The sequence below is a fragment of the Cyprinodon tularosa genome, unplaced genomic scaffold, assembly GCF_016077235.1.
Source record: "Cyprinodon tularosa strain WSP-4 unplaced genomic scaffold, ASM1607723v1 ctg38, whole genome shotgun sequence".
Lineage (NCBI taxonomy): Eukaryota > Metazoa > Chordata > Actinopteri > Cyprinodontiformes > Cyprinodontidae > Cyprinodon > Cyprinodon tularosa.
Window position 1 is genome coordinate 3,054,456 of NW_024039096.1, and position 144,179 is coordinate 3,198,634.

The window sequence follows — 144,179 nt, forward strand, 5'->3', positions numbered from 1 at the left end:
GTGTGTTTGTAAATACAAATACAGAACATTAGCTCTACAGCCGTATCCTTTGATATTTTTCCTACCAAACCTACCTTTAACTCATACAAATATGAAATTTCCAAGAAAGGGAAAAGATGGTATTGCTGATAAATCAACAGATTGTGAAGTATTTTCTTAGAAACATTTAATTGATATAAATATGTCTTATTTTTATAAGTAGTAGTAGAATGTATAATATTAGCAGAATTATTATTATTTTTAATCAATATTATTAAAATAATACATTAACTTACAAGAATAGGACATAATGGTATTGCTGGTAGTGATAAGTAATTGTTTTTTTAAATAAAACGTCTAATAAAAATATATATATATAAAATAATGAATACAATAATAATAATAATAATAATAATAATAATAATAATAATAATAATAATAATAATAATAATAATAATAATAATAATAATAATAATAATAATAATAATAATAATAATATACTATATGCAGTATTAGATGTGTGGTGGTATAATATTCTTCTCTGTATTGCTCTTATAGCAAAAAAGGCCTTATCATACTTACCAGTTGTATTTGTAAGTAATTGTATTGTAGTTTTCAAGCCATATTTGATATATTTAGAGCACTTGTCAATGTTAAATTTATTTATATAGCACTTTAAAAACAGGTATAAAACTGCACCAAAGTGCTGTACAGGACAATCAATAGTACTAATTAATAAAAACAGATTATCAAAACACTTCAAGTAAATGCCAAAGAATAAAAATTAGTTTTAAGAAGCGATTTAAAATGATCCAGGCTGTGGGCAGATTTAATTTGAAAAGGTAAATTTGATACTTTGATAAAGTTTGCATGAACTGATGCATATCCCTGGCGGGATTCGAACCGGAGATTTTCTCATTTTGCTTTTCCCTTCTTTTCCCTCCTATCTCGCTCCTTTCTCTTTCTTAATCTTTCAGTTGTATGAGTTCTACGGAGCATGAGACAAATCTCAGGGTTGTGGGTTCGATCCCCATGTTGGGCAGCTTTTTTCTCGTGGGTGTCAGTCAATAAATTTGGGCGATAACTCTGTATTACAAAAACATCTTCTTTATTCCAACTTTTATCTCTAAACTACGGAAGAGGATTAGGGCCACTGGAAATTTTATTTCAGTATAGTATGGGAAAAAAGTCAGAATTCTGACTTTAATGTCAGAATTCTGACTTTAATGTCAGAATTCTGACTTTAATGTCAGAATTCTGACTTTTTTCTCAGAATTCTGACTTTAATCTCAGAATTCTGACTTTAATTTCAGAATTCTGAATTTAATCTCAGAATTGTGACTTTTTTCTCAGAATTCTGAGATTAAAGTCAGAATTCTGAATTTTTTCTCAGAATTCTGACATTAAAGTCAGAATTCTGACTTTAATGTCAGAATTCTGAGTTTTTTTTCTCAGAATTCTGCCTTTGTTATTGTCAGAATTCAGTCAGCATTCTGAGATTAAAGCCAGAATTCTGACTTTTTTATTGTCAGAATTCAGTCAGCATTCTGAGATTAAAGCCAGAATTCTGACTTTTTTATTGTCAGAATTCAGTCAGCATTCTGAGATTAAAGCCAGAATTCTGACTTTTTTCCCATGTTAAACTGAAATAAAATTTAAAAATCAGTTAACTTTGTTTTTTTTGTTTTTTTTCAGTGGCCCTAATCCTCTTCCGTACTAAACTTAATTGTTGTGCTGAGCTGGGTTTTGGATTGGGGCTAGTTCTAGCACTTCGATGGTCGTTTGGTGCATGGCGCGTGTTTTGAAGCTGCTTGTGGAGAGATGTCCTGGGCCGTGAGTAGTGAGGAAACAGGAAGCGATTCTTGTGGGATGGAAGAGGGAAATAGTGACAATGAAGGTTGGAAGATAGCAACATCAAAAAATGAGAAAAAGCGGAAAAAACAGAGATCAGTTAAAGGGGAATCTAGTTCAGAACAATCCAGTGATGATCAATCCATACATTCCACAGCACAACAAAATGAATTCAAAGTCATATTCAAAGTCGTTAATCAGGCAGACTCTTTTACAAACTGGAATCCGGTTCACTTAACAAAAACCATCAATAAACTTGTTGGAGAAGTCAGAGGTGCCAGAATTCTGTACAGTGGAGACCTGCTAATTAACTGCAGAGACAGCGCCCAGCAAGGCAAAGCAATACGAATCAACAAAATTGACGGGATAAGAGTTCAGTGCAGCCTAATGGAGAACAAAAAGATCAGCAGGGGAGTCATTGGAGGAGTTCCTCTAAAAATTTCTGAAAAAGAGATTCTGGAAAACATAAGCGGTGCAAAAGTAAAAGAAGTAAAACGGTTAAAATCAACAAGAAACGGAGAAAGATCTGACAGTTTATCGGTATTAATTAAATTCGAAGAAGAGCAATTACCAAGCAAAGTATTCATCGGTTACATCAGCTATAATGTTAAAATCTACAATCCTCCACCATTGAGATGTTTCAAATGCCAAAAATTCGGTCACATTGCAGCAGTTTGTAAAGGGAAACAGAGATGTGGAAGGTGTGCAGGAGAACACGAATATGGTAAATGTGGAAAAGAAGCTAAAATAAAATGCTGTAATTGTGGTGGAGAACATACTGCTGCCTATCGCGGCTGTGAAGCAAGCAAAAGGTCTGAGGAAATAAAAAAAATGAAATTTGAGCTCGGAATAACCTATGCTGAAGCTGCAAAAAGGATCCCATCTCAGTCAGAAAAACCCAAACCTACAGTTCAACACACGGCAAATTTCAGACCTCTAGAGAAATCTCCAAAAATTGATGAAGACTCACTAATTGTTAAAAAGACAAATTTTGTTCTTTTCATGGTGGAAGTGATTAATTGTACTGCACAGACAACAAAAAAAAACTGAAAAAATCAAAATAATAGTGAAGGCTGCAGAAAAATATCTAGACGTAAAAGATTTGAACTGGGAGATGGTTGGAAGCATGATGGGAGGACCGATGGGACCATCAGAAACTGGCAGAGTTACGATGACCTAGAGTTAAATTAAAATGATATGGGCAAATGTGATTTAGTATTATGTTGGTTTAAGTTACACAGGTTTTTTTTTTTTTTTTTTTGGGGGGGGGGGGGGGGGGGGGGTGAATCGTTTCCTGTTTTCTTGCTTTACTCCATATCAGTTGGTGGCGGTAATGCACATTTCACAAGTATGCCAACCGCCATAAAATCTCATAAGAAGAAGAAGAAGAAGAAGAAGAAGAAGAAGAGCTGGGTTTTGTCTTTTGTTTTCTTGCCATCGCATTCCGGAAGTCGTCACCTCTGTGTATACCGGAAGTGCTTCTATTTACGCAAGGAGGTCAAGATGGCTGCCCGCTGCCTGTAAAAGGGTCGTTCCAGAAGCCAGTTCTATGTTCCTTCGACATGTATAAATCACCATGTTGCAGACTGACAGGTAAGAGCAGAGGAAAGGTTGCATGTTCCGCCAGCAAGCGGGTTAACTTTATACACATAATGACTTAATGTCGGTCAGTAGCAGCCCAGAAGCTAATGCTAAAGCTAGCTCAGCATGTAGCTTCCCGGTTGGGAGTTAGCTTTGAATAGAGACTGCAAGTGTGTTTGTGGGGCTGCCAGACATCTATTTATGTAAAATTGTTTAGTTTTTTTGTTTTTCCACTCAACTCTACCACCGTGCTTCTACAGCTAATGCTAAATATCTAAAGAGTTTTGGGTGTAACACAGGTTAGCATACCTGCTACTTTGGCTGAGGTGCAATAACAAAAATGCTATAACCAGATAATAACTACACAAAGATCATTTAGTCTTGTAGAGATCCACACAAATAAACACAGATTTGGATTTTAGGATTGTTGTTATTGTCATAAAACTTTTATAATTAAACAGTAGTAACTATTTTATGTGGGTCAACTCGTGACCCAAATGATCCTTTCACAGATTCACACAATCTCTCAATAAAAGAACATCAAAAACACATAAAAGAAAATATGTACATCTACTTAAAAAAGAACAAAGTTTTGATTAATTTAATGATTCATGATTTAATTATTAATTTAATGATTTTAGACCTGCACATGGTTTACTCAAAGGAAAAGTGTATAAATTACAGTTAGACATATTATCTACCATAAATGTGCTGCTGAGGTTATTTTAGGTTTGGCTAGGTGTCATTATCTATCATATTTCATATGCCACAGTGCGACTCAGGGTGTGACAGCTGCCCTAATTAGGGATTAGATATAGAGAGTGATATAAAATATCTACAAGTTATTTATATATGCATTAAAAACAGGTTTTCTGTTGGGAGCATTTTCATTATCCCCCGTTTGTACAATTTATTCAAGGGGATCTGAAATCATAATAATTGCCAAACTACTTTAATGATTAATTTAAACTACTACAAACTACTTTAAGGAATGAAGCTTTGTTTTTATATATTTAAAATAGAAGCAGGACAAAATGTCAAGTTGAGAGAAGGGTAATGAAAAAAGCTAAACAAAATAAAAAGCATCTATAGTTCACGGCTTAGTAAATAAAATTCAGAATTATATATTACATTACAGGGGGCAGCATGCTTGGCTTTTTAATATTTTAATAGGAATACAGAAAACATGTAGGGGCGCCAGTTATTAGTATTATTTTTTTATTAAAATAAACTGGGGTAATAATTGGTGTTTTGATTGGCTGTCTTTTTTTCAAATGGGGGTTTCAGTCACAAACTCAGAATGAACTGCCTGATTATGTCTTTTTCAATATGTACAAAACATAAGGTTGTCCTGAAGCTCAAGCCAAGAGATGAGTTGGATCCAATCTTATTTAAACTTTTGAACCCTGTTAGCGGTGTTGCTAAGGTTATTGCCAACTCTAGCTGTCAGCATTCCTTCTGGCTTGATGCTCTCTTGCCTAATTTCCATATGTCATTGTCATCCAGCTGTAGAAGGAGCTCCGAATCCTTTTGTTGCCTTTTTTTTTTCTTTGGCTGCCTGCCAAACCAGTGCAAAGAGATAATGGGATAGGTGGAAGGGAAAACTTGTAAGGATGTTAAGAGAAATAGCTTTTATAGTAACAAGTAAAGAAACTAGGGATGCACGATATAATCGGCCCCCTATCGGTATCGGCCTGTATCGGCCTTAAAACTGAATATCGGACATCGGCCACCCCACCGATATTTAACCCGATATTTGATCAGCTTCTGAGTTTCTAAAGTCTAAAAAAAAAAAAAAAAAAAAATACTACTTCTTCTTCCTCAAAAACTTCTTTTTTACAGACTTAAAAACTTCTAAAGACGAGGGAAAAAATATTGATACATTAAAATATCACAATATCTTCATATGCTGATATATTGCCATTTAAAAACACCATATCAATCTCTTTTACTAATGAAATATTGCTATATGTCATCGTTATGCTACGAAATCCCCCGAAAATTCACAAAATTTTGCCATATTTTTATATGTTGATATATTGATGCGGTATCGATCTATTTTACTAACAAAATCTCACAAGAATTTGCAAAATATCACGAGAGTTTGTAACAGAACGATGAAATTTCACGAGATTCTGAAAGTAAAATAGATCGATACCGCGTTTTTAAAAATCTATTTGATATCAGCATATGAAAATATATTTGAGTATATTATTTTTCAAAGTGTCAGAAATGGATAACAAAACTGCTATTTTCAATGACTACTTATTTTTGTCCAGCTTTAAAGGAATAGTACACCCAAAACATGATTAGCCTTCATTTTCTACTCACCCCCATGCTGAACAACACTCTGGAGTACTTTTTTGATATCTCAAATGCATCTGGAGATCTGGGAGGCTTCTTGCTGTCTGCTGACATTCAAATAATGGAGGTCTATGGCGCCCGAGACAGAAAGGTCCACAAAAACGTGTCAATATTCCTCCATACTGCTCGTCCATTGTAATCCAAGTGTCCTGAGTGGGTAGCATCCAGAATTTACTCGAAACGAAGTCATTTAGAACGTTTTAGAGCCTAAACAGTAGTGTATAGGATTTCCTAATAGCGCCCCCATGCGCGCTCACGATTCTACGGAAGCCGGCAGACCAAACCAGCGCATTCAGCTCGGCAAAGAACTCATGCTCTTCCTCAACACTGAAGTCCTCAGACATTTTTCTTTCGTTGTTTCTTTCTTTGCACAGGTAAACAGCACATTTCTTCTTCTACGCTTGCATTATCGGCAGAGGAGACGCTGAATGCGCACTCTCTTCCGGTTTGGTCTGCCGGCTTCCGTAGAATCGTGAGCGCGCATGGGGGCGCTATTAGGAAATCCTATACACTACTGTTTAGGCTCTAAAACGTTCTAAATGACTTCGTTTCGAGTAAATTCTGGATGTTACCCACTCAGGACACTTGGATTACAATGGACGAGCAGTATGGAGGAATATTGAGACGTTTTTGTGGACTTTTGTGGACCTTTCTGTCTCGGGCGCCATAGACCTCCATTATTTGAATGTCAGCAGACAGCAAGAAGCCTCCCAGATCTCCAGATGCATTTGAGATATCAAAAAAGTACTCCAGAGTTTTGTTCAGCATGGGGGTGAGTAGAAAATGAAGGCTAATCATGTTTTGGGTGTACTATTCCTTTAACATCGGTATCGATATCGGTTATCGCCTACATGAGTTTTAAAATATCGGCATATCGGATATCGGCCAAAATCCCAATATCGTGCATCCCTAAAAGAAACTACATAGAATTTAGTTTTGTAGTTTCATAGCCCATACTAGCTGGTGGTAATGCAGCTTTAGGTGTTTGCCAACTGCCAAAAAAAAAACAGTGCTGGAACTTTAAGGGCTGCATCCTCTTAGGCCACATCTGTCGACTGATTTTGTCAGGGCTGCGCAGAAAGTGTTTCTAATCGACCAATGCGTCTTTCATTTATGCAGATTTGAAGGATACATCAGGAGTATCCTTCATGGGCTACCATTTCCCATGATTCAGTGCGGGTTGTGGCAGATCGGTCAAGCTCGGCCAGGGATGGTGGACGCAGTAACAAAATTATAAAAAAACGTTAAATGATCATTTTCAACGACCCAAAATAATATTTTAGGACCTTTTTGAGGTGAGAATGTGGATGAGTTAACTAAAATATAGCTAATCTGTTCATTACGATCCCTGTGATCGAAAAAATAATTTTGTGTTCCTCAGCACCAGCCCACTTCCCTCTGGGCAGTCATCCCTCCCTCTCCCAGGGACGGGGCCTGCTCTCCAGCTGAGACAATGAACCTATCAAACTGCTTGGTGGAAGTTAAACGCATAATACATTCAGATAAAATCAAAATACTCATATTTGACTCATTCAAGACTGTTATTTGTTGTTCAGTGAATCTTTGCTGGAATCAAAGTTAAGCTTCAGAATGGGAGAATTTGATTTGACTCTACTGCAGGTATAACATTAATAATTACTGTAGCTCATCTTCAGAGGTCTGCAGCCTCGGTTCAAATGCTGAAGCTCGGACCGCCGCAGGGCCTCTTGACCAGCATGATGCCGCCCTCCATAGACTTTGCATCTAAATCAGATTTAGATGCCAATTCTATGGAGGGCTGCATCAAGCAGGTCGAGATGCCCTGCGGCGGTCAGAGCATTGGGGCCTCAGAACATCAGAATATTCCGGTGTTCTATCGTTGGAGAATCTGAGCGTTCGATGCTGGGGTTTGGAAATCTGAATCCTTTCATTCTTGATGCGAAGCATCAGCCCATCAGAAAAGCTGATCCAGGAGTTTTCTGGGAGAAAAACACTACATGCAAGCTGTGATCTCTTGCTTCTGCATATGGGAAAAAAGTCAGAAGTCTGACTTTTTAATATCACAATTCTGACTTTTCCATCTCAGAATCCTGACTTTCCTCATATTAAATGAAATAATATTTAAACATCAATTGTTTTAGAAAAGCCAACTTCATTTCAGCGACTGAACTTAAGCGATAGCTCAAACTGGAAAAAAGATCAAAAAAGACCAGAAAACACTGAGGTTTTACTGGCGCATTACTGATAACTGTCACAGTGATGAGTTCCTTCAGTAGAAGACTCCTCCTACCCAGATGCACCACAGAGCGCCACAGGAAATCATTCCTACCTGTGGTCATCAACCTCTATAACGCCTCCCTCAAGTGATTCAGACCCCCACCCCCCCGTAATTAACATTTATGCACTATTTTTGCACGATATACGTACACACACATATATATATATATATATATATATATTACAGAAGAGCTATATGTGTATATATTTTATCTCTTTTTAATCTTTTTTTTATCTTTATTATATTGTATAGTTGGATGTGTGTATATATCATATAAAACTGTATCTGGAGCGTGTAACAAAACTAATTCCCCTCTGGGATTATTAAAGTATTTCTGATTGTGATTCTCATCAGCCATGTTTAAAAGTAGAGAGGGTTATTGTTGTTTTCGCATTTCTCTTGTGCTGTTTTACAAAGCCTGTCAGAAAAATCTCAAAAACCTTCCTTGCTATTCAGTGGAGAAAGTCATGAAATCGGTGTGTTTTGAAAATTATGCTCAAGGTTGTAATGTGTCGACTTACAGCACAGTCCTTTTTTCCCCCCCTGCCTGTAAAATAAAATGTACTTTTTAAAGTGATTTCATGCGCTTTCATTTTTTGTTTGCAGGTTTTCTTGGTTTGAGAGTGAAACAGAAATTGGTTCAAATCGCTCCTCGATGTAACCAAACTGCCCGAAGCCTTATTTACCTGCACAGAAGAGATCCATCAAACTGGCTGACATATCAACATCTAAACTTTCTGAAACGACAGGTACCTTCACTGCTCTGCAAAAAGTTAAAATCATTTTTTCTTAAAATAAGTGCATTTTTTTTCTTGAATTGAGGAGGAAAGTGAGTAATTGCCAATGGAACAAGATGATTTACATTTTAAATAAGAAAAAACAATTGCTTTGTCTTATTTCAAGTGCATATTATCTAATTATCTTATTTTAAGAGTAAAAATACTCATTCCATTGGCAAATGATCTATTTACCTACTCATATTAAGGGTAAAAAAACTTAATTAGGAATCTTTTGTTCCTTCTTGTTTTCCTTTTATGATTCATATTTTCCTGTTTTTGGCTTCTTTTCCAAATTTTGTTTTCATAGTACGTTACCAAAAACAGCAGCGAGCTTCACCAGCGTGCAATCCCCAAACATGACCTGAACATCGTCGAAGAAAGACATGCCGCCGTCGAAAGGCAGGAGGAGAGAATACTGGCTATTGATTCAGAGCTTGCAGACGTTGTGCCACTGTCGGAGGATGTAAACCACGAAACACAACCTAAAAACGCCTCCATCAAGCCTGCTGCACAGAGTGGGGCACCCCTGGAAGGTTCTGCGTCTCATCTTGTCACAAACAAAGATGAGCCGCCACACGTTCACGTCGAGACGGAAGAGGCGAGGCAAGCCAGAATGGACCGACAGTGGAAGCCGCTGAGAGTTGATGTTGCAGATTTACCGGATGTCTACGCTAGACTGGCTAAAATCAAGCTCACAGGTAGAGTGCCTTCTACATCACTGTGATGACAGGACATTAGAGTAGTTGATAGGTAGAGAAAACTATGTTTGCATACACAACTTTTTTTTTTCTAGTCTCATGATTTTCTTTTTATAATGCTTCAAAAATCTTTAAAAGAGGAATTCATTACTTTTTCCATTGGGAAAGGGAAACAAGAAACAAGACACAAATTTTACTTGCTCAGTATTTTGTTTGATAAATATAGTTCCTGATGTTTTTTTTTTTAATGTTTTTTTTTTGTGATTCAGTAAGTTTCCAGGTTCCTGGTGTGTATATGCATAATCGGTTATGACTGTTAATGTTTCTTATATATTTTTTATATTTTTTTCAGCTCTGGTGGTAACAACTGCAGCAGCCGGCTTTGCAATGGCTCCCGTCCCCTTTGATCCTCTGCTGTTTGTTGTTTCCTCTCTGGGAACAGGCCTGGCATCCTGTGCTGCCAATTCCATTAACCAGGTCAGTTAGCCTCATTTCTTTTAGGCCACAGTATCATTTTAAGCATTTTTTTAAAACTGACTGTTAGAAAATATTGTCTTATCCTGCCGCCATTACTCTGCTTTAGTACGGAAGAGGATTAGGGCCACTGAAAAAAAAAAGTTAACTGATTTTTATTTCAGTTTAACATGGTAAAAAAAGTCAGAATTCTCACTTTTTTTGTCAGAATTCTGACTTTAATCTCAGAATTTTGGATCTTAATGTAGATGGGCACCATGAAGGAAGAGATGTGGAGCACTCAGCTTCACTGACAAAGATGTGAGTTGTTTGAGAGGGCCAGTGACACATTTGTGGAAAATGATGGAATTAGACAACTTTTTACGTGGCCGAGGGGTCCCCTCATTAATAGAGGAGCAGAAAGTCATTAAAACAAGAGAGCTAGTCTCTAAAACAGACATGGCTATGGCTTGATGCTAACATGTTTGTTATCTGTCAGAATTCTGAGATTAAAGTCAGAATTTTGAGAAAAAAGTCAGAATTCTGAGATTAAAGCCAGAATTCTGAGATTAAAGCCAGAATTCTGAGAAAAAAATTCTGAGAAAAAAAGTCAGAATTCTGAGAAAAAAATTCTGAGAAAAAAAAGTCAGAATTTTGAGAAAAAAGTCAGAATTTTGAGAAAAAAGTCAGAATTTTGAGAAAAAAGTCAGAATTTTGAGAAAAAAATTCTGAGAAAAAAAGGCAGAATTCTGAGAAAAAAAGCCAGAATTCTGAGAAAAAAAGTCTGAGAAAAAAAAAGTCAGAATTCTGAGGAAAAAAAGTCAGAATTCTGAGGAAAAAAAGTCAGAATTCTGAGATTAAAGTCAGAATTCTGACTTTTTTCCCATATTAAACTGAAATAAAATGTAAAAATCAGTAAAATTTTTATTATTTTTTTTTCAGTGGCCCTAATCCTCTTCCGTAACTTTAGACATAAATCTGTTGGCTTCCACTGTTTTTTTTATTAGTTCTTTGACTTGATGACACACTCCTAGATCCAGATTATTCTTTGAATAATCAATAATTTTTCAGGCCTCCCCGCCTTTGTTTTCATCCACTTAACGTTTCTATTTAAGCCACACATCTCAAATATGCAGTGAGCTGACTGAGAGCTATCATTATTTCTCCCCTGAAAGCTTTTTCAGGGCAGTAAACAAAGGAGCTCTTTTCTACACAGTAACTTAGAGCGCCCTGAATGAGTAGAGCCTCCCTCTGCTGTCTCATGTTGACGTTTTACATTGGAATTTGCTCTGTGATTTAAGAATTTTAGTATAATGGGTGAACTCTTTGCTAGCCCTTGATTGAACTGTTGCTCAGCGGCGGTTATAGCCTGTAATTTGGCAGAGACTTTGATTATACTGCGGGTTCGTACCCTTTAGGAGAACCTCTACCTGTGCCGTCTACATATGTCTCATCTTCTGGGTTGTAATGGCTTAAAGCTGCAAAGTCTAAAGGGCTGATTAAACTGCAGATCTATGCTGCATTAATCTTCCATAAGTTTTAAATCCAATTGGCCTGAAATGAAGCTGACTGCTTTACTTTTTTGATACTGTATCCTAAGGAGAGTAGATATTTTAAAGAAATGATCCAGTCGTTGTTTTGATCGTTAAGCTGGAACATTTACAGCTATGAACATCCCATTTTCTTGGGTGTTTCCTCTGCTCTCTGTCTCAGCGGTAGTTTAACTGCTGAAATCCCTGCAAAGCAAAGAAATCTTCACATTTTATCACCTGCAAACCTTTTCTTTTTATATATTTATTTTAAGGCTTAAAATTACCCAGTTTAAAACAGTCTGACTTCTTGCAAATTACCCAGAAATTTTCATCAAGGTTTCCTGACTGGTTCTGATTTTGAGTTTTCTCTGAGGTCACAACTGATTATTTAAATGCCGGCCAATTTTTACCCCTTTTTTATTAAATGTGTGAAAACTAAGAGGTCCTATAATTTTCATTCTTCAAAGGCAGCAATCAGCAACATGCTTTTATGTTGAGTTTGCTAAAATAAAGGTAAAGGATGGAAAAGTTTTTCTTTTTTCTTTTTTTTACCTAACCTTTTGAGGTTTTTAGTAAAAAAAAAAAAAGAATTAGAATTGATCCACATGCAGAATGCTGCTTTTTTGTGGATAAATATCCACTGCAGTGAAAATAGATCCTTGTTGACCCTTTTCTTTCTTTCACCATTGCGTTTTTTTTAGTCTTGCTTAAAATTCATCTGGGCTTATTGAAGCCAAGAAGTCGTTTTACGTAACAAGTCGCTGGTATGTGACCCTGAGCCTCCAAACCACAGACAATCATCCGGCTCTTTCTCCCTCGTTCTCTTTTGGTACATTGTCATCAGAGTCCTAATTAGAAATAGCTGGAGATGGGATCATGGTTTGAGGCTTAATAGCCACCTGTCCTGATGTGAATCTACCTTTGAAGTGGTTTTACAATATTTAGGCACGCAGGAATGATGTATTGTTTGCAGAAAAGAACATTGTTCTGCCTTGTAAAAGTATTCATATCCTTTTAACAGTTTCTAATGAAAACCCCAAGCCTCCATCTATTTTATTGTGATTTCACATCGAAGATTTAAAGGCATACTATGCAACATTTTTCAGTTAATTAATGTGTTCCATAACGTTTTAGATGATTAAATGAGTCATTTCAGGTCGAACAAAGGTTTTCTCAGCCGCCCTGGTGGTCTGTAGGGGAAATACCGTACTTGCAATTGCAAAAGCCCTCGGCCCGCATCGCGAGAGTCGGTCTTGCTTTACGGCGAGAACTGCTACACGCCCCCAGTGAAAGGGATGCTCGTTGCTAGCGCAGTGGCGATATTTGTGCAGTTATCATGGCGGAACCAGCGAGAATTTTCAAACTCGAAAATCGGAACAAAATAGCCACGTACCGCAGTAGACATGGTGATTCGTTGTGTTCGCCTGTCTGCTAAGCTCAAAACAACCGCGCCTGGCTTGACGGAGAAACCAGGAGAACAGCTGAGCATATTTACGACAGTGCACTTTTACTTTGGCCCTCTGGGGGGAGCCTCGCTGGAAAATCAACACCGGTTGCATAGTGTACCTTTAAAAATAAGACACAGCTGTCTTAATGTGAAAAAAGACAGACCTGTATTGGAGATGTTAGTCTGTAATACTTTATGCAACGAGTCCTATAGGGGTTTGCACATCTATATACTGAAGTTCTTGTTCTTTCCAGCACAGCTCTTCTTATATACTGCAAATGTCTGGTGACAATATTGAAGTTCTGCTAGAGATTTGGTTCTAGAATTTGACTGGGCGATATTGACAGATTAATGTTCTTTAATCTAAACGGTTCCAGTGCAGCTTTTGCTCTTTGTAGGATCAGTATTCTGCAGGAAACCTAAAGATTATCCTGACACTAATAAGGAAAGTATCCCCATAGCATGATGCTGCCAACACCCTGTTTCATTATAAGGATAGTGGGTTCTGGTTGGTGTGCAGTGGGTGTTGTTTTCTAAACCGACCCTGGTTTATTTCAAGTCTTCATGATGATATTTCTGTATTGATCTCTGAAACCTTCACAAAACAGCTGGGTTTATACTGAGTTTAAATTACACACATACTGTTTACTAACTACAGGTCCGCTGAAGGACGTTGTTTTCAGAGTTAGATTATGGGCCTGATCTTCAAAAGGTTGCCCTGTATTCAAACAAATGCGATTGTTTGCACCTGCAGAGCAGATCTTCATACAAGCTGCAGAGTGAGTTGTGTGTGTAATTCGCCGGACAGTGTGTTTAAACTTTCTGGTGAGGTAAATTCTTACCTGTCCACCAAAAATCTCAAACATGTTTATTTATTTATTTAATTTTTTTTGGTAATCCTGAAATAAGTAGAAGTTGTTTGACACATTTTCAGAGTTTTCTGCCTTCAGCTGCTTTTTCTTTTCACTAAATTTCATTCCTAAAATGCTGATGTTGGGAGATATATATATATATATATATATATATATATATATATATATATATATATATATATTATAATTATTAACCAAAAACCTGATAATTCAATGCAGAGATCAAGTGAAAATGCCGTCTTGAGAAGTCTGCTTCTCCACCCTAATCCCTTAAAGGAAAAACCCGTATGTACGTGATGCTGCTGCGGTCTAAAGACCATTCCTATTTGTTCCTCCTTGACTAGAGGTAGAAGTTCTACCTCAGTTCTACATCCTCCATCCAAACATTCGCACGTTTTGGCCGTTAGAATAAGATTTATAGCTTCATGAACGAAAAACAAAAGGTTTGCAGCTGCCATTGCAGACTTTGCACCTCGTATGAAGATCAGCCCTGCGCATGTAGACACGTTTTCACTTGTTTTAAAGGAGAAGTCCGGAAATATTCAAAATTCAAACTTCTGAAAGTACTTTAATTATAAAATTATTACATACTTTTCAATAAATTATACGTTTTTTTTATATTAAGAGTAATTGCAATTAAATGTGTTTTACTGGAGGCATCCATGTTTGTCAAAGAACACTACTGCCACCTACTGGTTTGTGATGTCACGGTGCGGTATCGGCTGTTGATCAAGTCCCAGTGCTGTATCTGGTGTTTGTCACAACGCGCTATTATCCAAGTCATCTTGAAAACATTCTTCTTCCAAATGTTGGCTACATATTACGGGTTTTTTCTCTGGCCAGAAGTTCGATGGCAAATCCTCCCTCTTCAAGTCGGCGATCCAACGACGAACCCGTCCGTGGAGGATCAGGAATCTGAAAGGGGAAATATTTCATTGTTTTTTCACTTTTACCCGATGTATTACACATCCAGCTGCCATGCACGTGGGCATAGTCAGTTTCACTATAGCTCTGGTGAATTTCAATGGTGAAGTCCTCTGGAAATCTTCAATAATTGTTGTTGATTGCAGATGTGTCTAGTAGTTCCCATTGATTTAGCTTGTAAAGCTGGGAGAATGGCGCTAGGCTTACTGCACCATGACGTCACTGCTGGAAGATGGCAGGAGGGAGGGGCTACTATATTTGAGCCAAAATGGCCGCTCCTGCACTCAGTGATCTACGGAAGAGGATTAGGGCCACTGGAAGAAAAAAAAAAGTTAGCTGATTTTTAAATTTTATTTCAGTTTAGTATGGGGAAAAAAGTCAGAATTCTGACTTTTTTCCCCATACTAAACTGAAATAAAATTAAAAATCAGTTAACTTTTTTTTCTGACTTTAATCTCAGAATTCTGACTTTTTTCTCAAGATTCTGACTTAAATTTTAGAATTCTGACTGAATTCTGACGGTAAAAAAAAGTCAGAATTCTGAGAAAAAAGTCAGAATTCTGACTTTTTTCCCATACTAAACTGAAATCAAATAAAAAAATCAACTTTTTTTTCTGACTTTAATGTCAGAATTCTGATTTAAAAAAAGTCAGAATTCTGACTTTTTTCCAATACTAAACTGAAATCAAATAAAAAAATCAACTTTTTTTTCTGACTTTAATGTCAGAATTCTGATTAAAAAAAAGTCAGAATTCTGACTTTTTTCCAATACTAAAACCAATAGTAAAATGAGTCAGTAAACTTTTTTTTTTTTTTCCCACTGGCCCTAATCCTCTTCCGTAGTGATTACAACGAAAATTAGTAGTTTTAATTTTTTACTGATTAACGCAAAATTCTTTAAATCACCGCAAAGGTATTAGTTTTAGGTATAGATTATGATCAATTGATTATTCCTTGCTGACCGGACTTTTGCTTTAATATTCTGCATGTAAAGCGGCAGAGCAGTGTGACATCTTATGACCACACAACTGTTGGGCTTCCATGAGGAAAAGAGAGAGCGGGGGAGAGAAAAGCATAATCTCTGTGGCAGTCAGAACTTTGGATTTGCTGTTAGAAGCCAAGGCTGCCATTTGAAGCGCCCTCAGGCCAAAAGGAAATGTTGTGGTTCCTTTTCCAAACATCCACTTATTTAGGAAACTGACCCAAAGGAACCAGAATATAATAGCAAGGGTACTTTAACCAGAATTCTTTGTGGTTACAGTTAAATTGATTAATAGACAGGAACCTTCATATCCAGCTACGAAATTCAACCTCAGAGTTGACTTTATTTATGAGAAGCAGATTAAAGATATTCATAATCCACCAAATGAACTAACTGTAGAGTTATTTGATATTGTTTGCTAAAATATTAATGGAAAAAGCCTCTGCAGGTGTGCCATACTTCATCACTTTTAGTCGTGGCCGCCGCTTCGTCCAAACGGATAATTGGGTAGGATGGACGTTTGAGGATGGAGCCTGAAAGGCAGCAGGGAGGTCTGAGGGAGCTTAGCGCTGTTAATGGTACTTGATGGATCTTTTGAATGTCCGGGAGGGGAAAAAAAGGTAAAGGGTTTCAGTGTTTTGACAGCTTCTGTAGTGCGAGTCAAACCGTGCTGCCTTGCGTGTTTGTCCTAATGAGAATGCAAACAGGCGTGTTTTGTCTCTGACTAGTGTCGTTCTCTGCTTTCGTGAGGAAGATGCCTCGTTTTCTTTTGTCTCTGTCTCATCTGTGGCGAGCTGTCTGAGGCTGGCACGCACAGCGAGCCCCCACAAGACTCCCCCCCCCCCCACAGCCCAACCATTGCTTACCACTTCAAGCTGCACTCTGCTGCCTTGTCCTGTGCAGACATGCATTATTTACCCTCATGCATGCTTTCGTGTCAGTGCATCTTGGTCGGCCCTTTGGAGTATATGGGTGGGATATCCAAACACGGGAACAGGTTTTACAAACCGCCGTGTGCTACTACCATATAGTGACACAATATTTCTATGCCTAAAATATAAAATTACTGAGTTTAAGAAAGTCTAACTTTTCCAGCAACTCTTAATATTTTCTTTCAAATCATCCTGGACTGATTTTTAGGGAAGACTTTGGGCTTAATCTTTAAAAAGTTTGCATGTTTTAAAACGTGTACAAACCTGTTCGGACATGCAGAGCAGATCTTCAAAGAAGACTCAAATCGATTTATCTACGCATGCTATTCAGCAGGCAGCGCTTGCTAACCTTTTCCACCTTCATCAATATGCAGATCATATTCTAATGACACAATCACACAAGGATATATAAATGTGAATATTAGCCATGTGCAAAATGATCTTTCAAATCTGAGACTCAACTGCCGCCACAATTTTTTTTGCATCTTATTGAGCTTAATTTGAGATTTATGAAATAATTTTTCTTGTCAATATTCGGCTCTTGGAGCTGATTGGTGCTCCTACCATATAATTTAAGTGTCTAAAGCTGGGCATATACTGAACGATTTTTTTCAATCGTTGCACGCAGCTACAGCTCACACTGTACGATGCATCCACAGCATTTAAACGTTGACAGCTCACGATGTATGTTCTCACGCTGTTCGGCCCGACGCTCTACCTGCTCACACTACACGTCTAAAAACCACGTTGGACTCGGTCTGCAGTGAGATGGCCTTACTCTGACTCATCTATCCAGAAGTCAACCGCGCTACCTTGGCAATTTGTGCAATTTTGTGCTGAGAGCCCTAACAAGAAAAGGCGACAACGTATTTGGACAAAGACATTGCTAACCAAACGTGGCTACTACCGCCTGTCAGTTTTACAGAAAGAACTCCATTTCACTCATTGCACCCCCGTCATGCTTCTGGGTTTTCGTCTGACAGGAAAAAGAAGAATCCTTGTTTGCCCACTGAGCCATTTGCCCTCAACGGCTGACTGAATTTCAAAGAAGTTTGATTTTCTCCTGACCTTATGATTCCGGATCGGGTGGGGGTCGTCGGAGGCTAATCGCCCCTCGTTGCCCCCTGTACGCTACATGATGCACGACTCACAATTAGGTTGAAAGTAAGCCCGATCGAAAAATTCTCACGCGACTGGAAAATCTCTAACCTGACTCCGCCAGATGGATTTGCTCCGCATATCCATCAATCAGATCAACGAAGCATATGACGTACTAACAGAGCGACGACGAAAACACAACCACAAGCCAGGCTACTCTTGCCGAAACCAGTCGGGAGAAGAGCAAAAACATCTTTTCTTCTGATAAAAACTTCCAGAGCAGTGTTTTGCTCTTCTTTCAGTGAAGAAATACTCTGTAATTCCGATAAAACTTGCTCGATAGCCCCGCTAACGCTAGTTTCATCGGCTGAAGCCGCCATGTTCTTTAGACTGAACTGCCGCGTCGTTGCGTCATACCTCAACCCGCCTCAAAGCCAACGCTGATTGGACGTTCGTTTGGTGAACGGCTCCAAATTTTCTTTAATGGAGAGTCTCCAGACTGATCTGCGAGTGAAACCTTGAAAGCTCGCGAGATCAGGATGGTCTCACGAGGCTAGAAAATCTGCCCGAAAAGGGCAAAAAAATCGTAAAGTGTATGCCTGGCTTAATCCGATACTGAGTTGCTCGTTTGACAAAGAGCGCGGCTTTTCAGCAGTCTGAGCTCCCCTTATCTACCAGAGCTAACTAAGGTAAGAGTTGTTGCTAAGGAAGCAAAAAACATCTCACACTTATTTGATCAGACATCATTTTCGTTCTAGCCTTGCCTTTACCAGTACCTCTATGAGGACTCAATCTGCAAAGTGCTCTGCTTAATGAACTTCTTCTAAGCCTCACTTTATTTGGCAATATGTTGGGTTAAACTAATGTTGACAGGAACTGGCAGAAGTTAATCTAGTGCTTTAGAGCGTTATCTGTAAATCTGACTAAAGCTAATTCTCTCAGAGAAGGAAGGGTGGGGCGATTGGGTAGTAGAAGGTTATGGTGACAGTTGTCATTTTCTTCGGCAACTCTGGCTTAGAACCTCATTTCTCTTTTACCGCTATTCTCAAACTGCAGGAGAACACAGTCTGCTAATTTCAAAGGGGAAAAAACATGTGTGGGTCTTATAATTTTTATTAGCTGTCTTTGTAGATCACCTGCAACACATCCATAGATTGTAGCCAGCAAAAAGCAAAACAAACCTTTGCATGATTAATTTAGAGCTCCCTACTTTGAATCTTTGTGAAAGTTGCTTCGCTGTTTTTCCAGAAAATCAATAAAACCCAAAGTGCCTGATCCTCAGTCCGTTTCCTTAATTTCTAAATACTTTATCAGTAACTTCTTAAAATTATCATTTTATTCGACATCTATCCCACTTTAATGCAATTTTGTTTCTTTCAATATACTTTATTTCCTTGAATTTAGTTACTACTGAACTATGCTACATAAACAGACTAGTTGATGGAGCTAAAAACAGGCCCAGCATGTCCAGCATCAGAAAGGAAACTTCAGTTTTGTTGAATTCATTTAAGTAAATAAGCAGTCTGCCGGGCAGCCGTTGACGTACTTGCCGTATGTCAACATGTGCCAGCATGCTTAATAACAAAACATACCCATAACTTATCCAACATATGCCAGCGTTTTTGCCAGATTTTTCGTACGTCAGGCGTACACTGGCTAAATCGTCAAGGTGTGACAAGTGCTTAAGAAAAGACAAGGGTGGAGGGTAGACTTCCAGAAGGACATCATACCAAACATAGTTAGAGCTGCAGTGAGATGGTTCATATCCAAGCATATTAATGTTAGAATGTCCTAGTCAAAGTTCAGACCTAAACCAAACAGTGCATCAATGTAAAGACTTTAAATATTACCTCCAAACCATATAACCGTTTCCTTCCTGCTCAGTTACATTAATTGATGCTGATCTATCAAAATGCATTAGAGTTCATTTTTGTAACATAGCAAAACCTGAGAAGGTTCAGTAGCTTTTAACACTGAAGATGCCCTTCATACAGTAATAAAAGTATAGTATTATCAGCCCTTATTTTTTATTCTCATTGGAAAAACGATGTAATAATGTTTAGTATTGATTATAAATTGCGGTTGTGGCTTGTCTCTGAAAGGTTTTTGAGATTGCCGGTGGGTGGGGCGGGGGGGGGGGGGGGGGGGGGGGGGGGGGGGGGTTCTTTGAGTGAAAGGTCAGTCACATCAGAGTGTTCACCAGTTGGCTGGTTTTGCATGAAAAGGAACCCCTTCCTTGCTGCAGATGCTGCTCCTCAGATCTTGTTTTCCAGCAGCTTAGTTAAAACAAAGGAGGGAGTTGATCTTTGACTTTGGTGCTTTGTAGATTTCTGTTTTGATGGTCTCCACCAAGCTGTTAATTCAGCCTGAGAGAAAAGATGGACATTTGTTTTCTAATTGCCCTGAAAACATGGCACAAAACTGAACCTGTGGGTATCCATCTTTCAATGCCGGATTAGGATGAATATTTAACCAGACAGCTCTGTTTAATAGTTTTGCATGAAAAGGAACCCCTTCCTTGCTGCAGATGCTGCTCCTCAGATCTGGGCATAGTCAGTTTCACTATAGCTCTGGTGAATTTCAATGGTGAAGTCCTCTGGAAATCTTCAATAATTGTTGTTGATTGCATGTTAACTTCTAAATATGTCATTGTGTATTTGTTGTAGGTTTGTAACAGGCCCCTTTCAGCTTGTGCTTTCTGTCTCCAAGCTTTACGTCGAGCAAGGAATGGGTGGGTTGAAATGGACCCAACCCTATTACACTTCTGATCCATTTCTGCAGGGATTCATGGAGTAATTACATTATAAGGTGACACACAACAGCTTGTGTCTAAGATATTGAAAAGCTCTAAACTAGGGCTGCCCAAACTTTCCCACACTGCTTCGTTTTGGGGGGGCAGGCAGCTACGCTAATTGTGTCAATTAAATAAAACACTTATTGGATGGTTCGGCTTGACATGGAAAACGTTTAGTGTTACATCCTGTATACTCCATCCCCTGCCTTCCAAGGTTGCTGTATATATACACATATATATATATGTGTGTGTGTGTGTGTGTGTGTGTGTGTGTGTATGTGTGTATATATATATATATATATATATATATATATTAGGGATGCACGATATTGGGATTTTGGCCGATATCCGATATGCCGATATTTTAAAACTCATGTAGCCGATAACCGATATCGATACTGATGTTAAAGCTGGACAAAAATAAGTAGTCATTGAAAATAGCAGTTTTGTTATCCATTTCTGACACTTTGAAAAATAATAAACTCAAATATATTTTCATATGCTGATATCAAATAGATTTTTAAAAACGTGGTATCGATCTATTTTACTTTCAAAATCTCGTGAAATTTCATCGTTCTGTTACAAACTCGTGATATTTTGCAAATTCTTGTGAGATTTTGTTAGTAAAATAGATCGATACCGCGTCAATATATCAACTTATAAAAATATGGCAAAATTCCGTGAATTTTCGGGGGATTTCGTAGCATAACGATGACATATAGCAATATTTCATTAGTAAAAGAGATTGATATGTTGTTTTTAAATGGCAATATATCAGCATATGAAGATATAGTGATATTTTAATGTATCAATATTTTTTCCCTTGTCTTTAGAAGTTTTTAAGTCTGTAAAAAATAATTTTTTGAGGAAGAAGAAGAAGTAGTATTTTATTTATTTTTTTTGACTTTAGAAACTCAGAAGCTGATCAAATATCGGGTTAAATATCGGTGGGGTGGCCGATGTCCGATACTCAGTTTTAAGGCCGATACAAGCTGATACCGAAAGGGGGCCGATTATATCGTGCATCCCTTAAATATATATTCTCTAGCTTTTTCTCCGCCTCGACCTTCCTTTCCGAACATACGGCTTTATGATCAATTCCACGCAAATTATTAGCGATATATCTGACGAAATTGTTTTTATAAACATTTTTTATTTAAGAATGATGAATGCCACGATAAACATATTCAATTAATTTTAGTGCCAATTAAGGCCTTAATTAAAAAAAATATGAATGAATTGTAATTATTTTTAATGATCCGCGAAAACACATCTGTTTATTTCTATTTAGCCTCAAAAAGGATTATTATTCAGGATTTTTTTATTGGCATGTTATGTGACTATGTACCTTTTTAAATAGTGCTGATAGCATATTTATGAAGTGGACCAGACTGATGGAAGGAAATATTTTCCATATTCAAGTCTAAACAGATGAATGTTATGTGGTTGAACTTCAAAGGAGAATTTGATCTGAGAAGAAAACAGTCGTATCCCTGCAGTTGTCAGCAGAAGGTTGTCGTTCTTTGAAGCTCGCTGAAAAGTATTGGACTATTACTCACATCCAAAGCATCTCGCAGAGCTGTCAGTGCTAAAGCTTGTCGGTGCAAACGTACCTCACCACAACACAGTTGACCTCACGTGAGAGGCATGATCCACGACAGAATGATGGAAGGCTAGGTGAAGCTCCTCCCTGATTAACCTTTTAGTTTCTGTCAAAACACTGTGATTATGGGCTTCATGACCAACCGGGAAGGATGTCGGCAGCTTTTAGAGCGGAGTCCAAGAGGAGGAAACCACCCAGCAGCACAAAGCTGTCTGCCTCCAGGCCTGCTTTCTTGTCCCTTCTGACAAACTGGGATTTAGTCATCTCGGATCTCTTGTTCGGCTCCATCAGATTTTAAAGCTGTTTGGCAAGTTTAGGCTAAAATCTACTATAAAATAAGTTCCAAGTTTGTTTTGTTCATTTTTCTTTCATTGTTGATATCATAACTTGTCTGCCTAAATGTTATCCTTCCGACCAGTTCTTCCAGAACGTCTAATAACTGTTCTCTAGATCCGTTTGAGGGTCAGAATTTCAGAGCTTATTGCAATATATTACAGGGTTCCTACAGCATAAGGTGAGTTAAATTCAAGACTTTTTAAGACTTTTTAATGCCACTTGAAATAAAAATTTAAGACCAAATTCACAAGAAACACAAGAAAAACCTGCTTGCGACTACGGTTGTCAAAAGTATCGAAACTCAAAAAAGTATCGATACTGAAATGTTGTATCCGGATACAATACTCGTTTTTAAAAGTATCGATACAGTGCCGTCACCAGTGGCACCTAAGCAGTCATTCATCTAAAGTGCAGAATAGAGGACAATGCACTTTCTGAACACTGTGTGATTCAATAATTCTGTGCTCTTTTCAGTTTCAGACTTTTTTTGTAACGGATGCAGCTGCTGAGAATTATTTTTGTTTCTTAACTGGTTTGGCCAGTGTCATTGTTATGTGTGCAAAGCATAGCCAAGGAAGGAACACTTAATTTGAATTTTATAAGTTTTTTATCAAGCTTGCTTAATATTATGCACAGCATACAAACTTTATTGTATTTTATTTATTAATGAAAATATTTCTGTAGAATTATTGAGTCTTTGTTTTTATCCTTGTGGTATCGAAAATGGTATCGAATATTTTCCTTAGTATCGGTATCGAGTTGAAAAGTTTAGTATCGTGACAACCCTACTTGCGACAACTTAACCCAAAGGTTTATTTTAACATAAAGCACTGCACTAATGTTTCAAATGTTGAAAAGCTTCCCATACAGAAAGAAAGCTAAAAACACACAAAGACAGATATATTTGAACAATTATTTAACTGAATTCACAAACTTTGTTTTAGCAGGGAACAAAACAAATCAGTTTTAAAGCCACAACATAACCAGTGCTAAGTCTTTTTTGCAGCTATTTTTCTTTGTATTGTTTTCTTAGTATGTTTGATTTGGTGATAAGTGGAGGCGTTGCAGAGACAAGGATGGAACAAAACTCAGAAATACTGGCTGTTTCTCCGTAACTCCATTTTGAAACTTTGTGTTTCTTGCTTCGCATGTGCGACTCCACTGCCTTAATTCCCATCGTTGAATCGCTTCTTGCACAAAATCCACTGAGCCTCATGTATGTTCCCTGGTTTTAGCCATGGAGAAAACTCTTGGCTGGAGCCAATTTTCGCAACATTTACACTTGCTCATAAGACAAAAAGTTAATGGCGCATCTCCTAAATGTCCCGGCCGCAACAACGCTTTTATTGGTTCCGCTATCGGGACGGAACCAATAATGGCGACCCATTTTCTTTTTTAAATAAAAAAAAGGTCAATTTTAATGTTTTATTTAGATTACAAAAATAAATCATAATAAAAATAATCCTATTTATGATGTTTTAAAAATTAAGACCTTTGAAAGACTAATTTAAGACATTTTAATTAGTGTTGTACCGATACCAGTATCGGACGGGGCCCCGATACTGCCCTAAAATGTTGGTATCTGTATCGGCGAGTACCAACAAATAGGGCACTGATACCATTTTGAGAGCCATAAGTTTATGCAACTATTGTCACCCACTCCTGGTAGGCAATAAAAAGTTCTACTGGATTCACTTCATATTAGATTTTTTCGTGCTTCACAAAGGTAAGCAGCAGCTTGACAAAGCCATGATGGCAATTATTTTACATTATTATGGTATCGGTATCAGCCGATACTGCACAGCCAGGTATCGGGTATCGGGCCCAAAAAATGGCATCGGCGCAACACTAATTTTAATACCAATTAAGGCCTTAGTTTTATTTTGAAGAATTCAATGCCTTTTAAGACTTTTTAAGGACTCGCAGGAACCCTGTATTACCCATATATGTTTATTTTACTGTGCAAAAATTTGGAAATATTCTGCATCTAAAATATGACGTATAAATAAATAAACTGGATCGGATTGGATTAGAAAATTATTGCTTTGAGCTCTGTCCTGGTTGTCATGAGCTACAATATCTATTCCTCATAATCTATAGACTCTTTAAAAAAATTTTTTTAACAAATAATCTTTTCTCTTTTTTTTTACTGTATCAACTGTATTTAATGCATTCCTCTAATCTGAATGCAAACCAAGATTTAATTGACTCTTTGTAAAAATGCAACTTTCAGTAAGCTAAAAGTTAATAAAGAAGATGCAGTTTTGCAAACATTTAGAGACTTAAGTGGGAAAAACAGGCCTCAGTTCAGCCACAGTGCAGCTCCCAATGGAAAAGAGGAAGCCTTGACTGAAAGTATGAAAAGTGGAACTTAGAAACGACTTGTTTTTATTATTCGTCCGTCAGTCTGCTTTAAATCTGGTTTATTTAGACAAACATCAACTCTACAGTTAAATTGGATTATATTGTGCAGAATCTAATACCATGTAGTTCATTTAAGAGTTTTAGTTTTGACCATCTCTTGCATGCATGTTAATACTAGATGTTCCACACAAACAGTATTTCTTTAACATTCAGTTATGGATACGTTTACTCTAATTATCACAGAGACATGAAATCTCTCTGCGGTTAAACATTTGCACAGGAGCAAATATCCCCAGATTTCCAGGCCAGATTTTTTTTTTCTCCTTTTTTTTCTTCAGTCTGCAAGTATTTAAAATCTGAAGTTGTTTTTGTTTTGCTGTCAAGCAGAGACGTTCAGAATGGCCCATTATGACATGAGGGTACTTTAAACTATTCTGGCAATAAAATGAAAAGCTGCTGCTGTGATGCAGGAGATCTCTTCTAGCGCTTATGTTAGTCCGATGAGCACATGCTGTGTTGGGATGTGTGGGACTGTTACTGCTGGGAAATCTGAGAGAGGAATAAAGAGCAAATTTCATGGAATGCCCTGCTGTTTTCTCTTCAGCTGAAACTGGATGGTTTGTTTTCTTTTTGCTTTGGTTTTCATTTTTTTTTATGTCTCTTTGAAATGGATTACAAACGCGGGCGCACCGGCAGGGAAGGAACTCTATATAAATCACTGAAACCTTTAGAATAATTAATACCACAGAGTGATGTTTGATCAATTGGATTTTAAAGAATGTATTGCTTTCTCTTGATGAGGGTGATTAAAGTAAGGGAAGGACATACTTGCAGCTTTTTCTTTGACAGTTACGGATTTGTTTACATGTGGAGGATTTTTCTTTTTTCTTTTTCAGGAAGCTCAAATTTTCACCCTCTATTTGAAGGTAACTTAGCCAGAGAAAAGTAGGAACACTCTTTGTAATGCTGAGATCCGTGGATAATTAACAAAAGCGGCCCTGTTTATGGTGCGCCCATGAGCCAATACTGCATGCTAATTAAATTCAATCTGAGAAGCTTTTTGGGGCGAAGGGATTGTCGCTGGAAAACAGAACAATTACCGGCAAGTCTTTTTCCAAGTTTTGGGTGCGTCGCATATTGTCATTGTCTGGCCATGCATGTTTTAGGACTGAATCGAATTCTGTTGTCTCGAAGGATCCGAAATTCTAAGCCTCTACAGAGAGTCCGTCTTTAAATGGAAGTTAGAGATTTATGGTTCTCATCATTTCCCTTAAAGGAATAGTACACCCAAAACATGATTAGCCTTCATTTTCTACTCACCCCCATGCTGAACAACACTCTGGAGTACTTTTTTGATATCTCAAATGCATCTGGAGATCTGGGAGGCTTCTTGCTGTCTGCTGACATTCAAATAATGGAGGTCTATGGCGCCCGAGACAGAAAGGTCCATAAAAGTCCACAAAAACGTGTCAATATTCCTCCATACTGCTCGTCCAATGTATTCCAAGTGTCCTGAGTTGGTAGCGTCCATAATTTACTCGAAACGAAGTCATTTAGAATGTTTTTAGAGCATAAACAGTAGTGTATAGGATTTCCTGAAAGCGCGCGCCGGCGCGTTCACGACGCTACGGAAGCCGGCAGACCAAACCAGATGAAAGTGCGCATTCAGCGTCTGCTCTGCCGATAATGCAAGCGTAGAAGAAGAAATGTGCTGTTTACCTGTGCAAAGAAAGAAACAACGAAAGAAAAATGTCTGAGGACTTCAGTGTTGAGGAAGAGCATGAGTTCTTTGCCGAGCTGAATGCGCACTTTCATCTGGTTTGGTCTGCCGCGGTTTCCGTAGCGCACGCTTTCAGGAAATCCTATACACTACTGTTTATGCTCTAAAAACATTCTAAATGACTTCGTTTCGAGTAAATTCTGGATGCTACCCACTCAGGAAACTTGGAATACATTGGACGAGCAGTATGGAGGAATATTGACACGTTTTTTGTGGACTTTTATGGACCTTTCTGCCTCGGGCACCATAGACCTTCATTATTTGAATGTCAGCAGACAGCAAGAAGCCTCCCAGATCTCCAGATGCATTTGAGATATCAAAAAAGTACTCCAGAGTGTTGTTCAGCATGGGGGTGAGAAGAAAATGAAGGCTAATCATGTTTTGGGTGTACTATTCCTTTTAAGTGAGTTTGTCATTCAACCAGCAGGAAATGAGTTCATGAAGAGTAAAACTAATAAAGGTTCAACCTTTTGGACACTAAACTAATAAAGGTTCAACCTTTTGGACACTATGGGTCCTGACTTTTTTTTTTTTTTTTTTTTTTCAGTAAGGTTTGCTTGGATTATAGGAGAAGTCCATTAGACTTTTTTTATATTCCCCCCCTGCAATTTTTTCCACAAATTGAAATGTCTTTAAATCCACATTAACATGAATTCAACATACTGTAGTAAACAGATAAATGGAGGCAAAAGATGTCTGTCAGTCTTTCAGTCATCAATGCACACAGTCAGCGACACACAGGAGCTCTTTCAAGCTGGGCACCATTTCATTCACAACACCTGTCCCATCAACCAGGAATCAGAACCAAAAATACTTTAATAATCCAAGTGAGAAATCACTTTAGTTACATTACTCCATCTGTAATAGAGTGACTATAGCACCAGTTTGATATAACACAATTTCATACAATATATATAATTAGGGGGTCCCTGCTCCATGTTGCCATCAGTTTGGGGTTCCTCGGCCTGGAAAACGTTGATGACCCCTGTCCTATCCTATTTCTGAATTATGCTTTTCTGAAATATGCCTCTTATGTTGTTTATTGTTGCCTACTTCATGTGGTCAAACAGGTTCTATATAAGTGATATATGTCACTCTTGAAGCATGGGTGTGTCTGGTGAAATATGAGCTGAGGTCCACATCAGTTTAAATAGCTTTTTGCTCCCTTTGTAAATGAAATACTACTTTAAAAATGTGTTTTGTTTATGTAATCCTTAGATTTTTATTTATCTTTCACCATCTTCACACATCTGGTGTTTTGAAAGGTCTTCTCTCCAACGGTGATTATTCCGGCTGTATTTTATCGGCTCTTCAACCACTGTTATTGTCGTCCGTCCTTCATTATATGACCAACAAAGCCTGACCTGAACAACTGAAAAATGCCAGGGAGGATATTTAGCATACGGGAAAGGTTGTGTTTTTGTATGACCGTCGCTGCCCTTTTAGTTTTACTCATAATAGTCTCAATAAAAGGAGAAAATCCTTGAGGCTTCAATTGTAGTGACAGTTGCCATGCCAATACCGAACAATAAAAGGTGCTGAAATACAAACAATGTGATCTTATTTTGTCATTTGAATGGGCATGTATGTTTTCAATACAGTATTTTTACAAAAATTCAGCTTTATTGAGGTATACTTTGATTTTAATCTCTTGTGTTAACATGTCTTTGTTTTTATTTGCTTTAACCCTTAATAGTGAGATACTTTAGAAATTGAAATTTCAAGCCAAGAGTTTTATTGTAATACAGTACAAGACCTTATTACCTTTGTAACATAAAAAAAATGGATACATTGATGGCAAAAATGATGATGAAATGAAATAAATTCCAACTTGCCCAAATATATTAAGAAAAATAACAAAAGTGCTTCTATAAGAAATTCATGGAAATTTTTTTTGGGTGCAACATAACCTTAGAGGCAATAATACTGATACTGGACCCTACAGTTTTTAGTTTATAAACCTTAATATAATTGTTAACATGGTTTATTAACTTTTTAACTTTACTTTTTAACTTTTCAATTAGATTTTTATCTTTTTTTTTTATTATTTTACTTAATTTACAGTAGGTTATACATCACTCAATGGCTCATTCAATTGCTCAAATGCCAAAATAAGATGTACAGCCATGTAGCAGTATCTTTGCTGAAAGGCTGGATATAGATCTTGTGCTTCTAGACCTCACTGAGGGACGCTAACTTGCTCTATAAGGGATTAAGCACAAAATATTGGATATAGAAATTCATCGCTGATACTGTTTTTATTAAAATATTGGATTATTTTCACCATTTTGACAAAAAAAAACTGAAATAATACCAACTAAATGTACGTATTTGCTTTTCTTAGGGCCCTGTTTTCTATTATTTTTACACAATTTTTCTTTGTATGTCTTGATAAATGCCACTTGGCCTTTTATCTGTCCGTCTCTAACACCTGCGGCGCTTCAGAGGAATAGATTCCTCCGTCTTCCTTTTGTTCTCCTGCGTCTCGTGTCGGGTTCATCCTTTCCACATGTTGATTCACCTGCTCCACCACTCAGTCGTCTCACGTAAAAATGCTGCACCGTTGGGTTGGGTGTGGATCTCCGTCTGACCAGGATTGGCTCTAGACGCTGATGGTGGCTAAAAGCAGCCTGCCAGCCTCTTGTCATGTAGTAACTGCTCATTTGAACAGTTCAAAGTGTGTGTCTGGGTGTGTAACAAGCACATATATATATATATTTACTCAGACACCGTGGCCTTTTAACTTCTCTCTTTGTTCCTTGTTTTTGTTTGACTCTTGGGTAAAACAGAGGTTTTGTAAAATGATGGTTGTTCTCTGTTGTGGATGTCTGAGCCCAACACCTAATAAGGTAGCTTTTATTGCACACTCATCAAGTTTCTAAATCTCCTTTCTTTTCAATTTAAATGACCTAAATAACTTATTTTATTCTGAAAAACTTTTTAAATTTAAATCTTATACATTTTTTTTTTGCAGTTAGGTTTTTCAGTTATCCCCACCCCAAAAAAAAACAAATAAAAATGTTGCCTAAAATTACGTTTAAATGTTAAAAATGCTAACCCCAGCATGGTGAAAAAAGAAGAAATAATTCCTTTTATGTTTATATTCTGAAAGCTAAAATGCTCTATACTATTAGACTTCTATGAGACTTTGGCTTATCTTTTTAAGAGAGCAACTTTAATTTAAGAGAATAGATACTCTGACTTTAGGAACAATAACAAAGATATTTTTAATGGGTGAAAAATATACGGTGAAACCGTATATTTGTCTGGATGCTTTTTGAATAAGTAGATCAAATGTAGGACACCAAGCTATAGCGGGAGGGAAGCAGCAGAACGTGGTGTTCATCCTTCTTTAACATTGTCTGCCCTGCTTTAAAGGTAGCTAACCCTTGTAAGCCAAAAAAGGTAGAAACTAAAGAGACCAAAGGTTCACTCTACTTACTTACATGAACTAGGGGTGAACGATTTAGCAAAAAAACTTCACTGTTTTCACAATGGCTCTATTCTGGCCTCTATCACCACTAGGGGTGGGTATTGGAAAATAAGTCATGATTCGATTCGAATCACGATTCACATGCCACGATGCGATTCTATCACGATGCATCATGATACTTGAAATATTGCGATGCATCGCGATATTTTCACTGAACACTGTAAGAAAAAGACTGGCTGGGTATGATCTGGATAGTTTCTTCAATTGATACATAACTGAAAGCAACTGAATTCATACATAGCTGTATTTATTGAAACGACTTTTGGAGGTGTTGCCATGAAAACAAATACTGCACAGAAATATTACTATTACTGGCGTGGACAGACTGACAAAAAGATCTTAGGATTCATCAAACTTAAATAACAAAATAAGGATAATCAGTGCCGTTTTACATGGCCTCAGTGAAAACATTCAAATGTATGACATTTCCCCTTTTTCAAATGACGTGCATCATATCAATTTCGTTTTTACCTTCTTTGTTTTTTAAGCCTAAATGCATTCAAGCATCTGACATAAAATGTGATGGAGCCGCGGGGCGAATTTTCATAGTGTCCTCCATGTTTTGTTTACAAATGACTCGTCGCAGTATCCCGCGGCCAGAAATGCTTGTGACTCAAAGAAGCGGGCGTCAACACATCCGCAGCGACATCTGCTGGACTGGAAGTTGTATTCCACTTGGTTTGGCTGATGTGCACCAACCATTAATGTATTTTATTTGTTCATTTTTTTAAATAAAGAATCAATACTTGGCGTCAAGAATTGATGCAGTAGATCACAGAAATTAAAATCGCTATGCATCGTCATGACGATTATTTTGCACACCCCTAGTCACCACGGATATTAAAGTGGTGCTGAGGTCAAGTATGGAGACTTTTTTACATAAAATTAACCACCAGGAAGTATTAGAAAAAATCCTCTGTAAGGTCAGTTTAATTTTTTTTTTTTTTTTGATTCAGGCTTCTGCCAGTATGAGATTCTGATGGTATGATAACTATAAGTAAAAATATCATAGTTTCTCTGTTTTATGGTTGCAGCTCCAATTCTGTAATGTCAGAATTATGATTGCTGAGTTGTGGGCTAATTTTTAGCATAACTTTTTGACATCATAGTTGGCTTTAACTGCCTAAAGCTGTTTTTTTTAGATCACAGGTTTCCAAATTTCTTTTACATTCATACTGAGGATATAAATCCTTACATGAACAAAGAAGCAGCATCTCAGGAACAGAAAACTGACAAAACTTCAGAGGCTTTTAAACATTGACGTTTCCATACTATTCCTTGTTTCGGTTGTCTTCTGCTATTTATCACTAGTCCGGTTTTGACAACACGCTGTCCAGACACAAAATAAACAAAGTGTTATAGTGACCAAACCCCAAGAAGTGCATCTTCATTATGGGTCAAGAAGGAAACAATATTTAGCGAAAAGCAAAATAAACAGCCAACTTTAAACAAACCATCATGGTCTGACCGTCCATCTGGATACTATTATATTTAGCTGTGGACAAATTCACCCTTAAGAACTATTTCTACCTTCAGTTCACACAGGTTGGACCTCGTGTTGTTGACGTCCCTTTTGAACGACGTCTGGATACAAACATCATTAATCTATATAATCCTTATTTAAATGATAACAAGGCTCTGGCTTATAGGCTGATTTTCAGAGACAAACGGGGACAGAAAGGATTAAGCTTTCTTCCTCTGCTCTGCTGCCTCTCGCCTTGACACTTCCTGTCTGCAGAAGGAAGGTGTGCAAAAACGTTCATGATAACCCATCAGTTTCCATTTTTAATTTTCTATTTGCAGTAAAGAGAAACTGTATTTGACCAATAACTGCTGGTGAGAGACTGTGCACACCGTGCACAAGCCCATAGAGGCGCTGTACCCTTAAATAGCTGAGGTGGCTGTAGTTCCAGTACTCTCAAAAACGACGAGCATCAGTGATCAACATAAAAAGCGGCAATGCAGAAAAAAGAAACAGTTGACGTTCCACTTCTAAAATGGCCGAGTGCATTATTGTTTATTTAAGACTTTATGATTATTGAAGAATAATAGGTGTGTTAGACAGAAATACATGGTGGAATAAAACGGTAGGTTTACCTGCTGCACAAAGAAAGACCAACCACATTGAAACCAGCCGCCATTAGAAAACCATACGGACGTTTTTTTTTTTTTTTTATGACGTACAGAACCTGTTGTTTTACTACCGTATTTTCGCGGCTATAAAGCACATATAAATGTCTTTTTTTTCCCTCAAAATGTGCGGCGCGCCCTATGTGTGTTGTTACTGCGGACGTTGTTGAGACCACCATGAGAACGTTAAAGGGGGAAGTGTGTGGCTGCCACGCAAATGGACAGAAACTGCCCCCTATGGCAATTTTTAGGAGAAAGACTTTGCCTAAAGAGACTTTTCCAGCTGGAGACGTTATTAAGGCAAATGAAAAGGGCTGGATGGATGAGGAGATGATGAAAACGTGGCTGAGGGAGGTGAATGTAAGGAGACCAGGTGGTTTTTTCCACGCATCACCATCGCTGTTAATCTGTGACTCCATGCGTGCCCATCTCACAGCCGATGTGAAAAACAAGGTGAAACAAATGAACGCTGTGCTTGCCGTTATCCGGGAGGTCTGACAAAGGAACTTCAACCGCTCGACATCGGTGTGAACCGGCCAGAGCAACTTTATATTCTACCATTTAATACGAGCTTGGTGCACGCAATCCGCGCAGAGCTACAAGAACTTCAAGGTAGGATCGGCAGATTGCGTCACTTTTGTCACACGTACCCTCGCGCCCTGTTCTACACTGTGACTGTGACCATGACCATGCTTCAGGGTTCAAAGTCACCACAATAATGGTTATTAATAATTTTTAAGAGCAGAGGAAACTGTTCATCTGGGTCACTGTGCATGAGAGCCTGCAGCTGACTTTCAAAAGTGCTGAAAATGAACCAAAACCTGCTGCCACAGTTCAGTTTCAGAACTGGTAAATCCCTTTCTATGTGGTATAACTTTGCACATCCTCCACCACCCATGACTTTGTGTGGTTTGGTCAATACGCACTGCACTGCGTGTACAAACAGGTTTGCATGTTGTAAGATGCACAAACCTTTTAAAGATTGGCTCACTTGCTGATCAAAGGTATCAGATTGTTTTGTTTTCCACTCATTTCATATTTAACATTGGAATCCTATTTTTTTCACTATTATCAAAATAAAACCTCAAAATAAAAGTTAAAAGAGGATCTCGAGATACAGTTAAATTTTTTTCTTCAAGGGGACCTTCTGTACTTCCTCCCTGCAGCACATGCTGTTATCCAAACGATTACCCCGCTTTGTTTACAATGAGTGCAGGGACCCATTCCCTGTGGAAACTTTTGGCAGTTATTGCGATCAGTTATAGCTTCTAAGTAAACACTGGAGTTTCCAAAACTAACAGATGCTGGACACACCTTGAATAACTTGAAAACCTCGGCTAATGACCATATTTTATGGTTCAGCGATCAGGTTAAGCAGGTTTTTTTTTCTTCCTGCTCTATCCCAGACCTGGTTAATGTTGTAGACCAGGGGTGTCAAACTGGTTCCAGAAAGGGCCGTGTGGCTGCAGGTTTTCTTTCCTACCAAGCAATAGCACACCAGACTCCAGTCATCTCATCAAGTGAGTCCAATCTGAACATGATGACTTGATGAGATGACTGGAGTCTGGTGTGCTATTGCTTGGTAGGAAAGAAAACCTGCAGCCACATGGCCCTTTCTGGAACCAGTTTGACATCCCTGTTGTAGACGGTCTGTCCTGCAAGTTTAATTTTTTGTGAAAATAATGACGTCATCCCAAACTGGAGGCTTGACTAACATTCGACTAATTTTATTTTATTTTTTTTCAGGGTTTCCATTGGTCATTAAAATTAATTAAAAGCCATTCAATTCTTTTTTTTTTTTTTATGAAGGCCTTAATTGGCATTATAACTCATTAAATGTGATTATTGTGGCATTTAAAATGCTTTATTTAAAAAAAAAAGTTTATAAAAACAATTTTGTCGGATATACTATATCAGATATAACAGAGTCCATGCGTTTGCACGGAACTGCTTCTGGTTGTTCGTAAAGCCACTCTTGCTCCCTGAGCAAGACCCTTAACCCCACACGGCTTCCCGGGCGCCGCACAATGGCAGCTAACTGCTCCCCAAAGGAATGGGTTAAATGCAGAGGTACATTTCTCCAATGTTAAATCAATAACTTTTAACAGGGTTCCTGCGGGTCCTTAAAAAGTCTTAAAAGGCATTGAATTCTTTAAAATAAAATTAAGGCCTTAATTGGCATTAAAATGTCTTAAATCAGTCTTTTGTAGGTCTTAATTTTTAAAACATCATAAATAGGATTATTTTTATTACGATTTATTTTTGTAATATAAATAAAACGTTAAAATTGTCAAATTTTTTTTTTATTTAAAAAAAAAATAAATAACAGCTCGCCATTATTGGTTCCGTCCCGATAGCGGAACCAATAAAAGCGTTGTTGCGGCCGGGATATTTGGGATATGCGCCATTAAAGCTGCAGTCTGTTACATTAAGAGAGCAGACTTCGACTGAAAATTTGAAGAAAAACAGGTTTCACGCCACTCCCCCACCCTCTCTGCTTCACTCATGCCCCACCTCCAAGCTCCACCCCTCTCACAGCATCTGCGCGGCTGCCGTGTAAGCAGTTGTCAGTTTCTCTTTCGCAGGTGGCTGTCGCTCCGCCATGACTTCCACGGGCGTCCTCCTGACTGCGGCAGCCGGGCGGCAGCGGCAGGTTCAGCGGTGAGAGGGAGGGGACGGGATTCAGCATGTGTGAGCTGTGATTGACACTCCATCAGACGCTCCTCTGGCTGTGATTGGTTGTTTTGTCTCGTCCCGAAATATTCTTTCCAGATTGCAATACAGGCCAAGAGTTTTCTCCATGGCTAAAACCAGTACCAGGGGACAAGAAGCGATTCAAGCTCGGAATGATGGGAATAAAGGCAGTGGAGTCGCACATGCGAAGCGCGAAACACAATGCGTCAAAATCTAGTTACCGAGAAACAGCCGTTATTTCTGGGTTTTGTTCCACCCTTGTCTCTGCAACGCTTCCACTTATCACCAAATTAAACATTCTAAGAAAACCATACAAAGAAAAATAGCTGCAAAAAGACTTATGTTGTGGCTTTAAAACTGATTTGTTTTGTGAATTCAGTTAAATAATTGTTAAAATATATCTGTCATTTGTGTGTTTTTAGCTTTCTTCCTGTATGGGAAGCTTTTCAAAATTTGAAACTTTGGTGCAGTGGTTTATGTTACAATAAACCTTTGGGTTAAGTCGTCGCAAGCAGATTTTTCTTGTGAATTTGGTCTTAAATTTTTAGTTCAAGTGGCATTAAAAAGTCTTAAAAAGTTTTGAATATAACCTGCCTTAAGCTGTAGGAACACTGTTCAATAAAGATGATTTTTCATTTTCTGTTGAGCTAAGGAGAAGCAGATAATGACCAGTTACTATTAAACTGATCACCAAATGTAGTCTGTCACCTGAACATTGAATTTACTAGTTTAAGTGAATGACAGAATGTAAGAAATCTGAACTTCTTCCTCTGATGTTTGCCTCATTTTCATTTGATTGGCTGGTTGAATGAACTTGTCTAAACAAAGGAAAGGTTTATCCGTGGGTCAATGCTAGGAATACAAGTCCACCAGAGGCGCTGACAGCAGCTGTCATGTTTTGGGGAACAGAGAGGGAATTTATTCTGCATCCCGTCTCTTTTCCAAGGTGAATTCCTTCCAGATCTTCCACACCAGCCGTATCAGAGTTTTCTGTTGAGGCAGACTCTCAAACCTTCCCTCCGCTTCCAGGCTGCTTGTGGTCAGACACAGCTGCAGATTGAAAATGGGGGTTCAGGACTTGGTTTCAACTGTAGGGAGGCTTTCAAACTTCACATCATGTCAGTCACACCCTCGGCTATTTGCAAAATGGCCCCCTCATGGCGGAAAGGCCTGTTTATTTCTCTTTAAACAAGTGACCACACACACAAAGAGGGTGCCTAATTCTGCATGCTCAGCTTTTACAGATATGTTTCCCTTCATCTGGTGAGACTGAGTTTAAAAGCGGTCAACTGTATGCACAAGCAATGAGAAGCAGCAACGGAGAAGAAATGGTTTCATTAGACAAAGATCAACTCATTAAGTTCAGTCAGGAGGTCATTTATGGAAATTCACATATTCACAGTGTGTAAATATAGTGTGTTTCATAGAGTTGAAATTTAAATGTCTGAGAAATAAAAAATAAAAACACTTTCATTGTCTAATTCCGTGATACATGACAGTAATTTTAAGCAAAAAATTAGCATCTTTATTAATAAAAAGGGGCCAATTACAATAATAACAATAGTTATTTCCTACAAATGTGCCAGATTTAAGATTGTTTTCTTAATTTAGTGCCAAGCAGATCGATTTGCCCCCAATTTAAACAAGTTAATAAGATGATATGCCAGTAGAATGAGTATATTTGCATTTAAAATGAGATTATTTGATATTATTTTTCTTGAAATTAGAATAGATTTACTTCCAGAAAGCTCTAAAGTGTTAAGAGATTGTTTTTAGCTTCATCAATGAGCTTTGAAGGGAGAACATGAGGAGGACTCATATCTGCGGGTAAATTGCTCTGATATTTTAATACTTTTCACCAACAGCAAAGTTTGTTTAGATGTTGGCATTCATGCGAACAGATCCTCTAGTCCAGTTTCAAATGACTTAATATGAAGCCAGCAGGCCCCTGTAAAGCCCAGCAGTAAAAAAAAAAAAAAAAAAAAAAGACCATTTCTATATATTTTTATTTGTCAAAATGAAAAACAAAAAGGTTTCTCTCTTTCCGGTTAAAAAATGTTTTTACCTTTACAAGTATGACAGTATAAAGATGCTAGCAGTATCAACTTTTAGATCTGTTCTCAGTGGTCTAAACTTACTTGTCTAAATATTTTTAACAGCTTTTTCAGTCTGATTTTCTTTTTACAGTGAAGTAGAAGCTAGAATAATTAAAGACGGCACTGACTGCACTACCTTTATCGAGTAAGGATTTAACTTACCTCAGAAACTCTGCTTCCTTGAATACATTTAGAACGGTTAATGGCCAAGATGGTTCACCTTTATCCGTGATTCAATGATAGAAAAAGAAGTCTCCACTCCTCATACAGGTGGGATTATAAGCAATGTAACAGACAAGATTATCTAAACTGTACATTTTTTGTTTACATGTTTTGTTCTGTATAAAACCAGGCTGTCTGCTATCTATAGCTCCTAAAAAAAACATCACATCGCATAAAACCATTTAGTTATCTCAGGCGTGGAGCGAAAAATACACAGATTGGATGGCTATAATATCACCTCATGAGGATCGGCTTCCTCTAGTTTGTAATCTGAATCCTCCCAAACACTAGGAAGCACTGTGGTTTAATCAAAGCCAGGTATAAATGATAAATGTGATTTAAAAAAAGCTTAAATATGTTAACCTGACTCCGCCAGATGGATTTGCTCCGCATATCCATCTGGAAACCTTCCGTTGAAGTAATTTTGGGAAGGGGCGAAAATACTGGTTAGCTGATTGGCCTATGTTGGTGATAGACGGGCCAAATAAACCAATCAGATCAACGAAGCATATGAGGTACTAACAGAGCGACGATGAAGAGGAGCCAATTGATAGATCAAACTCTTGCCGAAACCAGTCGGGAGAAGAGCAAAAACATCTTTTCCTCTGAGAAAAGCCTCCAGAGCAGTGTTTTGCTCTTCTTTCAGTGAAGAAATACTCTGTAATTCCGATAAAACTTGCTCGATAGCCACGCTAACGCTAGTTTCATCGGCTGAAGCCGCCATGTTCTCGTTGCGTCACACCTCAACCCGCCTCAAAGCCAACGCTGATTGGACGTTCGTTTGGTGAACGGCTCCAAATTTTCTACAACGGAGAGTCTCCAGACTGATTAGCGAGTGAAATCTTAAAAGCTCGCGAGATCAGGATGGTCTCACGAGGCTATAAATGTGTAGGTTTAATTAGGAAATGGCCTTAAGTGCTAAGGTGCCTCATGGCTTGAGATAAAAGCTCCTAATCAGAATAGGAATTATTTTATTAATCCCTTGCAGGAAATTCTTTTCTTGCAGTGCACCCATTTAAAGAAGAGAGCAAAGTAAAATGTGTAATAAGGCAGATTAAAGTTATTAAAATAACACCCGTCCCCTATAAACGGTTCCCATATAATAGAAAATAATTAAATGCTTGTTGGATCCTTTACTGCAAAAAAAAATTTGATCTAAAAAAAGTGAATTTTTTTCTTGAATTGACAATGTAACAATACAATTTACATTTAAAATAATAAAAAACAATTATATTGCCTTATTCCAAGTTCATATTATCTAATTATCTTATTTTAAGAGAAAAAAAATCTCATTCCATTGGCAAAACATCTTTACTTACTAAAATTAAGGGTAAATACACTGAATTTAAAATAGTTTTACTTATTTCTAAATCATTTTTGCAGTGTTCATGGTTTCCAGTCCACTATTTGTTTTTTTTGTTGCATTTTTCTATTTATTTTTCTTGTTTAAAAAAAAAAGCCTTCTATCAGACCTCTGACTTGCATTTTCCTGACCTTTTGTCTGAGGGAACAGATTGCCTTTAGGCCAGAGGTAACGCAGCTCTGCTGAGCATTAATTGGCTGATTAACATGAGGACAGTTTAGCACTTCACTGTCCCGCACTCAGCCCATTAATCAAGAGCGCGGCCGTGCCAGCTGAACCGCTGCCAACGGGCCCGTACAGACCGCTTTAAAGAGAGCTAGAAGAGGTTTGGGTTCAACACAGCTGAAAGCGAGACGTTATCCACTCTTTGGCCAGACAAAGTACTGCACTGTGTAAAGTGGGCCCTGTAAAGGAGGAACAAAATGAAACCACGTTGTAAAGCAGCAGGATTGTAGAGTTCAGGCGCTTACAAGACTAAAAAGGACAACAAAAATCTTTTCTTGAGGGTTTAAATAACAGAGGCAGCATTCTGGACTATGATGGAGAAATTTAGATCTCAGTTGCTCCTTTTTTTTTCCACTAAACTTCTCAGATTTCAAGACTTGAATTAGACAGTCTAAGACATGTCAGCTTTTCATTACTAACCACACAAGTTTCTCCCCTTTCATTTCATCACACCAGGAGATCACATAGAGCCAGGAGCCTCAAACACATCAGTTTGGTTGCACCATCTCACATCGCACAGCTGAGTTTCTTTCTTTCACCTCTGCTGTGGATGGTGTGATCTAAATAGTGATATTTCTCTGAGACAGAAGTGAAGTGATATAAATCTTAACAGAACTGTTACTCCATATTTTTCACTTATCGAACATGTTTGGCTTTATATAGGACCCTGCAAATGTATTCATGCATCCCTTAATTTCACATTACAACTATATGATAAAAAGATGCAGAATAATCTGGAGTGAAAACATAATATGTGGTTTTAAAGATGTTTGTCGATCACATAAAATCCCAGGAAAGTAAATGTGAGTTTTGGGTTTGAAATGCGAAAAGTAATTTTCGGACTATAAGCCGCCACTTTTTCCCCATTTTTCGACCTTGCGGCTTACACTCACCGGCCACTTTATTAGGTACACTTGTCAAACTGCTCATTAACACTTAGGCATTTAGGCATGTAGACATTGTCAAAACAATCTCCTGCAGTTCAAACCGAGCATCAGTATGGGGAAGAAAGGTGATTTGAGTGACTTTGAACGTGGCATGATTGTTGGTGCCAGAAGGGCTGGTCTGAGTATTTAAGAAACTGCTGATCTACTGGGATTTTCATGCACAACCATCTCTAGGGTTTACAGAGAATGGTCCGAAAAAGAAAAAACATCCAGTGAGCGGCAGTTCTGTGGGCGGAAATGCCCTGTTGATGCCAGAGGTCAGAGGAGAATGGCCAGACTGTTTCGAGCTGATAGAAGGGCAACAATGACTCAAATAACCACCCATTACAACCAAGGTGGGCAGAAGAGCATCTCTGAACGCACAGTACGTCGAAGTTTGAGGCAGATGGGCTACAGCAGCAGAAGACCACACCAGGTGCCACTCCTTTCAGCTTAGAACAGGAAACTGAGGCTACAATTTGCACAAGCTCATCGAAATTGGACAATAGAAGATTGGAAAAACGTTGCCTGGTCTGATGAGTCTCGATTTCTGCTGCGACATTCGGATGGTAGGGTCAGAATTTGGCATCTACAACATGAAAGCATGGATCCATCCTGCCTTGTATCAACGTTTCAGGCTGGTGGTGGTGGTGTCATGGTGTGGGGAATATTTTCTTGGCACTCTTTGGGCCCCTTGGTACCAATTGAGCATCGTTGCAACGCCACAGCCTACCTGAGTATTGTTGCTGACCATGTCCATCCCTTTATGACCACAATGTACCCAACTTCTGATGGCTACTTTCAGCAGGATAATGCGCCATGTCATAAAGCTGGAATCATCTCAGACTGGTTTCTTGAACATGACAATGAGTTCACTGTACTCAAATGGCCTCCACAGTCACCAGATCTCAATCCAATAGAGCATCTTTGGGATGTGGTGGAACGGGAGATTCGCATCATGGATGTGCAGCCGACAAATCTGCGGCAACTGTGTGATGCCATCATGTCATTATGGACCAAACTCCCTGAGGAATGCTTCCAGCACCTTGTTGAATCTATGCCACGAAGAATTGAGGCAGTTCTGAAGGCAAAAGGGGGTCCAACCCGTTACTAGCATGGGGTACCTAATAAAGTGGCCGGTGAGTGTATATAACAATGCAGCTTACCTATGGACTTTTACAGCTAACGGCCACTAGGGTAATACAGTACCTAAATCTATGGATTTTACCATCCACCATGTTGACTTCACATTTGCTTCAACACACAAGTAGCAGCTCGCGCGGGAATGCGGACGTCCTCCGGAAGCAGACTCCGAGAAAGACGGACATTGTGAGCGCAAGACAGTTTGTGTGACACCCTCATTGTGGAAAACAAACGTTGAAATGCATATGATGCAGCTTTTAAGTAAAAGGCAGTTAATTTGGCAGTAAACGAAGGAAATAGAAACGCTGCATGTAACCTTGGAATCAACGAGTCAATGGTGAGACGTTGGAGACCCGACAATCCTCTCTGTGCACGAACCGTATGGTAATTAAACATAAAAAACCTGCGGCTTATAGTCGGGTGCGGCTTGTATATGTAAAAATCATGCTATTTAGCTTCTGCGGCTTATATTCAGGTGCGGCTTATAGTCCGAAAATTACGGTAAATATCTGTAAAAACACCACAAGCATTTATTCCACGTCTTTGAACCCTTTTCACACCCATTTCATCTCTCAGTAATGCACTTTAGCAGTTTTAATAACTACCTTTAACGTGGTTCACAGGTTGTTTTGTGTTTTTGTTTTTAAAGATGACTTGCAGTCCTGACATTTCTCACATATCTGCGACAGGGTGTCTTCACCTTCAAAGTCCAATATTTACTGAAACCTGAAAACTTGACATCTCAGTAAGACTTTTGCTGATTGTTTTGTCAGGTAACTGATTAACATTGAAACGGTGCCTTTCAGACCTAATTTTCCTTCTTTCAGTTTTTTGTTGACTCGCTTTGCGTGCAACAAAGCACCCTTTCGCCTAGTGGATGTTTGAGTGTGCAAAGAGGTGACATTCTGACAGGCGGTGACTTGTGATTGTTGTTTTTAACCCACACACCTGGGGTTCCCTCTTCAGAGGTAGACTGTGTTTATGCCTGCTGATGTTTCTGTAAGCCAAAGCTTTACAGCTGCTTAGCTGGATCTGTTGTCTGACCCTGCGTTTAGCTGCACTCCTGCCTCTCAAGTAAACGGCTAAAACATTGTTGTTACTCTGTCCCTCCTCTCCGACCATCCCCTATTTCCTCTTTTCCTTTAAGGGCTTTTTTTAATATATTTTGGACAAACAGAAAGCAGTTTATGGATCATAATACAGGACTGTTTAAAAAAAAAAAAGAAAAAAAGGCATGCTGCAGTCTGTCATCCATTTAGACCTGGTGGTTGGCAGTGAATCACGCTCTTTCTTTGATAGCTTAAAGGATCTGGAAACAGAACACCCCCTCTACCTCACTTCTCGCTTTGGTCTCCTCTGTTTTCCGTCCTTATCATCTGCTCGATAATTTTCCCTACAATTAGGGGTTTTGTGTGGTCGTCTGTGTTCTTAATTGAAAACAGCAGCCGTCCCTCCCCAAACTTCCATTTGCAGATCCTCTGCTGACAGAGGAAAGGCTGGAATTGGTATATCAAGCATTTGAGAGATTTTTATGGGGGGTTTCTAGTAGCCTGACGTAGTCCTACTCAATTCTAGTCAGAATATGAGTCTGATGCTGCTCCATAGAGCTGTGATTATGGGGCGTGTTTCGAACGAACCAGGAAAAAAAATGCCTCTGCACTCAATTGGATAGACCTACAACCAATAAGAGCAACGGAGTGCGTGACGTATATTAAGCAACGCATAGTTGTTGTCAACAAAAATCAAAGCGTGCAGTTGCACGCCTAGAATAAGAAGATGAGCCTTGATCGCGTTTCTCTGTTCCTCTTTTAAAATTAATTTGCTGTCGATATCTTCTAGAACAGACCTAATAGCAGAATCTACACACCTCAACTCTCCGGCGGCAGCCATTTTTGTTGTCACCCAAGCGCGCTTTGGTGACGTGGTTGATTACGTTACTGTTGATCATCTGTCCATCATCGTATAAAGCCCGCCCTGACAATTTGATTGGCCCGCCAGATATTGTGCTAGCATACTAGCGCTACTATTGAGCAATGACAAACCGAACTTCCCGACCTCAAACGTTGTGGGTGGGACTAAGTTCGGAATGGCACCCAGGCTAGGTATCTAGCATTTCTGTAGAGTATTTATAAATGTAACTGATTAATATATATTTGAAGAATTAGAATTTTAACCTGGTTATAAATTATCATTACATTTTGTAGCAAAATCAAACCTCAGTTGTGCTGCATCTAATGTCTACACACTTTTTCTAGACACCGATTTATCTGACATTTGACTTATTAAAAACCAAAATATGCATAGAGCTTCTAAAGGATCTTAAAGGTCAATATCAGCCAGAAGAAGGATGCAAACACTTTAAAAAATTGAAGTCTAAATAACTAATTTTTCTTAAAATAAGTGTATTTTGTCTTTAATTGACAAAATAATTTGCCAGTGGATAAAGACGATTTACATTTAACCCTTTAAAGCATTATCCAAGAATAAAATAAAACAGAAAATAACTTTTTTTTTTTTAGTTTGAAGTCCTTATTTGGCCTTTTAACAAAATATGTAAAAAGAAAAAACAGAAATAAATTTTTGATATTAATAATTTATTACTCTGCAATAAGTCAAGATAATTTTTGTGTAGTCTTCTGCCCTCTGTTATCAGGAATATCTGATTGTGTACAATAGGATTTTGAGCAAAGTTTTTACCATTAAATTATGCAAAAGGTGTCAGACGCCAAACATTTCAGAATCCGTATGTATCAAATATGATACATTTGGCATTATAGGGTTAAAAACCAAAATATGCATAGAGCTTCTAAAGGATCTTAAAGGTTAATATCAGCCAGAAGAAGGATGCAAACACTTAAAAAAATTGAAATCTAAATAACTAATATTTTCTTAAAATAAGTGCGATTTACATTTAAAATAAGCTGTAAACTGTCTGTATAGGAATTTTTTTTTTTTTTTTAAGCATAAAAAGTCTTCAAGTTGATCATGTTATCTCTGAAATCCCTTCGATAAAGTTGTAAACTATTCATTGTTTATAACTTAATAGATTTTAAGAACTTTTACAAAGTAGGATCAACAAATCTTTTCAAGTCTAATACAGGTTTTATTTAACTTTACTAGATCTGGAAAAAACCTATTTAAGGTTTCAGGTTTACACTTCTTGGTCCCGTACACCTTTTACTCACTATTTTTATCCATAGAAAATGCTCCAAATATTAAACTTACTTCAGATTTACACAGAGGTGTGCAGCAGTTTGTATTTCCATGGTTATGTCTTTGTATATAATCGTTTCTCAGCTCAGAAGTGCTCTAAGATTACATCTGAAGTCAGACTCGTTGACCTCCATCAGGTAATTACACAGTCAAGTTATTTAAGCTGCGGACGACCGCAGCTTAAACAACGAACAACACACCTGCAGGCGCATAAAACACAAGTGGCCCAATTCTTTTATTGCCATCGCTGTAACATATGGCAGTGGGATCACTCAGGTTGAGCGGGCACCGGTGGGAAGCAGATGAAAAACGACCTCAACAAGCGCAGATAAAGGAATATAGCAGAGAAGTCATGGGCTAATTGAAATGACAGCTCTGTAACATCATGTAAACCGTAAATTTGCCGCCATTCCTTTCATTTTTTTTAATTTCTGAGAATATATTGTTGGAATATGTTTTATATGAGCAGAGCTGCAGCAGCAGGCTTGGCCTAAGGCCCCGTCTGAGGCCTGGCTCAGCTCAGCGCGGCTTTGCTCTGGCCTCGCCGCAAAGTGCATTTCTCTCTCATGCGGCCCCCGACCTCTTGACGCATTTCCTGACCCAGGAAATAGAATTAACACCTTCGCCTGGGATTCGGGGTCGGAGAGCCTAAGACGCAGCTGTGCGTCAGCCAAGCCCGGTCCAGACCCTGTGGACTCGTTCGAGGGCGAACCAAAAATGGAAAGGAGTTAGTTGAGGTTTTCTTCGGACCTCTAGGAAAAGGACTTTTTTTGAAACTTCCTATTTTTATGTCTGAGTGAGCGATTGGTCTTTCTGCTGATGCACCTTGAGCCAAGGAGATAAGTGTTCCCGTTTTTGTTGAATTCCACATTCTTTACATTTTTCAGCTAATACTATCCTTCAGAGGACTTTCATTCACTGATGACTGTTAGACTTAGAGAGACTTTATTGTCATTTTGCACACACAGTTTATACAAAAAGAAATCTCTTTTAGTACAGCTCTCCAGACATTTCCATTTCTAAAGTGGAGCAGTGATAAAACGTAAACATGTTGAGCAAATGTAAACACAAAATTGGTATTGATTTTAACGAAACTGTTGCCGAATCTGCTGGACCTGCATCGGATGCTTCAAACCCTCTTCCCAAAGGGCAGCAGGGAGAACAGTCAATGTTGGGGGGGGGGACTGAGAATCTTCATCAGCAGATAGCCTGGGGTTTAGCTTGCAGAGTTTAGTGGAACTGATTCATTTGCACCATGTTTTTTTCTCCCACACTGTTTACATTTGATCCCTGCTGCACTTTATGGAATTGAAATGGTCATTTTCTGTCTGAAAAGATGTTCTCATCATCTGACGGTACAGCTTCACCTCACAGCACTCCTCTTCTCCAGTGACAAATGTTTGATTCAAAGGATTTTAAGCCTGAAATCCGTTCTGTATTAATGCTGAAAGTATCTAGAGGCGTATTGGTTGATTTATTAATAAACTATGGAATAGATGATCTCATTGGCTCCTAATGTGTTTGCTACCCTCAGCTGTATAGCCTAGCACTACACTGCAAAAACAACCTAGAAATAAGTCAACAGTTCTTAAATTAAGTGTTTTTACTCCTAATTTCAGCAGAAACATAAGAGGATCTGCCAATAGAATGAGTATTTTTAGTCTTAAAATAAGATAATTAGATAGTGTGCACTTGAAATAAGACAAAGCAATTGTTTTTTTCTTATTTTAAATGTAAATTGTGTTGTTCTATTGGCAAAGTGTCTCACCTACCTCCTCAATTCAAGAAAAAATGCACTTAATTTGAGCAAAAATGACTTATTTAGATTTCCATTTTTTGCAGTGTGAAAAGTAAATTGTCTTGTTCCATTGGCAAAGTTTCACACTCACCTCCTCAGTTCAAGAAAAAATTCAATTATTTTAAGAAAAAATTACTTATTGAGATTTCATTTTTTTTCCAGTGTAGCAACCTGCTAAAAGCTTTGTGCAAAACTTCAAAACAAGCTTTAATTCAAACTAACCAGGCTGAAAATGGCGTAAACACTCACATACAGGTGCTGGTCATAAAATTAGAATATCATGAAAAAGTAGATTGATTTCAGTAATTCCATTTAAAAAGTGAAACTTGTATATTATATTCATACATTACATACAAACTCATATATTTCAGATGTTTATTTTGTTTAATTTTGAGGATTACAAATGACAACAAATGAAAATCTCAAATTCATCATATCAGAAAATTAGAATATTGTGAAAAGGTTCAAAATTGATGGCCCCTGGTGCCACACTCTAATCAGCTAATTAACTCAAACCACCTGCAAAAGCCTTTAAATGGTCTTTCAGTCTAGTTCTATAGGCTACACAATCATGGGGAAGACTGCTGACTTGACAGTTGTCCAAAAGACGACCATCGACACCTTGCACAAGGAGGGCAAGACACAAAAGGTCATCGCTAAAGAGGCTGGCTGTTCACAGAGCTCAGTGTCCAAGCACATTAATAGAGAGGCGAAGGGAAGGAAAAGATGTGGTCGAAAAAAGTGTACAAGCAAGAGAGATAACCGCACCCTGGAGAGGATTGTGAAACAAAACCCCTTCAAAAATGTGGGGGAGATTCACAAAGAGTGGACTGCAGCTGGAGTGAGTGCTTCAAGAACCACCACACACAGACGTATGAAAGACATGGGTTTCTGCTGTCGCATTCCTTGTGTCAAGCCACTCTTGAACCACAGACAGCGTCAGAAGTGTCTTGCCTGGGCTAAAGAGAAACAGGACTGGACTGCTGGTGAGTGGTCCAAAGTCATGTTCTCTGATGAAAGTAAATTTTGCATTTCCTTTGGAAATCAAGGTCCCAGAGTCTGGAGGAAAAGAAGAGAGGCACTTCATCCACGTTGCTTGAAGTCCAGTGTAAAGTTTCCACAGTCAGTGATGGTTTGGGGTGCCATGTCATCTGCTGGTGTTGGTCCATTGTGTTTTCTGAGGTCCAGGGTCAACGCAGCCACATACCAGGAAGTTTTAGAGCACTTCATGCTTCCTGCAGCTGACCAACTTTTTGGAGATGCAGATTTCATTTTCCAACAGGACTTGGCACCTGCACACAGTGCCAAAGCTACCAGTACCTGGTTGAAGGACCATGGTATCCCTGTTCTTAATTGGCCAGCAAACTCTCCTGACCTTAACCCCATAGAAAATCTATGGGGTATTGTGAAGAAGAAGATGCAATACACCAGACCCAACAATTCAGAAGAGCTAAAAGCCACTATTAGAGCAACCTGGGCTATCATAACACCTGAGCAGTGCCACAGACTGATCGACTCCATGCCACGCCGCATTGCTGCAGTAATACAGGCCAAAGGAGGCCCAACTAAATACTGAGTGCTGTACATGCTCATACTTTTCATGTTCATACTTTTCAGTTGGCCAACATTTCTATAAATCCTTTGTTTTTATTGGTCTTCAGTAATATTCTAATTTTCTGATATGATGAATTTGAGATTTTCATTTGTTGTCATTTGTAATAGTCAAAATTAAACAAAATAAACATCTGAAATATATGAGTTTGTATGTAATGTATGAATATAATATACAAGTTTCACTTTTTAAATGGAATTACTGAAATCAATCTACTTTTTCATGATATTCTAATTTTATGACCAGCACCTGTATGTATCAGGAAATGGCTGCGACGGTGAGGTTTGGATGGCGGCCATTCAGCATCTCTTTTAGTTCAGAGATACCAGCTCCTCTGCCTGCTATGACTGGCTATAACTTTCCCCCTAAAGTCTCGGTGTGAACAAGTGTGACGGTTAATGAAACCAACTTTCAAAGCAAAAGAAACTTTAAAAAAGCAAAAGAACAGAAAGCAAAAGCAGAGTAAAAGTTACTCTGTCCTTTGTTATGCACCTTACTGGAGGTTATATTCCTTTAGTCTTATTAGAAAAGTAAATCTGAGGAGAGTTTAAAGTAAACCAGAGGTTGATTGTCTGTTAAATATTTTAGTGGGACCATAAATAGAAATGATGCGTCCTACAGTTCCACACTGGAGGAGCTTAATCTGTTTTGTTCATTAGTCTGAGTCTATCAGAGAAGGTGTGTTTCCACACATCCGAAGATTGGCCAGTTCCTGTCTTTAAGCACCCCATATGTTAGCATTTTAGTCACACATTGCTGGTCTCATGGGAGCTCTTTGAAGCCTACTCCTCCAGAGCAGATCATAAAACAGGCGTATTGGTAGTTTTTTACAAAGTTGCGTCCCGGAACGCTGCCTCCACCTCGCAGCCCGGGTTTGTTTACTCCCTTTGCAGCGGGACGGATATTCAGCTCTCGACATGTTTAACATTTTAAAAACATCCAACAGTTTCCTCGTTTTAATGTACGACGCAGTTGCTGCTAATCCGAAATTGCTGACTAACATTTCTGTTAGAAAGAAGGAAAAAAAAGCAAGTGGGCCTGACATCTGCTGAGTCTTTCCATTTCCCCACTTTTTAAGAGTCTGTTTGAGGCAAAAAAAAAAGCGTTTGAGTTCTGTTCTCAGCCACGTATTTATCTTTGGAGGTGTCCTGTAGGAGGAAACCTAAACAACCAAAACAGATCCAGAGTTTCATGACTGTGAAACTGATGAATTCACTTCCACAAAATGCACTTCGGTTAGTTTTCATGTGGTGTCATTTTTTTTCTTTTATTTGTCTTCAGTGTTTAACCGTCTGTTGTTTTGTCTGTCGCAGTACTTTGAGGTGCCCTTTGACTCCAACATGAACCGAACAAAGAACCGTCCCCTCGTCAGAGGACAGATCAGGTACTTATCTCTTTTTTTTTCCCCCTTCTTCTCTTTTCCTTCTTTTATTCCCTTAAAAAAAGACAGTTATGTGTTTAGATAAAAAGATTATTGGAAAGTGATTTTTAAATCAAATCCTAAATGTTGTAAGAGTTCATTTCTCAGGGTTCCTGCTAACCTGACAACAGCCAGATGCATGTCTCGCTCCGCCCAGCTCCACTCACATACATCTGGGAACCCGCTCATTGAAAGTGATTTCCCCAACCGAATTTATGGTCTGTCCAATCAGGACGCAGGGCGGGTGTGTCCTGGAGTGGAGAAGCGACCGTGAGATTCCAACAACAATGGCGGCTCGCATTGAGGAAGCAAGCGTTAGCATTGATGCTGCTATTTCTTCTGTGTTATCCAATCTATCTGATATTGTTTCATCAAAAGAACATCAGAGAACGGCTTTGAAGGCTTTTGTTGGTGGAAACGATGTTTTCGCCCTTCTCCCGACCAGATTTGGCAAGAGCTTGATCTACCAAATGGCTCCTCCTCTCACAGCGTCACGGGTTAGCTTCGGTGTGAGTGGTTGAAATAGCACGTCAATAAAGATGACAGACAAGCGGCTTATCCAATCATATGCAAGGAGTTTTGATAAGGCCCAGCCTTCAGTAAAGGCAATTCCTATGGCGGGTTCCCAGATGTATGTGAGTGGAGCTAGGCGGAGCGAGACATGCTGTTGTCAGGTTAGGTTCCTGCGGGTCCTTAAAAAATCTTGAAAGGCCTTGAATTCTTCAAAATAAAATTAAGGCCTTAATTGGTGTTAAAATGTCTTAAAACAGTCTTTTGTAGGTCTTAATTTTTAAAACATCATAAATAGGATTATTTTTGTTATGTAAATAAAACAAAGTAAACAAATTGACATTTTTTATTTTATTTGAAAAAAATAACGGCTCGCCATTATTGGTTCCGTCCCGATAGCGGAACCAATAAAAGCGTTGTTGCGGCCGGGACATTTGGGAGATGCGCCATAAACTTTTTGTCTGGAAAATATGAGCAACGTAATTGTAACGAAAATTGTCTCCAGCCAAGAGTTTTCTCCATGGCTAAAACCAGGGAACATACATGAGGCTCAGTGGATTTTGTGCAAGAAGTCATTCAAGCTCAGAACGATGGGAATTAAGGCAGTGGAGTCGCACATGTGAAGCGTGAAACACAAAGCGTCAAAATGGAGTTACGGAGAAACAGCCGGTATTTCTCAGTTTAGTTCCACCCTTGTCTCTGCAACGCCTCCACTTATCACCAAATCAAACATACTAAGAAAACGATACAAAGAAAAATAGCTGCAGAAAAGACTTAGCACTGGTTATGTTGGGGCTTTAAAACTGATTTGTTTTGTTCCCTGCTAAAACAAAGTTTGTGATTTCAATTAAATAATTGTTAAAATATATCTGTCATTTGTGTGTTTTTAGCTTTCTTCCTGTATGGGAAGCTTTTCAAAATTTGAAACATTAGTGCAGTGGTTTATGTTATAATAAACCTTTGGGTTGAGTTGTCACAAGCAGGTTTTTCTTGTGTTTCTCGTGAATTTGGTCTTAAATTTTTATTTCAAGTGGCATTAAAAAATCTTAAAAAGTCTTGAATTTAACTTGCCTTATACTGTAGGAACCATGATTTCTGTTAGTTTTATTAATAATTATGGCCTTATGCTTAATGAAACACAACTTTTATATCAAAAACAATAATGATCCAGAAGGTCTCAGTTTGTGCAGAACTACTTGGTCCGGGTTCCTTCTGCTCCGTGACTTACTGCCTGAACTCAGCGTATCTTTAAGGCAATAAACGTTTGGCTCTGCTGAGGGGTTAAGGGAGCGCAGCTTCTTTTAATATTGGCCTCCAGCAGGTCTGTATTTTTGTCTCTAAACCTCCTCTTTATAATCTATAGATGTGCTGCAGGTGCCAGGATTATTACCGAGTGTGGAACTGAGCAGCACAAAATCATTGTTATATTAAAGCACAACATGCTTATCAAGACGAGCTGTAACATGTTTAAGCCATTTATAAAGTATTCAGACTTTCTATGCATTTTGTGACAATTTTAATATCTTAAAAAGCAAATAAAATTCAAATTAAACATGGTTTCCATGGTATGGAAATGTTATTTGTTTTAGCTGGATGATTTCTCATAATCTTGTAGTATTTTGTTTATAACATGTCATCTAATGGCAATAAGACTGAAGGGGCCTTTATTTTTCCAAATGAAAATGCTGAATATTTGTATATTGAAGAGAACTGTCAGATCTATAAGCCTTTTCCTCATATATACTTTTTAACTTTTTCAACAAGGTGAGTAAATAAAAAAAAACTTGTTTAAGGGATACCTGGAACAAGTCGCAGCACCCAAAAAAGGACTTTAGACTTTAGACAGATTTTATTTGTAATTTTGTTTACACAAGTGTAAAACGAAAAGAAATTTCGTTTGGAAACAGCTCAATGGGCAATTTCATCTTTTAAAAGTTCAGCCTTGAAAAATAGTAAAAATGACTTTAAATTTACAATTCTAACTTTTTTTTAAATATATATATATATGAATAATGATAAAATACGATAAATATATTAATAAAATCTTCTGTGCCCTTTTGACTAGGGGTGTAAATCACATCTATCATGGCGATTCGATTCAGTATCGATTTCCTGACCCAACGATTCGATTATTTTCGATACGCAAGAATACACCACGATTCGATTAATCTCATTTTTTTATTTTTTACACCTTACAGGCTAAACAAAGTTTCAAGTTTGAAATAAATCAATGAAAGCTGTAATATCGTTATTCATTTTTTTTTTTTTTTTTTTTTTTTTTAGAAACAACAGCAAATAACAGAAGTAGAAAAGTTGCATCAAAAAATACTGCATAAAATCAGTGCAATGAGTGCAATGCAATACCTCGGCTCCAGACGTCCCACCCCCTCCACAGACGCTCCGCTGCTCCTCTCCCAAATTGTAGATGACCGCAAACAGTGCCTCAGATAGGAGGCCTGCTTGTTTTGTTTTTATGACCGAAATTCTGGAAAACAACTCGTAAAGTTTGACCCGCTAGAAGAGCGAGCTGCTCGAGAACGCTGGGACCCTTTTTCCACCTGGATCTCCGCTCTTTTTGGCCCTCATGTCCCTCCATCGTCGGACTAAACTCGCCCCCACTTCCTCGCCGCCTCGGCCGTATCTAGACCCACGGTGTGTAGCGCAGACCACGCTTCAATATTGAGCATAATTTAAAAATGTCTGTGTCAAGCTCACTGCAACACACTGCTGTAAGAGTATAACCAGGAAGCGGTAGGAGGGCAAAATAGGTTTAGCGCCACCGCAGCACGGGAGGGAGAATTACGTACAGAAGCAAATGGATAAAGATAGACAGGAGGAAAAAAAAAACATGAATCGATTGTCTTGCGGACGTATCGATGCATCGGATCGTCGGCTTTTGGATCGATGCATCGATACAAAACGATTATTATTTACACCCCTACCTTTGACCAGTGAGGTGGTGTTTAAAATATAGTTAAAGAAGAACAACAGGTGCATGTTTTTGAATCAGCCTCTTATTTAGGAAGTAAAAGCACTCGGTTTAAATAAAGGGTTAAAAAGAAAATGAATTAGGATGTGGCGGAGAGTAAACATGCTGCCGTCTCTTTCTAAATCCAGGTTCTAATAATTTCCCTGGTTTGAAGACTTTTTCCTTCCACTAAACTTTCCTTTTTTAAGCTTAACACTCAGTAGAAAAGCTTCTTTCGCAGTCATCTGGTGTCTTTCAGTGATGAACTAGCTGTCCTCCCAGGATGCTAAAGGCCTTAAAAAAATCTGTGATCTATTTTAGAAATGAGCTTTTGCATAAAAGTCTCATTTATTGCACCTGTATGAGTTGTCAGTGTGTAGGAGGAGAACATGCAGCAGTGCAGCGCTCCTGTTGTGACTCGGCCACCCAGGTTCTGTTTAGTGTTCTGTGGTGAATTGTGACTAAATCCTTTGATCTCAAGGTCTGGTGCTTTTGCAGGTCGAATTTCAATGACTGACGGAAACATACAGTATTTACTGACTTATTAGGTTGTTGTAATGAGAATCCTCTCATCACCCGCTCTTGTTTAGATGTCAGATAACCTCTATGGTGTCGCCTTGTGACCGTCTCCACCTGCCTGCCCCAAACAGCAGGCAAACACTAAAGAAATTCAGTGATCTGTGAACCAACTAACATTAATCAGCTGAAGGAAATCTGTCCTCTTCGTCTGGAATCTGCAGCCTTTCGTTTCACATTAGGAAGAAATGTATCCCACCAGCAGCCAGTTAGATTTACCATAAATCAGAGGTGTGAAGATTTTTCACTCGCTTCATAGCCAAGCAGATCAGAGTTGGTAAAAAATTCCTGCAGGGTAGATTTCTTTATAAGTGGTTATTTGAGCTGCTTGATGTGGCTCATTTCAAATATTTTATCTGTGTAAACAACACTGGGTTCACTCAGGCTTTAAGGTTTGTCTTAACAGGAGAAGATGTTTACATACGTGTCAGCTCTTCCTTTCCGCTTTGGTGTCACACATGCTGTGATGTGTGAAGACGGAGAGCGTATGGATGGCTGATCCTCCCATCAAACAGGCCAGTGGATCGCCACTGCTCTGTCAGATGAGCATACCCCGTCAGACCAGCATACTCAGAGTTAATACGCAGATTAAGACGTCAGATTTGCGTTTACAACTTTTATTTTTTTAACGAAAAATACACTTTAAACCACCTTAACGGGCGTGTATCCCTTTTGTCACATACGAAAAAAACAGTTTAAGGTAATTTCGCCATAAGCTTAAAAAAACATCAAAAAGTAAGTAATAGGGGTGTAAATAATAATCGTTTTGTATCGATGCATCGACACGTCCGCAAGAGAATCGATTTATGTTTTTTTTTTTCTTCCTCCGGTCTATCTTTATCCATTTGCTCCTGGGCGTAATTCTCCTCCCGTGCTGCGGTGGCGCTAAACCTATTTTGCCCTCCTACCTCGCTTCCTGGTTATACTCTTACAGCAGTGTGTTGCAGTAAGCTTGACACAGACATTTTTGAATTATGCTCAGTATTTAAGCGTGGTCTGAGCTACACGCTGTGGGTCTAGATACGGCCGAGGCGGCGAGGAAGTGGGGGCGAGTTTAGTCCGACGACGGAGGGACATGAGGGCCAAAAAGAGCGGAGAGCCAGGTGGAAAAAGGGTCCCAGCGTTCTCGAGCAGCTCGCTCTTCTAGCGGGTCAAACTTCACGAGTTGTTTTCCGGAATTTCGGTCATAAAAACAAAACAAGCCGGCCTCCTGTCTGCGGTCAGCTACAATTTGGGAGAGGAGCAGCGGAGCGTCTGTGGAGGGGGCGGGGACGTCTGGAGCCGAGGTATTGCATTGCACTCATTGCACTGATTTTCTGCAGTATTTTTGCAGTATCTTTTGATGTAACTTTTCTACTTCTGTTATGTGCTGTTGTTTCAAAAAAAAAAATGCATAACGATATTACAGCTTTCATTGATTTATTTCAAACTTGAAACTTTGTTTAGCCTGTAAGGTGTAAAATAAAATAAAAAATAAAAAACAAATTAACCGATTAATCGATGAATTGAATCGAATCGTGGTGTATTCTTGAGTATCGAAAATAATCGAATCGTTGGGTCAGGAAATCGATACTAAATCGAATCGCCATTATGGATGTGATTTACACCTCTAGTAAGTAACTAAATGTTTTATTGTACATGACTAAAGGGATACACGCCTGTTGAGGTGGTTTAAAGTTGTGGGGAATCTACAGTTCCAACCGTTGCATCTCCGAATTCTCCCGAGTGGTGCTCGACTTTACAGGAGTGAATAAAGTGAATGTGATTGGTCGTTTATCAAGGGGGCGGAATTGTTGTGGTGGAAGTTTCGCAAGCAAGTTTGGTTGTGGCCGGTGTCTTAGAAGCATCTTGCTAACCAGTTAGCATCTTAGTGCTAGCAGGTTCTCAATGGGAAATTCCATTGAGACCAAGTAGCACTAAATTGGTGACTTAGAAACGACGCTGTCAAGGAACGCTATGGACAGCGGAAACATGCAAGAGAAGGAGAGTTTAGTGTCAGAGGTCGTGGATGAGTCTCCTCCGTCATCCATTTTTTATTTAGAGGAGGAAAGCGGGGACGAAGATGTCCATCCCAGTGAACACTGGGATGTAACTCAATGGTAATGTTAATTATTCTTATTTCGTATTACAACCGTTGCGTTTATTAGCTGCGAAATGTGAATCAAGATGCTATATGACCCAAAGAATTTTATTGACAGATGACTGTTGATATATGATTGGCCGAATTTAGGTTAGATAACGAAAATCACAGGTTTTAAGACATTTTTTTGTTGTTTTTTAAATATAAATTGTCTAAATTTTGGGACAATATAATCTGATAAAGAGTATATTTATATACATGTTTAAGCCAGAATAATTTGACATTTAAGTATTATTTCCCTACCACTTTAAAGTGTGTTTTTCATAAAAAACTAAAGGGATAAAGTAAAGAGATAAACGTGTATTGACTATGCTGGTCCGACCGGTATGCTCACCTGACAAAACACACGGATTACACAGGATTAATCTGGAAAAGTCAGGATAGGAAGGAACGGGGACTGAGAGAATGTTAGGAAAAAAGAATTGGGAGAATAAGAACCTAAATCTGCTTCATGTTGCGTATGGCGGCAAATAACAAATTGGAGGTAAAAAAAAAAAAAATTGATAAAAAAAAAGATGTAAATTGAAATTAGAAAAAAACGCAATGCAGAAATAAAAAAAAACAAACAAAAAAACGTTTTCGTCAAAATAAGTTTTTTTTTCAATGTATTTACCGTATTTTTATTTTTTTCAATTTTTATTTTTTTTCCCCAAAAATATTTTCAAATTTTTTACAGTTTTTCTATTGTCAGATTATTTTTTAAATGTATGTTTATCAATTTGCATTCTTTTCATCTTCACTTTAAGCCAAATAAAAACACTAACTCCTGTAAATATTGACCAATACAATGCTGTAGCCACCTGCCCTACGGACCAATAGAAATACGCCTCACTCCACAGGAAGGCCCGCCCCCTTAAAGGAAGAAAATGGGATTTGAAAAAAAAAAGAAATTTCAAAAAATAAAAATATGAAAACAAATTGAAAAAAACAAAATCTGACAAATCGCTAAAGCGATCTTTTTACGTTTAATTCTTTTTCCAAAATTTTGTTTGCCAAATGGGTTTTGTTTATTTATTAAACATGCTCTTTGCTTGCACTAACAGTGGGACTAAATTACCTAATAATTGTATAAATAACATAAATATTGATTTCTGAAGATAATTTGATCTGAACTGATCAGTCTGTAGTCCGGGTTTTATCATCTTTTCGCGTTAATGTTTATCGGCGTCCATATCTCCATCCTTTGATCCATCCATCTACTTACTGATCTATTCATTCATTTATTCATTCATTCATTTAATCGTCTTGCTCTTCATCTTCTCTTTAGGTTCAGCTTTAACAGTTGCTGCTGTCTCCTTGTTAATTTTCTCTACATGTTTATATATATTTCCTGTCTAAAGTCTTGTTTTGGGTTTGAATTGAGTTTCTGGCTTTAATTGGAGCTGAACCCGCCGGCCGCAACACTTTAAACATTTTTTTTCTAAACTGTCAGCAGCGGGCAGCAAACCTACCTCCGACCATCTTTCCAGCTCGACCCGCCCACAGGCGCGCTGTCGACAGCTCGTAGGAAGCCTGATCGGCTCCACCTCAGGCCACATGAAACGGCCGTGACACCACCGGTCACATTAATGTTCTTATCTCACTGCATGGCTGCCCGACAAAATAAAGACCCCGTTTGCCTTTTTTTCCCCTTTGCGTTTGGTCAAGAAGTTAATCTCTGCTCTCTGTAATCTGTGGAGCAGTTCGTGCTGAATTTGAACCAGACCTCACCGCCGCGGCCCCTGAGGAGGAGGAGGAGGAGGAAGTCTTCCTCATCCAGCCGTCAGCCTGAGCTGCTGTGGTTTTACCAGGTCTCCTTTTGATCTCTGGCCTTTCTTCACGTTCTGCCATCTTGCTGAGGCCGCCTTTTATCCCTGATGAGCTCTTATCAGATGGATTTCCTCCTGTGCTCTGGTTCTAAGAGGCAGCCATGCCGGCCCCTGTGGGTCTGATCATGTCGGTGCTAAATGAACGCAGCTATCCTCGTCTTATCTCGTGTTTCCACAAGCTTGCAAAACTTTATCATCCCTTAGTTAGTAGTGATAGTGATGAGCTCTTCCCTGAGCTTAAATCTTTGTAATTTCAGTAATCTTTTTTCAGCTTTTGTCTCGTCTGTGTTTATCGTTCCGTTTTAACTGATTTGTTTCATCTGTTCTTATCAGCCCACTGCATGCTGTGTCATTTGCCGTGGCCTGTGGCATTCCTGGAGTTGCTCTGCTGACGCTGGCGGTAAACCCGCTCACAGGCTTCCTGGGCGCCCTCAACATCTTTCTCTACACCTGCTGCTACACTCCGCTCAAGAGGCTCAGCATCGTCAACACCTGGGTTGGCGCGGTGGTGGGAGCCATACCTCCTGTGATGGGCTGGAGCGCTGCTACAGGGACGCTTGGGCCAGGTACCACCAGCAGACATTACGGTTTATAAGATGCCATGATTTCTTTGGACTTTGTCTGCTTTCACAGACAAATAGGCCAAAGTCTTTCTGAACAGATTAAAACCAGTTTGCCTCGTCAACCATTTTAATAAATTGATTTCGTTATGAAGAGATCGAGAGGATCCTGTTTGACACTTCCTCTGGCTTAAACTTGAAGTACTTTAATGCCGCATGAAAGTATTTGAAAGTAATTATTATAATATGTGGAAATTCAGTCTGAAAAACCAGAATGGACTGCTAAACGTTGCCTTGACTGTTTAATTTTCTTTATTTAGCTCATAGTCAGAAAAAAAGACAGATTATGATATCAATTCTGCTGCTTTAGAGCCGAGATTTCCTAACATTTGACCCCGAAACGGACTGTCGACTCTCTAAAAATACATTTCACCCTAATATTTCACTATGTTTGTGTGTGTTACTGAATTATTATCACTTTTACATATTTTTTTTAGAGAATTAAATTATTTAATTCATGGGTCTTAGACATTTTCCAGCTCAAGGACCCCCAAACTGATGGCGAGATGGAGCAGGGACCCACTAATTAGATATATTGTATGAAATAGTGTTCTATCAAACTGGTTCTATAGTAACTCTATTAGAGATGTCCCGATCCAGGTTTTTGCATTTCCGATCCGATACGGATATTGTTTTTGGACTTCCGATCCGATACCGATACTGGCCGATACCAGCCTATCCGAGCATGTATTTAAGTTTAAGTATTTAGCCTTAGTTGTAAGACTCATGTTGAAAAGGGTTTTAGTACTCTTGATAACATCTAGCCAGCTGAATTAGGTGAGATTGAATAAAACACAATGATTTGTAACAACAAACTTACCTGTTTATTAAGAGATAAACACAAACTGGACAAAATTATGAATAGCAATCTGAAATTGCACAGTGAACAGTAAAACCGTAAACAGTTAAAGGTGCAAGTATTACTGTACGTTTTAATAAAAATGCAAAACAGACAAGAGTGGAAAATAGTCTATTAACTTAGAATCAGGACTCTACTCTTGAAAAAAGACACTGCTTAAAAAAAAATCAGTGCAAATAATAGTGAACTATTACACAAAAATGCCTTATACTCCCCAATCTCCTCCACACCTAGTCTCCATCTACACATCGTGCAGGATAAAATAATCCCACACGGCTGACATTTTTCCCGCTATCTTCCAATTCACCTGTTTTAATGGTTAGGCCGGGAGACAGACCCAAAAAGACCTGTGGGTGTGTTGAGGGTGTTCTGGAAAATGCGGACCGGATTCGGAGAAAACACTGGCGCAAAATAGTGGAATGGATCGTTTCAATCGGCGAAACTGGAAAATACGGACCGGATTTTTTTTTTAAAACTGGATCGGCGGTCTGGATCGGCATTTTTACATGGTTTGCCGATACGCATTTTTTTGCCAATATCGGCGTCCGATCTGATACGTGGATCGGATCGGGACAAGCCTAAACTCTATTACATATGGAGTAATGTAACTAAAGTATTCCCTCCCTGGGATTATTAAAGTATTACTGATTCCTGGTTGACGGGACAGGTGTTGTGAATGAAACGGTGCCCAGGTTGAAAGAGCTCCTGTGTTTCGCTGAATGTGTGCATTGATGACTGAAAGACATCTTCTGCCTCCATTTATCTGTTTACTACAGTCTGTTGGATTCATGTTAATGTTTAATTAAAGACATTTCAAAAATTGCAGGGGAGAATATATATATATATAAGTCTAATCAACCAAAATGACCCCCTTGCAGTACCTCCATGGACCCCCGCGGACCCCCTGTTGAAGACCTCCATTATTGTTTTTTTATTTATTTATTTAATGGGACATTTAATAATTGTACATTTAAAATTTTAATTCTAAATTTAATACTCGAATTCTGGTTTAGAAAAATAGATAAATAAATGTTTTACCCACTTATTTAATTGGAAATTCATGTGTCTGTTTTTTGCAATGTATTTTGCTCCATATACCACAGATCACATGAAATGATGCCAGGGTTTCCACGGGTCATTAAAAATCATCAAAAGTCATTAAATTATTATTATTTTTTTAATCAAGGCCTTAATTGGCATTAAAATTCATTAAATATGTTTATTGTGGCATTTAAAATTCTTTCTTAAAAAAAAAATTTTTTATAAAAACAATTTTGTCAGACATATTATATCACAATGTATTTGCATGGAACTGCTTACGGTTGATCGCAAAGACGTATGTTCGGAAAAGAAGCTTGAGTCGGAGAAAAAGGCTAGAGAATGGGGAAGAATGCCAATTTCAACAAAAGTGGCTGGAAAAAGAGGAATTCAGGGCATGGCTGCAGCCTGTCGACGGGAAATTAATAAAATTATTTCTAAGAGCATTAAAAAGCATTAAATTAGAGTAGGCTTGTCCCGATCCGATACGTGGATCGGATCGGGACGCCGATATTGGCAAAAAAATGCGTATCGGCAAAGCATGTAAAATGCCGATCCAGACTGCCGATCCAGTTTTTTTTTTTTTAAATCCGGTCCGTATTTTCCAGTTTCGCCGATTGAAACGATCCATTCCACTATTTTGCGCCAGTGTTCCCCTGTTTTGCATTTTTATTAAAACTTACAGTAATACTTGCACCTTTAACTGTTTACGGTTTTACTGCTCACTGTGCAATTTCAGATTGCTATTCATAATTTTGTCCAGTTTGTGTTTATCTCTTAATAAACAGGTAAGTTTGTTGTTACCAAGCATTGTGTTTTATTCAATCTCACCTAATTTAGCTGGCTAGATGTTATCAAGAGTACTAAAACCCTTTTCAACATGAGTCTTACAACTAAGGCTAAATACTTTAACTTAAACTTAAATACATGCTCGGATAGGCTGGTATCGGCCAGTATCGGATCGGAAGTCCCAAAACAATATCGGTATCGGATCGGAAGTGCAAAAACCTGGATCGGGACATCTCTAAATTAGAGTTATTCATTCCTGTATAAACCTAGCCTCGTGAGACCATCCTGATCTCGCGAGCTTTCAAGATTTCACTCGCAGATCAGTCCGGAGACTCTCCGTTGGAGAAAATTTGGAGCCGTTCACCAAACGAACGTCCAATCAGCGTTGGCTTTGAGGCGGGTTGAGGTGTGACGCAACAAGAAGCACGACAGTTCAGTCTAAAGAACATGGCGGCTTCAGCCAATGAAACTAGCGTTAGCGTGGCTATCGAGCAAGTTTTATCGGAATTACAGAGTATTTCTTCACTGAAAGAAGAGCAAAACACTGCTCTGGAGGCTTTTCTCAGAGGAAAAGATGTTTTTGCTCTTCTCCCGACTGGTTTCGGCAAGAGTTTGATCTATCAATTGGCTCCTCTTCGTCGTCGCTCTGTTAGTACGTCATATGCTTAGTTGATCTGATTGGTTTATTTGGCCCGTCTATCACCAACATAGGCCAATCAGCTAACCAGTATTTTCGCCCCTTCCCAAAATTACTTCAACGGAAGGTTTCCAGATGGATATGCGGAGCAAATCCATCTGGCGGAGTCAGGTTAGTATAAACCCTGGATGCTTTAGAAGATACACGTCAAACAAGGAATAAGCTAAATGAAGAAAAATCGCCAACAACCTTAAACATAATCTGAGCTTTAATGGGATCTTTTGAGTGTTCATGAGTTAATGGCCTAGTCAAAGTCCAATTACATTGAGGTCATTTACACTTAAACTGATTCTTCCAGATGTAGTGTACAGGGGGTAAGGAGGGGCGATCAGCCTCTGGCGACCACCTCCTGATCAGGAATCGTAAGGTTAAAAGAAAATCAAACCTGTTTAAAATTCAGTCGGCCGTCGTATGGTTGTCATGGACAAATCGCTCAGTGGGCAAGCATGGAATCTTCTTCTTCCTCAGAAGAAAACACAAGCGTGGCGGATGCGAGTGAAATGGAGTTCTATCTGTAAAATCGACAGACCATAGGTGCCACGTTTGCTCAGCCACGTCTTTGTCCAAATACGTCGTCTCCTTTTCTTTTTAGGGCTTAAATTGCACAAATTGCCAATGTAGCTTGTTTCTCTAGTCAGCTTCATGTTTAACAGGAGGCATCGACACTTCCGTCTTTTTCCTCTTCTACTCGTTTGGCTTCTGGATAGACGAGTCCGAGTAGCGACATTTCACTGCAGCGCTGAGTAGGACGTGGTTTTTAGATCGAATCAGAGCGCCGGGCCGCTCAGTGTGAAAACATGAATCGTGAGCAGTGAACTTTTAAATGGTTTCATCTAGGGGTGTAAATCACATCCATCATGGCGATTCGATTCAGTATCGATTCCCTGACCCAGCGAGTCGATTATTTTCGATACTCAGAAATAAACCACAATACGTTTCGATTCGATTAATTGGTTCTATTGTTTGTTTGTTTTTTTTACACCTTACAGGCTAGACAATGTTGGAAATTTGAAATAAATCAATGAAAGCTGCAATAATGTTATGCTTTTTTTTTTCTTTTTCTTTAGAAACAACAGCAAATAACAGAAGTAGAAAAGTTGTACTCCACCTATTCCTATTAAAACCTCATTCACTGAAAAATAATAATAACCCTATGTTATAGATTCTAAAAGGCCTTGCATCAAAAAATTGTGCACAAAATTAGTGCAATGAGTGCAATGCAACACCTCAGCTGCAGAGTGTCGACGTCCCCACCCCCTCCACAGACTCTCTGCTCATTACCCGATCCGTACCGGAAGCACGATCCGTACCATCAGCTCATTTGCGCGTGCGCAAACCGAATAACTTCCGGTGGCAATATTTCCTTTTTCTTACGTTTTTATTCTTTTGTATTCTTTAGAGGCATGGGTTTCTTTTTGTATATCTTTGTATTTTCGTCAATATTGCATTTTCTAAAAATAAAAAAACAGAAATACATAAAAAAAGTTCAATCGCCTTGTGATAGTTACTTTGACTGCTCTGAGCATGCGCAAATATACATCACACAGCGTGTATATTTAAATTTGTTTAAATATTTGATTTACTCTGTACTTATCTATGCACTCCAGCAGTACTGATCCCACAATGGATTCATTTGCTACCTTTCGTGACCTGCAGTTTTTCATTGATAAGGGAACATTTCCCGAAAATTTGGATTTTTATTCCAGAAAAATGACGTCAAGCAATACAATGGATTGAATTTAAAAAGCATCCTTTTCTTCCAGAAAAGTCTTCAATATTGTCTTTACGATGTAGTTTAGTATTCTTTAATTATTTAAGGATATAAATAACGTTTTTTCAGTACCGTAATTACATTATTTTTTGGCGACCCGGAAGTTATTCTGTTCGCGCAGGCGCAAATGAGCTGATGGTACGGATCGTGCTACCGGTATAGATCGGGTAGCGACAGGCTCCTCTCCCAAATTGTAGCTGACCGCAGACAGTGCCGCAGACAGGAGGCCGGCTTGTTTTGTTTTTATGACCGAAATTGCGGAAAACAACTCGTGCAGTTTGACCCGCTAGAAGAGCGAGGTGCGCGAGAACGCTGGGACCCTTTTTCCACCTGGATCTCCGCTCTTTTTGGCCCTCATGTCCCTCCGTCGTCGGACTAAACTCGCCCCCACTTCCTCACCGCCTCGGCCATATCTAGACCCACAGCGTGTAGCACAGACCACGCTTCAATATTGAGCATAAATAAAAAATGTCTGTGTCAAGCTCACTGCAACACACTGCTGTAAGAGTATAACCAGGAAGCGCGGTAGGAGGGCACAATAGGTTTAGCGCCACCGCAGCACGGGAGGAGAATTACGTCCAGGAATAAATGGATAAAAATAGACCGGAGGAAAAAAAAACATGAATCGATACTCTTGCGGATGTATCGATGCATCGGATCGTCGGCTGTTGGATCGATGCATCAATACAAAACGATTATTATTTACACCCCTGGTTTCATCGTAGAGTAGTAGCTGAACGGTGTAAGCCCAGATTTAGCCATGAATAGTCATAATCCATCTTTTTCAGAGGAATTGGATTATTTAAAATCCTCACCATTTAATGATTGTTTTGGTTAAAGTTGGTTTGTCAAAAACATCCTTTTAAATGCAGGCTCTGCTTGTTTAAGTGGATAATAAATCTTTGCAGTCTCATCCAGCCAGCATCACTAACCTCTCCTCTTTCATCTCCTTATCTTCAGGTGCTTTGCTGCTGGGTAGTTTCCTCTACTGCTGGCAGTTCCCGCACTTCAACGCGCTCAGCTGGAACTTACGGGAAGACTACTCCCGCGGCGGCTACCGCATGATGTCCGTCACCCACCCGGCCATGTGCAAACGGGTGGCGCTGCGCCACAGCCTGGGTCTGATCGGGCTGTCCACCCTGGCGCCCGTGCTGGACGTCACCACCTGGACCTTCCCCGTCATCTCCCTGCCCATCAACCTGTACATCAGCTACCTAGCCGCCCGCTTCTACCGCAAAGGGGACCGCGACAGCGCCCGCAAGCTGTTCTTCTGCAGCCTGTGGCACCTGCCCATGCTGCTGCTGCTGGCGCTCACCTGCAAGAAATACAGCCAGGGTCCGGAGGAGACGGCATCTTTAACCCTCACACCGCCAGTGAAATAACTGGGATCCTCCTTTGAGCCTGAGTGCTCCTTCAGTTTCCTGACTCTGCTTTACAGAAAACACACCAGATTTCAATCTTTTAAATTTGTGTGCTGTAAATATATTTATTTTTAAAGGGTCCCTCACCAGTTATCTGTCTTTTATCTGACTGATCAGTTACGTTGTACTGTTTACTCCACTCTCACGGAAAGCCTCAGCTTTGGCAGCTTATGTCGTTGGACGCCATGCTGTCGTAAAGTTTCTAGAATGTGGTAAAGCAGGACTGAGGAAATGACAACGTGTTACTTGATGGTGATTTAATCTCATTTTGCTTTGAAACAAAAATGTATATGTGGTTTAAATACATAAACCTGCTTTAAGGGATCATTTATCCCCTGTGGGAGAGGAAATAAACTCATCATGATTGTAACTGTTGTCTGTCATGTTTCCATCATGCAGGCTGTAAAAATCACGCTCAAAGCGGCTCGTTAGTTAACGCTTTGCTGTTTGGATTAAAGTTTTAGCTCTAACCTGGGTGGATGTGCTTCACTTTAGGCACAAATCGCCCGCTCTATTTAGCAGGCCGCCCCGTACACCTGTCACTCAACATGTGCTCCCTTTCCAACAAGTTTTCTGGTGTTGGGTTACATTTCCATCACCAAGCACACCCTCCCCTTGTCTTGGCCCAGCAGCACCGCCACCCTCACTCTATAAAACCAGCAGGATTTAGCCAAGGCCGAGAGACACGAAACGGCTCGATGTTGTCGTAAAGTGTCTGACCGGATGCGGAGGGTGGGAGCGGAGCGAGGGAGCCAGCTGTTGCAGACGCAGACAGAATGTTGTCGGGCACCTCGGAGGCTGGAGGTGATGAGCCGCTCTGCGTTTTGCGGTGTCTCTGCATGTTTCTGCCGTGAACGTGGAGCTGCTGCAGGAGTTCAAGGACGTTTCTTTTGGGAAGCGCAATGTGGAAAGGTAAGATTTGATGTCATCATTTACTGGGGATGATTAAAAACCAGGGTTCCAATGAGACGAACCTTAAAAAAAATAATTATAATGGATTTTATTAGGATTTTAAGCCTTAGTAATGCAAATAAGTGCTTAGCTGTAAGTGATTAATGCATTTAAATTCTTTGCAGTTTGAATTCAGAAACATTTTTATATATGTGCATCGTAAAATAAAAGCTTTTGGGAAAGCAAACCTTGACAAGAACTCACTCAAATTAATTCAAATTGATCCTTAATTTTTCAAGTCGTGCCACTTTATCTACAGATTATCTGCAGGATTTAGTTCTGGACTTTAAATGAGTTGTTTTAGCTCTTTTATGCAGTGATCTAAATCAGGGGTTTCCTACAGAAGAGGATTAGGGCCACTGGAAAAAAAAAGTTAACTGATTTTAAAATTTTATTTCAGTTTACCATGGGGAAAAAAGTTAGAATTCTGACTTTAATCTCAGAATTCTGACTGAATTCTGACAATAAAAAGAGATCAAAGTCAGAATTCTGACTTTTTTTCCCATACTCTATTGAAATAAAATAAAATAAAAATCAGTTAACTTTTTTTTTTCAGTGGCCCTAATCCTCTTTTGTAGTTTCCAAATATTTTAGGCTGTAACAAAAAAATTAACATGCAACAGACAGGTGACCCCCCCTAAAAAAGATACACAGAATTACTTGTCTCTATTTCCATTTATAAATCCAAAGTGAAGTAATATTTATTTTTGAATATTTGCATGACAAATATCGAATTATTTAAAAGTACTTTTAATATTTGGTCATATCAATTAATTGTGTTTCTTATTTTTCTTATTTTAAACTGCAGCTACTTATTTTATTCACCTGTCCAGAAAAGCATCACCCCAGCATGATGCTGCTACTACCATGTTTCACCGTGCAGATGATGCGTTCAGGGTGTTTTGTAATGGGGGTTTCCTCCATGCTATGTTTTTTGTTTTTTACCTGCTTTCACATTTTGATAGTTTCCAAGTGGCTTTAAGTAAGATTAAAGATGAAGTAAAACCGTTTTGGTATTGGATAGGGAAGCTGGGTTGTGTGTGATAAAATCTAAATGCAAAACACACGAGTTCCTTTTAAAATCAGGATTATTTATTAAATTATCCTAAGATTAAGGAAAAATAACACGTAAATCATCAAATAAAGCACAGTTTTGCTAATTGTATCAATGCTTTTATGTTACTTTTATAATATTAAAAGGATTTTGAATTGGTTTAATTAAAGTTGGGGCTAATATTGAGAGCAAAGGATATTATGCTGTTTTTAAAATAACTTTTTCATATGTAAAACTTTTAAACTAACAATAAAAATTTTTTTAATAAAATACCTTTTAATTGTTTACGTTTTTTGTCTTTATTTATAAGACATTTGCCTCCTTTACTTTGATTCCGTAGCTCCATGAGAGTCAATCTGCAGATGTGTGGCCATGAAATCAGATCGCTTTCCAAACTAGAGGTCAAAACTAAAGTTGCTCTGTAAATTTTTATTTACAAGCAAATAAAAGGGAAAAAAAAAGACTGCTGTTTTAGAGGTAAATTTAATGTGGGACACAACCGAAGGGAACGGGTCAAAAAGGACACTTTGCTGCTGTTTTTATATAGTCAAGGATAGATAAAACCTGCTGTTTTATAGTCGTCCTTTTTTCTGACCAGGTTTATCTCTTTAATGTAAAAGAAATGGTATTTATTTAATTAGTGTTGGAATTAATAAAAATAAAAAGGTAAAACATAAAGATCCTGAACAGTTATCCCAGTCTGGATTATTTTAATTATATTAAGAATATATGACAAATTCCTATCTCAGTTCAGGGGTTCTTATTACTCAACTGTATGAGTTTGATTTTCATTATTAAAGAATAAAAAAGCACACAATTATTCATGGTTTATCTGTGTGCTTTAGCGCTAAATGTTTAAATCATTTTCAATCAGCCACAGTTGGAACTTTTAAAAAGTCTATCCATGGAAAAACAAACTCCTTTCAGCTCGGTATGCATGCAATGAAATGTAAAACTTTAAGATTAAAGCTTGAGAAATACTGTAAAACAAAAAGAAAACGTGTCACAACAGTGATAACCTTATTTTTAGTTGGTACGAGTGAAACAGAAACACTTTGTGCTTCAATCAAACGGTGTGAATTCATGAACGACTGGAGTCTAAAGTGCTTTGGAGTGAAAAAGGACTCTAGAAGTACGGACCATCAAATTTTAAACACAAAAAATTTTAATCATTTTGAGTTATTTATATATATATATATATATATATATATATATATATATATCTGTGTTTGTATGTGTGTGTTCAGGTTTCAGCTTTTTTCAAAGTTTATTGCTGTTTTCTAACTCAGTCATTCTGTGAATGAAAACCAAACAGTAGTGAAAGATTTTATTCATCTAAAAAGTGTGAACTAAGTAAAACTTTACACATTTCTGTTTAAAGTGCACCTTGATCGAATAATTTTAAGGACTGATATTTGTTTAAACCTCCTGGTTAGTAGCAGATCTCTTTGATCTTATAATAAAATGTAGATTCGTAAAAAAATTATTTGTTTCTCAAATATTAAGTCGATATAAAACAAGACAGAATACATTTTTCAGTTCATTAACATATTTTTTATCATAAAAATTATTTCATAAATAGATTTTTTTTTTTTTATGGCATTATGTTCACTTAATAAGAGAAAGGTTAAGTTGTTTCTATTAGTTTTTTGAACAGCTATACTTAAGTTTCTACTGCGTAATGAGGATAAAATGCAGGCTACTAATAAAAAAAAAAAGCCGAAGGGTGCAATAATCTTATAATAAGAAATAATAAAATTATAATACAATAATAAAATTAGTTCATTTGTTTATTTTCATCGGTGTGTAATTCAAAACATGTTACAGCTAATGCTTAATAGGCACATCTGTCGTTTCTGTTGCTTTATTAAATTATTCATGTTGGGAAATGCAAAATTAACGCGTATAAACAAGTCAAAATAAACTTTACTTTGGTTTTTCAGGTCGTCTGAACTCATCTGAACCGCGTGCCTACAGGGAAACGCATGAAAAACCTTAGGTTAATTGCCAAAAAGATTTTTTTTCCCTAACTCCCTCCCTGCAGACTCCTGACTCAAACATCTACACACACTGATCCGCACGCGCTTCATTTCCATCCCGAGGATCCCACGGCTCAGCAACGCCCCTGCTTCCTTCCGATTGGTCCGCTCCTGTAAACAAACGGCGGCATATTTTTTCTCCCGGCCGCTGATTGGCCGCCGCTGCCGTCACTCTGATTGGCTGCTCCTTAAAAAGCGAGCGGCTCCTGCAGCTCCTGTCACTGATGAGAGGAGGCTGCTGCGCCACCGAGGAGCGAAGGGCGCAACTCCACAGCTCAACCCGCAATTATGATCCTGCTTCTGTCCATCACTTTCAAACAAAGCTTTATGCTTTTTTTATTTTTGATTTGTTTCTAAATTTTATTATTTTTTTATTTTTTTTTGGGGGGGGGGGGGGGGGGGGGGGCATGAGTTTAATTTTGCGTAAACTGCAGAGGTGCCAGAGGGAGTGAGTTTGGGCACTATGCGCCGCTGGGATCCGATTTGCACCAGGAAGGCTTATGGAATATTATAGGCCGGTTTTCCACAGTCTGCATGCATTCTGCTCCAGCACCGTGAAGAAGAAACTTCTCCTGCTCAGCATCATGTTCATAGTCTGGGTTTACATGCTCTACTCCTGCGTGGGCTCCTGCTCCACGGTGCCCGGTCAGGTGATGTTGGACACCCCCTCGGCCAGAGAGAGCGCTCCAGCGGCGGGCAGGAGGTCGGACCTGGTGTCCAGACTGCTGGCCAAGCCGCAGCCCTGGGAGGACGTGGAGAGCGACTACGAGGGGCCGCCCACCAGGACGGCGGCGTTCAGAGACCTGCTGGACGCGGACCGGGGTTTGGATCCAAGCGGCATGTCCAGCTTCTCCAACGGCTCCGGGAGCAAGAAGCTCCCCCAGGCGATCATCATCGGGGTGAAGAAAGGAGGGACCCGGGCTCTGCTGGAGTTTCTGCGGGTTCATCCGGACATCAGGGCGGTGGGAGCGGAGCCGCACTTCTTTGACCGCAACTATGACAACGGCCTGGAGTGGTACAGGTAAGAAAACAATTAATTATCCAATTAAAAAAGGACTTTTTATGCGTGAAGCTTCTAATCTGATGGATGCCGAGCAAAAAAAACGACATAAATGTTAAATTTGGTTCAATAAAGCGCAAATTTGATCTTTTATATTTCACATTTTACTGAACATTGATATAATTAATTGCTCTCATAAATTGAAATCAATTTTAATTAAGCGCAAACTGAACAGACGTGTAACCTGCGATCCTGGTTTATTTCTAAGCATTTTTTTCCATCTGTTAGATTTAATTAATATTTTTAAAGCTTTGTTGCAGATTTAATATTCGCGCATGTAGTTGTATTTTAAAGCGCATTATGACGCCGAGTTTCTCTGAAGCTGCTACGGGGAGCAGAGGCTGGTTCCTCGATGCGCAGTGATCTCTGTTGGACGCGGCGCAAACTGCACCTCCGGCTGCGTCTCTCTCCACTTTTTAATAGTTTAAGATCTCAGCCTGGCGCTGCAGCTCAGCTGAAAGCACCCAGAAACACATCAGAGTTACATTTGAAGGTTTTTTTTGTGTGTGTGTGCAGACTTTAAAGCTCTCAGGTAAGTTTATTTGTGTTGCAACGTGGGCGAATTCAGACTCGCCTCTGCGTAAAGACGCGCCCGATAAACTGAAACTTTGCGATGATGATTGAATTAATTTTGATTAGATCTTTCAAACATTCCAAGCTGTTGGAAATAAAAAAAAAGAAAAAAACACCTCTGGCGCAGATGAAAGCTGAACGTCACTTTTCCTTTTTTTTTTTTTCTTTTTTCTCTCCTTTGCATGAATTATTCATAATCACTTCAATAATAATGTTTTTATAGTTTAAAAAAACAGACTGAATAAACTGCAACTGTTTTAATAAATTAAACTTACAACAGGTTTTCTGGGGAGGAAAAAACGTTTAGTTTGTGTAATTTTTAGAGACATATAAGCATATAAACTTTACATAAACATGAACTGAAGTTTTCTTTTTCTTTTTTATGGTTATTCCATAGAAACAGTGAAGAATTTAGAGAACTATTTAAATAAAAAACCTTTCATGACCTATAAGTTAAAGTAGACATGAACTCTAGATTTGAAGTTTGAAATTATTTAAAGAGAAATGTTCTCAATTTTTAACTTCTGATACTGAAAAAACGAAAATTATTTTAAAAAAGTAAAACATTAATGATCCATAAAAGTAATTCAGAGGCTATTTTAAGTTTAGTTTGCTCCACAAGATGGGGCCTGCAAAAGGGACACTTTTTTTAGTGAAATATAAACTCCCTCCACAGCAAATGGATGAAGGATGCGAAGCATTCAGTAATATTTTTAATTATATTTGATTAAAATGCAGCAGGAATCCTCCTAATCATTTCTGTAGATGACCTTCACTGCAAAAACGATCTTGAAATAAGTAAAAATTTCTTAAATTCCGTGTATTTACCCTTAATTTGAGAAGGTAAATGAGATAGTTTGCCAATGGAATGAGTATTTTTAGTCTTAAAATAAGATAATTAGATAATATGCACTTGAAATAAGACAATGCAATTGTGTTTTCTTATTTTAAGTGTAAATTGTCTTGTTCCATTGGCAAAATGTCTCTTTTACCTCCTCAATTCAAGAACAAATGCACTTATTTTAAGAAAAAATTGACTTATCTAGATTTAGATTTTTTGCAGTGTATAAGTTGGGTAGAAACTACAAAAAGCCACACATGCAGCTAAATTCCTGCCTTCCTGTGATTAATCACAGCCTTCTGCATCGATGAAAGTCTTTCAAAACTCTTATAATTTATAGTTGAAATGAACATTTTAGTTTCTGTTAACTTCTGTTTCTAAATATTCTGCAACAAGTAGATAAAATGTTATTTTATTTACAGGCAACACTACAAATCTCCCTGCATAAATCTGAGCTCTTTCCTGTAATCGCTGCAATCTTTCTAAGTGGATTATGAGTTTGAATTATATTAAATACGATTGGGAAACTTCAGTGGAGCAAACGTATCTTGGAATGAGTTGGTAAAAGTTTTCCCGGCAATGCAAGAGGGGGAAAATAAGCACAAAAACTAAATTATTTTCTTTTTTAGGTGCTTTTTTTTGTCAGTCTAAACCCTGTTAAAAAAAGAGGAGGGGGTTGCAAACAAAGCTAAACATACTTTGTAAAAAAATAAAGCCTCTTAAACCAACTTTATCCTGTTCATTTGCATCACAAAGTGGTCACGTGAGGAGCTGAAGGACTTTCAAGCTTAATTAGTCTGATTGTTGTTCTCAGCAGAGCAGGACATTATTAGCTGTTTGTAGTTTTTATTTGAGTTTATAAATTGATTTTAAAGCCTTGTTAAGTTTAAACTGCAGCTATGATGACATCAGATGTTTCTATATAAGCTGCATTAAAATCCCCTTTTGCACATCCATCAGTTTTCTGATTTTTGCAGAGCAGAAACGACCAGGACCACCATGTGTTAATGAACTGGATGTTCACATATAGAGGGTTAAAAGCGAAATGTGAAAGAATAGGAACCAAATGTTGGAAACGTTTGAAATTGAAACACCGGTCTTTGATTTGTGAGATGTTCGACGCTCCTGCTGTGATACAAACTTGGATTTACAGGCACCGGATTAAAAGTTTGGGGAGTTTGCAGGCAGGCTGTTATTTAACTGCTTCCACACACAGTCGGTGACTGCATGTGGAAAAGCGTCTCTGCAACATTTCAGGCCGTGAAATCTAATACTGATCTAAAACTCTGCCATGTAGGCATGGCTTCGGCCTCTTTATTTCAGTTACTGTAGATTTGTGTTAAAGTTTGCACGTTTTTTTTCTAAAACAAAAAGTAATTTGAGGAGGACTTGAGCTGAACGAGACGTTTACAGTTTAGTGCAAAGATTTAATTAAACTGAATTGGAATTTGTTAAAATCTGTTTTGACTTATTTTATTTTCCCCAAAGCGGACGGACAGAGGAGGGAAATAGGAAGTCATACTTTACTCATCATGAGTGTCCCATTAGGACCTGATACTGGAGATGACTTTGGGAAAAAGAGATGGAAATTTCCATACAGGAAGAAAACACAACTGCGTGGCATTGCAATAAAAACTACAGGAATCTGATTGAATCCTTTATAGGAGATGAGAACAATTTTAAGGGATTGTGCCGTTTACCTCCTGTTTTGTTTGTTCATTTATAACCCCCCCCATGCAGCCGTCCCCTCCCTCCCTTTTTTTGGACTCGCCAGGATTCCACAGAGCGAGAGAGGAGGTGGAGATAACAAGTCTTATTGTGGATTTCTGATGGTCTTTGATGGTTTTTGTTTGTGCCGAAGACAAAAAAACTGTGTGATTCATGGTTTGACCGAGGGGTCCTCATATCAGGAGGTACACATTTTCGCCGTGAGGTCATGCATGAGCCGGCCTAAAGGAAAACACGCACACATTTAGAAAGAGAGAGTCGGAGCTCAAAGGGTCACAGAGACTGAATGCGAACAGAAACATTGATTCATTAGCTTGTGCTTGCACCTGTTTCACCATTATTAAGAGTTGGTTTTATTCTTTTAGCCAAACAAAAAGGATTGGTATGGAAACATTTATTAACACAAACCTTTAAAAAGTTTTGTAGGGTTTAAGAATCCTTTATTTGCTTTCAGTGTTTGTAAAGCATTTCTCTTTGCTGCAGCAGCTTTGTTTTGAAGCGGTCGTATGAAATGGATAAAAAAACCCAAAGGTCTTTAAAATGAAACATGGAAACTAAAAGTTATTATACTTTTAAGCGGTAAATGTTTTTCTGTTTTCACAGTTTGCTGTGATACATTTTAAACTACCACTTTGTAACCTTAACCCTGTAATGCCAAATGTATTATATTTGATACATACGGTTTCTGAAATGTCACCTTTTGCATAATTTAATGGTAAAAACTAGGGTTGCACGATATAATCGGCCCCCTATCGGTATCGGCCTTAAAACTGAATATCGGACATCGGCCACCCCACCGATATTTAACCCGATATTTGATCAGCTTCTGAGTTTCTAAAGTCTAAAAAAAAAAAAAAACTACTTCTTCTTCCTCAAAAACTTCATTTTTACAGATTTAAAACTTCTAAAGACGAGGGAAAAAATATTGATACATTAAAATATCCCAATATCTTCATATGCTGATATATTGCCATTTAAAAACACCATATCAATCTCTGTTACTAATGAAATATTGCTATATGTCATCGTTATGCTACGAAATCCCCCGAAAATTCACGAAATGTTGCCATATTTTTATATGTTGATATATTGACGCGGTATCGATCTATTTTACTAACAAAATCTCACAAGAATTTGCAAAATATCACGAGAGTTTGTAACAGAATGATGAAATTTCACGAGATTTTGAAAGTAAAATAGATCGATACCGCGTTTTTAAAAATCAATTTGATATCAGCATATGAAAATATATTTGAGTATATTATTTTTCAAAGTGTCAGAAATGGATAACAAAACTGCTATTTTCAATGACTACTTATTTTTGTCCAGCTTTAACATCGGTATCGATATCGGTTATCGGCTACATGAGTTTTAAAATATCGGCATATCGGCCAAAATCCCAATATCGTGCATCCCTAATAAAAACTTTGCTCAAACTCCTATTGTACACAATCAGATATACCTGATAACAGAGGGCAGAAGACTACACAAAAAATAATCCTGACTTATCGCATAGTAATAAATTATTAATATCAAAAATGTATTTCTGTTTTTTCTTTTTACGTATTTTGTTAAAAGGCCAAATAAGGACTTCAAACCAAAAAAAAGTAATTTTCCGTTTTGTTTTATTCTTGGATCGGGCTTTAAAGGGTTAAAGTACTACAAGATAATTATAGATAAATTTACAGAAAAATAGATCTGGTTTAAATAAGGCTAAAGTGTCATATTGTAAACTAGAGTTTAAGATGTTTTTAAAATAAATAAAATACTTATCTTTATGTTTTGAGGTTTTTGCTCATTTTGATTTCCTTCCAAATGCTTTCATCACATTCTTGTATTTCTGTTTAATGTTTAGGTGACATAGGGAGACACCTGATGCTGAGGTGGACACAATGAGGTTCAGCTCAGGATGTTTTGGACGTCCTTAGGAACTCATCTGAGGTGCTTCGCTGTTACAGAAGTGATTCTACTTCTTTATGGGAGCAATGGGCTGATAAAAGCTTCATGTTATGCTCTGCAGAGATAAAGATTCACTCGCCTCTCTTTACTGAAGCTTTATGGAGCGTCTAGTAAACAGTTTTATTCGGACTCGTTCATTTTCCCTGGATGCTCGTAATGTTGAACGGTTCTTCTTAGTTGGTTGGTTGTTTGATTATAGAAAAAGGGGAGAGATGGAGAAGTTTTTGCAAAAGTGACATTGGATCCTAATGCAGCGGCACGCCGGGAAACCTGCACAATTCATCCTGATATTCGTGCACTATTCCCAACGAGAGCACGTCTGAAACCCTGCTGGTGAGGATGTGCTCCTGTCTGCACAGAAAATACATCAATCTATTCGATCGGATCATCCAGTCAGATTGGTTAAAAGTTTTCGAAGGAAAACCAGCTGATTGCTTCCAGCCATCGACTCTAAAAGACTTTCTCCTCCTGGATCAGCCTGTAAGACAGTAGATATTTGTTTACATTGTGGTCGACTCTTCAGCAATCCCTCACACCCAGCAAAACATAACATAATATTTTCTAATCTGAAGACCAACTAAAAGCTTCTTGGTGAGAAAAAAAAAATCTTTTACTGCTTTTTAAAAGTATCCAGAGATGCAAACTGAGGATGAACCACTTAGAGGTTTAATGACGTCAGAATACAGAAACATTTAGCTTTTTGCTAACAGTTTCATTAATATTTGACCTGCTTTTAAAGGCTGACATAATCTGTTTGAATATGCACTTTAAGAAAAGGACAACTTTAAGTGCTAGTTTGTTTTGTTCTTTCGTTTCACTTTGGTATTTTGTTTGTGTTAAGACTGGGGCTGAAACCATTAATCAGATTAATCAATTATTGAAATAATCGTCATCTAATTTAGCAATCGATTAATCATTAACTGGAGAATAGAGACTCCTAAACGTGCCTTGAGCTGACAGAGCGACCCACATTGAGCAGTAATTATACCAAAATTGTAAAAAGATAATAGATGTATACACATATTGCATATAAGATGAAAACTTTAGTTTCACTTGGTTTAATTTAATAAAGTCTTCCATTTAAGAATCTTTGGCTATCCGAATATTAATTGATTAACTAAAATAAAGAATCGACAAATTAATCGATTTTCAAAAATGTGTTGATTGCTCTAATTAAGACCTGAAAATGTCAGTCCTGACTATATTTTTGCTCTGTATAAACTAGCATGACCTGATGTTGATGGGGTTCATTTATTCATTTATTCAAGAGGCTCTTGGACTTCCAAGTATATCTGCTCAGGTAAAAGTAATATTCAAGTAATGACTCCAGTGTAAAAACGTATTTGCTGATAATGTAAATCGAGCACCGAGTAACTGAAAATAACATCTGATTAAATATTTATAAAATGTTGTAAATATTGAATTCAATATCTTAGCTAAAATGCAAAAAATACACACAACATGACTACAAATTACAATCGGGCAGAAATAAATTGTTTTTGTTCTTAATCATTTTTTTTTTCAAGCATGAAATTTATCAAGCTAATACACAATACAGTAACCTGACTCCGCCAGATGGATTTGCTCCGCATATCCATCTGGAAACCTTCCATTGAAGTAATTTTGGGAAGGGACGAAAATACTGGTTAGCCGATTGGCCTATGTTGGTGATAGACGGGCCAAATAAACCAATCAGATCAACGAAGCATATGACGTACTAACAGCCAGGCTACTCTTGCCGAAACCAGTCGGGAGAAGAGCAAAAACATCTTTTCCTCTGAGAAAAGCCTCCAGAGCAGTGTTTTGCTCTTCTTTCAGTGAAGAGATACTCTGTAATTCCGATAAAACTTGCTCGATAGCCACGCTAATGCTAGTTTCATCGGCTGAAGCCGCCATGTTCTTTAGACTGAACTGTCTTGCTTCTCGTTGCGTCACACCTCAACCCGCCTCAAAGCCAACGCTGATTGGACGTTCGTTTGGTGAACGGCTCCAAATTTTCTCCAACGGAGAGTCTCCAGACTGATTAGCGAGTGAAACTTTGAAAGCTCGCGAGATCAGGATGGTCTCACGAGGCTAACAATACAGTAGCAGCCATTCAAAATGGCCGTCAGTCGAACGGCAGCCACCTTCCAGCCACTGGAGTCACCTCCTCTTGCATATTTTTTACTCTGACTCCACCCTTTCACTGAATTACAGGGTCTGACCAGGAAAAGGTGCTTCTCTTTAGATCTACATGTCCACAAATCATGACAGAATATTTTAGTACAAAGATTAGTGTTTAAAAAAGGAAGGACCCATCAAGGAAAGTGGGGAAATTTTGAATGGCTACTACTGTACTTGGAATAGAGCTGATGAAGATTCTCAGTCATCCAGGTCACAGTCATTGCGTAAAAGTTCAAAAAATATCCACTGGACTTGGTTTCCATGATTTGAAGACGTTTCGCCACCTCTCCAGGAAGCTTTCTCAATAAAAAAATAAATAAAAATGAAATTTTTTTTTTTTTTTTTATTGAGAAAGCTTCCTGGAGAGGTGGCGAAACGTCTTCAAATCATGGAAACCAAGTCCAGTGGATATTTTTTGAACTTTGATGGAATATTTGGAATAGAGTAGAAGCCCCGTTATTTTCCCACAATGGGGTTATTATAACGGCTGCAAATCAACAGGAATTATATTAAGAAAATCAACATTATTCAAAAGTGTTTAAAAAATAACAGAATAAAGTGAAAATGGATGAAAATTAAAATAATTTGCAGTGAGGGTACAACATTTTTGAATATAAATACTGTACACTCCCTAAAGAATAAAAAAAATGTACAGCGCTGGATGTTTCTTTCCAGTGACGGATAAAAGTACCTTTAATGGACGATCTCAGCAGGATAGAAAATAACTTTATAGAGCAAACAAACTTTTTTCCAAACCCAAATATGTGTTCTAACATAAGCTGTAGGCAGGGGGGGATTTACCATTAGGCAATACTAGACAGTTGCCTAGGGGCCCAAGTTCCTGGGGGCCCTATAAAACTCTGTTAACATGTATGGTTAACACACCTATTCCTTACTTGTGCACTTTATGTTTTTGATAAAAAATCCTTTCACTTAAAGGACAGCAGCAAACCATTTGAAAAAAAAATAATGCAGAGCGGTGTCGCACTTAAGGGACTTTTTCAGGCTCCTCTAGCACTTTAATTTCAAAAAAGGGCCTTGCGCCAAATCTTGCGACTTTTTTCTGCTACTGGAGACTTTGGCAACTACATTCATAGGCCCCCCTGTCTGTCTTTGCCTAGGGCCCCAGTTTTCCTAAATTCGCCCCTGGCTGTAGGTGTGTCTGGTGCTTTTTACTTAAAACCAGTTTTTTTTTCTTCATTCAGCACTCTTGGACTGGAGTAACTAGTTACTGACCACCTCTGCTGCTTTAGGTACTTTAATGCAGGCAGAGGTTTTAATTCAAACAGATGAAGGCACTTAGAGTCTAATCCTCATTGCTGTATCAAAGCTGAGGCTCCTGAGGTTTATTTCTAAAAAGAAGATCTAAAGTAATTGTTTAATCTTATCAGTTTAGTTGATGCACTGAATAAAGAACACAGTGATAAAAGATAAAAATGTTGGGCTGTGACCTTCTTACGTGATCCAGCACATAGAGACCTCTGGCTGACGGATTGGTGCATCTGCGCTCGTCTTGATTTTAAACGGTAACGCTGCTCTCAATCATCCTTCCATCACTTGCAAAAACAAGATGAAACATTTTTCCAAAGATTTAATGTTTCGTTTTCTCTCCCTGGCTGCAGTCCTTTGTCTGTCAGCCTGTGATGCGTGTTGCTCTTTTCAAATTCGATTTAACCATATTGGCTCTGATGGGGCTTTGATATATAATTGCTGTTTTGTGGTCTTGCTGTCGTGTCGCGGGCTCTGGGCTGCGCTCGCCATCGGGCTGCTGCTCCTCGCTGCACCAGGAGGATTAAACAACAGGCTGCACATGTTGCATTTGTTCCATACGGTCCGTACAATCTATACCATATGAGCTTTTTAGGGAGTGAAATACTTTGTTTGAGAACATTTAACCTGATTCTGATGTTTGGTCATGTTGGTGACAGGCTTAAAAAAAAAAAAGTGGAGCAAAATTGCACAAATATTATTCATGGTGATGTCTGTAAATAGATCTAGAGCAACCAGTTTCATACAGATACGCACATGTTTGTAATTTAGCCTCCGTATGAATCCGACTGTTCTTTCAAGGCCTCTGATGTTGGTTGCAGAATTTTGCAAAACAAAAAGCATCATGAGGACCAAGGAGCTCAGCAGACGGGCATTAAGCAGCCATCTCCCAGCAACAGACCCAAACTCAGAGTTTAATAATTGGATGATTTGCACAGAAATCTAAACTGATGCTCTTGAGCCACATGGAGAGTTTATAGACTTTAATGTAGAGGAGATGGAGAGATGAAGCAAAGACCCAATGAATAGTGGAAACTTATTGAGACCTTAAATGGTAGGGACAACAGGTGAAACAAACAAATGAGGGGGAAAACAGGTGAACAAAAAATGACAGAGAATAATCTGGAAAAAATCTAAATCTAGATAAGTCGTTTTTTTCTTAAAATTAGTGCATTTGTTCTTGGATTGAGGAGGTAAAAGAAAACAATTTGCCAATGGAACAAGACGATTTACACTTAAAATAAGAAAACACAATTGCATTGTCTTATTTCAAGTGCATATTACCTAATTATCTTATTTTAAGAATAAAAATACTCATTCCATTGGCAAACTATCTCATTTACCTACTCAAATTAAGGGTGAATACACTTAATTTAAGTATTTTTTTCCAGTGAGGCAGAAATGGTACAATGAGATTATCACTCAAAGGAATAAATAAAATAATTAATCCAGCAATTAAAAATGATCTTAAAGAGTAAAGATAAAACTAATTAAAAAAGTGCAAAAAATGTGCAAGAGAAATAAATTTGGAAAATGACTCATCAAGGGGAAAAGAACTCCACATTAGAAAATATTTTTAAAGTAAACAAAAATAATACTTAAAGCTGACATTAGCATAAGAGAACTAACATATAAAAGTAAATAAAAGACTTAAGAGAACCTCAAACAATGCAGATCTGAAATGAAAGAGTTAAGTCTCACTTAACTCTAGAGAAGACGTGCCAAGATGAGACTTTTTCAAACTCCTGTTGGATTTTTATTGCGAGACATTTTGGTTTTAGCTGAAGGACTTTCTGGCTTGTCGCTAATTTTTGTGCCTGAACTGAGGACTTTCTTTCCTCTCATAATGTGCTTCAGACCGGCTGCAGTCAGGAGTCTGTTGAGGCTCAATTGGCTCCTTCTGAGCAGGATGTCTCTCTGGTCTCTTTGTATCTGATCGGTGATAAAACAAGATCAGCAGAAGCTACTCAAGGTGCTACAAAAGGAGAAGTGGAGCATTGTTGAAAAGGGGGGAGAGACAGGAAAACAAAAATCCTGTTCCTCCGTCAGACTTGGATAGATAGCGGAAGTCTGCGCGGTTTGAAAGCCGTTATCTGTGTCCTCCCCCTCTGATGGTCCTTAAACTGGAGTCAGACTGCAGCTCAGAGCCGCGTCGGAACAGTTCTGGATGGTTGCATTTCCCTTTATTGGCTCGCTGCAGGAGCTCTCCTGTTTCCACGTAGGTGACCCGTCCGCTGTTTTGTTGCTACGCTGACCTCGTCCTGCTTCCTTCCTCTGAATGGCCAAAGAGGCCACCTGGTTCTATAGAGTGTCAGTGAAAGGTATCAAGCCCTGAAGAAAGGGGGGAAATGTGTTTTCATACGTTGGGGAAATGTTGTGGTGGTTTGGACAGGCTCAGCTGGGGAACCGCAAATAATCTTCATCTTCAATCACAAAAGGCTTCAACAGTCAGACAGCGAACACAAATGTCACAGCGGCTCGGCTCCTCTGGGATGGAGGGTATTGATTGGTCAGGCCTGATTGGAGGTGATGTATAGAGATGGGTTAAGGGCTTTAGACTGAGGGTCAGACTCAGGCCCGCTTCCTGACAGAGGTTGACCATCTGCAGAAACGCAGGAAGGGAATCACACCGCAGATTTTGGCAATCATGTTTTTTTGAACCTTGCTAAAAGTTTGAAAGATTACAAGAAAGTCAGATCTCTGGATCCAAATGAGAAATAGTTTTAGAGTGATGTCAACTCATGGTTCTACGGAAGAGGATTAGGGCCACTGAAAAAGTAAAAAAAAGTTAACTGATTTTTAAATATTAGTTCAGTTTAGTATGGAAAAAAGGCAGACTTCTGACTTTAATCTCAGACTTTTTACTTTAATCTCAGATTTTTTACTTTAATCTCAGACTGCTGACTTTAATCTCAGAATGCTGACTTTAATCTTAGAATTCTGACTTTAATCTCTGACTTTTTACTTTAATCTCAGAATTCTGACTTTAATCTCAGACTTTTGACTTTAATCTCAGACTTTTGACTTTAATCTCAGACTTTTGACTTTAATCTTAGAATTCTGACTTTAATCTCTGACTTTTTACTTTAATCTTAGAATTCTGACTTTAATCTCAGAATTCTGACTTTAATCTCTGACTTTTTACTTTAATCTCTGACTTTTTACTTTAATCTCAGAATTCTGACTTTAATCTCAGAATTCTGACTTTAATCTTTGAATTCTGACTTTAATCTCTGACTTTTTACTTTAATCTTAGAATTCTGACTTTAATCTCAGACTTTTGACTTTAATCTCAGAATGCTGACTTTAATCTCAGAATTCTGACTTTAATCTTAGAATTCTGACTTTAATCTCAGAATTCTGACTTTAATCTCAGAATTCTGACTTTAATCTCAGAATTCTGACTTTAATCTCAGAAGTTTTGGCTTTAATCTCAGAATTCTGACTTTAATCTCAGAATTCTGACTTTAATCTCAGAATGCTGACTTTAATATTTAATATTAATATTTAATATTATTTCTTTTTTCTCAGGCTGACTTTAATCTCATAATTTCGGATCTTAATCTTAAAGGGCACCATGAAGGAAGAAATGTGGGAGCACTCAGCTTCACTTAGAAAGATGTGAGTTGTTTGGGAGGGCCAGTAACACATTGGTGGAAAACTTAACGTGCCCGAGGGGCCCCCGGTGATCAGCAGAAAGTGATTAAAACAAGAGAGCTAGTCTTTAAAACAGACATGGCTACGGCTTGATGCTAACATGTTTGTTAGTTGTTAGAATTGAGTCAGAATTCTGAAAAAAAGTCAAAATTCTGACTGAAATAATATTTAAAAAACAGTTAACTTTTTTTTTTCTTTCTGCAGACTTTCTAAAAGATTTTTTTTAAAATACTGAAGAATTGATTCAAACCAGTAACTTATTAAGACATTTTTATGTTTTATAACTTAAGGATGATGTACGGCTTTCGATTTTTATTCTTATTTTTGCAAATTAACTGGCCCACTCACTGACCTGCATGTGTATATTTGGATAGATGAATCAAAACCATTTTATTATGGGTCTGACTGAATGTTTTAAGTTGTTTTTCTGTTAGTAGATAAATCTTTCTCTGTTTAATTGCTTTGCCACTCCAGGTTTACTTCCAGCATTGCCTCATGCTGCTCCATCCAGTCCTTCTCGTAACTTCCCAGCCACCGCTACAGATCATGCTAAGAGTGTTTGTTCTCCACATTTTCTGCCCCGTGCAAAATAATTTACTACCCGTTGGTATACGACACGCAATAGGACTACTTCTGCAAAGCTCTGTAGATCAAATGGAACGGTAAGCATCCAGTCGTCTGCCTTTGCAGAGGAAATCCTAAATTTGGGTAAACAGATACTTTGGCTCTCATGCTGTTGACTGATTCCTGGAACTCCTCGACTGCTCAAGAAGTCAGCCAACTGAGCAGCTGACAGCAGGTTCACATCCTCTGCTCAAATCCAACACACTCTCACAAAAGAAGCTTCCAGCTCAGTTACTCCCTCATCCTTAAGCCCTCCCCTTTATGAAACCTTGTTTTCCACCCTCCAGCTGTGCTCTTGCACCACCGACTAGTTAAGAATATAGTGTCGCATATTGTGCTCGGTTTGTCCATTCCTGGGTGGGGCTCGCGGCAGGCCTCGCTGCTCCCTCTCCATTTCGGTCGACACGGAAGCACAGAGGCCCTTATTCCCCGCTGGCCTATTTAAAAACGCGGTGACCAGGGGGTTGACAAATGCGGAGAAAAACGCCTTTCAAGTCCGAATTACAACCAGTTAATAGTGAAAGGAGAGACCTGTTGAGCGGGGAGTGGAAGCACCGGGGTGTGCCGGCCTGTTTTCCCTAAAACCTCTGCCCCTGCTGTGGTCCACTAAAGAAGATATGGAAATGGAGCTTTATATATATAAAAAAAAAAAAAAAAAAAAAAAAAAAAAAAAAAGCCTGGCAGGAAGTTGCTTAACATTTTCACACTTTTAAAGCTTTTATTGTGGTCACTTTGTTCTCATGACTGCACAGACTTGAACACGCTTCTTAGAAGCTTTAATAAAATAGATTTGTTTGTTTCAGAGCAGAGAACAAGCCTCTCCTCTGTGTAATGTGTGAATTAGGCTCTTTTAATAAGCCGATAATTTGGATGTTGTTAAACATGTCAGAACAGAACCAGACACCTTCCCTCTGGAGTTATTGGTCATTCATGGCAGACAAATAAACACTCTTATGCGCATTAGAACAGCCCACCTGGAGCAGAGGAAGTTTAAACTCCTGTTCTTAGAGGGAAAACCTGCATATAGACGCCACACTTGTCCCAGAGGTGTCCATTACAGCGCTGTAGAGCAGGTCTGCCTACGGGACAGAGGACATATGCTCAGAGCATAGTCAGGGAGCGACTGAGGTCCCCCCGAGGTTTCCATTAGCCTGGCAGTAAAAGAGCAGAGCTCATTAGAAACCACTAAGTCTCTTCTCTCCGTCCTGCCTGCTCCACAGTAGGCACTCTCTGCTTTTACATTTAAAGTTGTTGCTTTCGCTCATAGGAGCTGTTTAAAATATTTCACGATGAGGTCAGACAAACCAGCTCTGGCGCTCTTCATGCCAGTTATTTGATGCGTGAGGCATCAAGTAACTGGTTTGTGGTTTTAAAAAAAAAGAAACAAACCCTTGGATTTGGAAGAGTTGGATCAAATGTGTTTGATTTTGTGCTTCTTTTGTTCTTTTTTACACTTTTATAGGACGGAGGGAAGGCTGTATAGTTAATATTTGACAAATTCTCAAAACTAGAACATAAAAAATTCACCTCCCTCAGAAAGTCATAACCACCCCTCTGTATATCTGACTCAGATTTATAGAATAATGGACAATTATTGACATTTATGTGTGTGTATGTATGTGTATATATACTGTGTATATATATATATATATATATATATATATATATATATATATGTGTATATATGTGTGTAAATATGTATGTATGTTGTTGTTTGTATACCTGGGTTGTGTATCAAAGATAATTCCCCCCTGGGATCATTAAAGTTTTTTCTGGTTATTATTCTGAAAATAAAAGATTAGAAGATGGATAATAAAAAAGAAAAAGAAAAAAAAAAGTAAAAATTGAATTCAGAAAATGCAGTGATAACAAAAGTGTAACCAAAGCTATAGGTAATAAAATTATCATAACTTTTAAGCGCAGCAGAAAAGAAATAGGAAAGAAAGGTGTAGAATTACCAAAGGAATGCCAACGCATCTTTTTTTTTTTTTTTTGAATGCAACAGGTTAATTATCGAGATTGGTGGTTTCCGACTCCATACAGTTAATTATATGTTGGGACGTCAGCCTGTCTTTAGGAATTTGTGAAGCATTAACCTGCAACGACAGCTGCAGTGTGAATGGAGGCTAAATAATAACCTCAACACAGACAAATGTGAGTGACATACTTTAAGGAGGAAATCCCCCTCTTCCTCACATGCACACGCGGTATGTAGTTCACCTGTCTTCAAAAAGGTGTGCATGCTGTTATGGCTGCCAGCCAATTCAAACAGGATGCAAAGCAGCTCCCTCTCTGCTTCTGTCTCCGTGCCTCTCCAGAGAATGGAGGGGGTGGCGACATGTATGTTCATCTCGAGTCTGTTTCATCTTTTATTCATCCTCACTGCAAATAGATCAAGGAGTCATGTGCCTCCTGGTGCATGTCAAGTGTCAGGAAATCAGTCAGAATGGTTGATTCTGCCCACACACACACACACACACACGCTCTATCATGCACAAGTCTTCACCTGCAGCTTCCCATTCCCGTTTGCCCCTATTGTTTCCTTTTTTTGCCCGTATTCTTTCATGGTCCATCAGTTTATTACATCCAAGATGTCAGGCATCCCGTTGCTGATGGAGAAGCAGAATGTGTTCGACAAAAATAATCAAACCTCCAACCTTTAAACATTTTTTTTCCCACGTCACAAACAAAAACATCCGTTTGATTATATTCCTTTTTTTTTTTTTTGGCATTTAGAGCATCAGTGTGTGCTGAAAGGAGAAAGCTTTGTTTTCCTTTATCCCCAAATAAAATGTTCAAGCTCGACAGTGCATTCAGTCCCATTACTTTGATACCCCTAAATTAAATCCATGGCAACTAGTTTCCTTCTACATTAGTTCACCGATATTATCTTGCATAATAAAGACCAAGGAACACCGTAAATCAGCGGTCCCCTATATATATATATATATATATATATATATATATATATATATATATATATATATATATATATATATATATATATATAATTTATCGACGATCAAAGTCTGAGTGATGTTTTATTTTGAAAAATATAAAAAATTGCGGTATTCTCTCCCAATTACATCAGTCGGTGCATCTGTGCCTCGTAACACAGGTTAATTCAGTTCAAGACTCATCCTATCTATAACATCCTATCTTTGTGAAGCGGGATTTTCTGCAGTTACAGTGACCAAAACAAAGCTACGGAGCAGACTGGACATCAGGAGCACACTTCGTGTGTCATTGTCTCCGATTACGCCTAGATGGGACCGGCTTGTTGTTTTATTTTTATGCTGTTTGTATTTGATCCTACGCCAGTCGTATCATACGTGAAAATATTGTCTGACATATAGCGGTCCGTGGTGCAAAAAAGGTTGGGGGCCTCTGCCGTAAATGATTTAGAAGTGAAGTGAAGTTTAAAGCAGGGTTTGTTTATAAAACAAAATACAAGCTTTAAATAAAACTAAAAGAACACGGAGCAGCAAACCGGCTGAAATTTTCATGCCCCTAAACTGAACAAAGAACACGCCTGTGCAAATTTTGCCATTTGCGACGTGGCGGCCACACGCTCGCTAGGATTGTTTGACATGTACTCTAGAATAGGGTTGTCAAAAGTATCGAAACTCAAAAAAGTATAGATACTAAAATGTTGTATCCGGATACAATACTCGTTTTTAAAAGTATCGATACAGTGCCACCACCAGTGGCACCTAAGCAGTCATTCATCTAAAGTGCAGAATAGAGGACAATGCACTTTCAGAGCACTGTGTGATTAAATAATTCTGTGCACTTTTCAGTTTCAGACTTTTTTTTTGTAAGAACTGCAGCTGCTGAGAATTATTTTTGTTAACTGGTTTGGCTAGTTTCATTGTTATGTGTGCGAAGCATAGCCAAGGAAAGAACACTTAATTTTAATTTTATAAGTTTTTTATCAAGCTTGCTTAATATTGTGCACAGCATACAACCTTTATTGTATTTATTTATTGTATTTTATTTATTAAAGAAAATATTTCTGTAGAATTTTGGATTCTTTGTTTTTATCCTGGTGGTATCGAAAATGGTATCGAGTATCGAATATTTTTCTTAGTATCGGTATCGAGTTGAAAAGTTTAGTATCGTGACAACCCTACTCTAGGATTCATTCAGTTTCATCGACTGAAGCCGCCATGTTCTTTAGACTGAACTGTCGCGCCTCTCGTTGCGTCACACCTCAACCCGTCTCAAAGCCAACGGTGATTGGACGTTCGTTTGGTGAACTGCTCCAAATTTTCTTTAACGGGAAGTAGCCAGACTGATCTGCGAGTGAAACTTTGAAAGCTCGCAAGATCAGGATGGTCTCACGAGGCTAGGACAAAGATGTAGTGGCTACAAACTAACAATTGGCCAAATAATTAAAATGTACATGTACTCTAGGATTGTTCGACATGTACTCTAGGATTGTTCGACATGTACTCTAAAGGGCTCGTTATCCCAATATTGGAGTGTGGTCTGTGCTACGTTATTCCACGCCACAATGCAAGAGGGACAATCACGAACTAGCTGTGGGTCTAGATATGGCCGAGGCGGTGAAGAAGTGGAAGGGGCAATTTTGTGCCATAACGGAGGGACATAATGGCGAAAAAGTGTAAGGATTCAGGTGGGAAAAGGGCCCCAGCGTTCTCGCGCACCTCGCTGTTCAAGCTGGTCCAAATTCACGAGTCGTTTTCCACGATGGCGGTCATACAAACAATACAAGCCGGTACCAAACAGGAAATGCGCACAGTGTAGAGCGGATGTAGATTTGACCAATCAGAGGACACCTTTTGGAGAGGTGCACTGGAGTGTCTGTGGCCGGGGCGGAGGTACATTTGCATTCACTGCGACACACAAGCAGACGACCTGGTTTCTGAGTATAAATCAGCCTTAAGAGTTGTTCCCTTAGCAGATCTGGCCTTTATCAGGGAGCGGCAAGATGAATGGCATAAAAACTAACAATTAGCCAAATGAACTAAACCTCTGAAGGCATGCTCCTCCCCAATCCCCCAGGGGACAGGAGGAGGTCCTGCTATTTTTCGCTTACTGCCATCCCCTTTCACCAACTCCTCCGTTTTTATTTATGCCACATGGTGGGCTGCGTTGAGTCTGTGCAGAGTTATTAAGCTCTGTAATTCCACACAGTCCTGAAAGATCCTTCTGGACTCCACACATTCTTGGTTTACTTCCCAAAAGGTGCCATAGTACACCAGATATACTTAAAAACACATTTTCAGAGTGTGGGGGAAAAGAAATTATAGCCTGGTGTGAAATTGAATAATTTGTGCTTGCAGACCACAATAGTGTTGGAGAGGAATGTCTTGAGTGGCAACAGTTAGTTTTCTGTTTATTTCTCCTGCTTTGCTATGTCTGATGTTGCCTCCAGAAACCAGGCTGGTTTGATCCCAGAACCAGTCGGGTTGGTGTGTGACCACAACGTCTGACTCTCCTTCTTTTATTGTTGATTCATGGAGTCTGTCACTCACTTTCCCTCCCCTGCTCACACACCCACGCGCATATTCTGTCTGGATGAAGCTCTGCGCTGCAGAATCCGGCTTCACTCCCTAATTTCAGTGAAAAATGATGGATGGACGGGTTGCATCTGTTGTGTTTACTCGACGGGTCAGCGGATTCCCATGCTGCTCTGACTTTACGCGGCTTGTTGACGAGGTTCAGAGGCTTTAAGGGAGCTGCATTCATCAACATGAATCAGGACTCCGCATCTATGCCTTGAAGCTTAAGTGTCAAAGTGTCAGAGTTGTTTTTTTTAGTGACTTCCTACTCCCTTCCTTTCCCCATCTGATAAAACGCTTATCCACAGAAATATAAACGCTGAAACAAAAACGGGAACACCACCTGTACGACGTCCTCAAACCCAGCCAAACCCGTGTATCTGTGACCACAGTTGAAAATAGTCCTTGGTTGCTCAAGTCATCCTGTCAGACAACAAGTAATCGGAGGAGGAATTTAGCTGTCAGACTGCTCCTCTCACTGTGGCTGGATGATTTTTTTTTTTTTCTGCAGCATCCTGAGCCTGTGATAGCAGGCCAGCCTGAATTATTAATCCTTTTAGCAGACAGATTATTTGGATGGGGGCCTCTGCTTAGCCACTCTCTTGAGTTTCGAGTGACACCTTTAGTCAGTGGAGCCTGTAAATTTGAAACCTCAGTCTGATCAGGGTTATGCGTCTGCAGTGTTGCACGGAGGTGCTAAATATCCACCCAAATGCAAAAGACTGGCATATTATATAGCAAGCATAGAGGCATGCATATTTTTTACTTTTTGCATCTGCAAAATCCTTGCAAATTATCCTTGTTGCTCAGTGCTTTAACATCCGTTCATCCTCAGGAAATTGAAATATCCTAAAAGCTCAACTTTGCCACATGTTCTGTCTTGTCTGCATTGTAGCAAAGATGTAGCAACTTCATTTTTCCTTTTGCAGCGAAAGACGTGTTCTGCTGTTAGATGTGATGCTGGACATAAAGTTCCATGAAGCACCAAAGCCTCGATTCTTTTAAGCTTTTGAAACCATATAGAACAGAGTAGAGCAGGGAATATTAGCCCGAACCCGACGGGACCCGAGAGGTCCTGCCGGGTTCGGGCGGGTTCGGGCTGTACTTTAAACCGTTATATGCGCGGCAAATAAATGATCATGTAATAACGTTCGATCTATACGCGATGAATGCAAATGAATGCAAAATGGATGTTACAGAAGTGAAACGGAGATTAGCCCTTAATGCGAACAATTGAAAAATGTCGGGCTGCAAACGGGTCGGGCTCTACGAAGCTGTCAATCATAACGGGCCGGGTCGGGCACGGGCCTGGTTCTTTCGGACTCGGGTCGGTTTCGGGCTGACTTTCAAGGCCCGTTTCATGCTCTAGAACAGAGGTCACGGATTAGCGTACCAGGGCCCGGATCCACCTTTTATAAATTACAGCATGTTGTCCGACGACAGTGACTGACTTCTCTTGCGCCGAACATTTCACTACCTGATAACATGGTAGTGAAATGTTTGGCATTTATTTGCACCTACATATTCTTCCTTCTGGGCCTGCATGGAAAAAGATAACCTGACTCCGCCAGATGGATTTGCTCCGCATATCCATCTGGAAACCTTCCGTTGAAGTAATTTTGGGAAGGGGCTAAAATACTGGTTAGCTGATTAGCCTATGTTGGTGATAGACGGGCCAAATAAACCAATCAGATCAACGAAGCATATGACGTACTAACAGAGCGACGACGAAGAGGAGCCAATTGATAGATCAAACTCTTGCAGAAACCAGTCGGGAGAAGAGCAAAAACGTCTTTTCCTCTGAGAAAAGCCTCCAGAGCAGTGTTTTGCTCTTCTTTCAGTGAAGAAATACTCTGTAATTCCGATAAAACTTGCTCGATAGCCACGCTAACGCTAGTTTCATCGGCTGAAGCCGCCATGTTCTTTAGACTGCACTGTCGCGCTTCTCGTTGCGTCACACCTCAACCCGCCTCAAAGCCAACGCTGATTGGACGTTCGTTTGGTGAACGGCTCCAAATTTTCTTCAACCGAGAGTCTCCCGACTGAAAGCTCGCGAGATCAGGATGGTCTCACGAGGCTAGGAAAAAGATGTAGTGGCTACAAACTAACATTTGGTCAAATAAATACAATGGGTCGTCGTCATGCAGTGGAAATTGCTCTCTTTAGCAGAGAAAGAGAAACTGGTCATTCATGAGTAGATGGAGCTAAATAGAGGGAAATAATTGATGGAAATGTATATAATATAAGGGATTAAAAAAAGCATTTTGGAACACCTTTAAATGTGACTAGACTAGTTTAACTCTGGGTTTTTTTTGTCTGCCTGCGAGGAGTAAAGCGTTTCCTTTGTATTTCTTAAAATGCTTCATCGGTTCATGAGAAGGGTCTAGTTTGGAGAACTGTAGAGAAGAAAGACTGCCTTTCAGCATTTCCATCCTGATTTCCTCCCCTCCTCTTCCTTCTATTTGTGAGGTGCCGCTTTGCTATTGAACTATAAACTCTGACTCCAAGAGGTCAAGAGAAGCTTTTAGATCAACGAAAATGAGAGACGGCTGAAGAACATGAAGTACAAACAGGATTTTCAGCAGAAAAAATTATGATTACTTTCAAGTTGTGTATATTTAATTCTGAAAGGTTAATTCCGCTTCTATCCAGCTCCCCAACATCATTGTTCTGGGTGGTGTTATCTCCCACGAGAGTACAACTCTCACTCCAGGGTTTTCTATCCATAGAAACGTCTCCATGCAGCCTTAAGAAGCTCACAACAGTAAAACCACACCCTCTCTCCTCTGGCAGAAACAAAACACCCTCCGATTTGTCTGCAGCTAAATACACAAACCCAAATTTGAGATTCAAATGCCTTTTCAGCACTCCCGACACGCGAGACATTTGAAAACGCTTTGTATTAAATAGAGAAATCTTTCTTTTTGTGAGCGACGACACAGGGAGCTTATTGGCAGCCTGTTATCATCAAATCAAACATGACAAGAAGGAAGGAAAAAGGCATCAGCCAGAAATAAACCGTTTCCTGCCTCCAGTTTGGCTCCAGCTGGATGACAACTCTTTAAAAAAACAAGGGGGCCAAAGGGCCACGCTGCTGGCCCCGGTGTGAGGCCATCTTCTGGCAACGGCCCTCTTGTTTCTCTCTTATCACCATTCATGGCATGCCTTTCAACTTGGAAGTAGTGGTTCAGCAGCTTGGTTCAGAGGAACAAGCAATGAGGGAAACTTATTGAAGAGGTTGCCGATTATTTACAGAACCACTCTTGGTTAAAACCAGACAGATGGACCCAGAGGAGTCGTTGTTATCTTAGAGGAGCAGGGTGTTGTTTACAGGGTGAATCTGGCACACGCTTTTCTTAAGAGCTCTCCAAAAGGCTCCTATCACTTCATTTTAAAGGATGAAGAAGTGCTCATCCATTCGTCCTGCCAGCAAGCACCCTCAACCCTCCTCTTCACCCTGCCCCCATCCCCGCCCCCCTCGGCCCCTGACCACTGCCCTACTCACCCCTGCGCTGAGGGACAATGGCTCACTTTGAAAGAAAAGCAGGAAGAAAGAGGAGCCCGGTGTCACTGAATTGCCTGTTTGCTGACGGAATCTCTAAAAGCAGCACCTCATAAATCAAAAAAAGAACATAATGGTCATTGTTTCTCCAAGAGCTACTTGTCCCTTTAAAAAAAGATCTTTTTTTTTTGCTGTGGAAAGAGGGAGCAGAGTCAAGAGGTGGAGATTTTTTATTAGTTGGGGTCCTTTTCTTGTCGATTTGGCGCTTTAGGAGTTTCCTTACCACTTTTCTTTCTCTCTTGGTGTCAGACCATCCCCTGGCTTTGTGCTCCTGCAACCCCCCCTTCCACATAACAACTAGATGTTTTTTCTTTTTCCCTCACAAAAAAAAAGCATTCCCCGAGCTTGGATCAGCATAATCTGTCACTTTGCACATTGTAACTCAGGCCTCCTCCCTATCTCCACGCTGCATTGTCACGTTGAAATCGGATTAAACGGGGAGCCATTTGCCTTCTCCGGTTAGTCGTAGACTCTTTTTGTATGTTGGCACAGAGAACGATGAAAAGCTTGCAGCCAGTATCGCCCTTGTGCATCAAGAGAAATGACAAACAGCATGCAGTATGAGTCAGGCGTGTTTGGGTTGTACTCTTTGATTTGCTGCATGAACACGTCGAGTTTGGGGTGCGGCTTTTAAAAAGCAGCTTTTTATCATCAGAAATGTGGCGCGCCTCCATAAAAGGCGTGCACAGGATCTGTTTTGATTTCAGCGGGCTATTAATAAGCTTCTGCTTTTGATTCATTCACCCCTCTGCCGTGTCAGCAATCAAGATGATGTTATCATAATTAGATCACTGGCTCTGCATTAGGATTACACAAATCTGCCATCACCATTTCCATAAAGCATTTTAATTGCTACCTAATATTACATTTGTTGTTTTTTTTTCTAAAGACGGCCTCCTTTTTATGCAGAGACTCTTGGATACTAATCTCAGCCCTGACAGAGAGCTTATGCTCCATAAATTAGCATTTGGCCAGATGAAGATGAACTAGTTTTCAGGTGTAATTCGGAAAGCAGCCAAAGCTCCAGGAACAAATGCAGCAAATTCTTTTTTTTTTTACCTTTAAGTTTGCAAATATATTGTATAGGATTACAGCAGATTTCTGTGGGATTTGTCTCCACGGTATCAGCGCCATATATCGGTGTTAAAACCTTAAAACAAAGGCTCGCTTTAGGGTGCTGCAGCATTCTTATCTGTAACAGCGTGTTCCCCCTGATAGATCAGTTCTCTCTGTTATCACTAAAATCCTTTGTTTTGTTTTTTTGTTTTTTTATTCCTCCTTCCTATTATTATTGCTGTTCCCTCTTGTTGTTCTTTATCCTCTACTGATTTTAGCTAATTCCCATCTCCTAACGAAACCACCTATCCTAAACATTTGACTGCTGTTAAAAATACTTTACTTTAAAATGAGGAATGTCTTATGGAAGCCTAGTAGTTGTCGGTATAATATGAAGACAACTAAATAATTTAAACCTAATGATTAACTTCAGCCTTTAAATAGGAGTGATGGAACTGGATTACAAAGCCTGCACTTTCCACATTTAGTCATTAGTTTCTTTTAACAATGTTTACCAAGATTTTCATGCAATATCTGCGATACTTTAAGCCGGGCATAAACTGTGCGATTTTTTTCAGTCGTTGCACGCAGCTGCAACTCACACTGTACGACGAAACCCTGAGGTTTTGTCGTACAGTGTGAGTTCAAAGCTCACAATGCTCTGATCTATCTGGAAGCCAAACCAGTAGAAGAGGAATATGAAGCTCACTAGAGTGAAATGCACTGTTTTGGCAATTTAGCAATTTTATGCTGAAAGCCCTAAAAAGAAAAGGCGTTGACGTATTTGGACAAAGACATGGCTGAGCAAACGTGGCTACTACGGTCTATCAATTTTACAGATAGAACTCCATTTCCCTCACACCCCCGCCGTGATTCTGTGTTTTCATCTGAGAAGAAGAAGAATCCTTGTTTGCGCACTGAGTAATTTGCCCACGACGGTCGACTGAAAATCAAACATGTTTAATTTTCTCCCGACCATAAGATTCCTGATCGAGAGGTGGTCACGAGAGGCTGATCGCTCCTCGTTACGCCCTGTACACTACACAAAGCACGATCAGGCTGAAAGTCGGGCCGATCGGAAAATTCTCGCACGACTGGAAAGTCGGTAACGTGACTCCGCCAGATGGATTTGCTCCGCATATCCATCTGGAAACCTTCCGTTGAAGTAATTTTGGGAAGGGGCGAAAATACTGGTTAGCTGATTGGCCTATGTTGGTGATTGACGGGCCAAATAAACCAATCAGATCAACGAAGCATATGACGTACTAACAGAGCGACGACGAAGAGGAGCCAATTGATAGATCAAACTTTTGCTGAAACCAGTCGGGAGAAGAGCAAAAACATCTTTTCCTCTGAGAAAAGCCTCCAGAGCAGTGTTTTGCTCTTCTTTCAGTGAAGAAATACTCTGTAATTCCGATAAAACTTGCTCGATAGCCACGCTAACGCTAGTTTCATCGGCTGAAGCCGCCATGTTCTTTAGACTGAACTGTCGCGCTTCTCGTTGCGTCACACCTCAACCCGCCTCAAAGCCAATGCTGATTGGACGTTCGTTTGGTGAACGGCTCCAAATTTTCTTCAACAGAGTCTCCAGACTGATCTGCGAGCGAAACCTTGAAAGCTCGCGAGATCAGGATGGTCTCATGAGGCTAGTAAGTCGGCCCGTAAGGGCAAGAAATCATACCAGATACTAGATACATACCAGGTACTTTCATGGAACCTGCTGATTTCTCAATAACTTATTCACCTTCAGTAAGTGAAGTGAAGTGAAGTACCAGTAAATTCACTTAAAGTACCTGGTTAGTTCTGGAAACTTACCTCTGTTCCTAGAAAATTCCTTTTTAGTGTCGATGTCCTAGCCTATCGCCGGAAATTATCTGGTATGATTAGGGGAAAGTAATCAAATTATCCCCAAAAAATCTGGGAAAGTAACATGTGAGTTTCCTGAATCTTTAAAAACCTGTTAAATACTCCAAAATTAGCCATTAAGTTACCCAAAAAGTACCAGGAGAGTTTAGAGCAAGACCCTGATAAGTCATGGAAAAATAGTGCAAGTCTAATTTTCAAAAACTGTAGGAACAGTTTTAAAACCATAATGTTTTGGTATACCAATAACTGAGTCTTACCTATTTGCTACCGAAGAAAGCCACACATTTAATTCAGTCCACATAAAAACAAAAAACTGATTCTTTCTGGTGAAGTTTTCAGAGATCAAAAATGCAATTTATAGGAGACTTTAGCTCTCATTATAAATCCTTAGTTGCTATTTCTGAAATCCTGTGCTCAAAGTATAAAGCAAAATCACTTTTCTTTACAGAAAAGCGTCATTCAAGAACCACTTCATTGTGCCTGCATATTTGTATAAGAGCCATTAGTTTCCTTTCATGCTCATGACAGAAAATTCCGTCCATTTTTAGCAAAGCTCTTATCATTTCCGAGCGCTCATTTCTTCTTCCTTTAAAAAAAGTTAATTTTTTTTGTGGTGGGGCACAAGTGCGTACAGCAAAATCCCCAAAAGCAGATTAGGTGGTTTATAAAATCAATCTAAGCTGATTCTAGCATCCAGAAAAATATAACAATTAAACGTAATGAAAATTACACCTTATAAAATAATCTGTTTTTCTAGCAGGTACTTGTGATATAATATTTATAATGACCTAAAGCATAATTATGAAGAGGCAGATAAAAGGAGGAAACCAGTGGCTGAAATCACTGGGACAGAAATAACTAAGTTTCCCTTCAATCCTCAACAATCAGCGTTGAGCAGATAAACTACTTAAACGCCTAAATTCTCTTTTTCCAATGCGTTAAAAACTGTTTTTGTCTACAAAATCCATCTGTTAATGAAGTAAAAGTTAACGCTAGTAATAGAACTTATGATTAGATGCATAATTTGAATAATCCTAATTCTAATTTCTGATTTTGTTGCCTTCAAACTGCTACTTTTATCAAAGAAACCTGCTGCACATATCGCCTGTTCTGATGTTTAGATTGAAGCTAAATCAGCAGAGAAAAAAGAAAGCTGTAAATCTGTATCATCTTGTCGGATTCTGATTGCTCCATCTTTACCGTTAATCCCTAAAACCTTTCATTGAAGATTCAGGTTCAAAAACTTCCGCAGCAGCTGCACTCCTGTTTGCTTGTACTGTAAATAATGGCTTTCTGTTTCTCTTTAGGAGTCACTCATATCTTACGTGTGGCTAAGCCTGTTGATGTTGGATAGCTGCCTGCACTAATAGGTTTTTTTAAACCCCATAATAAGGCTAAACAGGCTCAATGAGTCATTGATTGCAGAATGCAGGGTGCTCCATCAACTTGATTACATTATGCAAGACCTTTCCCTTTTTTTTTCTCCCTTCTCTAAACCTTTTCTTTTGTCATTTTACTTTATCTTCTCTTAGGGATCTGATGCCGAAAACCCTGGAGGGCCAGATCACCATGGAGAAAACTCCCAGCTACTTTGTGACCAGAGAGGCACCGGCGAGGATATCCGCCATGTCCAGGGACACCAAACTGATCGTGGTAGTGAGGGACCCTGTCACCAGAGCCATCTCAGACTACACGCAGACTCTGTCTAAGAAGCCCGATATTCCCTCCTTTGAGAGTCTGACCTTCAAAAACAGGACTACGGGGCTCATTGACACCTCGTGGAGCGCCATCCAGATCGGCATCTACGCCAAGCACCTGGATAACTGGCTGCAGTACTTCCCCATGGACCAGATCCTCTTTGTTAGCGGCGAGCGTCTGATCACCGACCCGGCCGGAGAGCTGGGCCGCGTGCAGGACTTCTTGGGCCTCAAGAGGATCATCACAGACAAACACTTTTACTTCAACCAGACCAAGGGATTCCCGTGTCTCAAGAAGGCAGAGGGTAGCAGCAAGCCTCACTGCCTGGGAAAAACCAAAGGGAGAACCCATCCGAACATTGATCCCGAGGTGGTGCAGAGGCTACGGGACTTCTACAGACCCTTCAACATGAAGTTCTACCAGATGACCGGACATAACTTTGGTTGGGATTAAAGCCCAAGTCGAGACAGACATCCTTTTTTTTTTTTTTTCCTAGTTTTTATTTTTTTTCTATGTAATTCATTGGTAAAAGTGGAGATATGGCTATATATATGTGTAAACTGTACAGAGATCTATTTTATAATAATTTATTTTTATTTCTAAGCAATTAATTCACTAAGCTGCCTAACCAGATTTGTACATAACATCCTTCCCATATTTTGTTTTTAACATTCCTCATCTTATTTTGGTTTTCTCTGGCTTCACACCTGTAGTCCTGTAAATTCCCGGCGCTGCACAAAACGGATGATCGGCAAAGACTGTAGTCCAAACTGTTTTAGAGAATCTGGAAACGTAGAGATGCACCAATCAGCCAGCTAGAGATTGGAATCGACCAATCAGTTCTTTGCATTTGCTCTGATTTGTGATTGACAGCTCAAATACCAGCTCCCATTATGTTGAGTTTCTAAATGCATCAATTAACTTTTGATGCAGTTTTTGTAGTTTTAAGGAGACTTGAGTGTGTAGATTAGGGACATATGTTTATATAGGGGATCATTTTATAATTCCTTTATTTTTTTTTTTGTTGGATTTAAAAACTGCTACCTCTATCAAACGACCATTTCCACCATTTTCTGCGTTATAACAATAAGAAGAAAAAAGTAGTAGATTTGGTTGAAATCAGAGTAGTAGATCTGATTTCAATCAGGAAAAGTCTGATTGGTTCATCTCTGGATAAAAGTGCCACATTACGGGTACAGATTGCTCAGAGAAGTGGAGAGCACCTTTTTATGTTCATTCTTAGTTAACGTGTTGGTATAACTTCATTTTATCGCAATGTGTCTCCGTTCATTTATACAAATTAGTTTTGTTCACTGGCATTGGCCTGAGCTGCAGAACCTGTGTCCACTTCCACCCAGTAACTGGCTGATCAATAAGGCCTAATTGATACGCATTGTGTCTCTCATGCTTAAAGCATACAGCTGCCCTTTCATTTTCAGTACTCCTGCTGCCTGCTCTAATGAGTGATCCATCCATCACACAGTAAATCCCATCTCCGACCACATAAGAGCCATGTTAACATTATGCTAATCGGGTAAAGGTAACTTGGAGATCGATCGCCCCCACCCCCCCCCCCTCGCTGCTAACTCCGGCTTAGAAGCAGCGTTGGCTCCGAGCCGAGCTCCTGCCCTATCCGCTCAGACCAAAGGTCATACTAAGTCTCAATCAAATTTCCTTGAAAGGCATTTGATTTGTTGAGGTAAGGGAAGCGGGTCAGAGGGAGTGTGGGTCTCGTTTTCACTGAGAGACTGAAAAGCCTTTGCAGGAGGCTGCAGATGCATATCTGCAAGAGATTTAGCATGTAGATGAGAAACGCCTCGCTTAGATGGCACTTGTTCAAACGGAAGTGTGCAAGGCCTGGTCTTTAAAGACAGACTAACCGGTTAAAGAAAAATAAACAGATGTTTTGAAACCAATTCACATTAAAACCCCAAACTTCATTGTATTTTTTTTTCTTTTGTTATTACACTGTCACAAGTGCAGAGCAACGAAAGTCACTCTCTGCATATAACCTATCCCCTTGGGGAGCAGTGGGCTGCCATCATGCGGCGCCCGGGGAGCAGTGTGGGGTTAAGGGTCTTTGCTCAGGGACCCAGAGCGGTAGTTTGTAGGAGTGGGGCTCGAACTCAGAACCTCTGGATTCCAAGCTCTATGCCCTAACCACTAGGCCGCCACTCACCTAAAATTCTTGGGATGGTCCCACGTCTCCGAAGTTTTGAATGCCAGGTTAAAGCGGGGATCGAATCCACACCTTTGAAGCTTTGAGGCGGTCACCTCCCGCAGTGAGCTTAACTGCAGCAAAAAATCTCTGCATTCAACCCATCCCCTTGGGGAGCAGTGGGCTGCCATTGTGCGGCACCCAGGGAGCAGTGTAGGGTTAAGGGACTTTGCTCAGAGGGCCAGAGTGGGAGTCAGGCTTAAACTCAGGATCTCAGAATTCCAAGTTCTATGCCCTAACCACTAGGGCTCCGCTCCGCAAGCTGTGACAGACTAACAAAAAGAGCTGAATTGCCAAGTTTTAATAAAGATATGCCAATATTCACTTTGTTCATCCATAGCGGGACCCGTTTGTACGGAAGAGGATTAGGGCCACTGAAAAAAAAAAAGTAAACTGATTTTTAAATTTTATTTCAGTTTAACATGGGAAAAAAGTCAGAATTCTGAGAAAAAAGTCAGAATTCTGACTTTAATATCAGAATTCTGAGAAAAAAGTCAGAATTCTGAGAAAAAAGTCAGAATTCTGAGAAAAAAGTCAGAATTCTGAGAATAAAATCAGAATTCTGACTTTTCCCCCATACTATACTGAAATAAAATTAAAAAAATCAGTTAACTTTTTTTTTTTTTTTTCCAGTGGCCCTAATCCTCTTCCGTACGTTTGCCCTCTTATGATTGCATCGTAACTTGAGCTCAATCAGACTAGATGGGTGGAGAGCATTTGGGATCTTTGGAAATCAGATATTTAGGTCTGCAGACTGTTTCAAAACTCTCTCTCATTAGGCTCCACCCATATTTCACTTAGCTTACCCACCCATGCTAAAGAAAAACATTACCACAGCATGATCCCGCCACTACCCTGTCTCAATGTGTGCATGGTCTCTCCAAGGTTCGGTGCCGTGTTATATTTCAGCCACACATAATGTTTAGCATGCAAATCAAAAAGATCAAGCATGGATAACGTTAAATGTTATTTATATATTTTTTTTTCATCTCACAATTTTTCCCTACCTTATGTTGGTCTCACACGTGAACTTGCTGTAGAATACGCTGACCCTTGTGCATCTCTTTCTGCCTTATCCACCTACATCATCTTCACTTTTCACCAACACTTCTTCAGTCTGAAGTTACCAAAAAAATCTTTTGAGTCCCCGTCACATTTAACACGATCGCTGTCTGCCTTTTTTTTCACTTTTTCATTCATTTTATTATTTTTCTTTCTACTTGAAATTTTGATATGCAAGATGGTGTGGTTATCGGTCTTTCAGCTACTACCACAGCACAGAGCGACGTCGTATTTTTGATTGTTACTCTGTGGATAGTAGCTTTTATTTTGATGCAGGATTTATTGGAAGGGTTTTATGTGTTTATATTGAGCTCAGGCTGAATGTAAACAAGCTGTGTTCAAATTGACGTTAAAGGTAACGAAGCCACATCACCACCCAGTTTATCCAATTGTTTTCTTGATTAGATAAAACATTTTGTGCCTCTCTAACCAACATTTTTAGCAAATAATTGGTTATTTACTCATTTCCCAGTTTAAACAAGTCCCCTCAAAGCAAGGCCTGGAGGCAAGGGTATTGTTCTTTATTTTTCCCTCTCTGTTTCTTTTACTCTAATGAATGATGATGCTCCAAGTGAGAACTGGCCTTCATCGACCCCTTCATTAGTGCACTGTTTGAGCATTTATTGATGACTCCTCCTATCAAACCGTCCTGCTCTGGAAGCAAAGCCAGACATTTTTTCTTAACGCTTCGAGGAGTAAAGCTACATTCTGGGGAATAAAGCGTCGCATTCATAGGTGACCTCTATTTTCATGCAGTGGTTATGGTTGAGTTTTATTCAACCTGTTTTTGAGATCTAAAACTGTTGAGAATGTTTGTTTTCTGCGTATGATATGGTTTAGACTAGCAGATCTGTATGTACAAAAAAAAGTAAAAAGACATGAAATTCAAGTATTTTGTTGTATGTACATCAAAGGAATTAATTTTTACACAATGAAAGAGCAAAATGGAACAGATGTCTCTAAATGAATCAATAATGAACATTCATAATATTTCTTTTTATAAAGAAATAAAGTATATATTTTACCAAACTTTCATGAAAATCTCTGTTTCCTTCATTTCCCTGCAAATATTCTTGTCTGCTGTGGAATATGTTAACTTTCATTTATCTAGATAAAACCTGAAGGAGGGTATAAAATGGTTGGATTCATATAACTTCAAAAGAATAAACTAATTAAATCAACTTGTAAAGGCATGATTATGAAATGTCTCTACAACTGCACAGTAAAAAATGTAAAGTTTTGCTTAAAATAAGGGATTTTTTTTCTTGAATTGAGCAGGTAAGTGAGACACTTTGCCAATAGAACAAAACGAATTATATTTAAATTAAGAAAAAGCTATTGCATTGCCTTATGAGCATAATATCTAATTATCTTACTTTAGGAGTAAATATACTCATTCCATTGGCAAATCGTCTTATTTTCCTACTGAAATTAAGGGCAAATACACTTAGTTTTAGAAATGTTTTACTAATTTCTAGATTGTTTTTGCGGTGTTATGGTTCCTTCTGCTTCTGCAAATCCCCCTGTCACTACCCGATCCGTCCCGGAAGCACGATCCGTTCTGTGCATGCGCTATCGGCTCATTTGCTCATGTACATCCATATATACGTACGTCCGTCTTCTATTTTATTTAGTTAAAAATACCTAAATGACGTTTTCCCTCCCCAAAAATGGTAAACGTACTAAAATATAATGTGTTAAAGGTTCATAATGTATTGCCTGAGCAAATAAATGCCTTAAAATCCTTTCAGTTTTATTAATGCTCGAGAAATAGGATCCTACACAACAAAAACGATCTAGAAATAAGTAAACATTTCTTAAATTAAGTGTATTAACCCTTAAATTGAGCAGGTAAATGACATAGTTTGCAGATGGAATGAGTAATTTTACTCTTGAAATAAGATAATTAGATAATATGCACTTAAAATAAGACAATGCAATTGCGTTTTCTTATTTTAAGTGTAAATTTTCTTGTTCCATTGGCAAAATCTCTCTTTTACCTCCTCAATTCAAGAAAAAATGCACTTATTTTAAGAAAAAATGACTTATCTAGATTTAGATTTTTTGCAGTGTACGCTACTTCCGGGAGCTAACTTTTTTGGCTTTGGATTTAAACATAAATCTAATCTTTTTGAGTTTTATGTTTTCATTTTGTTTTACCTTATGCTATATAGTGGGAAATCTCAAGAAAAAAGCAGCTAAAATGCAGATAAACATGGTTTAATCATATTTTGCCTGACTGCTCTGAGAAGCAGTTTAACGAAGAAAATGTAAAAAGCATAAAAATTGTCTCAAAGTTTTTAAAAGATGTGTATTAGCATTATTTAGTGAGTTAAGCACAGAAAAGTAGTTTTAGTACCATAATTACCAGAGGTGTCACGTAATGAAGTACAAATACTTTGTTACTGTACTTAAGTATACTTTACTGTATTACTTATTTTTCTTCCTACTTTTGACTTCTACTCATTAAATTTTCATACAAGTATCTGTACTTTCTATTCCTTACATTTTTAAAACAAGCGTTCCTCGTTACTCTTGGCTTCGGTTTTATGTTTCTAAATCTTTATTTCCCGTCATGTGCTCCATCCAACGCTGATCATTGGCTCCATCCACATCTAGTGAAAACTAGTGTAATTGGATGAGTCGTATAACGCAAACACTCATTGGTTAGCTAAAGGAAATCCTCAGAAGCAAGCAGGTGTTCTTCAAACTGCTAACGTGAATTGTCTATGCCATGCTACAATGTGGGATTCAGAAAAAGATGTTAAAATGTCTGAAAGGTCGGACACAGGCGAGAGCGTATCGGGAGACGGAGACCAACAAGAATATTAGAAAATTGAGCTTCCAATTCATATGGTGGCATCTGGTTGTTTTTGTTAAAGGTTACTTTATACTTTTATACTTTAAATAGTATTTGGAGCACATACTTTTTTACTTTTACTTGAGTAAAGAGGTCAAGTTGATACTTGATTTAAACTGTAGTATCTATACTTCTACTTAAGTAACATATGTGTGAACTTTTGACACCACAGATAATTACATTATTTATGGACACCTGGATGTATATCTGCGCATACGCAGGACAGATTGTGCTTCTGGGACGGACTAGGTAGTGACACCCTCTATTACTTATTACCAACTAATCTTAAAACATGGTAAATATCACGGCCTTTACCTTCTATGTAAGGCGAGGCAGTAAAACTATAAGAATCTGTATCACAATAAACACCTGATCAACAGAAAATACATTCCATAGAATGTTATATAATGTTAATGGACGCCAAAATCACACAGTTCAGTTTTATTTTGGTCATCCAAATTAATTTTAAAAACATTTCACAATGCTGTACAATGCATGCCATTTTTTATTATATTACGGACAGTGACCAAAAGGTTTTTAAACCGTTTTCCATCTCTTGGATCAGAATTAACACCATACAGCAAGCAAGTACAGAACACAGAGAGAGAAAAGAAAAACAGGACACACATATTTTAAAATATTTGAGGGTGCAGATGAGAGAAAGGATTATTAAAGAAATATCAGCTTTCTTAGTTTGTTTTCTATGTTTTCATAAGGCAATGGGTTATTTTTGTCTGCTATTGTAGAGATTATCGCAGCATCCTGGGGGATTTAGGAAAAGCAAAGGATTTTCCATCTCAACCTCTAACTGCCAAGTAAAGCAATGTGGGGTGCAGGACTGACCCCTTTTTAAAGTTTAAGATTGATTTTAAGTAAAATTATAATTTGAATTTGTCCCTTTCCCCCTTGTTCTTATTCCTAATACGTTAAACAAAAAAACTTACAAATCATTCGACACACTGTTTAATGTCAGACATGATGCACAGCCTTTAACACCGTAAAACATTTTCCATCACTTCAAGGGAGGATAAGAATAGCATCACTGCTGTTTCACTACTATCAGTGTAAGTCAGGCCATTTACTCACTTATCTATCAACATGGCAGTGAAATCAGCTTGTATTACCTGCTTTGATTGGCTCCATTCCTTTCCTGTTTACTCAGCGATTGCTTGCTCAAAGGATACATGGTCTATCCTCTGGTCACGGGGTCTGGGTATAGAGCTTAAATCTACTAAAAATATACATAAAAAAAGTGTTTAAACAGAGATCTATAAAAAATGGTGCAAATATCTTGTTCCAAGCGGATAATTACCCATGTCCGGCCAGAACAACACAAAAATGCTTCCTGAGACACAAAATCAACTTTTAATGGCTGTGAAGCTGCAGAAGAGGGAATCCAGGATACTTAATCTTTTAAAGCAACGGATTTCAAACATTTAAGCTCTGAGAACTGCTTCTTCAAAAGGAAAGTTGCAAAAAGAAACTCTTGTTTGCTGACTTTCATCTAATGTTGGCATATTTTATTGGGAAGAGATCAGTATTTAATTTTCTTACCGTTTCCATATAAATTTGAAGAGCAGAGCTCAAATTTACTAGAAAGAAAGATTAAAAAATAAAAATGGACTGATAATGCTTTTAATAATATAGAGCAACTCATGGCTCATGAACTTTGAACTCTCGATGTAGGAAGACTGTTTAAATTAAATAAAAAGTAAAATATTTCTCTCACCTGTATGCATTAACGTTGTAAAATAGTATAGAAGACAAAGTGCTATTCTACTGTTGATGGTGGTTGTTCAGAGGCGCAAATGATTAAGATACATCTGGTTGTCATGGTTTTGGTTATGTTGTGCTTTACTTTGCTCCTTGTTTTCTAGTTTAATTGGTTTAATTCTTATTGTGTTGTAGTTTCTAGATTTATGTTAGTTCTCAGGTTTTTCTGTTGTTTTCCTCTGTTGCCCTCTTGTGTGTGTTCCTTTCCCCTTGGCTTCCTCGTTGTCTCCTCACACCTGCTCCTTATCAGCTCGTTAGCCCTGCATTTGTCTCAGTCAGCTACACAGGCTGCGTCTCAATTCGCAGGCTGCGTACTTGGTAGTACGCATTTTGAGGCCGGTGACGTCACAACGCTGCGCGGAGGCCGTCCCATTTGGCAAAAATTCTGAGGATGCTTAAAATGCAGCCTTAAAATGCGTCCTCCTTTTCCCCGAATTCTGAGGATGCATCGCTACCGTCCTTAGTGGCCTCGCCTCCCACTAGATTTCCCGAGGTGCTTTGCGCGCTTCTTTTTTTTTTTTTTTAGTAGTTGAAGAAGAAGAAGAAGAAGAAGAAGAAAGTCGGATTTTCTTCAAGTTACGGTGTAGGTACCAGATTGACTCGGGCTGCCAGATTGACTCGGGGGCCTGCGCCTTTTGAGATGCGTCAGAGCGTCCGCCATCTTAAATGTGGCAAATCTGCAGTTTCTCAGTCACTTAAACAGTATCAGAGGGACTTTAATCTCTGAATATACTTTGTATTCGTAGTATTTTTGGTTTTGTAATATTACAAGTTTATTTTTTGTATCCCTTTAGCTTCATTCTCCTGAATTTATTCTCGTTACAAATGCAGACCGCGGGCTCAATGTAGTTTGTTTGAGTGGCATTGCCATAATGTCACGTCATCGGGAGGCGCAAGGCCCATGGCGAATTCGGTGACGTCATCAGAAGGCGCAGGGACCATGGAGAATGTCTTCGTAAAATTGTCCGTTTACAAACAGCAATCCCGCTTTCGAATAAAACCTACACCCCGCTATAATTACTTTAGTAAGCTGTCCAGACCAATCAAAATGTTTTGCGCAATTGTGCAAACGTTAAAACAATTATGTATTGTGACGTCATCAAAAGGCGCAGGCCCCCGAGTCAATCTGGCAGCCCGAGTCAATCTGGTACCTACAACGGACAACCGAAAGCAGCAGCAGCGCCGACAGTAGTGGGGAGAACACCTTTAAATGTAAGTAGTTTTTTGTTTTTTTGTTTTTATGAACATCTATTAAAATACATGACGGTAACGGAGCTACCGGAATGTGTAGGAGCAGCTAAAGCTAAAGCTTAAAGCTAACCTGTTGATACGTGATGTTCATCAACAATTAAAAGCCTTCATACAAATGTCACTATTTTTATTTTAACATACATCTTACTGTACTGATAGCCGTATCCCTCACTAATCGGATCTATTTATTCTCAAACAGTTTATTACAAAGGATTAGAACTTTTAAAGCTTAATGCAGCTGAAGAAATAACATTAGTCCAGCTGTACTGGGCTGTTAATACTGCAAACGTTTTGTTTTAATACTCAATAATGTATAGTTTATTTACAGTACAGTATAATAAGGTTTAAAGTATAATTCACTTGAAGAACAATACAGGAATAATTATACAGAACTGTTATTTTGCCTGTTGACTTAACAGAAATATGCTTTACATGTCATTTTGTTCCAGGGAGCAGACAGAGGAGTGGATAAATGACCACCTTATCATCGGGGCCAAAAATACTGCTGCAGTCAGATGGAGGGAAGAGTTGAGGCAGAATTCCATCTACATGTTGCATTTCTATGTAAAAGTCACACAAGTTAAAAGAAGTCCTGTTCAAACACCAACGTACAAATATAATCTTTTGATCACATCAAATGATGCTCAGATGACACTTTTCGTAAATCTCATATTTGTGATAGAAGTGATCCTTGTGTGGGACAACTTAAAAAAAAAAAAATACAAAGTATGTTCAGGTTTGGATAATGTAATGAAACACACACACACCTATATATATATATATATAATGTATGTATGTGTGTGTGTGTGTAGGGAAATTACATCTTTCATTTATTATATTCATGTTAATTTCCACTTTGAGTAAGCTTGAAAAAGTAATCTCCAGGTTACCATTCCAGAGTCTTTTTCTGTAGAATTTCATCAATCCATCCAAATCATGAAACATTCCTTTTTTCTAGCTTTAAAGAAACACTACAGAAAATAGCATCTGTTGATACAAATTGTTTTCCTCTACTTTAGGAATGCAAAGATCCTTGGATAGGGCAGGGGGTCAGTGGGAATCCTACTGCTGCCACCTGGCCCTGGTTTGTCCTCATGGATGAGGTATTAGGACAGAGGCCCTCTGTTGCCCCACCTGTCCTAATTGCCTCCATCCCTGAGGACACACCAGGGCTAGATGCTGCAGAGGCTGAGCAGCATCAGGGTGAGGATGAGGAAGAGAATGAGGATGAGAGAGGAGGGAAAGGAGGAAGAGAAGAAGGAGTGACAAGTTGGTGGATTTAATCAGGGAGGAGATGAGATGGCAGAGGGAGGCGGGAAAGGATGGACAGATTATTTCATTTATTGGAGAGGATGGTGGACAGATGTTATTATTTTTTTGGTGTTTTTTTTTAACAAGTTGAAGTTCTGTGTTGCTGTTATTATTAAATTAAATTATTAAATTGTTTATAAAAGTTATTGCTGTCGGTGTGTTCTTTAAGTCTTTTAACCTTTTTACATTATCTGTTTCATCACTTCTTTGTAATTTAAGCAAACTTAGAACAACTTCTCAGTGACAGTTTATTTTTAGAGAAGCAAGTATTTACAATAAACTATTAAACATTTTTAACTATTGACATTAGATTTTAAAATTAACTACTACAACTATTTACAGAAGATATACAGTAAATATTACTAGAGAACATATATATACAATTGTGACTGAGCAGGAGTCCCTGGTGGTGCTGCTGGACTGGATGGGATGCCACACAGATGAGCTCGGAGTCTTCTGACTGCGAGTGGGACATCATCTGGGGGGTGGGGGTTGCCTCTCTCCACTGCTGATCCAATCGATGGCTGCCATGTTACTAAAAATGTTCAAAAAGACGCAGAAAATAATGACTTTACTAAAACTGTTTTTATAACCCTGAAATGAGAACAGCTAAAATGTGATTCTACTTGCCATCTAAATGTAACGGTGGTCAGGTAGACCCTCCTCCAGGGCAGACACCTCAGCAGACAGCTGGTCCCTCCATGGAGCACCACTGACTGCCTCCAACACGTTCTCCCCCTCCTCATCCTCTGGCATGTCGTCCTGCTCTTCATCCTCTGGGGCTGTTATGACCTGTAGAAAAAAAAAGACAAAAATATTTATTTTTATTCAGTCATCTATCTTTTTTTCCTTATCTTTATTACATGATTTATTAGAAATTAAATTTTACTTCATCTAGATCCACTATTTAACTTATTTTTTTCATTTTTATATTTAGATTTTTTTCCTGTATTATGTTTATATATATATATATATATATATATATATATATATATATATATATATATATATATATATATATATATATATATATATATATATATATATATATATATAATTGCAAATACAATCAGGCAGTAAGGGGATAACAATTTGGACAAAAATGATTTATTTCTCAACAGTTTGGCTTCTCAACACAACATTAGTGATAGTGAAAGTAGTTATTTAAGTCGGTTATTTACAGGGTTTGTACACATTTAACTATTCAATTCAAATTACTAAAGTTACAAACAAATAAATCACAAACTTACAAATAAATATAAAACTTGATATTTAAACCTATTCATCAATCTGCTGACAAGCGTTTATTTAATAGCTGGTATATTCTGATCATTAGCAGGCCCTGTGGGTTAGAATAATAGCAGGTAGATCTTACCTCTCCACTGCGCTCTGCCAGCCTGAGAAAAATCCGTCGCAGGTTTTGCTGCCGCCGAAGCCGTCAAAGCGACTCTCCTCCTCCAATAACAAGTAAATAAAAAAAATAAAAATTTCCATATCTATTTTTTTGTTGTTTCTTTCCGTATTTCTCGAGCTGTCGGATTTTGTTTCGCGCTGGGTTTGGGGTAAACGTGATGACGTCGTGTCGCAACCAGGAAGTGCTCCAAAGGCTAGACCGTCCCATTTACCAACGGCTGAGGATCCTCCGGAGCAGCCTACCGAGGCTGGGTCCTCCGGAGGCTAGGTAGGCTGCGTCCTCGGAAGTACGCAGCCTGCAAATTGAGACGCAGCCACATACTCATCCTCTGCAGTCGCTCCTTGTTGGTCCTTGTTGTTGCTGGTTCTGTCGTCACTGTTCTCTGCTCACCTCGTCTCTCCCTGGCTCCTTGTGCGTGTTTTCCCCTGATGTCTCCATGGTTCTGGTTTGTTTTACATTTTTAGTTGGATTAATGGATACCTGCCTTTGTTAAACCGTTTCCTTTAATTAAATCTGCAAGAACTCTCCTCTTACTCCCTGCCTCTGCATTTGGGTCCACAAACACCAACCAAAACGTGACACTGGTTTGTGTGATATATATATCTAAACATTGTAATTCCACCATCTCAGTTTATTAAAGCTAAAACTTTATGAAAACATAAAGATTAGCAAAACAGGAAAGAAATCAAGCACACACCATACATAAAATGTATGATGTTTTTAATGTAGGCACTCACAGTGATAGAAATAAAAAAAAATTTAATTGCGTTGGAAAATGACCCTCTGGTCAGATGTCTACTAGGCCTGCATGAGAGATTTATATGACTGGTTGAAAACCAACATCCCACATACCTTAAACATACCATCCATACAAACACTCTAAACATGGAGCCAGAGCAACAATGGGATGGTTTGGATCACATTATTGTGTTAAAATAGCCCCGTCACAATCCAGAAATAAATCCCACTAACAATCTGTGGCTAAACCTTTTAAATACCGTCTGCAAATGTATAACCTTTTTTTTTGACAATTTTTAAGATAATGCAAAGCTTATGCAGATATGTCCCCAAAGGACCAGCAGATTTAATATTATATTCTATAAGATTGGGCTGAACATAAAACAGAAGAAGGGGGAAGCAGTGCAGTACCAGCACTATTTATAGTGGGGGTGGTTTGCTGCTGACCTCGACTCGGGATGTCGTATGTTGGTAGGTGGAGTACTTCGAAGACCTCCTTAATCCCACCAACACGTCTTCCATTGAGGAATCAGAGCCTGGGGGCTCCGGGTCGGGTTCTCCCATCTCTGGCACTGAGGTGGTTAAAAAGCTCCTTGCCCCAGGGGTGGATGAGATTCGCCATGTGTACCTTATGTCATGATCTTGGCGCTGATGGTTTGGTTTTTTCCTTTGCTCCTTACTCCCTGTCTAATTGGTTCTGCGGCTGATTATCGCGATCATTTTCACCTGGTTCCTCTACTATTTAAGTTGTCTGTTTGCCTCCCATCAGCGCCAGGTTATTCGTGCGTTTTGCTGAGACGTTTCCGAGCTTTCTTTAGTCTGTCTGTTTTCCTGATTATGACCAGTTTTCTGCCCTGTGGAACTCGAGTTTTGCCTTGCCCCTGTCTGCTCTGTTTGTCGCATCTGGTCCTGGATTCTACCGGCTTCTGAACCTGGAACTGTCTCCTGACTTCGGCCTTTGATTTCCCTTCTGGACTCTGTTGCTGCTCGGCGTCTGCTGCTCGCTCTCTAGGAACTCTGGGGGCGTTGCCCGCCGCAACTGCGGTCAAAGCTCAGCAAATGGACTGAACTTTGAATCAGGTCAGTGACTAGCTCCCAGTCGTATTCAGCTCCACATCCAGTCACTGACCTGTATTCTCCTATCCCTGCAGAGATCCGCCCCGCAGCAGACTAGCATCCCTGCGCACCTGTTTTGGTTAATAAACGCTTTGAACTTTCCCACTGCCTGTCTCGCCTGGGTCCAATATTCTGAGATCATTACACCTTAAGGCTCTGGATGTTGCTTGGACATCAGGGACAGTTCCCCTGGATTGGGGTTGCCCAACCAGTCTAATGTGTTTTGTGGAACTAGAGAAGGCATCCGACGGTGTCCTTCAGGTGGTCCTGTGGAGGGTACTCCATATGGAGTACTGGGCTCTTTAATAATCGCTGTTCCGGTGTCAGAGTCTCGTCCGCATTGCGGGCAGTACATCAGACTTGGTTCCTGTGAGGGTTGGAATCCCCAAAAACTCCCTAAAATGCTCAGAGTGACAAAGTAAATGGTCCAACCGTTTTCGTAAATTTATTGGCCAAACAGTTTTATTTCCTGACTGTTCAATGTGGCAATGAGGCTATGAAGGTGGTGGGTCTTCGTGCTAGAATGAGGCCCAGAGCTGCGTGGGAGGTTTGGTCTGCCTGGATGTCAGAAAGCCACCTCTTTGGCTACCAGTGTTTCTCTATGGCACTAAATGAGATACACCTCAATGGCTGTTTGTTCATAAGGCACTGAGACACCTTCGTATATTAACAGGTGTTTCATTCACAGCAGTGGAGGTGATAAACTCACAATAAGCATCAATGTTAGCATTGAATTTCTGACAGTCTTCTTATATTTTCAATTTAATGAAGGATAACAACTTCAAATATTACAATGTCACACCAAGTGACAGCTTTTGTTGTTTTTATGTGTGCCGGTTATCCACAAGATTGTACCTTAATTAGCAGAAATCAAACCAAACCTGGCTAATGTGATGAACCTAATTTCTAAAAGTTTGTTTGTTTCCCTCCTCACTAGATTTGTGAAATCTGTTAATTAAAACTAAGTTAAGTGAGTAATCTCAAGAAGTTTATGGAGAGATGAAGTTATGAACATCTCTGATGCAGCCAATGTCCACAGAGTGAGAGAAGCTATGAATCACTGATGAAAGGAGCTGCTTTCCTCGCACAGACTGAACAAAAATAACATACTTAGTATAAAGTTCCTGCAGAAAACTCATAATGGGTAGAAATAAAATACATCAACCCAGATAATAATCCCCAAAAACATGATAATCTAAGATATTTGTGGAAAAAAGAATGTCTGTACTAAAATATAATATTTTTGAATGTGTGTATTTTCACAATAAAGTAAAAAAAAAAACTTCACACAGGGACAGGAAAGTTCGAGCGGTTTTTTTTTCCTTCCTTAATTCATTTGAGCCTACTTGATTGACTTTATTGATCTCACAGTGGAGAAATTTACTTGTTATATCAGCTCAAATAGTCAAAAAGAAGAAAAAAGATGCCAAAGGATGAAAAAGTGCATGGGGGGGGGGGGGGGGGGGGGTATACACAGTATATACAGTGCGCCCATATATATACACTGGAAAAACAATCTAGAAATAAGTAAACATTTCTTAAATGAAGAAAGGGGACAGATGGACCCAGTATTCAAGGACAGACAGCCAGTTGGAAAGTTCAACAACTTTATTAAATAAAACAAAAACTAAGTGGAGCTGTGGCTCGCTGGCACTGCAGGATGGGGAGCAGGGCACCACCCAATCACAGACACTCTGCAGGAGAAACACAGGTAAGTGACCAGGATCATCTGACAGAAGATGATTATCTGAGTTGGCCACTTACCTGGTTTAACAGTCCAGTCCAAGAATGTCCTCAAGTGCTGCAGTCCCAGAGGACATGCTGGAAGCCGATCCTGGTCAGGAGTCCAGAACAGACAGGAACAGGATCCAGATCAGGCAGGAACAGAAACAGGTGGCAGGATCCAGACTTCCAGGCATCCACAGGCTCCCAGGAGGGTTCAGAGTCTGACTGGGACCAGAAGCATGACCAGGTGGTCACGCACAGGAGCAGACAGGATCAGGTGAAGACAGGCAGGCTCAGTGGAAGAGGGTAGCCGAGACAGGACATGGAACCAGAACTTGATGCAGGACTTTAAACTGGTCTCCTCCCTGGAGCCAGGCTTACTGGAATAAAAACTGAATCTCCTCACATATAGAGCCAAAAACCTAGAGGACTCCGCCAGGGAGGAACAGTGGACGATTAGGAGACGAGACAAACACAAAAACCCTCTTTCCACTGGCTGCCAGGATCCAGGGCATTACCCAAAGCAAAAACTGAACGGACAGACTAACAAAAAGACAAGTAATGATCTGGCCCTGAGTGCTCAGGCTGAACTGAATATAAATCAGAGGAAACAGGTGAGAGGAATAAATTATAATTGAGGCAGGGAGGGAAAACAGGTGAAAGGAATTACTAATTAAGGAGGAGCAAACAGGCCAGATCATGACATTATAAAATGCACTTGAAATAAGAAAATGCAATTTTGTTTTCTAATTTTAAATGTAAATTGTCTTGTTTCATTGGCAAAATGTCTCTTTTACCTCCTCAATCAAAGAACAAATGCACTTATTTTAAGAAAAAATGACTTTGCCAATGGAAATGAATATTTTTACTCTTAAAATAAGATAATTAGATACAGTACTATGCACTTGAAATAAGGCAATGCAATAGTTTGTTTCTGATTGTAAATGTAAATTGTCTTGTTCCATTGGCAAAGTTTCTCACTTACCTCCTCAGTTCAAGAACAAATTCACTGATCTTAAGAAAAAATAACTTAATTAGATGAAATCTTTTTACAGTGTATATCTGTTAGACAGCTTTCTTTTTGTATTATTTAATGTTACTGTATGTTGGGCTGATATTAACATTTCCTCAAATTTTTTAAACCTTTATCAGCAAATAAATTTTTACACCACTATACTTCCATAACCTTTTTTTAGCTGATTATTATTCCTCATGCAGCTAAAGATGCTTTAGATAAAGGTATGTTTTAATTTTTAAAGGAATTCAGGTTTTAGTACATTGACTGCAGCTCATTAATAAGAGCCAAAGGGAAAAAGGGAGGATTTTGATAGATTGTCTTAATTCTGAGTCACTGAAAATGTTGCCCTCATTATTTTTTGTAGGGTGATCTAGTTTTTTTTTAAACTTTAAATAATTGTTTTCTTTGTTATTCTCAGGGGTAAAGATGCTCCATATCTGTCTGAGAGTTTTCCCGTTCCTGTGCGGCTGCCTGTACCAACAAATGTCCCCCACAGCAACACACTTCTGCGAATTTAGCTTATTCAAATGTGGAGGAGTTAAAGATTTGAACCAAATCAAGCAACACATCCAAAATGAAAGTTCATATCAAGTTTTAATGTGCTGCAGCGGACACAGATGGAATAGAACATAGTTTGATGTAACTGGATTTGGCCCAATTTGCATTTGCTGCACACTCTGAATCGACATGTCTTTTCTTTCCAAGCCCCAAGGATGATATGGTCTGTAATAAGTGGAGGATGGAAGAAATCCCCCAGTATGCATGCTGTTAGTTTTAAAATAAAAAGGTGGGTAAAATTATGACTTTCCCATCGTTCAGACATCACCTAAAGGGAGTAAAAAAAACTTTAAACAGGAGAAAGTGTTCAGGGAATTTCCACTTCATTTATTTACCAAGATCTCGTCCTGACATTTATCCTTTTTAATTGTAGACCCTGACTGATGAAAACAGGAAAACATTTAATTATAAATATCCTTTTAAAATGCAGATGTCTCAATAACATGTTAACTGAGATGTGGAATAAAAATTACCTAGAAAAGCATGTGGCAATGTCACTAATTAAAAAGAAAATAATATTTCACTGTCAGCCTGCAACAGGCATGCATTAAATGTCAGCATTAATAATAAAAGTGCAGGTGAAAGTGGTGTAAACAGAGTTATCAGGAACTACTGTAGGATAGTAAATGTGATGTCAAAATCCAACCTTTCCTGGAACCAAAGGCAGGTTTTGACAGGCTGTGCTTCACAGATGATCACCTATATGTGAACAATTCAGGAAGGTAATAATTGCTCAGCTGGAGTACTGACAGACATGCAGGAGAAGAAGGCAAACAGGATGTGGTTGGAGTGATGAAAGCATTTTCGAACAAAAAGAGCCCAACCCTGGCACTTTGGACATGTTCTCCTGGATGGCGTCCAGCTTGTCCCTGAATCCCAGCCACCTGTATTAACTCCTGACCAAACCCATTAACCTGTTCGTGGATCCAGCAGATGCAGATACAGGAAGGATTTCTGGGCTTGCAGCCAAGCGTGCCATCTTGAATGAAATGGTTTGTGTAATTAACAGAGAGGCTCAGCAGAATGACAGGGGGGTAATTGTTGCACCGGCAGATGATGTCTTATTGTCATTGATAGCGCCTCCCAGGCAGTTGCTTTGGGTTTTGGGATGGAAAGAGACACCTGGAAGCTTAACATTCAAACCCTCTAATGGCTCCCCTCATTCACTACCCACTTTCATTCCTGATCCAAACTCCCACCCTTTCCCTTCCTCGACACAGTGCTGTGCACAGACATTTCGGGGGCCAGGTGCTGTTATGGAGAAAAATGGCACCTTGTGAGGCGCCGGAACATGGAGCTAACTGGTGGTTTGCAGAACAGCATATGGCTTATTTCCAACATGCATGTAGCTACATAATAATAATAATTCATTTAATTTATACTGCACTTTTCACCAAAAAGGCCTCAAAGTGCTACAAAAAAGCATTTAAAAAAGAAATACATAGAAATAAAAGAAATAGAATAATAAATAATAATAAAAGCTGTTTTAAAAGAGAAAAAATAAACATCTAAGGGGGACCAAAAGTTTTGCTAAAAAGAAATGTTTTAAGGCCTTTTTTAAAACACTGGACTGAGGTGCCCTCAAAGTGCGAGGGAGGGAATTCCATTTCTATCATCACTATTTTTATTATTGCTGCAAAAATATCAATTATCAAAAAATATAAAACCAAAACAATTCAGAGCTTTAAGATCTTTCCATCCAAACGTTATTTTCCTTAACTTGACACTTGACCTTTCCTAAAGATTTCTTTTCCTGAAAACATGCCAATGGTAAATAAGTTCTGCTGTGTATGATAATAAATGTAACATTATAATTATAGTACACTGAAAAAAAGATAGTTTGGATCAACTTAAAACCATTACTGTAATTTGTTACACTTTAGAGAAGATTTATTTCTCAAATTAAATTTATGAGTTGGTTGAAAGTATACATTTTGATTTATGAGAAATATGTTTTTTATCTTGAGACAAAGAAAGAAACTGCATTAATAGAAATTAAATCTATAACATAACAGATCATCAACAGATGTGTCGAAATTACAAAAACTTCCTTATCTTACTTTTGTCTATCCATACTTTACTGGAGTAATTATTTATTTAGACAACTTTTTACTTACTTACTCCTTACATTTTTTTTTTATAATTGTCTCTACTTTCTGCTACTTACATAAAAAACAAAAAAAACAAAAAAACACTTTTTAGTCTTGTTTCATGCTCATTTCCATTTTGGCCTGTTGGTATTAAAAGAAATAAAAACTATTTGTTTCATCCATACAATTCATTTCTCTGTTTGGAATTTGTTGCTCACCACAAACCAAAATGAATAGTTTTTCAAAATGATGCAAAGTTAAACTTAATACTCTTACCATTAGTTATAAAACTAAGAAAATGAAGTCTAAGGAAGTTATCATCCAGAATTGTAGAAAAATTTTCCTTTATTAGGTTAATGCAGTAAAGCTTCTGTCCTTTTTTCCTGCATTTCTTTTACTTTTATACTTCAAGTAGTTTTAAAAATGGGACTTTTACACATTCACTTGAATAAAAAAACTTCTAAAAAGAATTTAATCGGTAGGATTAGGATTTATTTTATACTGGTGCCCTGGTGTCTGCTGTACAGGTGCTGGTCATAAAATTAGAATATCATGAAAAAGTAGATTGATTTCAGTAATTCCATTTAAAAAGTGAAACTTGTATATTATATTCATACATTACATACAAACTCATATATTTCAGATGTTTATTTTGTTTAATTTTGATGATTACAAATGACAACAAATGAAAATCTCAAATTCATCATATCAGAAAATTAGAATATTGTGAAAAGGTTCAAAATTGATGGCCCCTGGTGCCACACTCTAATCAGCTAATTAACTCAAACCACCTGCAAAAGCCTTTAAATGGTCTTTCAGTCTAGTTCTATAGGCTACACAATCATGGGGAAGACTGCTGACTTGACAGTTGTCCAAAAGACGACCATCGACACCTTGCACAAGGAGGGCAAGACACAAAAGGTCATCGCTAAAGAGGCTGGCTGTTCACAGAGCTCAGTGTCCAAGCACATTAATAGAGAGGCGAAGGGAAGGAAAAGATGTGGTCGAAAAAAGTGTACAAGCAAGAGAGATAACCGCACCCTGGAGAGGATTGTGAAACAAAACCCATTCAAAAATGTGGGGGAGATTCACAAAGAGTGGACTGCAGCTGGAGTGAGTGCTTCAAGAACCACCACACACAGACGTATGAAAGACATGGGTTTCTGCTGTCGCATTCCTTGTGTCAAGCCACTCTTGAACCACAGACAGCGTCAGAAGCGTCTTGCCTGGGCTAAAGAGAAACAGGACTGGACTGCTGGTGAGTGGTCCAAAGTCATGTTCTCTGATGAAAGTAAATTTTGCATTTCCTTTGGAAATCAAGGTCCCAGAGTCTGGAGGAAAAGAAGAGAGGCACTTCATCCATGTTGCTTGAAGTCCAGTGTAAAGTTTCCACAGTCAGTGATGGTTTGGGGTGCCATGTCATCTGCTGGTGTTGGTCCATTGTGTTTTCTGAGGTCCAGGGTCAACGCAGCCACATACCAGGAAGTTTTAGAGCACTTCATGCTTCCTGCAGCTGACCAACTTTTTGGAGATGCAGATTTCATTTTCCAACAGGACTTGGCACCTGCACACAGTGCCAAAGCTACCAGTACCTGGTTGAAGGACCATGGTATCCCTGTTCTTAATTGGCCAGCAAACTCTCCTGACCTTAACCCCATAGAAAATCTATGGGGTATTGTGAAAAAGAAGATGCAATACACCAGACCCAACAATTCAGAAGAGCTAAAAGCCACTATTAGAGCAACCTGGGCTATCATAACACCTGAGCAGTGCCACAGACTGATCGACTCCATGCCACGCCGCATTGCTGCAGTAATACAGGCCAAAGGAGGCCCAACTAAATACTGAGTGCTGTACATGCTCATACTTTTCATGTTCATACTTTTCAGTTGGCCAACATTTCTATAAATCCTTTGTTTTTATTGGTCTTCAGTAATATTCTAATTTTCTGATATGATGAATTTGAGATTTTCATTTGTTGTCATTTGTAATCATCAAAATTAAACAAAATAAACATCTGAAATATATGAGTTTATATGTAATGTATGAATATAATATACAAGTTTCACTTTTTAAATGGAATTACTGAAATCAATCTACTTTTTCATGATATTCTAATTTTATGACCAGCACCTGTATGCTGTTGAAGTAGTTGTTTGTTTAAACCAAAATTTCCTTTTCTTCTTATTGTGAAGCTCAACAGCCTTTTAAAAATGGTTTCTTCCAATTTAATTCCTCCTCTATTTAAGAAACATGTCTGCCGTTGTTCTTGTTTGGTGTGGTTTGGTTGATGTCCAGCACAATAAGAAATTAAAGTTTTGTCAAAGCATGTTTTTCTTTCAACCAGTTTGGGTCCCACCTCCAAGACTGCTTGGCCTCCTGACAAGCATGTGACACACAGTGAATCACAATCAGCCTTTAAGCTGAACTTTTTGGGTAGAATTTGAAACTTAACCTTTGTTTTTCTTATTTTTTAATTCTACAGAATGAGTACAATGTGTCTTTATCACATAATCTTGCACCTTTATCACAAAATATGATCTGCATCTCATAATCTTATGTCGTAGCAAATCAGGATACCTGGTATTTTTACTGGGTATAAATCAGACGAGTTATCATCAGAATTTTGAGTTAGGACACTTGGAATACATTGGATGAGCAGTATGGAGGAATATTGACACGTTTTTTGTGGACTTTTATGGACCTTTCTGCCTCGGTCGCCATAGACCTCCATTATTTGAATGTCAGCAGACAGCAAGAAGCCTCCCAGATCTCCAGATGCATTTGAGATATCAAAAAAGTACTCCAGAGTGTTGTTCAGCATGGGGGTGAGTAGAAAATGAAGGTTAATCATGTTTTGGGAGTACTATTCCTTTAAGTGTCGAAGTTTCGCCGTCCAATTAACATTTTCTGCCTCAGCCGATGGTGCCGATATGAACAAAACTGTAGAAAATGTTTTTTATTATTATTATTAATTATTTGTATTTGTTGGTTTGTGTGTGTCTATGCAAGGTTGTTGGAATTTTGTAGGCTCCCCTGTGATAAATTAGTGTTTCTTGTCCTTTAAAAGCTAAGAGTATTCAAGGCTGCTGTTTGTTAGTTGAGGAAGGTACGAGGCCCATTTCACAAAGCAGGTTTACTGAAGACTCTAAGTTTTTAAACCTGAAATCAGGGAAACTAAATTTTCTGTTTCACAAGAGATTTTATCCAACCTCTTCTTCTGTTGCCCTAGTAACCTTCCCCCTAAAGTTTACCCGGTACAGGAGCAGGTTTTAATCAATAAACTCAGTGTCCTTTGTCTCTTTTAAACACTTTCTACATTTTCTTTTCATAATTCTTCAGCCATTGATATTGGCTTTTCATACTTATTACGCACGTACTCAACTCTAAGTGAACCGACTCAAACTTGACTTTTCTTACTTGATATTTTTAATCGTTGTACTCAGCTACAGCTCAAACTGTACAACGACAACAGCTCATGATCTACAGTGTACGGCTCGACGCTCTGATGCGATCTATAAACTATTGCAAGATCCTGCAAAAGTATTGCCGTATCTCGCAAAAGTATTGCAAGATCTAGCAAAAAATAAACTTTTGCGAGATCCCGCAAAACTATTGCAGGATCTCGCAAAAGTATTGCGGGATCTCACAAAAGTATTGCAAGATCCTGCAAAAGTATTGCGGGATCTCGCAAAAGTTATTTTTTTCCCCTCCATGTCCCTTTAGGGGTTCCGTAGAATGGTCTCATTGGAATTACTTAAAGTAAACCAGACAGAGCATTGATCTAAAAAGTAGCTTCTGTTTCACTGTGAAGACTTCTATGAAGCCCCTAAAGGGACATGGAGGGAAAAAACAAACTTTTGCGAGATCCCGCAAAACTTTTGCGAGATTTTGCAAAAAATAAACTTTTGCGAGATCCTGCAAAAGTATTGCGGGATCTCGCAAAAGTATTGCATATCATGATAATGCTGGACTTCCTTCCCTCTGCTATCCTATGATCTCTGCTATCCTCTGCTATCCTATGGGACAAAGATGTTACAGTAAGAGCAAACATATCAAGTGTTTTCTACCCCCCAGGAATAAAAACAGATTATCTGCCTCTCGCTACATCACAAGACACTAAATAAGCAGTTTTATTTTGAAGTTAATGGGAGCAACATCAGCTTAAGTTTGGCTTTCAGTGATGAAGGAATCAAGTCCGTTGCTTCAGGTAAAATAAAGATTGTGTTCAGATCACCCTCTTGCACATTTTTCTGTTTATATTTACTCAAGTATGATTATGAGCAAGTCAAACAATTGCGACTATCCGATATGCATGGAATGTAATCATCATGAATTAAATTAAGATTGAAGAACAGCCTGCAAGTCTGCTTGCATATTATAATACCGTCTCATTTCCTGAAAACTGATTCATGATTCCTTGATGGGATTTCATGGCAGGACCCGTGACAGCAACAGCATGAGCAGCACACGTGTAAAGCCTCTCCTCTCATCACGAAGCGCTATGTAGGTCTGTAGATATCTCTGTAAGCTGCCTGATACACAATTGTCTCATGGTTGGAGAAGGGAAAGGATAGAAATGTAAATGTAGAGCTGAAGGCAGGTGAGCTCCATTGATTAAAGAGAAACCATAAAATAGCTGCTTGTAGGACAGATGAGTTGATGCAAATCCAAAGCCTGTCACACAGTCAGTGATCCTGTAAAAAAGTTGGACATGTTTCTTTTTGTAGTTGCTCTTCTAACACCAATTCAAGTAGGTATGATGCTCTTTTATCATATTCATTTTTCTGCATGTAAACCATTTGCAAACTTTATAATTAGTGATTTGTATTTTACAGGCAAGGTTTGTTGTGCACTCCATCCATCAATCCATCCATCCATCCATCCATCCATCCATCCATCCATCCATCCATCCATCCATCCATCCATCCATCCATGCATCCATCCATTCATCCATCCATCCATTGATATCTCTCTTCCGAGCCACTTGTGAGAGCTCCTCTGGGGGAAGGCCAGCCGAGACACATAGTCCCTCCAGCGTGTCCTGGGTCTCCCCCTGGGCCTCCTCCCAGTAGTACATGCCCTGAACACCTCACCAGGCAGACGTCCAGGAGGCATCCTAACATGATGCCCAAGCCACCTCAAATGGCTCCTCTCCACATGGAGGAGCAGCGGTTCTACTCTGACTCCTCTCTGAATGACTGAGCTCCTCACCCTACACTCCAAAAACGATCTAGAAATAAGTAAGAATGTCTTAAATTAAGTGTATTTACCCTTAATTTGAGTAGGTAAATACAATGATTTGCCAATGAAATTAGTATCTTTACTCTTAAAATAAGATAATTAGATAATATGAACTTGAAATAAGACAATGCAATTGTTTTTTCTTATTTTAAATGTAAATTGTTTTGTTCCATTGGCGAAGTGTCTCACTTTTGTCCTCAATTGGAGAAAAAAATGCACTAACTTTAAGAAAAAATGACTTACTTAGATTTCCATTTTTTTTTGCAGTGTATCACTAAGGGAGAGCCCAGACACACTAAGGAGAAAACTCATTTCAGCCGCTTGTATTGGGGATCTCATTCTTTTCTACTTGACCCAAAGCTCGTGACCATAGATGACGGTAGGAATGTTAATCGACCTGTAAATCAAGAACTTTGCCTTTTGGCTTTGCTCTCTCTCCTCCACAACAGACCGGTATAGAGCACGCTTTCACAGCAGACGCCTCACCAATCCGCCTGTCGACCTCCCGCTCCATCTCCCCCTCATTCGTCAACAAGACCCAAAGATACTTAAACTCCTCCACTAGGGGCAGTACATCCTCCCCAACCTGGAGAAGGCACTCTACCCTTTTCCGTCACAAAACAATGGTCTCAGATTTGGAAGCACTGATCCTCATCCCTGCCGTTTTTACACTCGGCTGTGAACCACTCCAGTGAGAGCTGTAGATCACACCCTGATGAAGCCAAAAGAACCACATCATGTTGGAATAACAGATATGCAATCCTAAGTATCTTTAAACAGAACTTAGACTTAGACAACAGTTATTGCCATATACACAGAGTGTATACAGAATCTGTTAAGGAAAGCAAAAACATAAACAAGATTTATAGACTTGTACTCGTAATTTTTGTATCTGTAGGCAAATACCTATACATATGCTTTATTTTATATATAATATATAATTTTATATAATATATGGTTATTTTACCATGTAGCTTTTGTTTTCCTTTGGGACATGATTACACACCTAGCAGCTCTAATACCATTAGATCATTGTTTTCATGTATCCCTCTTCTAACAGAGTCTGTTGTAAGAAGTTCTTCTTTGACACTGATAGGTGTCATGCCACCAGCGTGTCCTTTTGCAAGGTCACCCAGGCACAATTTCACCTCACTCTGCTGGTGATGAGCTTAAACTGATATTCTTACCCTATCCTCTGTCTAATTCATTGGCCAATTGTGTAGCACTTTGCCTACTTTGACTTGTTTCCTGGACTTGAGCTCAAACCACTTTTTTTGGCAAAGATTAAATATGTTTTAACAAACATTGCAACTCTTCAAATTTGCATTGTACCTTCAGATTGGATATTTGCCCATGCACAAAAAGATCCACATTTTAAACATGGAACATCCATCTGTACCTTGGAAATTGTGCTCAGGTATACTTTGTGTTATGAGACGAGGACAGATGGACCCAGTATTCAAGGAGAGACAGTCAGTAGGAAAGTTCAAAATGTTTCTTAAATAAACAAACAAAACAAAAGCGGAGCTGTGGCTTGCAGACACTGCAGGATGGGGAGCGGGGCACCGCCCAATCACAGACACTCTGCAGGAGAAACACAGGTAAGTGACCATGATCATCAGACAAAGGATGATTATCTGAGTTGGCCACTTACCTGGTTTAACAGTCCAGTCCTAGAATGTCCCCAAGTGCTGCAGTTTCAGAGGACATGCTGGAAGCCGATCCTGGTCAGGGATCCAGAGCAGACAGGATCAGGTGCAGATGAGCAGACTCAATGGAAGAGGGTAGCCGAGACAGGACGTGGAACCAGAACTTGATGCAGGACCTTTAAACTGGTCTTCACCTTGGAGCCAGGCTTACTTGGATAAAAACTGAACCTCCCCACATATAGAGCCAAAAACCCAGAGGACTCAGCAGGGGACGAACAGTGGACGATCAGGAGACGAGACAAACACAAAACCCTCTTTCCACTGGCCGCCAGGATCCAGGACATGAACCAAGAAAATAAACTGAACAGACATGCTAACAGAAAAACAGTTAATGATCTGGCCCTGAATGCTCAGGCTGAACTGAATATAGCCAAGAGGAAACAGGTGAGAGGAATAAATTATAATTGAGGCAGGGAGGGAAAACGACAGGTGAAATGAATTAAACCAATAAAACTAGGAAACATGGAGCAAAGTAACGCACAACATAACCAAAACCATGACACTTTGTATGTGTTTAAAATAGACCAACACACCCCTGATCTTATAGATATTAAATGGTCACAATTTACACTAAGAAGTGGAAATTGGTTATCAAGAAATGAAACTCCTGTTGAATAACAGCCACAACAACAGCTTTCGTGCATTTATTAACAATCTTGGTGTATTTTTACGTTTACCTGCTCTTTATGTTTTAGCTAAGAGCAAATACAAAAACAGGAAAATATATTTTTTCAAGTCAAGCAGGATATTATATATATTTATCAAATTATGATTTTACATGTTAATCTTGTAGTACTTGTGAATAGCATGGCCAGCACAAAAACGTAGGTTTTCATATTTAATCTGCTTCCTACCGGAAAAGTTCAATGAAAGAAAATCAACTCTGCAGCTCTCTCTCACTGTCTTGCAGTCTGAATCAATCATATGTCCCTAATTGTTGTAAATAGTTTCCCTATTAAAGTTTAACTAAACCTAATGTAAAAAAATAACCAAACCTTCAGATACATTTTGAGAAATGCCATCAAAGTTGGCACTTCCAGGACACACGAGAATGTCTAAGTTAGGAGAAGATAGGATGAAGTTAATCTGGGAACAAGCAGCAAGGTAATTTGATTTAACTAAATAATCTAAGTACTTAAAATGAACAAATAGGTAAAGAAATATCTAAAAAAGACTGTTGATCAAGTCTTGCAATTCCTGACCCTCCGCAATGGTGTCTGTCTGTGTAAGATGCTTTAACAGTGCGTTCCATTTGTTCTTGGAAGTTTGAATAGCACATGGAGCATTGCTCTTCTCATTTTTATGGTTTTAGCAGTGGCTGTAGCGATCATATGTTAACAGAGAGAATGTGATCGCTAAGAAGCGGAAAACTGCATTGCTATCACAATGGATATTATGTCAGTCCGACTTCCCATATACGAATTCCTAGGTTAGTTGTATGCTTTATCATCATAACTGAATTTGGACGTCGTAGCCCCTGCAGTAGCCACATTTTGACCCATTGAGGGCAGCAACAACAGGGTTTAAGCTCAGCTATTGCAGAATTATACGAGTTTTCACGATAATGTCACCATTTGCAAGATAACTAACCTGACTCCGCCAGATGGATTTGCTCTGCATATCCATCTGGAAACCTTCCGTTGAAGTAATTTTGGGAAGGGGCGAAAATACTGGTTAGCTGATTGGCCTATGTTGTTGATAGACGGGCCAAATAAACCAATCAGATCAACGAAGCTTATGACGTACTAACAGCCAGGCTACTCTTGCCGAAAGCAGTCGGGAGAAGAGCAAAAACATCTTTTCCTCTGAGAAAAGCCTCCAGAGCAGTGTTTTGCTCTTCTTTCAGTGAAGAAATACTCTGTAATTCCGATAAAACTTGCTCGATAGCCACGCTAACGCTAGTTTCATCGGCTGAAGCCGCCATGTTCTTTAGACTGAACTGTCGCGCTTCTCATTGCGTCACACCTCAACCCGCCTCAAAGCCAACGCTGATTGGACGTTCGTTTGGTGAACGGCTCCAAATTTTCTTTAACGGAGAGTCTCCAGACTGATCTGCGAGTGAAACCTTGAAAGCTCGCAAGATCAGGATGGTCTCACGGGGCTAAAAGATAACACCCTAAAGACCAAATTTAACTTTATTTTGGGTTTAGTTTATGTGCAGCTTAAGCTTAAACTTATTTGATTTTCCGTCTTTTAATGAATCCATACAAAAATAGCTGACAGGGGGAAGTCTTTACTGTCATAATGTTCCTTTGACCCAAATAATGCCAGTCAAATAGATATTCTAGCTGACAGCATTATTTTTTTTTCTTTGCTTTTGTATCCAGTTTACTCGAGGCTATATAAGCCGCTGTTTGATAACACCTCGGGGAGATTGTGGATTAGACGAGACAAATTCATTACTTAGGAAACCCATCAAACTCCATATTAGAGGAGAGAGCTAGAAAAGAAATGCCACAGCATGTTAATTACTTAAACTTGCCACATTTACTGGCAATAACTCAAGTTAAAGAGGTTGAGAAAGATATGCTGATTAACAATTTACCTTTTTAAAACATGCCCTTACACAACAAGAGACAAGAAAACAGATAGGAATCCCAGAGCAGTTCTGTTTACACCTCCACAGTGTAAACATGTTGGTTGGTAGTCTCTATGCAGAGCAGATCCCATGTGAATATTTGTTTCCAAGAACACACCACTTGTGAGCGCCACTTTCAATGTGACGATGCCCTCTTGATGATAGAAGACATGAGAGCGTGCAATCCAGCAGCAGACAGCGCTGATTGTGTGTGTACCATCTGAATGTTGCTCCACCCCCCCCTGCTGAGACACTTAAATGTGGTCAGACACATGCCAACTGATGGCCATCAATAATGCACAGGACGGAGGATTCAGCAACCTGCGTTAACAAGAAGCACCGCTGTGTCCCTGCTGCAGGAGTCCATCTCCTCAGATTGATGACTTCAATTTGTTTTCTGATGAAAGGAGAAGAGTAATCGGAGTAGAATGTGGGGGAATATTGAAATTTGATCTAATGCTGGATTATTTACCAATTATGTTGTCAGTGGTAAACGTGTGGTAATATCTCACAGTCTATCAGCACCGGTCCTTGGCCAGCTGTTGGGATAATAATGTGTTGAAGAGAAAATATATGTTTGAGTGGAAGATGAAGGGACAGGAGTAAGAGGAGTAAGACATGAGAAAATCCCCTAAATTCATTACTGCATCACATCTATTTAATGGTTATCATTCTGTCATCAGGCATTACGGTTCATCCAGCTTCACACATTAAAGTCATAACTTATAAGCAGAGTGTCTGGGAATTCCATGTGCTTCATTGTTTGTTATTTTTGGTTTGGAAAAGCTGGCTGTGGTTGCATCTTGCATGCATCCTTACATTAAAGAAAGAAAAATGGCAGCATTGCTCTGTGTGTGTGGGGGGCTGCGCTGGCGTCACTGCAGCTGCAGCAGCCGCCTTTTAGAGCACAAAGCTACATTTCTTCTTTGTTTAGTTGATGTCACATTCAAACCTCAGTGGTAACGCTTTCTGCTGCACACTCGATGGCTACCGCACCAGCCTGGAAACCATCTCTCTGCCACTTCCTTCTCTTGGTCCATCACCGGCAGCCCACTCAAAGCCTCAGAATGGCCATGATTTTATAGGCCAGGCCCTCTGCACAGCATTCCCTTGTCAAGGTCTAGCTGTTTGAGGTGGTTTGTAGGGATGAAGGTGGTGGAAGCTGCATGCCTTTCTAGAGCTGGCATGGAAATAAAGATTGGGCCTTGTTGAGGCTTCTCGCCTGTAGAGTCGTGGAAACAATGGTAGTTTGGATGAGTATGCAGGAAAATGGTCAGTAAGAGAGGAATAAAAGCATCTCACATGTTGAGGCAATTTCTTCTGCATAATTTCCCCCATTACCTTACTGGCTATTACATAAATGACATGCGAAACCATAGCATCTCAGCATCCCTTACAGTTTTGGGGTCAGTACATTAATGCAATGAATTTATTCATAGCTGTCTTCCAGCCTCAGGGGCTGGTGGGCATTCTCTTTAATAAGGTGCTGACATCTGTCTGTGGATATTGCCCACTGAGCATCGTTTCTCACAAATGGGGGCCAGAGATTGTTTCTGTGTGTATGTGAATGTGTATTTTCAGTAGTAATGATGTACACCCTCACATACACAGCCTTTATGTAATATTTGACTGCATACCATAATACACGAGGAACGCAAGTCATTGAGCAGCCCTCCAGCCAGCCCGAGTCACACCTGTGGTGTTATTCACCATGTGGTACCGAAATGTACGCATTTCATGCTCCATCAGACAGGTTCATCATCTGATGGAACAGGTAAATTTAAACATGCAATGGTTTGCATCGTATGGTAGATTTTATTTTTTCCTTCCATCTTCTAACTTTTCCCTTTTTCATTTCATTAGGAAACTGCATGCAATGTTTCTAAGACGGCGGTTGCAGACTGTGTGAAGAGCATAGATAAAAAGCCGTTCCTCCGAGTTCCCATTTTGATCAAACGATGGGAGTCATGGATAGTTCATCTGACTGAAGTTATCCTCTCCACTTTAAACATTCATTTTCATGTCTTCGGGGCAATGGCTTTTTCTTACACTTGTTCAAAGACAGAAAATCTAATGGGGTTGAGCGTTTGATACCAACTGCTTCTCCATTTGTGCATTTGACAGCGGGTTCCAGAGTGGAATAGTATTTTCACCTGGATGAGAAAGAGACGTTCCAGATGTGAGACATTCAGAATTGATTGACTGACTTTAGAAATGTCAGCTCCAAAGAAATCTACCTGTCAATATATTTAAGGATTTTATTAATGATTAAAAAAGGCAGAACCTTTAAGTTAAGATGCTTTTTATCACTTAACAATATTTCTTATCATTTTTTCTCATGTACTAATCAGTAAAATGATTGTAAATGAAAGTTCATTGGAATATATATTCATTAAAAAGTGTTTTTCTTTGATAAATTATGCTATTTATAGCCCTAAATATTCAGTTTTTTTTTTTCTTATAATGCATTGTTAGATACAGTAAATAATAGGTATCAAATGTATATCAGCACCTTAGATTGAAAAAAAAAACAATTGGTGATTTTTAAAACCTTTTAAAATTCTGCCTTTTATAGAAATTCTTGCCTACTTTTTCAGATTCCCCAGCTAAAAAAAAAACTGTTTGTCAAAAATGAAGCCATTCCTATGTACTGTTCCGAACTGAAGTCCTCAATATTGTACCCTTTAACTATGAGCACTTATGCAGGATATAATTTACCAGTAATGCATAAAGTGTGATGACCCTGAATATATATATGAAGGCCTTTAATGAAATCAAACATCTGTGTAAAAGAGCAAAAAGTCTATGGTGGGATGTTAAAATTAAACCAGTGTCGTGCAAACAAACAGGCAGCAACTAATGGAGCCCATAGGGGCAACTGCTTAACCTGACTCCGCCAGATGGATTTGCTCCGCATATCCATCTGGAAACCTTCCGTTGAAGTAATTTTGGGAAGGGGCGAAAATACTGGTTAGCTGATTGGCCTATGTTGGTGAAAGACGGGCCAAATAAACCAATCAGATGAACGAAGCATATGACGTACTAACAGAGCGACGACGAAGAGGAGCCAATTGATAGATCAAACTCTTGCCGAAACCAGTCGGGAGAAGAGCAAAAACATCTTTTCCTCTGAGAAAAGCCTCCAGAGCAGTGTTTTGCTCTTCTTTCAGTGAAGAAATACTCTGTAATTCCGATAAAACTTGCTCGATAGCCACGCTAACGCTAGTTTCATCGGCTGAAGCCACCATGTTCTTTAGACTGAACTGTCGCGCTTCTCGTTGCGTCACACCTCAAACCGCCTCAAAGCCAATGCTGATTGGACGTTCGTTTGGTGAACGGCTCCAAATTTTCTTCAACGGAGAGTCTCCAGACTGATCTGGGAGTGAAACCTTGAAAGCTCGCAAGATCAGGATGGTCTCACGAGGCTAGCAACTGCTGTAAATAGAGGAAAACCTAATTTACACATCTGGCAATTATAAGGGCATTTATGGAAAAGAAAACAATATTTAAACGCGTGCAATGAACCATTAACTACACAACCAAAATATAGAAAAAAATGTACACAAAAAAATACATAAATAAACTCTTCCTTATTCACCATGGGCGGTCTCCCTACCAGAAGATGAGGATAGAGGACCCAAGCTTGCAGGAAGAATAAGGAAGTGTTTTATATATATATATATATATATATATATATATATATATATATATATATATATATATATATATATATATATATATATATATATATATATATATAAAAAGTATATCTAGAAGTGCCATGTAAATTAAAGCCAGAAGTGAACTTCCAGGAGCAAACTTACAAGGACACTAAGAAGAGGATCTTTAGGTCCCGATCGCTAAACTTAACGTCCTGCTTTGCTAAGTGCCAATAAAAGCTGACAGTATTACGGTGATATAACGACTTCCAACACTTGTCCCCTCCAATTGCTACAAGGGTGAAAGTGTGTAGAAAGACAAAATGTGCTTGAAAACTTGGTTTGAGATTGAAAACGGAGTCTGCATTAAAATAAAGACAGGGGAACATAACCACTAAACTGCAATAGGCTGATATACATATTTTACAAATACTGCAGAGTGCATGAGGTGCAAAAGTGTAAGTGGTGAGAAGACACAGTACAAGTGTGTTTGATTTCCATGCAGGCTTAATATACATAAAATAAAATAAAATCTTTCTTGGGAAATGGGGTTGACGCTCCAGAGGAGAGATACCTCCTTGCTATCATATTCTCTCCATTAATGTGAGTGGAGCTTTTCAGCGCTGTGGTTATTATTCAAGCTGACCACTTGAAGCATGCAAGGGTGACTCTTAGGCGGCAGGTGGATTTTAAAGATGGAAGTAATGAAAGTTAAGGTGGCTGGTAATTAGAAATATTACAGGCACTGAGGATTTTATCTGATTCTTCTTTTCTTCCAGGACACTTCTCTAAGTTAAAGGAGCAAAATTTCCCTGGCAGACAATTTAAGGGCTTTTTTTATTCCCCCCTGATAAGTGAGCTCTTACTATAGAGGTAATATGTAGCAATTAACCTTTGAGAATGGCTGCTGAAGAGCTTACAGTTCATCAACACAACCTTTGGCTGAAGTTCTTTTATCCTGGAAGAAAATCACTAGTAGGAGCTGAAAGAATTATCTGGTAGCGTGAGGTTCTGAACACCAGACATCTTATCACTAAACTCATTAGGTTCATATTTAATGGAAAGAAGGGGAAGTTTGGCGTGGAAATTAAAAGAGCGGCTTAGAGCAAACCACATTTAAGTTCTTTGTCCATTACACACGTTATCCTCCCCTACGTCAATAAAAGTGATCCTCCAACATTTATTTTTCTCATATTATGTCAGTTTTAAATACTAGTGACATACTGAAAACATTGAGGTAGTGCTTCCAGCTGCCCACATGTCTAAACCAGCTTCCTTGATGGGTTTCAAAGTTTGCAGATTGTGTAACTGTTTGCTCAAGTGGAACATTAAACTCATAAAGCAGGTGGAGAGCTAATAAAGTCCTCAAATGAATAATTAATCCAAGGTTTGCAAGTCTGTGAACATAGACAGACATAGACATAGGATTTTACAATAGAGCTAAATATGGTAATTTTTTTTTTTTTCACATCTCGCCTGTAGAAAGGTAGGGATAGGCACCACAACCCCTCGTGACCCTACTTGGGATTAAACGTGTCAGAAAATGGATTGATGGATGGATTTTCTTTTACAATTTGTAGTTTGTACCATAATAAAGCAAACTGCAAACATTTTAAAATAGTTAAAAGCTCAAAAGACTTCATTTTGGAACATAGAGGTCAGTAGAAAGATGAAAAGGAAACAGGAAAATATATCTGAAGGGATATAGCTCCATTTTCAAACAGTTCCTTCTTTCTCTATTTCCACTAATGGAGTTACATGTCACACTTTACCACCAGTGATGTCCTTGCTGTCCGATGTGTTGCAGCCAATAGGATTAAGCTCCTGATGATATGCTGCATCATCAGGATCCGGATTTTGTTGCTGACCCACCTCTATTAGACCCAGACAGAAGGAAGTCAGCTCTCAGCACTGCTAAGATATTCAGCTGGATTATGAGATGTTGCTTTAGAGTTAGTAAAAAACAAGAGTGTCCTTTACTTGCAGGTGTGCATGCTGGAAATAATCCATCATGTTATCCAGAGGTGGATTAGCACATCTTGGAGCTAATAGATCTGCTTCATAGTCTCTGGCCATTTCTTAATTCACAAGAACGCGATTAGAGACTTGCGTTCTCACCACATATGTTATCGAGAGGAACACAAGAAAATGTGGAGAACGCAACAGACGCGTACTCAGCTGCTTTTTGTATCTCTGCTTCTGTCTCCTTGAACCCCAGTCGGCCTCAGGAGATGGCCGCTCACACTGAGCCTGGTTCTGCTGGAGGTTTCTTCCTGTTAAAAGGGAGTTTTTCCTCTCCACTGTCGCTACAAGCATGCTTAGTGTGAGGGATTGTATTTGAGTCAATGAGTCAATGCAATCAACTGGTTTTCCTTAGATAGAAAACTTTGTATCAATTTGACTGTATGATCTGGTTGAACTGTAAAGTGCCTTGGGATGACATGTGTTGTGAATTTGGCGCTACATAAATAAACTGAATTGAATTGAATTGAATTACTCTTGACGTCACGACATGCTCAGCTTTTTCTGGAGCTGCATTTCACCTCCTGTTATTAATAGTCTCTAGATAATAATAAATTCTTACTTTTTTCATTTATTGGGGAAATAATAATGAACACAGTCAGATAAACACAAATCAAATGAACATTTTGCCAAATAAAACAAAAAACTCACCATCCTTCACACACAGCTATGCAAAGAGAGGGCTGCTGCAGATTAGCCCTGGCTGCCATTACACTTGGCGGAAGTTGACACAGTCATCTCAACTTCTGAATTTTTTTTTTTAATTAAGCATTTAATCTGTAAATGGGCTATATAGTGACGCTTAAAAGTATAATGCTCTCACCTAAAATGATCTTAAAATGTACTTTTATTGAACAACGGCAACAGAAAAGAGAACTTTTAACTTAATACTCGACAGGGCGTTGGATGTAGGAGTTTGCCCTGAAACCGAAGGATTGATGGTTCAAGCCCTGGCTCTGACTTTCTGTGTTGTTGTGTCCTTTGGCAAGACACTTCACCTGCATTGTCTACTGATGGTGGTCAGAGGGCCCTGTGGCGCCAGTGTACAGCAGTGAGCAGTGGCTACAATATAGCTTGCCACCATCAGTGTGTGAGTGTGTGCGTGAATGGGTGAATGAATGTAGTGTAAAGCGCTTTGGTCAAGTCTCCTGACCTGAAAAAAGGCGCTATATAAGTACATGCCATTTACTCTGTGAATGCTGCTGATGCTGCAATGCATGCTGGGACAGCTGTCAATCTCAAGAACAGACAAGTCTGCTCTGATGCATGCTGGGTAAAGAGGGAGGGGCTAGAATTAGAACAGTACTAGGGCTGAGCCTGATGACGTTTCACGAGTACACGAGTACATGAGAACGCACAAGTACACATATTGAGAAACGGCTTTTGTCTCCAAGCTCTAGTCAGCTAAGTCAGAAGTTGGCTTTGTTGCTTTCTAAATGCTTTTTAAAGTAAAGAACCAAACTCCTAATTCATGGGTTGGCCATTTAAGGATTGTATTTCTGTGTCAGTCACCGGCTACTGGATTTTCACAAAGATTTCCCACGCTAAAATACCCACTAGTCACTTTGTACTCATGGAGTCCGCTGCTGCTGAGTCCATATGTAATGCAGCAGATAGCCCCATCGAAATAGAGAAGAATGAAATGTCAGTGTATTTTCTAGGTTTCCTGCTTCCTTTCTAGCTCTGTGCACGAGTGTGTTACTTTCAGAGTGCGCATGCCGGTGCATGTTTATGGTGATACCAGCATGCATGTAAGTGACACAATTATACACGTCCTGCAAACTTAGCAAGACAAAAAAAATTCTCAGTAAAAGCGTGAGTGCCCCTTAGGAGAGAGGAGAGGGAGGCGAAGGACGGAGCTCCACTGTACATTTAGGGATGAAAATTTTATGACACTAAATCTAGACAGACTTTTAGTGTCAGTCAGGATTACAGCAGCAGCCTGAATACTCATGAATTTTTAAACTGAGAGTGAGATCCCTGGGTGCTTTGACCAGGAGCAGATAAGAGACGGAGAGTATGTGAAGAGGAGTCAGGTTATAGGTAAATAAACAGATCAATACATGCAAAAAAGAAAAAGAAAGGAAATCGGCATCTTTACGGCTGACATCCACCATCTTAAAGTGAAGCTAAATGCCACAGCAGTGGGTATGAACCTTGGCTGCTGGATGTCAGTGCCTCTTTGTGTCTGCTCAGCTTTTAGTGGAAGAGCTTAGTGTGAAAAGATGAGAACCTTGGGAGTGCTTGTGCTTATAAACTGGGGGTTGGGGCTGGCAGAGAAATGCACATCTAAAACAGGAACCTTTCCACACAGTGCTGCGGTTCCATGACAACCCTCTCAGTTCTACTTTTGATTATTTTTACCAACTATGAGGAAACCGATTAAGCATGAGCACAGTGTTCATTTAAAAAAAGGAGGGTTTTATTTTTCCAAAAAAAGAAAAAATACAGGGGCCTCAAAGGATGCCAAATGAAGACTAACCTTAAGCAAATGATTTGAAATAACAATCGCAACTAACTGCTTAAACAAAACAAAAAATTGAGCTGACTGATACCAAACAAAGGGACCTAAATACTGGCTGATCAGACCAGACTGACGCACTTCAAAAGGGGAACATAGACTGACATATTTAACTTACAAAAGTAAACTTCACACATATTGACCTGCAGTATTAACTGAAATCCCTAATTAATACATATACAGGAAACCAATGGTGGACGTCTAAATGGAACAACCCAGTCATGTTTTTCATCCATTGTTTCAGCTCTAAAAAAAACAAAAACAAAAAAACACTACAAATGTTAAAGAATGTTTAAAGGAATTAAATAAACACAAATAAGTTAAATGTGGAAGCTACGTTTAGAGCTAATATATTTGAATACTAACAAATGAATGAAAATACAGAAATGTATCTTTGTGCTACAGTGAATAAAAGAAGTAGAAAATAAAATAAAAGAAGTTGGGGCTTGGGGTTACTAACTGTGTGGCTGTAGGTCTGGCCATCACTTCAACTAGAAATGGGTGCTATAGTTTCCTTAAGGATGATTCTACAGTAAATGTAAGGAGACATCAATTGTGAGTTTTTCGCATTAAAGAAAATCAAACTCAGTCAAAGGACAGCATGAGACTAGGGATGCACGATATTGGGATTTTGGCCGATATCCGATATGCCGATATTTTAAAACTCATGTAGCATAAATGATATGGATACCGATGTTAAAGCTGGACAAAAATAAGTAGTCATTGATAATAGCAGTTTTGTTATCCATTTCTGACACTTTGAAAAATAATATACTCAAATATATTTTCATATGCTGATATCAAATTGATTTTTAAAAACGCGGTATCGATCTATTGTTCTTTCAAAATCTCATGAAATTTCATCTTTCTGTTACAAACTCTCATGATGTTTTGCAAATTCTTGTGAGTCAATATATCAACATATAAAAATATGGCAACATTCCGTGAATTTTCGGGGGATTTCGTAGCGTAATGATGACATATAGCAATATTTCATTAGTAACAGAGATTGATATGGTGTTTTTAAATGCCGATATATCAGCATATGAAGATATTGTGATATTTTAATGTATCGATATTTTTTTCCCTCGTCTTTAGAAGTTTTTAAGTCGGTAAAAAAGAAGTTTTTGAGGAAGAAGAAGAAGTAGTATTTATTTTTTTTTTTTAGACTTTAGAACCTCAGAAGCTGATCAAATATCGGGTTAAATATCGGTGGGGTGGCCGATGTCCGATATTCAGATTTAAGGCCGATACCGATAGGGGGCCGATTATATCGTGCATCCCTACATGGGACCAAGTTAGAGTGTTAACGTCTACATTAGAAATATAGCACAACGCAACAGTGCCTCATGGCTTATATTAAAAGTTCCATTTTCACATCTGGATTTTTATGGTAAAATAGTAGATAGAAAGGTTTTCCTCTAAGTTTTATATAATTTTGTCATTTAAGCAGAATAAAGCTATCGAGTAATACATCTTTCTGTAGTGTTTTGAGAATTCCTGCCTGGAAAGATTACATTTTCCTGAATGTATGTCCAAAATCTACTTTGTATTAAAATGGGATTAGATTAGATTAGATTAGATGAGCTTTATTGATCTCACAGCGGAGAAATTCACTCGTCACATATTGGCATAGAAGTTACAGAAGGTGCAAACAAGGAGGAAAAAGGTGCATTAAAAATAAGCAATATATATACAGTATATCCAGGTATATACAGTATATCAAGATAAATAAGGTTTAAGGTGCAAGTGTACATGTATCGCACACAATGAAAAACAAAATAAAAAATTAAAAAATAAGAAATAAAAATATGTTCAATCCGGGTGGCTTATATACAGGTGGATTTACTTTTACATTAAAGTGTAGTAGGTAAGGAACAACGGTGAGGTAGTGGTATGACTATTCACGTATATTGCACATTCAGCATATTGCACAGGTTATTGCACAGTCAATAAATAAAAAACTATAATATAGCTGCACAGTGGATTATATGTGATAGAAAATTGCAGACATGCATAATTGAAAAAAGAGTGAAAACAATTCACAGTTCAAAATATTTGTACATAAACATACTCAAAAAGGTTTGGGGGTGTTCATATCAGACCCCTCAAAGACAGCCGTTCGAAGAACCAGAATTTTCAGCTAATGCAGATTTTGAAAATTGCTGGGTTTTCAGCTCAGAACTTCTTCTTCGCCACTAAAAACCATTTGGGTAAATAAAAACACCAGATATACTGCAGACAGGTGAGGAAACACAGCCCTCAGCCACTCAACTTTCCATCGTCTTTTGCTGTGACAGCCTTTCAAAACCAGGTGAGATGACACCGCCGTATCTGTCTCACTGGTGGAATGTCAGGGGGTGCACTGTTGACTCAGGCGGAGCTGCCAATCAGTGTGTGTCGTGTGTATGTGGGAGTGTGTGTTATTGGAACAACAGGGGTGGGATTTTGGTAAGGATTAAACAGGCCTTGCCCCCTTAAGGGTCCGTCTGCTGTTACTTGGTGGCAGATGAACTCCAGCAGAGAGTAGACAGGTGCAAGGTCGGGATAGTCTTTTTATGTTCACTGTCTCTACTGTATTTTGGTTTTCCTTACACTCTCTATTATAAGACATCTTTCCTTCTCCCATTTCAGTTTTATTTAAGACTGTTTTTCAGTACAGGCTGTAGACATTATTGAGCTGTAAACCTCATCTTCTATCTTTTTTAATAAAAGGGAAAGGAAATTACAGACTAGGCTTTGAAAGTAGAAGATCAACCCTGTCTGTACCTTCATGTTTTTTAAATTTAGTCACCTTAGAACTATAAAATTAATGTATATTATTGGCTTTTATTGAGCGGTCCAGAAACAAACATAATTGTGAAGTAAAACGGAAAATAAAGAACAGGGACATTCTTCAATTATTACGCCTCTTTTGTCTGCAAGAAAGTCATCTTATTTGTACACAGAGTCCTGCAGTTTGTAATCTTTCTTCAGTCAAAAAAAAGCTCTAATGTGACAGAAATTTGTTGAAGAGTGAAAAATCAGCACCGTTAAGAGTTAAGATTACAGCAGACATATTGATGATGAGTTTGTACAGTAGAGAAGTTAAAGGATACTGTGGTTTTAAAACAATATGCTAGGCTTTTAATATCTTCAAAAAAACATGTAATGATCATCTGTACATGTGGAAACAGAAAGACCAAACACGGCTGTCCATAGAAGAGCAATAAACAGAGCAGCAGCATATAGGCCTGCATGGTAACTAAATATCTTCTTTAAAATAAGTTAAAAACATTTAGATTTGGACCTTTCTGGTGGAAGAAATATATTGTTTTAAAATAATCTATAAGAAATTGCATTTGCAGTTTGTCAGACTGTTGAACCTTTGATCCACAAACCGAACTCTGCACCTATTGCACATTATCGGGCATCAAATGCTGCTGAACGTTTAACTTTTAGCTTTTTCAGTTCATCTCATTTCTATTCTCAACCGAAGGAAATATCGCATTTTTGCACAAATGCCTATTTGCACTGAACCATTGCAATTTGCACACTGTTTTTATCCACTGCACTGCTTACACTTTGACCACTGCTGCACTTTTTGTATAACTCGTGTGTAACAATCCGGAAATGTATTCCATCTCATTTGAAATATCAATACAATGTTCATAAGCTGTATGCAACGCAATTTCGTTCTGTATGCACTCTGTGCATACAAAATGACAAATAAAGAAGTCAAAGCTGCTGTGTGTGAATGCTATTGTGTTGCATATTAATACTTAAAAAACATTTACATGCAAAGAAATATGGCGACATCATCATGCTTTGAGGAGGAAATCTAAGCAGGATGCTGGATGTTTGGATACGAAAATTTGAGTTTATTGAAAAATAACTTTAGCCGTACTTTTGTAAAAGTGTTAGGAAGGGTAGCTACCTTTAGTTGTCCTTGCATGAGAAAATTCTAATCATTCCAGTTGGAGCAATTTGCATTAAAGTACAGCAGCGAATCACACATGCCCTTATAACATGTAACACAGCAAAATACTGCCTATACTGAAATATAGGGTTGATTATAATATTCCAGAAGCAATGTGTCCAGGATCTGCATTCACATAGTTTATTAAGCAGGGTGGACCCTCACTGCTGATATCTGGATTTCATGACAACTGATGGGATTAAATTGTCAGGACTCATGTCTGTGTGTTTGTTTTTTGTGATTGTCTCCCTGCCACCAACAGGAGGCGCCTGGTTCCGGTCCGCCTCCTCACACACCTGCTGATGGTTACCTCATTAACGGAGCGCTCTTAAGCTGCTGATTGCCACTACCTCGACGCCAGAGTGTTTGCCAGTTTTTAGCACTCTAGCCAAGCTGAGATTTCTCTGAGTAAGACTGAGTTCTTGTCTCCCTGAGATTTAACTTTGTTTTTGTCTTTGCCTCTCGGCAGGAAGTCATCCTGCAAACTGGACCTTTTCGGACTTCCTCTCCCAGAAGGGATCAACTGAGTTTTGAACTGAGCCAGGGATTCAAACAGGAGGTTTGGATCCAGTCTCCTTTTGAGGACGTTGAAATTACTCTCTGAGCAAGGGAATAATCTTGACTACGATCCGTTCAAGTACAGCAGGAAATATGAGTGGCAATCGGCGTCTCTGTTCACCTACACCGTCCGAGTTCTGGGTAAACCCTGTTCCGCCCTCCACCGAATCAGACAAACTCTGGAAAACAACACACAGATTGGAGTCAAGGATCCTTCACTTCTCTGGAAGCGTGAGTCAACAATCAGATCCTCTCCTTCAAGATCAACGAATCAAATTTCCCACTGAGCCTGAACTAACAGTCTGTCTTCCCCTCGCCTTCCAGTTCCGGCTGAGCAGAGTTCAGAGAAACATCTTCAATAAAACCCGTCAAACTTTTCCACCGTGTCTCTTTGTTTGGTTTCACTGCATGTTAGTCCGAGCCTTAGATAAAATCATGACATAAAGTAATCACATCATTGTGATTTTTTTTACTTGTGAAAACTACCATTAAAATAGGAATTATGTAATAATGTTGACATTTGTCAAGTTAATCCTTTAAACCACAAATACATGTTGAAGTTTAGAGGGTAATGGCATCTTTCCATTCATGCAATGCTACCACCTCTAAATGGTCCCAAAGTATAAAGTGACAGCCCTTTTTTAAAACATAAATGCAAAAAGTAGATAATAAGTAGAATATAAATTAATTTAATATAATATTAAATATATATGTTCACTGTTCCTATGCAGCAAGATGTAGTTCATGTGCTTCCAATTTCAGCAAAGTGCAAAAGCGTCCGTGACACGCCGTGACTCGTCTCTTTGGAGTTTGTGCGTCTATAATAGTTTGAACTGGGGTTCTTTCTTTCCAAGCACAATGACAATCAATTCATATCAATAAATATCAAATGTGAGCTATTTTTAGACCAGTTGGTGGCTTACTTTTTTTTAACCATTTCTGAAACTGTAACTATCCAAAGCCTACTTTGATTCTGTAAATGTTGTCGCTGTTTCGAAATGTCACATATTCATCTATTCTGTTCAAAAATCCAGTTACTACAGCTGTGTAGCTGCCACCACAATGCAGCAGTTGATGTCAGCTTTTTTCCTCCGCTTTAGCAACCAGTTTGTTATGAAACTAGCAATTTCCCAGCTTTAGGTCAAAGTCATATTCATTTATAAAGTGCACATTTATACAACAATATCAGGATGGAAAATTAAATATTAAATAAAAAGAAAACAACAGTAAGGACATGTCCCATTTGGCCAAATAGAAAAGTTCATAACTTTTCAAATTATCCTAATTCTCTGGGATGAAAAAACAGCTGATCTGATGACCTCAGTAGAAGAAGAAGCTTAATGTTAAGGTAAGCCAGAGGCTGTGTCCACCCTAATGCCAAATTTAGCATTCATCCATGGTCACTAGACAAGCAGATATATCCTAACCTGACTCAGCCAGATAAATTTGCTCCGCATATCCATCTGGAAACATTCCATTGAAGTAATTTTGGGAAGGGGCGAAAATACTGGTTAGCTTATTGGCCTATGTTGGTGATAGATGGGCCAAATAAACCAATCAGATCAACGAAGCATATGACGTAACAGAGCGACGACAAAGAGGAGCCAATTGATAGATCAAACTCTTGCCGAAACCAGTCGGGAGAAGAGCAAAAACATCTTTTCCTCTGAGAAAAGCCTCCAGAGCAGTGTTTTGCTCTTCTTTCAGTGAAGAAATACTCTGTAATTCCGATAAAACTTGCTCGATAGCCACGCTAACGCCAGTTTCATCGGCTGAAGCCGCCATGTTCTTTAGACTGAACTGTCGCGCTTCTCGTTGCGTCACACCTCAACCCGCCTCAAAGCCAACGCTGATTCGACATTCGTTTGGTGAACGGCTCCAAATTTTCTTTAATGGAGAGTCTCCAAATTGATCTGCGAGTGAAACCTTGAAAGCTCGCGAGATCAGCATGGTCTCACAAGGTTAGATATATCCCAGAATGCTTTGGAAGAGCTCTCCTAGCAAAGCTTAATAGGATTTGTTTTGGGGGTGAGAGAGAACAGAGATGGGGAACGAAAAGTGGTGATCATATTTCCAAACGGTCAGTTAAATGAGTCCACTATATAGATCCTGCTCTATATAGTGATAGGAGGGCTAAAGGATAGGATGGACGTTTGGACACAGATGAGGAGATAATGGTACAAGTTAGTTAAAGCTTATGGTCAAACTGCCACTGTCACGTCTTGGTTGAGGTTTGGAGGACCCAAATGCAGAGGCAGAGAGGCAGAACCATGGAGACATCAAGGGAAAACACGTACAAGGAGCCAGGGAGAGACGAGGTGAGACGACAACAGCAATGACAGGACCAGCAACAACAAGGAACCAACAAGGAGTGACTGCAAAGGGAGAGCATATGTAGCTGACAGACAAAGGCAGGGCTAACGAGCTGACAAGGAGCAGGTGTGAGAGGAGACAACGAGGCAGGCAAGGGGAAAGGAACACACACACAAAAGAGGGCAACAGAGGACAACAGAAAAACATGAGAACATAAATCTAGAAATTACAACAAAACTGGAATTAAACCAATAAAACTAGAAAACAAGGAGCAAAGAAAGTACAACAGAACCAAGACCATGACAGCCGCAACGTGAAACGCAATCATGGTACAAAATGACTCAAGCTTTGGCCTCCGTAAATGAGAGACTCGCTGTTTCTGAGCCAGTGCAAACACAAAGATTAAGCCTTTCAGTTTGTGGATGATAATATATAACATACTTATTTATTATATATTACATTTCTGTCAGTAAAATCATGTAATTATTACATACTGGAACTTTAAATCTTTTATAAGTCAACAGGAGGATTTTGCTGTGTATTTTATGCTTCACAGGGAGCCAGTGAAGAGAAGATAAAACCAGTGAAATACAGTCAACTTACAATCTCTCATGAACATCTGGGCTGCAGATTTCTGGACAAGCTGAAGACATGAAAGGGAGGCGGACTAACCCTGACAAAAAGTTTTCAATAGAACAAGTTTCTCCAAGTCAGCTCTGTTTAGAACTGATTTATCTGTCATAACTGAGAAAAATATTCTTTATAGCAGAGTTAATCTGCTTAGACAGTGTCTAAAATGTTTATTCAATGATGTCTTACAAAGCTCTGATGCCTTCGCAAAGTAATCCCTTGAGCCCTGATGTGAACAGTCCATAGATTCAAGCAAAAATACGTCGCACAGTGTTGAGGCACGCTTGTTCTGTTCTGCTTAAACCAGCAGGTGTGAATAGCATACTGGAAAAAATCGAAATCTAGATAAGTCATTTTTTCTTAAAATAAGTGCATTTGTTCTTGGATTGAGGAGATAAAAGAGACATTTTGACAATGGAACAAGCTAATTTACACTTAAAATAAGAAAACACAATTGCATTGTCTTATTTCAAGTGCATATAAACTAATTATCTTATTTTAAGAGTAAAAATACTCATTTAATTGGCAAACTATTTCATTTACCTTCTCAAATTAAGGGAAATACACTTAATTTAAGAAATTTGTACTTATTTCTAGATCGTTTTTTCCAGTGCAGGTCGACCTCTCCAAGATGGCGCTTGTAATTTCTGCACTGCGACAGTCAATGTGGGGTCTACTCTTAAATGTATGTCTGTGTTTTTAAATGTGTCTTTGCTCCAGGACAACTACACCAAATGATTCCTCTCCCTCCTCAGCAGCCAATTCAGGCTATGGATTGACTGCCTTTAAGACAATATGTCAATTTTTTTTTTAGGTGCCAGATTACATTCATTGTAAGACTCAAACCAAGTTGATGAGTCCCATTAATTTTCGCAAAGTATTAGCAACCATACTTTGGGGCGGGGGAATGTTCAAGATAGAGGCAACAACCCTTTGAAACATTAATGAATAAACAGAAGAAGAAATCTTGTACTGTTTTTATGATGGGGGGGGAAATAAAACTAGCTGTAGTATAAAAAGCTACATTTATTATAGTGTATGTAATTATAAAATGCATTTCAGCACTGTTGCTTCTGTCTCCTTGAACCCCAGTCGGCCTCAGCAGATGGCCGCTCACACTGAGCCTGGTTCTCCTGGAGGTTTCTTCCTGTTAAAAGGGAGTTTTTCCTCTCCACTGTCGGTATAAGCATGCTTAGTGTTAGGGATTGCTGAGGAGTCAATGAATCAATGTATTCAACTGGTTTTCCTTAGATAAAAAATTTTGAATCAAATTGACTGGATGATCTGGTGAACTGGAAAGTGCCTTGAGATGACATTTGTTGGGAATTGGCGCGATAGAAATAAACTGAATTGAAATATTAATTATACTGTTTTGTAAGCATAATATTGGTAAAGGTGTGTAAAAAAAAAAAATCATTTTGAGGTTATCATCATATCGTCGCTGTCGGACGGAAACCTCGTATGTCCAAAACCATAAAGTTTACAGGAAATTGTAAAAACAGCGACAGCGGAAGAGTCCAATGGAGTAACGAGATTAAGTCCCAACCTTTTTTCAACACTTTTAATTGGTTAATATTTTCCAAAACATACGTTCACACGTGGGGACTGACCAATCGTATCAATTTATGAAAAAAAAAAAAAAAAAGGTCCAAAATGGGAGTTACAAGGTTTTTTCCCGACACCGACGATATTCTATGAGGTTAAAGGAATAGTACACCCAAAACATGATTAGCCTTCATTTTCTACTCACCTCCATGCTGAACAACACTCTGGAGTACTTTTTTGATATCTCAAATGCATCTGGAGATCTGGGAGGCTTCTTGCTGTCTGCTGACATTCAAATAATGGAGGTCCATGGCGCCCGAGACAGAAAGGTCCATAAAAGTCCACAAAAACGTGTCAATATTCCTCCATACTGCTCGTCCAATGTAATCCAAGTGTCCTGAGTGGGTAGCATCCAGAATTTACTCGAAACGAAGTCATTTAGAATGTTTTTAGAGCATAAACAGTAGTGTATAGGATTTCCTAATAGCGCCCCCATGCGCGCTCACGATTCTACGGAAGCCGGCAGACCAAACCGGAAGGAAGTGCGCATTCAGCGTCTGGTCTGCCGATAATGCAAGCGTAGAAGAAGAAATGTGCTGTTTACCTGTGCAAAGAAAGAAACAACGAAAGAAAAATGTCTGAGGACTTCAGTGTTGAGGAAGAGCATGAGTTCTTTGCCGAGCTGAATGCGCTGGTTTGGTCTGCCGGCTTCCGTAGAATCGTGAGCGCGCATGGGGGCGCTATTAGGAAATCCTATACACTACTGTTTAGGCTCTAAAACGTTCTAAATGACTTCGTTTCGAGTAAATTCTGGATGCTACCCACTCAGGACACTTGGATTACATTGGACGAGCAGTATGGAGGAATATTGACAAGTTTTTGTGGACTTTTGTGGACCTTTCTGTCTCGGGCGCCATAGACCTCCATTATTTGAATGTCAGCAGACAGCAAGAAGCCTCCCAGATCTCCAGATGCATTTGAGATATCAAAAAAGTACTCCAGAGTGTTGTTCAGCATGGAGGTGAGTAGAAAATGAAGGCTAATCATGTTTTGGGTGTACTATTCCTTTAAGAGCGCCGAGGTCCCAGGAAAGAGAACCAGTAGGCCACGAGTTCAGCTTTTCCTTCAAAGCTGAAGGTATCCAAACATTGATATCAGCATGGGATGTTAACAAAGGCAGAATAGAACATAAAGAAGAAGCTAAAACAGAGAAACGTAGAGGCAGATAAACCTGGTGGTTATCAGAATAGCAATGGAAAACATGTTTCCTCAAAACAGATAAACAGAAGCCGACAAACTATTGAGCTCCAATGAACCCGGACAGGGAAAAGGTGGGAAATTAAAAAGATATATATATTTAACCCTTTAAAGCCCGATCCAAGAAAAAAACAAAATAGAAAAATACTTTTTTTTGGTTTGAATTCCTTAGTTGCCCTTTTAACAAAATATGTAAAAAGAAAAAAACAGAAATACATTTTTGATATTAATAATTTATTACAATGCGATAAGTCAAGATTATTTTTTGTGTAGTCTTCTGCTCTCTGTTATCAGGTATATCTGATTGTATACAATAGGATTTTGAGCAAAGTTTTTACCATTAAATTATGCAAAAGGTGTCAGATGCAAAACATTTCAGAAACCGTATGTATTAAATATGATACATTAGGCATTATAGGGTTAAAAATGTCTCGAAAAAGGTATAATAAAAAATATAAAAATGGTAATTAATAATGTATCCAATACCACATATTGGAAGATCTCACATCTTCATAAACCTGCATGATGTTGTAGTGTATTTTTTTTAAGCAGGAAAGGTTCAAGGCTCAAAAAGGCAGATATAATCGGATGAAATGGTTATCAATGTGTAATGGTTCAGATTAATTTAGATCCTTAGCAACAGAGCACCAGGTGATACATACCCTAAGATATATGTGACACTTTTTTGCCATCTGTCATGCTGATCTTTAGATAAACTGGGCTGGGACTCTCTAAGATCTGCATGAGCCTCTTTGTTAATCAATCCTCCTCAGATATTGCTTTGTGTTTCCAGGGCAGATTTTTGATTAGATTTGATTGTTTATTGTTTTTGTTAAGCAGAAGAATCCCCAAATGATCAAGGTCATTACAAAAGACCAAAGGTCCTCTCCACCCATGGCTTGGTATGAAAGGTCGGCAGATGCCCGTCATTGTGTGTGGCTGCGCATGCAGCAGACACAAATATGTATGCAAATTGCTCCTTGTTTTTATCACGTGTTTTGCCTTCCGGATTGTATGTGTCTCTGCAGCACCACTGGGGCCTCCGTCAGTACATGTGTTCATAGATATTCATGTCTTCACACCGAGCTGTAGCGATGTGGAATCACATGTTCAACCCGTGTATATGACACAAACTGGGACATGTGCTTTAGAGGGAGTCTAAAATAATAAAATAATTAAGTGCAAAAATAACACATGTTGCATAACAATATGTTAATAGGATAGGGGACTAGTCAAGTGGCTGCACTGCAAAAAATCTAAATCTA

At 38.9% G+C, this 144,179-nt stretch overlaps 2 protein-coding genes across 2 annotated transcripts; both read left to right on the top strand.

Annotated features, from left to right (window-relative positions):
• The first annotated feature begins 3,290 nt into the window (after positions 1–3,290).
• LOC119791071 (protoheme IX farnesyltransferase, mitochondrial) lies at positions 3,291–64,528 on the top strand. The gene is made up of 7 exons (XM_038296921.1): positions 3,291–3,423; positions 8,639–8,781; positions 9,119–9,509; positions 9,862–9,986; positions 48,855–48,925; positions 57,297–57,529; positions 63,698–64,528. Exons 1-7 carry the CDS (start codon positions 3,393–3,395, stop codon positions 64,117–64,119), a joined length of 1,416 nt encoding a protein of 471 aa, XP_038152849.1. The 5' UTR covers positions 3,291–3,392; the 3' UTR covers positions 64,120–64,528.
• Positions 64,529–68,600: 4,072 nt separating this feature from the next.
• On the top strand, positions 68,601–96,527 carry hs3st3b1b (heparan sulfate (glucosamine) 3-O-sulfotransferase 3B1b). Its single transcript, XM_038296923.1, has 2 exons — positions 68,601–69,223; positions 95,621–96,527. Exons 1-2 carry the CDS (start codon positions 68,703–68,705, stop codon positions 96,237–96,239), a joined length of 1,140 nt encoding a protein of 379 aa, XP_038152851.1. The 5' UTR covers positions 68,601–68,702; the 3' UTR covers positions 96,240–96,527.
• Positions 96,528–144,179: the final 47,652 nt, after the last annotated feature.

Bases quoted from the DNA above. Each gene is read 5' to 3' on its own strand.
- LOC119791071 (XM_038296921.1), top strand. From the start codon at position 3,393: ATGTATAAATCACCATGTTGCAGACTGACAG. The intron at 3,424-8,638 runs GTAAGAGCAGAG...TTTTGTTTGCAG, and splicing joins ACCATGTTGCAGACTGACAG to GTTTTCTTGGTTTGAGAGTG. The intron at 8,782-9,118 runs GTACCTTCACTG...TTGTTTTCATAG, and splicing joins TAAACTTTCTGAAACGACAG to TACGTTACCAAAAACAGCAG.
- hs3st3b1b (XM_038296923.1), top strand. From the start codon at position 68,703: ATGGAATATTATAGGCCGGTTTTCCACAGTCTGCATGCATTCTGCTCC. The intron at 69,224-95,620 runs GTAAGAAAACAA...ATCTTCTCTTAG, and splicing joins AACGGCCTGGAGTGGTACAG to GGATCTGATGCCGAAAACCC.